The following is a 143,458-nucleotide window of genomic DNA, read 5'->3' as shown; positions in this document are numbered from 1 at the left end:
AGCAGCGCTATTCAACCTTTTGAAGCTTGTGATTGGCTGAACCGGAGGTAGGAAGCGCTCCATTGTAGTCACTTGGACCGCGCGAGGTGCACCAAAACCTATCCTTAACCCTAACCCCAACTCTAACTCTAACCCTAACCTTAACCCTAACCCCAACTCTAACCCTAACCCTAACCCTAACCCTAACCCTAACCCTAACCTGCCGACACTGAGTAGCTAACCTGCCGACGCTGTTGAAAACGAGCGCTCCTTCCCTTAGCAAGCGTAGAGTTTCTAAACTCGCGTCCCTTCCCTTAGCAAGCGTAGAGTTTCGATCGCGGCGCTCCTTCCCTTAGCAAGCGTAGAGTTTCTAAACTCGCGTCCCTTCCCTTAGCAAGCGTAGAGTTTCGATCGCGGACTTCCCAGGTCGCTGAATTACGACCGAGATCGCGCAAAACCTCCAGAACCGGGACCTACGACCTCCAAGTCGTGGCCTAAGTCGCGACCAGGCCGTAGGTCGTTTGTATCAGCGGCTCTTGCTGCCTGGAAGTGTTGGAGGGCTTTCTTTGCAAGATAGACAGTCAGTTCATCTTTGGTGTGGATACCTGACAAGAACTGTTTTTCGGACACTTTCCCTATCGGTGTGTTTGTTGTCTTCCACATGATAAGTAGTAGATGGCTTGCCACCCTGGCGTCGCTTACGTGTGGCCTCCTTCAGTGAAGATGTCATAGCGGTCCAATACTACATGGGTCTCACTATGTTCTTTGGTCTTCCTGTCCAGTGTGGCTATGAAGTGGTCAGCCTTCTGGGAACATGTCTTGATCCACAATGGCTTTCCCATTTGCATTTGCTACTCTAGGTACTACAAAAAATCTCAGTTCTGACGCAGAAAACAAGATTGAAGCATTTGTTTGCCAGTGTACAAGCCCGGTACAAATCTTGCGGATGTTGGTGAGCTCAGGGGGAGGTTATTCACAAAGAAACAATTAGAAGCCGAGAAGCTGCCACCTACACAAGGAGCATTACATCAAGCCATTGCCCATGCCCATTACTAGGCAATGGTATGAAGAGTCAGGACCACGTAAATAACCCACAGATGCCACCACCAACTGAATATGGATGGGAGGCTGAGGGAGATCAACTGGTGCCAACCATTCACAACACAGGATCCCCACCTCCAGCCACCATTACCCAACTGATCAAATGTGGCTGCAAGAAATCCCAGTGCATGTCACATTGTTCTTGTCGATCTCAAAATGTTAACAGCTCTGAAATGTGAGGCAGATAGGTGTTTTGTAATGTAAGCAAGGCACATCTGTTGGGGATTGATAATGACGACGACAAAGATGGAGACCCTTCTATTTAAATGTGTTTACAGAACTTTCTGAGAATAAACAATCTGATAAATATGTGACCATTTCTCATATTGTTCTTATTTTTATATGAGGGACATATATATATAAAGCTAATAAGGAAAGAAAGGTTAGATATCCTAGTTATGAAATGAGAATATTGTCTAGACTTGCAAACAGACTTACACTGTCTGTATGATCATGTTTATGAATTAACTTAAAGCAAACAAATATAGCTATTTCTGGTTTCGGTGTGATTATTACATAAATATTACACATACAAAGGGTTGCATGATTTATTTTTAGGATGATGATAATCAGGCCTGAAATTTTGTCATTTTAGGACTCGAAGGCCATCAAATAAAACAAGATTTTAGTCCATTGAAAGAATTTGTTGAATTTAAGGGTTATGGATGATAACCTAATCTGCAGTGAAATAGATAAATGATGGTCATCTGATCCATGCCCAGCCCTGCACCAATCAAAGATTGATTGATTTCAGAATCTCATCTCATCTCACTACCTTAGTCAGAATGCGTTCCAGACACGCGTGTGTGTGTGTGTGTGTGTGTGTGTGTGTGTGTGTGTGTGTGTGTGTGTGTGTGTGTGTGTGTGTGTGTGTGTGTGTGTGTGTGTGTGTGTGTGTGTGTGTGTGTGTGTGTGTGTGTGTGTGTGTGTGTGTGTGTGTCTGTCTGTCCGTTCGTATTTCTGCTAACTCTGTGTCCAGCAATTGTTCAATTGTCTAAAAAACATACTACAAAAATCAGTAATGCTTTTTGCCTTGCTGAACAAAAACATACTGCAAAAATCAGTACACCTACACTGCACTCCCCTTTTCTGTGGAATACACTGACTCCAAGTTAAATTCATGTTAACTGATTTGCTGATATCTCATGATAAGGGAGCAGATATGTGCACTAAAAATGGGGGCATTTCCTGGTGACTTCACCCAACCAACACTCCCTCTTCTGTGGAATACACTGACTAACCAAATTAAAATGGGCACATTTCCAGATGTCTTCACCCAAGCCACACTCCCCGTTGTTTCTGGCGGGCCAGTTCTGGCCCACGAGCCACCTGTTGCCTACCTACCACTGAACCATATAAACCTGCTGGTGACAAGAGGTAGACTCACTGGGGGACAGCTGTAACGGTGAGTGCACTGCCTGTACAATGTATTCTTAGCTCCAAGGGTTGTGTGTATGAGATAGTGTATAATGATAGTGGAATTCTATGACTCTGTCATTAGAATGGTCTGTGCTTTCTGTGCTAAAGATAGAATTGCTTGCAAGAGCCAAGGAATGTGACTTAAAAGTGTTTGATATTTATGGAAGTCAGAAGTCAATATCCAGTATGATCCAGTATTGTTACATTCCTTATTTATACTGTTAGCTGTGTAACTGACAGAGATAGAAAGAGGATAGAAAGATGACAATGAATTATTGGTTTATGATCAAGTATTATGTTTAATAGGGATGTCCCGATACCACTTTTTTGCTGACCGAGTACAAGTACGAGTACTTCATTTTGAGTACTCGCCGATACCGAGTACCGATACGAGTACCGATACGAGTACAATTAATAATACAAAATGTCTTTAAATTACGTTTTCTTTTTTATTAATTTTTTTATCAGATGTTCCTCACTTTCTGGCTGTATATAACACATTAAATTGCATTGCTTTCCCAGAACATGGCACAACTGCCTCACATTTCACTTTTTTTTCAGGTTTAGCCCATCGAAATTCCTGCACTGTGCATGATCTTCTAGATCTGCTATGCTCAAACATTTTGTATTTTTACTTTTGATACTTTAAGAGAGAGAGAGAAAGGCGAAGTGGCGGAACACACAGGGTACTCGGGCGCTTTGTGAGCAGTATCTGGCGAGTACCGATACCGCAAAATAGGCCGGTATCGGGGCGAGTACCGATACCACGAGTACCGATACCGCATCCCTAATGTTTAATATTACATATTTCATATCATTCATAAAAACACATATCTACTGTATGTGATGGCATCATATCATGGCATCCTAGTGGCAAATTCAATATACAGTATTCCCAGCCATGCAGACCACAATGACAGATGGATTTGTATCATTTACCATTTGGCATTATATAAAAACAACCTCCTACCATTGGCTTTCTGGTTAACTTCCTTGATCTATGGCTATGGAAAGAATAATATAATCAAGACTGATTTCCTCACTCTGCCTGTCCCTAGATGAAGCTGTCAGCGTTGGTGTTCTTATCCCTGTTGGGGCTGGCCTCTGCCAGCCTGCAGGACACAGTGAATGGTAGCAGCCTGCACGACATAGTGAATGGTAGCAGCCTGCTACCATTCATGAGGTGGAGCTCACAGCACAGAAGAGGTAAACAACCCTCTTTGGATTACCATGACATTTGGAGAGATTCATTCTGATTTATTTCCATGGTGGTAAATCGAATTTGATTCCAAATAAAACACCCTGACCTTTCTTCTCTGTCTTCGACACAGTGTCCCTGCTGAACCCAGAATTGCAGGACAGGGTTCCCCTTGTGCGCAGTGACATACTGGTTCCAGGCCCCCTGACTCCCGCTGAGTTTGAGGACCAGCAGCATCCAGAGAAGGAGGCCAGGTCCTCCATATTTGGGGACAATGTCAATCTGGAGTGGCTGACTTGGACCGGTTCCCTCCCCAACGGTGCCGTGTCCATCTTCAACGGCTACACTAGCCGCACTGACTACGTATGTAAACACGGGTGTTCGGCTGGTTTCTACAATCCAAGCCTGGGTCCCCACTGCCGCTACCCTTATGGAGAACAAGAGCACTATGCCCCTTATTTCGAGATCCTGGCCAACAAGGACAACTTTGAGTTCCTGGAGTGGAAGGACGGTTCCTACGGTTCGGTGCCTCCACACTCCGTCATGACCTGTGGAGGCACCTATGTGGGGAAAAACGAGTATGGACTTGGTAAGGTGGTACCTCGGTTTGAAGCATTTTTCCTCCCCTGGGAGGGTTGGGAGTACTGGTATAAACATTATCAGGTACTGACCATTAACAGGGATACCTATAGTCAGCATATATCTGATGTCAAGTACCTAATTAATGAGGCAGAGCTCATCCAGCACAAACCAGAGATCATGATCAGTTCTACTGTGGAAAACAATGAGTGCCGGGATGTAGTGAAGACTGTGACTATCTCCAAGACAACTGAGAAGGAAGACACCTGGAACATCGGCCGCTCCACCACGCAGGGTGTCAAAGGTAGCATCACTGCCGGGATCCCCTTCATTGGGGAAGGATCCGTTGAGATCTCAACGGAGCAGACGCTAGAGTTCAACAGTGGGACCACTATAATGGAGTCCCTGAGCCACACTGTGACCGTGGAAGTCACCATCCCACCGAACCACTCCTGTACTGTCCACATGGAGGGCCGTCAGATGGTGGCTGACGTCCCCTACAAGGCCCGCCTCAGTCGGACCTACCGAAATGGGGGGACCCAGTGGACCTCCATTACAGGCACGTACGATGGGGTGCAGATCGGAGACGTTCGGACAGTGATCAACCGCTGTGAGCCTATGGCCAACGCCAAGCCTTGCCATGAAGACGCTGATATTAATTAAACCTAATATACCTTTCTGTCCCTGTCTCTCTGTCTCTATGTGTCTTTTAAAAGCGTACCCTAACCCTACCCCTAACCCTAACCTCGGCTACATTGAAAATGAGGGCTTGCCCTCAACTGTACTTCGAGTATAAATAAAGGTGATGATGAAAAGACTGCTGAGTAAAATACAGTGTTTGAGTGAGTTGCAAAGAATTATTTTGCTTGCCATTGTGAAAATGCTGTAAGAACACTCAATATATTTCAATAAATGTATCTGTATAGTTGAAACAACAATAACTGTGTTCACTAATGCTTAGTAATTTATGAATAATGCTTTACTAATGATGCGAGTTCATGATGAATTAAGTATTTACTAATACTTAACTAATGCTTTATAGTGTATAGTTATTATAAAGTGCTACTGATCAAACACCAAAAAGAACCCAGGATTGTGTTTCTTGTCTCCCAAACAAAATTAAAGGGTGCGTTCGGAAATGTGCACTCAACGCACTGGTGTGCCATGTTGTCGTTCGTTTATTCGGTGCACTTTGTGCGTTGTCGTTCGGAAATCCAGTGCGCGGCGCATTGGTGTGTTGAGTGCACGCACTCACCAACCCTACTCAGAAGATGGGGTTTGGCGGTGTGGTGGTGTGTGGTGCGGTGTTCTGATTGGTTGGTTTTCATGGCCGTGTCTCGAATGCTTCTCAGCTGTGAACAATAGAGGAAATAACCGCAAAATACAGCACTTGCAGCTTAATTGGTCATTTGGGCTTGATAGTTTCACACACATCAACAACATGTAAATTAACAGTAGGTATGCCAATGTTGTGAATTAGACCTGCAACGTTACGTTAGCATACTCAGCAACTGCTGCTTTTCAGAAAGTTTACCTTCAGAGTACAGAGTGAAAAAGCACACAGCTGCCTGTTAAAACTGGTCGTTCGTAAATAAGCCACACTGAACGCACTCTCCAACGCCCTGCCCACTGCACTCACTACACCGAGCACACACTCGGTGCAGGTTTCCAAACGCACCCAAAATAAGATGTGTTTGTCTCAGGGGTGAAATGTCCCTTTAAGAGATCAGGTGTTTTTAGGGAAATGTGTGTCGGTTGCATTGCATCCTTCTCCCCAGTTTAAATAATGTATTCGTTCTTGCTGATAAGTGTGCTTTGAACCAGAAACAAGAAAACTGCCACACTCCACTGAAAAGTACAAAAGCTCCTAAACTAACAAATCAAGTTGTCAGCAGAACTAAATAGACACATTCATTAGGGTGTGAAGTGTGGTTTATAATACACACCATCATTTAAGTCACACTTCAAAGTGTGAACAGGTTCTGCTGACAGGCCTTTTACCGGCTAGCCTCATCTATTAATTATTAATCATTATATTACTAATTATGTTACCTGACTTTCGCCAGATGGTGGCAGCATTGCGTATATAACGCTCTGCTTTACCATCTGGGCTTGCTCGGCCAGAGTTGATAACACTCGTAAAGTCCCGGGCCGGACCAATCAGCGGCAGCTATGGGCGGGCTCTGAGCGGCTCTGAGCCAATAGAGTCTGATTGCAGACCACGTGGAAACCCAGGAGGCGGATTCTGGGTGCAACGTCATGCAGACAGGCCAATATGAGTGGTTGGAGTTGGCACTCCCAGACTGTGATAGAAACGGCCACATCCAATCACCTGCTACAGAAATTCAAAAAATGGCCCGCCCCTTACATCGAGTCTGGCCGAGAGAGCCCAGATGTAAGGCAGAGCGTTACGCACTGCTGCAACTATCTGGCGAAAGTCAGGTTACTAATTATGTACACTTTTTCTAAATATTGATTAAATATTCTGTTTTGTAAATTTGCTTTGCAAATAATATGTTTAATTCATTATTATCCATATTGTCTGACAACAAATATATATATTATCAAAGAATAATTTGGTGGCCCCCTGCAGTTACTCAGAGGACCCACTAGGGGTCACGGACCGCTTGTTGAAAACCCATGACTTACAGTAAATGACACCTCACAGGGTACTGTAGGGCAGTGGGTTCTCAAAGTGTGGCCTGGGGACCCCCAGGAGTCCTTTAGGGGTCGCTTGCTAAATTAGTTTAGTAGCCTACAGCAGGGGTCTTCAACGTTTTCGAGCCAAGGACCCCTTATCTGAGAGGGAAATAAAGCAGGGACCCCCTCTACATATTGTATAAAATTGTGATTTTCTTCGACTTGTTTGACAGCACTGTCATCAGATCAGTCTATGTTGGATTCATGTTAATGTGTTTTTTCAGACCACTTAAATCGTCGATACTTAGTAAATTTGACCTTTCACTACTGTATGTACGTACTTGGTCTGATTTGTTTTACCTCTACACCAAACCAGTTTGACAAAAATAGCCGATCTACTTGTAGATCGGCTATTTTTGGCTAAAGTTCTCCTCAGAATAGGGATGTGAGGGTTCGAGTTGTTCATTTGGATTTATCCTATCACACAAAGATTTGGTGGTCCCCCTGTAGTAACTCTGAGGACCCCCTAGGGGTCCCGGACCCCCTGTTGAAGACCCCTGGCCTACAGCATCACTCACCGCAGATGTATATATTGTCATGAAATGTTAAAAACAGCCTTATAAACTAATTTAAACTGTTCAATGATTCTGAAATGGGTATAATGACTTCCAGGTTGCGGGAGTGCTCCGTTTGGAACAAAATGCCTCGAATCATGAACACGGCGTGCGATTTCCATGACATTTTAGACACACATTCCCACTAGGCCAAGGAAGAAATGCCACTTGAACATTTTCAAGAGGACAAGAGGGCAAGGAAAAACGTCTGGCTTGCATTTTTCTAATGTGCCTTTTATAGCGCCACCAGGAGGTCGACTCAGATTTTATCTAAATATCACACATCTGACTCAATATTTAATCCACAGCAGTTCTACCGTACATACTGTTGATAGCACTTAAATCACTAAACACTAAAAACACTTAAATCACCAAAATTACCATCTCCCAACAGATCATCTGACAGCCAGCCCAGGACTCATAAAACATTAGTTATGAAATCTAGTTCCAGCCAGGTACAGATAATCGATTCCACATAACTGCTGCAGAAAAAACAAGAGTGAATCTGGATGCAGGGCCGGTTCCTGGCATAAGCAATATAAGCGGTCGCTTAGGGCCACAACGAATACGGGGGCCACATCACAGGAAGACATATTTCTTTTTTTTTTTTGCTTTTACATATTGTTACATAATGTCATGTATCCCCTATGCAAAAACTAGCGTTATTATTCTAATATGCCCTCCCCCTACCTCCTTCCCCATAATCCCCAACTTCACTCTAAGCCTGGCTGCCGCTTGATTCATGAGCAAGTCAATATGCCTCCAAAAAGAAAATTCTGTTGCTGCAGATTATTTTAGGTGGCCCACTGACGGCGCATCCGTCATTGGGGGGCCAGCTAAAATAATCTTACATAGGGCCACCTGAGTCCTAGAACCGCCACTGTCTGGATGGAACAAAGTAACAATTACAATTTAGAATTTAGGCATTTAGTGTAGCACACACCTTTATATAGAGAGACTTACAATAAACAAGGTAAATAATCACACAAAAAGAATGCAGAGAGAATGTAGGGAACAATAAAATGGATACCAGGTATCCCCTATATACTGCACATAATGAACCTAGCATCTGTCTTGCTATCTAACTAACACTGTGCATTGAAACGATACGATCCCAGGTAAGCAATGAATCTAACATCTGTCTAAACAACATGTTATAAAATAACATAATGTACAATGAAACTATGCAATCTGGGAGAACAAACTGTATCAAAGATACAAAGATACTCTTGTAAATCTGTGCATTGCAGTATTGATGATACCTTTAACATATTATCATTCTTCCATCACCTGTGAAGTGGTTGAAGTCTGTGAAACTCCCTAACAGGGACATATCACACTTCCTTCCTTGAGAGAAGCACTCGGCAAGCCTTAGCTTTGGCTCAAATGTTGTCATCGCTTTTTATATTCAAGATATGGTCAAGGTATTCAGATGCAACTCTTAATACATCATCTGTAACTTTTAAGTTCAACCGAACAGCTTTGTTGCAAAGCATTAAATGGTGTGATTATGTAGAAGACATAAATCAAATCCACCAACAGAAAAAAATACTCCCACATGGTGGATCCGGTGCATGAATGAATCCAGGTTTTCTATCAGAGCTCCCGGATCCCCATCCTGTTCTCTTTGATACAGTTTGTTCTCCCAGAGTAAACACAGAGCAGATCATGATATTTCATCTGTCTTGGTCAAACGTCTGTATGAGGGAGCAGCTAACTGCCAAAAGACATGCTCACCACAGACCTATCGGGCGCTGGGTGCCCATCAAAAACAATAACAGTATATAAGAATACAAAAATCTACACACCAGCATTGCTGCTCCAAAATGCAAGTCTTGTAATGTCTGTATGCCATTTTTATCAACAATCTCTTTTCCTGGCAAAGAAGGGATATTCGCTTCCAGAGACGTGAGATTGTGAGAGACGCAAAAATACTTATTTGGGTAGTGTGGTGAATGCAATGTATTCCTGTTGGAACGGAAAGCTGTCCTCACCAGAGGAGATGTCTGAGGAGGCCAAATCACTCAATGCATGGAGCAGATGCCACTGCAAGCCTCAAAATCAACCAGCCAACGTACCCGACTACCCGGTGACTCAGCTAGAGTGCACAGACCAGTGGTTTTCAACCCTTTTCATGTCAAGGTCCATTATTTAATAGACATTTGAGCCACGGACCACTATTTGATGAGATTTAGCCTCTCAGACCCAAAACCTAGAACATTTTGTTGTTGTTGGATAAGATTTTGTCCACAATTCCATGCTGTATTGACACCAGGAGAGATAACAGGCAAACGTTCATCAAAATAACAATTCTTCTACATTCTCTGATTATGTAGAATTATTGTAAATTAAGTGATGCAGATGTTAAACAATAATTTAACTCTTGAGAGAGTAAAATGAAACCAAATCTCTGAGGGTCCATTTGGTTACCAACTCTCCATCATTTAGCTGGGGACCACGTGAAACCCCCTCAAGGACCACTGGTTGAAAACAACTGACACAGACAGAGCATATTATGCTGCTTGTGAGTGCAAGCAACCAAGTTTGAATCCGATTTCAACCAAGTTTGAATCCGATTTCTGTCTTGTCTTGCATGTGTCTCCTCTCTCCGTCCATGGTTTCCTGCAGGTCTTTCAACTCTCCTACCTGAAATAAAGTATAAATTGCCCAAAATATCATCTCTCAAGACAAACTACCCAGCGGAATTAACTGAGCCAGCTTCATCACCCCGGATAATGAGGTTACACCTCGATCCATTAATCATGTAAATGAATCAACACCGTTAACGAGGGCTGATTAAAAAGACATATTCAAATTCAAGTGATGTCAAGTGATGTCTGACATTTCCTCTGTCATAGCACTTCTGTAAATGATAGAGCCGCGATAGAATCTGGTCAATGTGCATGAAGGCTTTATCTATGAGGTGAAGTATAAAGCACTACTTTCTGGTGTCTGACTTTAATTGGGGTTATTGGCCCTTAAAACTTTCCCTTTAAAGAAGAAGGTGAACTAATAAACTGCCTTGTTTATTAGTGTTGCTTGATTGATTGATTGATTGTTCTTGATTGATTGAAGTTTTGCTTGATGAGTAAAGCTATAGTAGGAACGAGGTTAGGTTGTAATAGTTAACTGTTACCTGTATTGTCTAACCCCAGTCTTGTGACTTGATACGGTGTCTGTGTGTGTGTGTGTATTGGGGGAAATTGCTGCGCGACCTGACGGTCGCTTCTCGGCCATAAAAAAGCCCTGTATATTCAATAAAAAGCTGACTGATACATTACTTTATATGAATTCTTAGTCAGACCACCCACTGGCTGTAATATCCAGCTTCTTGTCATCACCTCACACCACAGGAGAGCAGTAATGCTATTAACTGCATTTCTAACCGTAAATCCAAGTTGAATGTGTTTGCAATATGCAGCTTTCATACCTTTTTCATACCAATTGTTCCTTTTAAACAATTTTGTTTTGCCAATTGCATTTTAGCATAATAAAAACGTCACTTTTAAACGTATGGCTTATTCTCAGGGTATCAAGAAGAGAGAACAAGCTAAATTCCAGACAGCATATGAGGGAAACCCCCAGTGGATTAACTCCTCTCACAGAAGCTGGGCTGGAGATGTGCATGAGTGAGCTTTATGGCTTTGCACATTCACTCACTTAATCACAAGTTAGAGCAAAACAAGAGTAATGCTGCACATGGGATATTAAGAAACCTACTGTAAACAAGTTCAGGCCCAGGTTTAATATAAATATTTTAAGCCCTGCTAGCAACAGGGCTAGCAAACCATGACTTAATTGGCGGAGATTTGGACTCCGATGCAGTGCACTTTTCCAGATAATATTTGTGTGGGGGAGTTCAAACAACTTTAAGCAAGAGCTGGCAGGGCTCAGCACCTTATGTGGGGTGGACTACAATGCGGTCGACACTTGCTGACAATTAGCACCAGTGGTGTAAAGTAACTAAGTACATTTACTCAAATACTGTACTTAAGTACAATTTTGAGGTATTTGTACTTTACTTGAGTACGTCCAAAACCTTTACTTTTACCGCATCTCTGATCCAAATATTGTGCTTTTACTCCACTAGCCTACATGTATTTGAACACTTTAGTTACTAATTACTTTGTAGATTTGGATTATTATTACAAAACATGCATTAACCACTAAAATGCAAAATAGATGATCTACAAGCTCGCGATGCATTGTCTTTCTGCATTGCAGTATTGATACTTTCACCTAAGTAAAACATATGAGTACTTTTTCCACCAGTCCTTAGTACCTTAACCAAAGTGCTCTTCTTGCAGGATTTCCTCTGTAGGCCAGGAATACAAATGAACATTAGACTCTGGGGTCTCAAACTAGCGGCCCGGGGGCCATTTGCGGCCTGCGAGACGATATTTTGTGGCCCCCACCTTAATATGAAAGTTTAATATTAGTGCGGCCCACACATTTTATATGAACCTCAAAACAGTTAATAATACAATACAGTTAACAGTACAGTTTTTTCTTTGATGGGGAGATACAGTAGTTGTTAGACTGGTATGAAACTACAGTATAATAATAAAACAAATTTGTGCACATGCACTAATTTGTTTTATTAGTGCACATGCACGCACACATGCACGTGCTGCGCACGCGTGCATGTGTGCTGAGGCTGCGGCCCAGCCTCAGCCAGACTCTCCCTCCAGCAGCCCCAAGGTAAATTGAGTTTGAGACCCATGCATTAGAGTCTTTAGTCCTAAATTCCTAACACATAGTCTAATTTATCCTGGAGGCCTGACAGGCTGCACACCATTCAAATAGTGAATAGCCGCAAACCCATTTCTCCCTCTTGGCGATTTATTCCACAGACATTTTGGCACTTTTAGCGGATTACAGACCCCAATACATAATGCAAAGTGTAGGTTAAAGGGCTGGTTGCTATACAAGGGACTGGAACAACAGTTTCTCTCATGAATACAACGAGAGAGAGCTCCTGAAACAAAATGTGACAGCTACTGTAGAAATTCATTTAATTATTTATTGGCTATTGGGTTGCTCTATTGTACCTAATCACTTCTTTATCTTTATGAGAGTCCTGAAGGTCGAAACAGAAATATACAGTATTGTCTTGTGGAAACAAAGAATATAATTTCCTCTCTTCAGGTTCAATGCATCGCTGACTAACTTCCACTGCAGTTGGATAAAGGGGAAACGTTTGTATAGTCTGTTAAATGAATATCGAATATCTAAATACGGAATCAAGCAACTTAACAACACTGTCTATGGTGCTCAAAAAAGCCAAAGCAGACTTTAAAATTACACCTAACATGTTTGAAAGTGAACCTTTAAAATCAATATGATTTACGATACGTTGCTCTTTAAAATACACATAAGCTTGGAGACCACTAAGGTAATAGATGTGCATAGTAAAATGCTCAAGAGGAGGGGGAGAATCAGATGTTCACTCCTGTTTTGGTGTGATGTTTGATTCATTTATGACAGAGGCTAGAGCCAAGTAGTGTGCATCAAATTGGGGTCCAAATGGCTGCCGACCAAAACCAGAAATGTTTAAACGTAAGTTAAACATTCAAGTGTTTTATGGATATTGACGGAATATATCATACAAAATAATGACCATCAAACAGATTAATGTAATCCCACTGAAGTGGTCTGGTTAGTATCGTTTTCACGATAAAGAGCATAACACTAGCCAATCTTTCAGAATCTAAATACCCATGCTGAGCCATGTATTCACAGATGTACTGTTAAACGTGCCAATGCATTTCAAAAGATATTTGCACATGTGATATAGGAACAAAGAAGGTAGCTTGCACTCACATGTGATATACTGTAGTGTAGATCATATGGGAGGAAGTGACAGATAATAATATGCACCTGAACCGCCTCCTTTATTCTACACTGATAGGGATGCACCATCGGTTCGGCCAGATATCGGTATTGGACGATATTTGCAGTTTTTGGTCAATATCGGTATCGGCAAATAATGTCAGTAACCGATATTTATCTGTTGTTGATAAGCATAAACTTAATTTGCGCTGGCTATGTTGGTGTATTTGTTATCTGCAGCTTACCAAGCTGTAGATTCTGAACAGTTATTATTTATAATGAAGATTTCAATATCATCAGTATCGGCTAAATTGTTATTTTAAATATCGGTATTGGCCAAGAATTTCCATATTGTAACGTGCATCCCTAACACTAAACACTCCATTCAAAGCTTTTTAAACATTATCTTACACAGTACACCCCCCCCCCCCCCCCCCCCCCCCACACACACACACACACACACAAATTACACACATACACAATACACACAGTGACATTTTATTCTAATCACACAGGGATAGAACCCGTGAATGTACTACATTAAGCCAACTCTAATTTGCATGCTATAATTTATTTACAGAACAATGGTTCAAGTTGAATGGTTATTAAAGCATACACTGACTTTAATGCAGTGATTATGAGCCAATGTGGCACTCCTGGAGCAAATGGTGCTAATCCTGCGGTACAACCTGCTCTATCTTTACATTTTTAATTATGCATAATCGCTACCTGTTGCTTTATTCCATAATGAACGCTATTAAGCAGCGAATCCCAAATGAATTACTTTCCTGTTGATTGGTTGGCTAAGCATCCCGACCCTTCCACTAATGGCCATAATTATTGTTAATGCTCTGTATTTAGAAATCCATAATTTATCACTTATTTGTAGAATTTCCTTCTATCACTTCTTGTTGACAATTTTGATAGATGCTATTATGTGTATGTATACTGGTTACTGTTTACATAATATGCTATGTATTGAGACATTTGCTGTCCAAATGCTATGTCTATAGACACACTGTTTGCTTGTCCACAAATGTTAACTTTGTTATTTAGACCAGTGATTGACAACATGTGGGTTGTCAATCACAGGGGGGGGGGGGTCCCCAGATGACAGGGGGGGGGGTCCCCAGATGACAGTGAGTGAAGTGACAATTTAAGGATCAAAGGTAATAAACAAACTGCTATAAAAACTGATCAAACATCGGCCAAATTGTCCAATAATATAAGGTGAGGCTAAATTTGGCCATTGGCTTCTATTTGTGCAATATTTATCTGTAGAACTGAGTAAAACAAAATTGAATGCCCCAAATCCTACTGCACACTCCAAGTGCTTATCACTTAATAATTATGCAAGCTACCTACCTACCTGTATTCTTATAAAGTTCCTCATTTGAGATTTTATTCAGCCAAAAGATGTTGCAGATTTTGCGTAAGCAGCCTTTCTCCAGACTTATGCTAGGTTTGATGTTTACCTGATATCCTAGTTACCTTGTAGCACAACATTGTTGCGACCGTCAGGTCGCAAGTTACTATGAAAAGCTCCACCGGCTGTGTGTCTGTCCGTCCGTCCGTCTGTCTGTCCATCACATCACGTCACGTCACACTTTTGCCCCTACTCTTAGTTATCTCTGCCATCGTTGGCCCTCTCAATGCCAAACTTTGCACACACGCTCCTTGGATGGCAAATCACAACCTCCGCCCCTGATTTCTCACATGCCCCTCTTCTAGCGCCACCATCAGGCCGATTGTTGCAAAACACATTTTTGGACACTGCTCCTACAGATTTTGGCCTAAAATCCCACAAAGCGGTACACAGTATCTCTAAAGTCATGTCATCAACATGGATCTGTCCCATTTTCCATATTCCCTCCTGATTGGCTACGACTGCCTTCTAAAGTTTGTGTATGCAACGTGACGGTCGCTTATCTCCCGATTAGGGAGTCTTACGGGTTTTACACTCTAGTTACTTTACCATTCCCCCCGCTTTGTGTGATGACTAAGATTAAAACCACTTAAAGGGATATTACACTTTCAAACAAACTTTTAGGTCTAATCAGGCTTGTATGAACACCCTGAACAGTTTTTAATTTGCTTCATTCAGTATTTAGATATTTGATGTAAATGTTACCAGCTCCAACACGCCCAGGCCCTCTCCACATACACACCCATTGTAACTTCAAACTCCATTTTAACCATGATAGATTCATTAAAAACACACATTATTTTTTCTGGTGACTCATAATACCCTCCTAATACGTGAGCAGACCGTGTTTTTTCAATAACTTTTTTCATTTATTTTTAATAATTCTTTGGGAAAATGGAAAACATTAAATACAATAATATTTTATTGAAAATAAATGAAAAAAGTTATTGAAAAAACACGATCTGCTCACGTATTAGGAAGGTAAAATGAGTCACCAGAAAAAATAATGTGTGTTTTTAATGAATCTATCAGGGTTAAAATGGAGTTTGAAGTTACAATGGGTGTGTATGTGGAGAGGGCCTGGGCGTGTTGGAGCTGGTAACGTTTACATCAAATATCTAAATACTGAATGAAGCAAATTAAAAACTGTTCAGGGTGTTCATACAAGCCTGATTAGACCTAAAAGTTTGTTTGAAAGTGTAATATCCCTTTAATTACTCTGATCTTGAACTTTGTGAGTCACTACATGTTATATTTTAGATGGCTGATTTCCAGCCCACATTTCCATGCACTTAGTGTCCCCGTAGCAACAAAGTGTTATTTGTTCACTGCTATTTCTCATTGAATATGAGCAAGGCACAGCAAGGCATGCACCCTGATCAGTATGCATATACAGCCTCATTAGTCCAACAATAAGTCCAACATGAATTGCAGCCACATGTAAGTGTGCTATAAAGTCTCATGGCTTGCAGAGGCAGATCTGTGTGCTATCTCATGCATATATACGGTAAGCAGTGGTGTAAAAGTACACTGTTTTTTTTACCTAAGTAAAAGAATCAATACTGCAATATATACAAGTGAAAGTCTGGTAACAAAAAATTACTTGAGTAAAAGTACAAAATATCATTAAAGTACCAAAGGTAAAAGTATCCATTATGTAGAGTGTTGAAAATAGCCTTGGTTTAAATAGGGCTGAAGTCGTAAATGTATGTTTTGTAATAATAATTAAAATGCACAATGTAAATAATAACTTAAGTTTTCATATAATTGTAGTGGAGTAAATATTATTTGCCTCTGATATGTAGTGGAGTGGTAAAAGTAATGTATAGACAATGTAAAATATTCCAGTAAAGTAAAAACACATCAAAATGTTACTTGAGTACATCGTCGTGAAAACCTCGTATGTCCAAATACCGTTCGTTTTGTATTTACCATTTTGAAAATGATTTAGACTAGTGAAAACAGCCGATCTACAAGCACACAACGCCTCGCACCGCGAGGCGTTGTGTGCTTGTAGATCTGCTGTTTTCACTACTTTTGTGCGACGGCCTTGTATGATGACGCAGGGCTTTACTTTGGGAAAGAACGTACACATTTTAAACTTGGAGATACAAGGTTTCTGCCCGACAGTGAGTACATGTTACATTAGTTTCCACCACTGGTTCCGTCTGCTATATCTCATACACCTATGGGGTAATTAAAACCCTCACTTTAAATAACTGTGAGGGCCCGAGGTTCAATGAATCCACACGACTTCTCTGGCTGCAAGGTCTATGTATATTAGTATAATCTGATTTTCAGTAGGAATTGAAGTTAAAAAAATCAAATGAATATACCCAGACCCTGCAAGTTAGGGTAATGAGAAGATCTGTGCTTCAGGCACGTGCACACATAGACGTCAAAGGGGGCTCGAGCTCCTGCCCTTTTATCCATCTGTAAAAAGTGCCCTCTCCAGACCATGAATGCCGTTTTTACTATGGTGAAAGAAATGCAAACTTTCAGCCGCTGCCTCTCTAACATTCTCTGCACGTCCCTGCTGTGCTTTATGATGTAGATAGAAGGTTAAATGTTAATGAAAGCCTGAGAACTGAGGGGCTGTGGCTGTGCAAGAGTGTGGCTGTGGGACTCACATTTATTAAAGAGCAAATATAATATTCTATAACGTATGCAACCCTTTCTCTCTCTCTCTCTCTCTCTCTCTCTCTCTCTCTCTCTCTCTCTCTCTCTCTCTGTCTTCTTTAATTACTTTTTGTCCTTCCTTTTACCCATCTATCTTCACTGAATGCTCTCTCTCTTTGTTTAATAATGTTCTTCCATCTTCTGTCTGAGACAGCAGGCCTTTGTGATTGATTATGCTTTCAGACGGATATCTGCTTTAAAAATAAAAATGTTTCAGTCCTGTTTCTAATACCGGTTCACTCTCTCTCTCTCAACCATTATGACGACGCAAATAGGGTTCTGCTATGGAAGATTTAATCTCCAGCAGTCATTACATCGAAAAAAGGAAAAGGGCTGAAAAACAACAACAAGCACTGCAATAATAATGTGTACTGTAGGCTACAAAATATGTACATGACCATATGAGGAAGCATAGTAAGAACGCTTGTTCAAACCAACCAAGGTCATAGTCCTTATTGTAACAATTAGAACAGCATTAGCTGTCATTGAACCTTTGAATGGTGATTGTTTCCATTCACTGTTATTTTCACTGTCAATAGGTAAAATAGAGTACACGGCTTCAAGCTATAGGAGGGGATTGAAAATGTATCCATATATGTACAGTATGAGACAATCTAACATTTGAGGAAATGTGCCCTCTTAAAAATATAAGGATACCATAAGAGGAAATGTATTTATCATTAGAAAATAAAGAAAGAATCCATGCTAATTTGCCTCCAGTTAACAGAACTTTATTTTTGACCATTAAAGCAGCATTAACTGAACCATCGAAACGTGACCGACGTTTCCACTCATTGTTTTTAATTTGATATTACTGCGTTGAATTAGAAAAAGTAATAGAGGAAATTACATCTTCTAGTTTGGCTTACACACACGCTCTGCTTCTTACGCTCTGTGCATAATGTTGTTGTTTATAGCCTTCTCAGTCATCTCTAATGTGCAGTTGAATTTTTAAACCCACCATAGTTTCATATATACGTTTTTGTTTTTAATCACAATGTGTTTGTGCGCGCGCGTGCGTGCGTGCGTGCGTGCGTGCGTGTGTTGTGAGAGAGCGTGTTCGTGCAAAGGGGACATTTTATATTGAATTCAAGGGGATTAAACTGATTAATAAACGTCTCTCATAGAATTATAAATACAGACATAATAAGTGAGAGGACCCCAGCTAGAGTGAAGGTTTGAAGTGATGTTTTCACTTTTACCAGAACAGCAGCGCTACTTATAGAAGATCTACAAGCTCACAACGCGTCGCTTCGCCACACTTTGTGAGCTTGTAGATCTGCTATTTTCAGCGCGTGACACAATGCAAGTAAAATCCTGGCGTAACGCATAAATTTGATTCCAGAAGCCAGACCAGCCCACTGTCTAAAAGTAAAATCCTCAGAATGAATTTATACATTTGTAACTCGGAGATGGGCCCTAACAGTTCTTTAGGGATGTCTGTCTTGGCCAGGCCCTCACCATCCACGTGGAGCCTCTTCGCCAGATGTGGCACTTAGGTTGAGATCTCCTTGAGTAGCTGACAGTACACAGATGGGTGATCTGTTTGGTGTAAGTGCCAGCAGAGCAGCAGTATAACTTCTCCGTTGAATGATTGAACACGGACACAGTACTACTGGTACACACACTGTCAGTGCCACCCTTCTGTCACAGTTTAGTGTAAGCTTGAGCCTGGAGAACAAGAACACCTCAAGGCAGTGTCACTCGACCTTTTATACTAGGCAAATTTATTTCACAATTCAGCAACAAGGCAATTCAATGTGAACACAGAACAGCAAGCAAGGGAAACACAATTATACAATGACATAAAGATGCATAAAACAAAAGAAGTACAAGATTATAGATGTACACTTATGGCCATATATGGCCTACTTGTGTGCCAGCAGAGCGCGCAAGTACTGTGATCGTGATGAGTGCTGTCTGTATGTATGTGGGTGGGCAAGTTGGCACTCTGTCGAGGTGCTGTGGCGGTGACGTCACAGAGAACGCTGCTCCCTCATTGGCTAAAGGCCCTGCCTTTGTACAGATGGCCCGAAACAGACGGCACAGAACGCAGTACTTGCGCACTCTGCTGGTGCAAGAAATAAGAGCAGGGAGTTTGTTCCAGATATGTGGTGCATCAAAACTAAATGCTGCTTCCTCATGTTTATCTTTGGTAACAGGGACAGAAAGCAGGCTTTTCCCACATGACCTGAGAGGTCTGGATGGTTCACGATATCATACAAGATCAGCAATGTTTTAGTTTATTAAACACATACCTTTGCAGCCATATTAGTGACCACGAGGTAACCGATAAGTATTGTAGGCTAGATATAAAACATGATATTCTGGCAAGCAGATGACAGTTGTACATCAACAGTGACATCTTGTATACTTGGGGGCCTAGTATCTTGATAATGGAGAGCACATGGCTTCAGAAACGTATAGGCTATTACAAAGGTTAAGAGCTATTAAGTGTAGTTAATGTTACATAGATACTGGAATGTGTGACAAGCCTTGTGCATATAATATTACAGCACCCATTCCACCCATAAGTTGTTTTTGTTTGCATGGTTTTCCTCACAGTGGTGACGTACAGAAGCTCATGGATTCTCAGTATTTTCTCTCGCAATTGGCTATTTTACATTTGTGAGGAAGAACTTCTTATCAGACTTTTGAGATAACATCACACTTTGAGAAAGAAAACTCAGAGTTTAGAGATATTATACATAGTAAGGAAAGTTAGCCGAGTGTTAGACCAATCTGGGAACTAAATCTAAATCAATAGCTTTCTTCACAGATGTGTTCATAAAGGTGTCTACTATCACCTCTGAACTTTTTCAATCACAACTCCCTTTGGAAACTTCATGGTAGCCAATCAAAGTTGGGGGTATCCCGAGGGATAAAAAAAGAAAAAAAGAAAAGGCCAATATGAGTGTATGAGGTGTGTAATTAGGGTATTTTGGGGCTGCTGAATCCATTCCAACCATTAGTTATCAGCAAAAATGACTCCTTTGCCATAAAATAGGCCACACCTACTTTTGTGTGTCCACGAGACATATAATATTGGCAAAAAAAATGGTTGGAGTAGGGTTTGAATTCATGAAAACTATTCAAGATCAGGCGGGTAAGCGCACATCATGACACATAGGATAACATGATACAATCTGACAAGGAACACAAAAGGGTTTAAAACATAGGGACTAACAGCACACAGGTGAACCTGAATGACATGATTGGCTAAGCCTTAGCCAATTAGGCCTATTTTATGGCCAAGGAGTCATTTTAACTGAAAACTAATGGTTGGAATGGATTCAGCAGCCCAAAAATACCCTATTTACACACCCCATATGCTCATATTGTCTATTTCTTTATTTTCTCCCCTTTAATCCCAGGCCCAGGTATCCCGATACCCCCAACTTTGATTGGCTCCCACAAAGTTTCCGAAGGGAGTTGTGATTGAAAAGGTTCAGAGGTGATAGTAGACACATTTATGAACACATCTGTGAAGAAAGCTATTGATTTAGATTTAGTTCCCAGATTGCTCTAACACTCGGCTAACTTTCCCTTTCTAACAGGAGTAGTAAGAATTGCAAGGGGGGACAACAACGCAATTCAGGTCTTTGGAAATGTATTCAGTGTTGGAATTGAGGTTCCATAACATTGGTAGAAACAACAATCTATGCCGTGTCAGGAGATCTTAGTATAATTTGATTTTCAATTGGAATTGACTTTAAATCAAATCAGCCTGGAAGGGAGAGTTTTAGGATGGTGTTACTGAGTTCATTTGCAATCACTGCCGCTAGCTCACCTGAAAAAGAGAGAAGTCAAGTAAACAATCAAAAGTCGTGCTGTGTTTCACTTCACCTTATATTGATGTTTGTAGACGTAATCTCTTTTATTTAGTTTTGGATGAGATGCCGTGGGACAGAGGTGGTCTGCTCCACCCTCTCTCAGCCTTCTGCTCCAGCAGCCACAGTCTGACCCAGGGGTGTCGCATCAAATTCTGGGCCCAGGGTACAAGGATTCACTCACATTTTGTGCTTTAACTAATCTACAAGCTCACAGCGCGGCACCGAGTGCTGCGCTGCGAGCTTGTAGTCGTAGATCTGCTATTTTTGAAAAATCTTGAAAAAGTCTTTGAATATTTCAAATCCTTCCAAATCCTGTTTCTATGTCAGTGGTGCTCAAACTTTTTCATGTGAAGGACCCCCAAAATGATATGTATTTGGCTACGGACCTCCATCTCAAAATATTTAGTTCCAGGGAACATGCTTTGTTTCTTACAGAGACACAAAGATTCTACTCAACTTTGCGACAAAAACAAAACAAAAAAAACAATCTTTTTGGGGTTTAACTATCCCGTTAAGCCTGATTTACTATAAGCTTACGGCACGTCGCATCTGAATTTTTGGCACAGAACAACACCATTGAATGACTGAGCATAAATTGGACTTTGGGTAAATGGTGCATTTATATAGTGCCTTTATCCAAGGCGCTTTACAGAGATTGTGCATTACATTCACCCTTTCACAGTCACATTCATACCGATGGCGGAGGAAACCATGCAAGGCACCAACCTGCGCACCTGTAAGTAAGTAAGTAAGTAAATTTTATTTGTATAGCACTTTTCACAGAGATAGCTCACAAAGTGCTTGACATACATCAGAGAAAAATAATAATAATAATAATAATAATAAAAACAGGCAGAAAATAAGAAACAGAACAAAAACACAGAAATGTACAGTGCATGTTTGAAACAAAACAAAACAGGAGATACATTTCACACCCTGGAGGAAAAGCTCACTGACTTTCCCCAAAAGCATGCTGAAACAGTAGTGTTTTTAGCTGGTTCTTAAAAATGTCCACAGACTCTGCGGCTCTCAGGCCACGCGGAAGGGCATTCCAGAGTCTGGGCGCTACAGACTGAAAAGCTCTATCACCTTTGGTGATTAGCCTGGTTCGAGGAATGACCAGTAGACCCTGGTCAGCAGACCTTAGGGTCCTGCTGGGCACATATGGTTCTAGCAGGTCTGTCAGATATTCAGGTGCTTGGCCATGCAGGGCTCTAAAAGTGAGCACCAGGACCTTGAACTGAACTCTAAAGTTTACCGGAAGCCAGTGCAAGGAGGCCAGAATTGGTGTAATGTGACACCTTCTGCTGGACCTAGTTAACAGCCTTGCTGCAGTATTTTGTATGAACTGAAGGCGGTCTAAGGAAGTTTTATTGAGGCAGGTGAGAACTGAGTTGCAATAATCAAGGCGAGATGAAACAAAGGCATGGATAATCTTTTCTAGGTCGGAATGTGAAACAATTGATCTAAGTTTTGCAATATTCCTAAGGTGGAAAAAACAGGTACTTGTCACCGACTTTATATGAGAGTCGAGGTTCATGGCCTGATCGAACTTGACCCCAAGGTTCCTGATGTTGGAGCTTACATTTTTTGTGAGGGACCCCATAGAGCCAGCCACCCTTGCTGCAATGTCATCTGAAGCTACAATAAGTATCTCAGTTTTAGCCTCATTCAATTGGAGATAATTACTTGATAACCAGGCCTTAATAGCAGACAGACACAAATCATCAGGGCAGTCAGGGTTAAAAGACCAATACAGCTGAATATCATCCGCGTAAAAGTGGTAAGAGATGCCTTTAAAATAATTTATAATAAGTCCTAATGGGAGTAAATAAAGTGCAAATAAAATCGGACCAAGTACCGAGCCCTGGGGGACACCACATGTAAGGGGGACTGACTTAGAAACATGAGGGCCTAATGCTACTGAAAAACATCTGCCTGTAAGATAGGACTTGAACCAGTCAAGGGCACTTCCTGTAATACCCACACATTCCCTTAACCGGTTTGTCATGACATTGTAATCCACGGTGTCGAACGCAACACTAAGATCCAGTAACACAAGTATAGAGCATTTACCAGAATCAGCAGACATCAGTAAATCATTTGAAACTTTTAAAAGAGCAGTCTCCGTGGAATGTTTTTTGTGGAAACCAGACCAAATTTGTCATAAATATGGTGTTCAGTTAAAACAGATATAAGCTGGTTGGCTACTACTTTTTCTAAAATCTTTGACACAAAAGATAGCTTGGAGATAGGCCGATAGCTACTTGGTAATAAAACATCCAAGCTTGGCTTTTTTAAAAGTGGCTGAACTATTGCCTGTTTAAAGTAGGCAGGGACTTGGCCAGAAACGAATGATAAATTTATAATAGAGAGCAGGCAGGGACCAATAGTGCTAAAAACGTCCTTTAAAAGTGAGGTTGGGATGATATCTAAGGGACTAGAGGAGGTTTTTGTATTGCTCACTAGCTTTTCTAGGTCGTGGAGGGCAATAGGTGTAAAAGAATTTAAAATAGACTGGTGGTTTACAGATATGACTGGGATGGAGGAGGAGGGTACAATACCTGCCCTGACACTTTCAACCTTATTAACAAAAAATAGGAGGAATTCATGACAATCCTCAGCAGAGAAAATGGGGGCGACAGGAGTTTGCGGACTGACAATGGTGTTGATGGTGTCAAATAGAACTTTGGGGTTTTGTTTGCTAGAGGAAATTAGATTTGTGAAATAGGTAGCTCTCGCCTCTTTTGTCACACTGTTTAAATCAATTAGAAGTTGCTTTAGATGAAGTCGGTGTGCGTCCCGCTTTGTGGTCTTCCATTTGCGCTCAGCACACCGACAAGTTCGTCTCAAACGACGGATATCCTCATTTATCCAGGGAGAGGAGTTTAAAGTGCGAACAGTGCGGGATTTAAAAGGAGCAACAGAATCTAAAATGTTAGAACAGTGCAGGTTAAAATCATGAACTAAAATCTCAATGTCGCCATTTTCAGTCACTGATGGCACCACACTGCTACCAAAGGCAGCGGAAAATGTTTCTGCTGAGCGCTCATTAAGCATGCGCAACCTCTTTACTTGCTTAATGACCATAGTGTCAGTCTTAAAAACAATGTTAAAACATATGCATTTGTGATCAGTAAAAGTCTTGTCCTCATACACAATGTTATCAATATCTAGGCCAAGAGTAAAAACAAGGTCAAGTGTATTTCCCTTTTCGTGCGTATAGGGCCTGACACATGTTGGACTAAATTAAAAGATTCTGTGATACTGATAAAATTGGTAGCAAAATTGTCATGACAGTTATTTATGTGTAAATTAAAATCTCCCAATAAAACTACACCTGGAGCAACTAGGGGCTCAGAGTCTTGCTCAAGGACTCTTCGACACTAACTCTGGGGGAGCCCGGGATCGAACTGGGAACCCTTCGGGAACCCTCCATGTTCTAAGACGGCAACTCTATACCCTGAGCCACTGCCGCCCTGGGAAGGAGTATTGCTTGAATATTACCATTATGAGTACATTTAGGGTATAAAAGGGTGCCTGTCATGGACTGGTCCTTCCAGCATGCAGGAAGAACCTGTAGCCTATGCTGGTCCTTCCTTCCCCACATACACACCAACCATCCTCCAGTATCACAGAGTCATTAAGTGAAGCTTTTCCTCCAGGGGCTAACTGGGTCATTCCCCTTCTTCCAGAGTGTAGACACTGTGTGGTAACCTTTCTCTGAAAACCATGTACTGATTGGACAGACGGTTTGCACCTTCCTTCACACTGTTAGGGAGAGGGGAAAAAAACCTTTCTATTCCAATTATCAAACATCTGAACTATATCTCTCTACTGCCGCCTGTGGCCCAACACAGTTAAGAGACAAATCAGAATGTATGTCCATGTCCATCTCTCTCTCTGCCCTCTGTCTCTGCAACCCTGTCTATGTTGTGGTCCCTTCCTGTCAATCATTTCAACTCACAAGTGGTTTATTGGCATTGGTTGTCAAAATGAAACCACATTTCACAATAGCCATCACAGAAATGCTGTATTTAACTTAACAATGACATCAAATTCAATACAGATAACTTACCTAATCAAAACTGTGTATACATTATTGTCCATCTGTATGAAATAAGGTTTAGTTCAAAGTTGACTCAAATCTCTGTGTGTGTGTGTGTGTGTGTGTGTGTGTGTGTGTGTGTGTGTGTGTGTGTGTGTGTGTGTGTGTGTGTGTGTGTGTGTGTGTGTGTGTGTGTGTGTGTGTGTGTGTGTGTGTGTGTGTGTGTGTGTGTGTGTGTGTGTGTGTGTGTGTGTGTGTGTGTGTGCGTGCGTGCGTGCGTGCGTGCGTGTCTCCCCTCTACCCCCTCCATACCTTTTACACGTGACCCAGTAAGTGTCATTGTTTTCACACGGGAACAGAACATTGGGTTCCACTTATCTACGTAGAGGGCCAATCCAATTAACCAACCTGTAAAATAATCAATACCAATAATCTCTGACAGACACTCACAGAAGGACCTTTCACACTGAGAAACAGCGTTTCCCCCACTTCCAATTGTTCTATAATGAACAATATATACTGTGTGATTCAGTTCACACTCAGTGCAGGCTTTTATATTCCACTGTGTGCACTGAACACAAATGTGATACAGTGTCTAATAATTGTAAATGCATAAAACATGTGACACACACGTCGCATGCGATATAGCTTCAAAAATCTAGACCCATGCAAAACACATCCATGCCATCTAAGAAGAAAAAGCAGCATATGGATGACATTCGCTCTTAGACAGTCGATAGTGTTTTGTTGAAAAGAAGCATAGATTAGATGCTATCAACGGCAGGGACGTGCAGAGAATGTTAGAGAGGCAGGGGCTGAAATTTCTAAAGACCCTTTGGTGGAAATATCGAAAATAGCAGACCTCCAAGCTCACAACGTAGAGGTCGGCTATTTTCAGTGCTTGATACCACACTGAACTAAGCATATAATCAAGTGAATACTGGAGATGATATGTACAGCATGGATTTTCTACGCAGAGAGGGGCAATTATTTTAACATAAGATGCTGCATTCAAGTTCAGGAGAGTTTGGACAAGGCAATTCTATTGAATGCTGCCTTCAGGTATGGCATGGAAAGGGAGCATTTGCATTTCTTTCACCATAGTACTAAAAACTGCATTCATGGTCTGGAGAGGGCACTTTTTACAGACTGATAAAAGAGTGACGGGCTGAGTGTCAATGACATATGTATATCGCTGCAGCCCGCAGGCAATGGTGTAAAGTAACTAAGTACATTTACTCAAGCACTGTACTTCAGTACAATTTTGAGGTACTTTAACGTGGGCGAGCGTGTTTTGTGGCGAGTGTTCAGGTTACCCTCCATCATCCATCACATATTTAATTTGCTGTCCTGTTTACAGTCCTCCTCAAATACATCACTGTCAATGTGCAGAGCAGAGGACATATGAATGCACCCAGTAGTTGTACAACTTTCACTTCCATCTGTAGGCCTTCTAGTTAGTGTCTACATGCAGAATGGGAACTTTGCCATGTTGATGCAGAGCTAGCTGTCACTTTATCCTGCTATGAAACGCATTGTACTTTTTCAAAAGGCTGGTCCATCGTCCATGTCCGTGTGCACAGTTGTGGATCCCTGGGGAGAATCCACTGACAATGAGTAATACCAAGATGCCCTTACACTGTAATGTTATTCTTTCTGGTGCACGTCCCACACAGCTCATATTAGAGCAGACATATTTATTCCTCAGCATAATTTGCTGAGGTGTGAAACAAGGACAGAATCTAATAATGAAAGCAACAACTGGTGGTCTCCTGTCAATGTTTTTAACAAGTCACTAGATGTGTAGTTCATGCACGAAGCTGCCGAACACAATGCAATGTTCAGTAGCCGAACAAAGATTTGATGTTTGACTCCAAATCTGGGCAAGGTCTGATGATCCGGATCAGAGCAGATGTGTTTTTGAAATATTTAAAGTTTGATATTTCAAACACACACACACACACACACACACACACACACACACACACACACACACACACACACACACACACACACACACACACACACACACACACACACACACACACACACACACACACACAAAGGGTCAGCTATCATCAACATACGGTATTTCTTTGAAGGAGCCTCATGCATCATACGTAGATATGCCTCCCATGCGATGCAAATCTGTGCAAGTGCAACTAATGTTTGTTATCGTAAGTTGACCTTATATACCTAACCTGGGCTGACCCTGAGCAACTCTCAGATGTCCTGTATGGGATTGGGGACTAAGTAACAAAACAAATGTGTGCCCTTTTTTGTTTAATTACAATACTGAATGAATGATTTCCTAAATGTGACTGTGAGTAAACATGGAGACGAACTGCATGCACACATAGCACTTTGAAGCCTCCTGTCATAAGACTGATATAACATCATAAACATGTCACAAGACTTTGTGACAAATAGCAAATTTACAAATAACAAATATCATGTGCCTTCAGATGCTAGAGTTAGTTAATGAAGGACCTGGCAATTATTACACGGACCTGTAGGCCAACTACTAATGGTAATAAGTCAATAAAAAAACAAAGTGTCTGCACACGTGTATAGCCAAAGTGCTAATATTTATTCAGCAACAACTTCCAGCCACTCATTTACCTGTCCGTTTGGGGAAACTGCCCTTCCTCCCCGAGAGCTGTGTCAAAAGGTGCTCTTTGTGTACCAAAAAGGAGGAGAATAACACCCTGTCTTCCATTATAGCACCGTCTGCATAAAGTCATAAAGGTTTAAATATCATATGTAGGCCATACACATGCTGCACAACAAGGATACAAATGCATGGTTCACAGATCTTTTGTATTTTATTAAATTTTTTACACTTTAGTAAACAAATACAAATTTGGACATATCTTTTTTTAATGATGAGGTTGAGAGAACAAAAGCTTTGCTTTTGTCTATGATCCATTTTAGAACATTTTTAGCCTACATGATTGAGACACACAAGCCTATATAAAAGTAGCCTATATTTCTTTCAATTAAATAATGATTTCATTCATCCACTGAAATGGCCATTGCATTGATCCTTTAAATTGATTCTGCAATCCCTTGCTGGCAACATCCCTCCAGCCACCACTGGATCTGAATTAGGAAGTACTAGGCTGCCATCATGTGTACAATATGAGTACAACATGAAGGAAAGGAAAGACTAAACAACAGTAGCAAAACCTTCCAATGTTACATCCAGTCCTGGGAAGTAACTAAGTACATTTACTCTACTTTACTGGGGTATTTCGAAATTTTCAATACTTTTACTACTCCTTTAAGTATATTTTGATGCTGATACATTTGTACTTTTACTCAAGTACATTTTGAATACCAGACTTTCACTTACAATGAGTATTTAACTTAAATAAAAAATGTATACGTTTTCTTCCACCACAGGCTACATCACTTAACAACTTAAACCTTATACTTTGTTGACCGGGCTCCTTAAAGGTCTATACTTGGCCCCTCTGTTTTACCCCTACAACAAACTCTTCAACGAAAATAGCCAAGCTTGTAGATCTGCAATTTTCCACAATTTTCTGTAAATGCCTAAGTTTAAGTAAGGGGTTACAACAAGCAATTATCCACTACCTTTTTGGAATTCATTTGATTGTGCTTACCTTTCCTGATAAAGTGAATATGATTGCTGTCCGGGTAATGTGAGGCCAATGGTGTAATAGTATTGTACTGTACCTACAATTCTTCATTCAATTTGTACAAGGTGACATGCTTTTTTAAAGACTGCAGCATTGAGTTGACAGTTTCTAAAGATTTTTTGGGCTTTCCCTTTTTCTGCCTTTATTGATAGGTGTACAGTAGGCTGACAGGAAACGGGGAGAGAGATGGGGGGGTGACACGCAGCAAAGGTCGTCGGCATCGGGACTTGAACCTGCGACGCTGCAAGGGCTGGATTACCAGCCTAGATGCCTGGACCACTACCCTGTGGCCCAGGCCTTGACTTGACAGTTTATCAAAACATGACGCCAGTCATCCTCTCATCTATGCAACTTTGTGACAAACACATTCTCTGGGAGGATTTTGAGTGGATACGTGCTTTGCGTATAGAAATAGGGAAGCAATGTCTCCGTGAATTTGTGTGTAAACGAATAAAGGAGCGTATCATCAGCAGAGTCAAAGAAAGACACCGTGCCCTTGTCATAATCCAGCTTCACCTTGACTTGGCAGGGTTTCCTGGTCACCGCCAGGGGCGTCGGCGGGGAGGTCATGGCTCTGAGCTCTCCGTCTCGTAAACACAGGGTCCAGAAGCCGTTCTCGGGTCGGGCAGAGACCTCCACGTCCCTCGGGGCGGACGCAGAGGCCACGCCCAGGAGCCAATCGTGGTTGTTTCCCGTTTCCACAATCCAGCGGTGATGACTTCCTGAGCGCAGGGCGGTCGTGCCCACCACCTCGGCGCTGACATGGAAGCGCTCTGGATTGTTGGGGAAGCAGAGGGGCTGGCCGCCGGAGTAGTGCAGGGACGTGAGATCATCGGACAGGATGAGGCATGGGTGTGCTGTATTTGGGTCCAATGTCAAGGGGGCTAGGAGGGGAGGGAGGGAGACGGTCAGTGATGGAACAAGCACTCACATTTTTCACTTATAAGCAGGGACGGCCTTAACAATCTGGAGGCGGAAACTTACCAAAGGCCGCCACTGCTTATAAGTGAAAGTATAAATACCCTGTTGTAGAAATAGTCTGTTACAGGTGTGGTATTCAAGAATTTGTAAAAAACGTATTGGCATCAAAGTGTACTTTAAAGTAAAACTACTCGTTATGCAGAAGGTCCTTTGAAAATAGCGGATCTACAAGCTTGTAGCTTGTAGATTGGCAATTTTCAAATTGCCAAAGTATTTAGGTCTGAAGTGGTTTTGTAATAAAAATCTAAACCTACAAAGTAACTGGTAACTAAAGTTTTCAAATAATTGTAGTGGATTAAGGTACAATATTTGCCTTTGAGATGTAGTGGAGTAGAAGTAAAATGAATGAAAATTGTACTTAAGGACAGTACTTTGCACATATATTCTGAAGGGTTTGCCTTATATCATCTTACTATTTTAACCAATGCAATTTACTTGAATACATTACTATCAGTATCACCTCCACCAAATTGTATTTTTAGGCTATACGTGTACCTTATTTTCCGGACTATAAGGCGCACTTAAAAGCCTTTAATTTTCTCAAAAAACTACAGTGCGCCTTATAGCCCAGTGCGCCTTATATATGGATCATTCATTGACATTGACATTCCCTTTAGCACAGCTCCATCTGTTGGATGCATAACGCAACAGTAGCGTCTATTATGTGCGCCTTATAGTCCGGTGCGCCTTATATATGAAAACAGTTCGAAAATAGACCATTCATTGACAGTGCGCCTTATAGTCCGGTGCGCCTTATAGTCCGGTGCGCCTTATAGTCCGGAAAATACTGTACTCACTGTATTGAATATGGTCGTGCATTTTCTCCCAGATTCTGTACTTGAGGTTGCACAGATGCTTCGACACGTCAATCAGTGAGCCGGGCATATTCTCTGAGCCGTGTTTCATGCTGTTGCCTCTGTAATGACAATTCATCCTGCATTGAAATGTTTTTCTCAATGACATAGCATATCAGATTTTAAGAAGATTCATGAAAAACTACATACCTCTTAAGTGTGGCTTTGAAGTTCTGCAAAAAGCAAAGATACTGTCAAGTTGGGAAGATTGTTTGAAAAGTAATTGTGAAGTTTGTGTACAGGGGCGTCACAAGGGGGGGGTGGGGGTTGGGACTGAGTTATTAGGGCCCAAGGGGCCTTAATTATTTTATATACTTTAGCTATTGAAAAATAGCAGATATGCAAGCTCACAGCGCAGCACCGAGTGCCGCGCTGCGAGCTTGTAGATCTGCTATTTTTGAAAAGTTGTGAAAATGTGTGCAAATCTTTGAATGTATGTATTTTTTAAGCGAACATTTGTAACTAAAACTTTGCTTCTGGGGGGTCCCTGGAACTAAATATTTTGAGATGGCGTGGCACTCGGTGCCGCACTGTGAGCTTGTATATCTGCTATTTTTCAATAGTTAAAGCACAAACTAGTGTAATAATACGTTCCCAGTCTAAATGGGTGAAGAACATTCATGGGGGGCCCGCAGTGAATCCTTGTACCCAGGGCCCGGAATTTGGTGCGACACCCCTGTTTGTGTAAATATCCTGCGGTGCTAACCTGCATATAGATCATGTCATCGGCTCTCAGCTTCTCCTCCAGGGTTTGGATGGTTTCAGTGAGAGACAGTATCTCTGCCGCAGTCTCTGACATCTTGTCCTTCGTTGCTGTGATCTTCTCCTCTGCTTCCATTTTCAGGGCGGCCAATTTGACCGACTCTTCTTCATAGAGAGCTTGGTGGAGTTGCTCAAATTGGTTCTTGATTAATCTCTGTGTTTCCAGTGCCTGGTTCTAAGGGAGTGAAAAGTTAAATGTGACTGAGATAAAAATTTGCAATTATTTTTGCACTGAATGTAAGACATATAAAAAAAAGATACCTTTATGTGACTGAGAATGGCCCCAGAGTTCCTTTGAATTCTACTGAGGTTTTTAAGTTGATCTTGCAGGTTCTCCAAGGTTGTGGTGACTTCATCCTGAAAATAAATTAATGAGATTAACCACATGAATCCTGATAGGTGAAGAAACAACACAGATTGCAGATCTACAATCTCACGCATTATGTCACGACACGCTGTGAGCTTGCACATCTGCAATTATCAGCAAAGAGATTTGGGTGGAGATGGAAAAAAGGAGGGGGCCCAGTACAGAGTAGATCCCCGCGGGACCCCTGTCAATAGATCATTCATGGGTATAGTATAGCCAATAAGCCTCCTCATCATAAGTATATAATTATAATCAGATCAGCACCAATTTTCTCAAAGGTACATACAGTACAGTACACATACTGTACTTATACCGGACAAACTGCATTCCAGCCTTCAGGGCCTACGCCAGGGTTCCCCAATAGGCGGCCCGCGGGCCAATTGCGGACCACGGGGGGCACACAACGCCTCGCGGTGCGAGGCGTTGTGTGCTTGTAGATCGGCTGTTTTCACTAGTTTATCATTTTTAAAATGATAAATGCAAAACGAACGGTTTTGGACATACAAGATTTTCACCCGACAACGACGATATCTGAACTGAGTAGCGGGAACGCCACCGTCGCCCCCTGCAATGTTGTGGCCCTCAGCTTGGTATCCTAGACATAATTTGGCCCTTGGGGAAAACTAATTGGGGAACCCTGGCCTACACCTTACGTTAGTTAGTCTGCGTTCATATTAGCAACAACACAATGTCACAGTGAGCTTCCTTACTTTACAATCCAGCGTTGTCTCCTCTATAGGAGCACAGTCGTGGTTCTTGTGCAGCTTGGAGGACTGGCACACCACACAGATGGGCTGTCTGTCCACCAGACAGAAGAGCTTGAGCTGCTCCCCGTGGAGGTCACAGACAGTGACCTCCTTTCCCGAGCTGTGCCTCCTATTCTTCACGTGGGCCTCGCAGAGGTTCTTCAGAGCCAGGTTGGACGGTGGACTGGACCGCGAGGCTTTCTTCCTGCATACCGGGCACTCACGCAGGCTTGAGGTCTCCCAACAGCGTTTCACGCAGCCCCTGCAGAAGCTGTGGCTGCATGACAGCAGAACAGGGTCTGTGAAGATGTCGTAGCATATGGGACATGAAAGATCCTCTTCTGGTAGAGACATGATCACCAACAGAGCCACTCCAGAGATTAAAGTCCTCAGGCTTTTTAACCTTGTTACATTCCTTTGTGAAAGATGTGAGAGTGATTCGGCACTCTCAGTAAAGCACTCTATTTTTTCTCTCCGTCTCAAACTAGGTTAATAGGAAAGCACCGGCCGGCTTTCCATTGTTCTTGACGTGAGTCAGTCAATAGTGCTTTTTAGTTTTCCTGTGTCTGCCTTCTGTGGGAATATGTCCCAACTAAAGAGCTGTGTGTGTGTGAGGCAGCATTGCATGCCCCTGGGAAACAGGAAGTAAAGCCCTATTGGTCGATGGCTGAATAACTTGTTAGAAACCTGTTGCATGTTTGGCATATATTCACACAGGATATATATAGGCCCTACATGTCAGTGTGTTTTGGTGTCTGTAGCATACTCACACGCTGCAATAGCACTGTTGAACACACACACACACACACACACACACACACACACACACACACACACACACACACACACACACACACACACACACACACACACACACACACACAGCATTTTTCATATGATGCGTGCTTACATTCTGTGTAATATACACTGCATCATGTACATTATACATGTCATACACAAACTACAGTCTCACAAACACTTCATTCCATACATTGCATATATTGCATATTGGTTGTCATTTACACAATTCACATCTTTCAGGTTTTTAAGGATGTTCTTCTTCCCCATTAAGGTAAGCTTTTGCATTGCTACATGTGTCATTTCTACATCTATATAACTGACATTGATGCAACAAAAAAACAAACATATAACTTGTTTTACTTTCACATCATCCCTGCTGGGCATGTCACACTATTCCTGCCTTTTCTGTTACCCCCTTTCTGCAGCTGCCATCACAATCTCTGCAACCTGGCTGGTGCAACTTCCTTTCATGGACAACTGCTTCTTCCCCATTGAGGTAAAGCTGTTGCATTGTAACATCTCATTTCTGATTAAGCTACATAACTCATCATCACAAACATCATTCTTACCACTTCACACCAATAACACTGTTGAATTAACTGGGAGTCTGAACCAGCTGTCATTTCTAAATTCCCTCCCCCATCAACTCATTGGCTCTGTTCCAATCAGATCTCTCGAACTCATGACATTTCTTTTAAAATTATGCCTCCACCTTCCTTGTGCCTCCACCTGTGCTATCTGTTCAGGTCCCCGACACCGCCTAGCAGCAGGCACCAACCAGGACAGGCCCTATCTACAGGGGACAGGCACCGAAGCCCTCTGCCTTCCATCAGACAGGGTCTGATCCAAGGCTTCTGATCCAATCCTCCAATGAGCCCCACACCAAATATTCTATTCACTCGTACAGTTTTGCAATAAATATAATTGCCTTCATTTTCTGTGGTGAAGTCTCTTTTAACTTTGAATATTAATGAAAGAAAACCATTGTTTTGACAAATCTGTGCTACCTGCCAGCGTTGGAACTTTATAGAGAAGTGTTTCTTCCTTATTGACCTAATACTGTTGCATTGTCACATCTGTCATTTCTCAATACTCTTAGATGATGCTTTACAAATACACTCTTACCTTTTCACATAACTACATGGTAACTTCAGCGTAACTTTGTCTATTTTTACACAATTATTGTACTCTTATTTCATGTTATCCACTGCTATTACAGTACATCTCTAAACCTGCCTACAGCAAAATATGCTGTGTATTCTATACAGACATCTATTGATCTCCATATTCAAATGTTCAATACGTTTACTTCTACTCCACTACATACCAGAGGCAAATATTGTACTTTTTACTCCACTACAATTATTTGAGAACTTTAGTTACTAGTTACTTTGTAGATTTAGATTATTATTACAAAACATACCACAAAACATAGCACTTCAGCCCTATATACGGCAGTATATATCAGGGGTAGAGTTGCCGTCTTAGAACACGGAGGGTTCCCGAAGGGTTCCCAGTTCGATCCCGGGCTCCCCCAGAATTAGTGTCGAAGAGTCCTTGAGCAAGACTCTGAACCCCTAGTTGTTCCCGATGAGCAGGTTGGAGCCTTGCATGGCTTCCTCCAACATCAGTGTAAATGTGTGTGTGTGTGTGTGTGTGTGTGTGTGTGTGTGTGTGTGTGTGTGTGTGTGTGTGTGTGTGTGCGTGTGTGTGTGAATGTAATACACAATCTCTGTAAAGCGCCTTGGATAAAGGCGCTATATAAATGCACCATTTATATACACATCTACAAGCTCACAATGCGTCGTGATCTGACACATTGTGAGCTTGTAGATCTGTTATTTTTTTATACATTTGAAAACTTGTGAAAAGAGACATTCTGTGTAAGGCGTACTTTCTACTTTTGATACTTTAAGTACATTTTGATGCCAATACTTTGGTACTTTTACTTGTAATGGAGTATTTCTACATTGCAGTATTGATACTTTTACTTAGGTAAAAGATTTGAGTACTTTTTCCACCACTGTTGGTGTGGATAAACAGCTCAAGGCTACATTGACATTCTAGTCTAGCCTAAATTAGAGCAATTTAGGGAGAGTTTCTATTACTCAGGCTAGCCTGTCAGTCCCAATATTTACATTACTTTTTCTCTTTCGGGGGAGTCATTCTGTAAAAGTTACTTTGGATAAGAGCGTCTTATGCCTATTGTAAACTGTATCCAAGGCCTAAATTTGAGAATACTTGCAAAAGAGCTGAAATAGCAATTGCGCATTACTATAATAGCTAATATAATCTATCTATAAATGCGAGAAGTCTCTGCGTGTCTGTCTGTCTGTGTGTCTGTAATCCGCGTATCTCGAGAACCGTTCGTCCCACCGGCTTCAGACTCGGCACGCGCGTTCCCCGCCGCGGCACGGAGTGCAGTGCCGGGTCTCGACCCGACCCGACGCACGGTTTTCCCGAACCGGCGCGAAACGTTCGGAATCTCCTTATGCGGGGTTGATTGTTGACATCAGGCTGTTCCGGAGGAAATCGGCGAAAGCTCTGACTCATTGTGACATCACTTCATAAAAGGCTCTGACATCACGTACGCCACATGAGTCAACAAAAAATCTCTGTGAGTGTGTATGTATGTATGTAATCCGCGTATCTCGAGAACCGTTCGTCCCACGGGCACGCGCGTTCTCCATATATGGGCATAAAATGAATGCCCCCATATATGGGCATAAAATGGATTGCAGACAGACAGATACAGATATATCCATATATGGACATAAATGGACAGAGGCAAACAGATGGTCAAAGATCTCCATATATGGGCATAAAATGGACACAGACAGACAGATACAGATATCTCCATATATGGGCATAAATGTACACAGGCAAACAGATGTTCAAAACGGGTCCTATGGGTATAATGAGGTTTGCATTAAAGGGGGAACCGGCACTGTGTCTGCAACACAGTTGGCACAGACAGATACTCCATATATGGGCATAAAATGGACGCAGATAGACAGATATCTTCATATATGGGCATAAAATGGACCCAGAACTATAACTGCAGTGATCTCCATATATGGACATAAAATGGACGCCGACAGACAGACAGACAGATACAGATATCTCCATATATGGGCATAAATGGACACAGGCAGACAGATGGTCAAAACGGGTCCTATGAAAACAGGTATAATGGGGTTTGCATTAAAGGGCGGGGCATTCATTCCCTATTTACATTGTTCCGAGTTGGCCAGGTCGCCGACTAGACGCTGGGCCGCCCCTTCTAGTAATATATAATTCTCCTAAATATATGATGACTGCTGTGCTAATGTGTCAGCCACAAGATCTCTGGATCTTTGTTTTAGTACCCATCCTTAAATGAATGAACTGATGATCCAATGCTAAGAATCTGTGGACTTTCTTTTTCCACATAATATTATAATGTTCTTATTTTGATCATAAGAACCGATAAATGAATGTCAGTCTCCAGGTTTTCCTCAAAATATGTATGACACTGATTTACTATGACACTATGGAACATTAGGAGGCTACCAGTACAGTGAGTGGATATAGGTGCGGCATCCTTTCTATCCTCCATCTCCACGGGCTGTGGTTCCTCCCTTCTCTCCTCCAGTCTTTGGTTACCATGGGGATGATGAATGACGTCAAGTTGCACTACCAACTCTTAGAGGCGGTGGACAGTGTTGCCATGTCTGCTTATTATAAGCGACTTTGGTCTTGTTTTTTTTTGGCTAAAGTTGCTTGTAAATATTTGTATAAATGTGTTTGTTTTTTTCCGCTTGTTTCTATAGTAGTTGCTTATTTGGGCTTGTTTTTAAAGTGTAGTTATTTGGGCTTGCTTCCATTTTTTTATTAAAACCAGAATAAACATTTGCATATCAAGGATTCCCAGATTAATGTAGGCCTATTTCTCAGCAGAGTCGCAGAACCACCTTCAGATTTATTTATTTCATTTTTGCGTGAGGAGGCTGTGTTTTTTTTACTTTAACTTTTTCATTTACTTTAGTCTCTTCTTTTCATTTTTATAAAAATAAATAAATGATAAATTGCTAATTGGAAGAAAGGAAATATGACATAAACGTACTCATGTCATGTGGCCACCTCTGTGAAGTTGGCATCCCATATGATGAAAACAAAACATATATACAAATGGTGTCATTCTTTATTGCTGGATTTGTGCTGAATTGTGCCGTAAATTTTATATTTATATTTTGTTCTGATATCATTTTTTAGATATCCTACACACCACCACTGTTCTGCTGCTATGTTCTACATAAGTACTGCTGCTCTATACCGCCCTCTATTGGGCTCTGAACTGTACTGCTGCTAAATTCTGCTAATTCATAACCATAACAATATTTTTATATATAAATATATATCAAAACACAATTGATGATTTCAACGGCACAAATTAGAGTACATCCAGCACTAAAGAATTTTTGGCGGGATTTCGAACCAAATAAAATATCAAAAAAATGATACCAGCACAAATTATAAAATACAGCACTAAAAGAATGACAAAATTTGTATACCGGTATGTTTTTTCATCATATGGGATCCCAACTTCGCGGAGGTCATGTGATGTCGCTTCATTTGGTCTTGTTTTCATATAGCTAGGTTGCTTATATCTCTCACAAAATCTGGCAACAGAGGCGGTGCATGTTGTACACCCAGGCAAGCAGTCGGTCTGCAGACTCTCCCTCTCAGCCTGCGCTGATCAATCCGGTCTCTGATTATCCCATCATCACATATCCACTTTCCAGTTAATATCCAAAATGCGCGAAATTTTGCATTTGCAAGCTGGCCAGTGCGGAAACCAGATCGGAGCCAAGGTAGGAGGCAATCACAGTTATTCTATATAGGTTTGGAATCAATGAATAATACTGCCTACTAGGCCTACTAGCCTATTTATGATTCAATGCAGGAGCCCTGGCTTCACGGTGAAAGCAGTCATTCATCCTGAATTACGGTATTTAGATCTAGAAACCTATAGAATGTCGACCCTTCTTCAAGCAGTCGTGCAAACATGTTGAAATATTATAATTAAGGAGCCAATTGCATGCTCTAGTTTTTCTGCTGCCCGAATGGGTGTTCTTATAAAATCACATGCAACGACAATTTTGCACGGATTACGCAACGACTAGCCTAGCCCTATCTATAGAATGGCTGATATTGCATGAAATGTGTAGGCTATTGCATATATCAGCATCAGCCATTTAAGGCTAGGACTATACTATGATATGTCCATTCATTCAACTGTGAACATTATATCAATAGCAAACAGACTGCTGCATGTCAAATACATTATATAAAAAAATCTACTTTTGCAGACATTTTATGTGCAATTAGCTACCCATTGTGAAGATGTCATATAAGTGTAGCATAGCTTGTGACCTATTTAACCCTGAGATGTAGAATACTATCTTTAGTTCTGATAGTGGCCAAGTGACCTATATTCCAAGTTGGTAGAAAAGGCCTGTTTTTTTCTAATCCAGGGGTCTTCAACTTCAATGGTCTGCAGCCCAAAGACCCCATAGCTGCCTGAGAGAGAGAGAGATGAAGCAGGGACCACTTAATTGTATTGCAGATTATACTTTTCCATTGATTTCATAGATTGTTGTTGTTTAATGTGTATTTTCAGATCGTTAACTTTTTAAACCCTCAATTTAGTCAACTTGATCATTGGCTCTGTACTTTGTTCTGCTCTTTTCCCCTCTACAACGCCCTGAAAATAGCCATAGCTTGTAGATCGGCTTTTTTTCCGACTAATGTTCTCCATCAAAACAAATATTTGGCAGACCCCGTTGTAATAACTCTGAGGACCTCCTAGGGGTCCCGGTCCCTCTGTTGAAGACCCCTGTGTAATATATTTCCACAGTGCAGCTACATTACCTCAGGAGGGTGACTCATCCGATTTTCATTGATTTGCACGTGCATTAGCCTTCTCCTTCTGCTGGTAAACCTTGCTTAAAACAAATTAATACATCTTTGTGTTTCTCCATCTCTCAGTTCTGGGAGGTGATCAGTGATGAGCATGGCATTGATCCCACTGGTTCCTACCATGGAGACAGCGATCTGCAGCTAGACAGGATCAGCGTCTACTACAACGAGGCCTCAGGTACTTTTATGAAAGGCTAAGCTATAGGGAGTATGCTGTGCAGGGACGTGCTGGCCATTGGGAAAAGCGGGACAATTCCCGAACGGCCGGTTCATTCCCGGTCCAGGCCGGCCATTAGAAAAATATGTCGGCCTTCGTTCCATTTTGGGGGCTGGGCGGCCAACAAAGTAAAGCGTCACTGTCGGGCAGAAACCTTGTCTCTCCAAGTTTCAAATGTATACATTTTTTCGCAAAGCAAAGCCCTGCTTCATCATACAAGGCCGTTGCACAAAAGTAGTGAAAACAGCAGATCTACAAGCACACCGCGAGGCGTTGTGTGCTTGCCTTGTAGATCGGCTGTTTTCACTAGTTTAAATCATTTTTAAAATGATAAATACAAAACAAACGTTTTGGACATACAAGGTTTCCACCTGACAACGACGAAATATAACTCATGTAATTGGCCCACTGGCTTGTCACTTGTCATGATCTGAAATGGCAAATCTTTGAGTAGCTGCAGCGCTATAGAGAGAGATCTCTCTATAGCGCGCAATGAGGGCCTCTCCAACTCTTTTTCCCGGGCTGAATCAGGGGCCCAGCACGTCCCTGATGCTGTGTGTGGGTGTGTGTGCGTGCGACGTGCGTACGCGTGTACACACCTGTATAGAATCTTAGACCTTTATTAGCCATGTCTCCATACACCTACCGGTATATCTAGCTACATCCTCAGTTATACTTAGTTCAACACTGGTGTTGCCTGTGGTAAATAGCAGATATACAAGCTCACAACGCATCACGGATGTGACGCGTTGTGAGCTTTTAGATCTGCTATTTACTGAGGACGACACCGGCATGCAATTATTATATGCAAGTATTTTAATGATGCTTACAGTGTATTATTTTTTAGTCTTACAAGGAATACAAAGCAAATGATTGGCGACTTTCATAGATTTGATATAAATACACCACTGATGATCAATTTCTCATCCACTTCAGGTGGAAAGTATGTGCCTCGTGCTGTCCTTGTGGATCTGGAGCCCGGCACAATGGACTCGGTCAGGTCCGGCCCCTTTGGCCAGATCTTCAGGCCTGACAACTTTGTCTTTGGTAAGTGTGGGGAATTCAGCATGACAGGAGCTGTCGACTGAAACTTGTCTCAGAACTGAACACACATGAGACCCTGTGTATGATCATGTACTTACTGTTAGGTACACTGTCTCGTGGAGCCAGACAACTATTCCACAATCTCCAAATGCTATATGCTAGCAGCAAGCTATATATGCTTAGATATTTTTATTTACAGTATATTCATTATTCAGATACATTTTTGTGACTGTTGAGACGAAATGTGGGGAGGAGGCCACATCCGCTATCGCTTGATCATTTTAAAGCTTCCGTGCTCCAGACTGCATGACGGAAGCATTCGAAAATTGTGGGAGACAACAGTCTACCTCTGTGAACTTGGCCCCCCATGAAAAAAAAGGTCAAATCATGAATACAAATTGTGTCATTTTTTAGTGCTCGATTTGTGCTGAATTGTGCCGTAAATGTCATAATTTGTGCTGGTATCATTTTTGAGATTATTTAAGTAATAGGTTTGCTGAGCCCACTAATCGGTCCCTAAATCGGTCTCATTCTTTAGTGCTGGATGTGCTCTAATTAATAATAATAATATCTATATATATTTGTTTTGATATGGTTATGAATTAGCAGAATTTAGCAGCAGTACGGTGGGCCCTACAGAGGGCGTGTAGAGGAGCAGTACTAGGTTTGCTGAGCCTTCCACCCCCCGTTTCTTTTGTGTAAAATATCTCACAAATGCTACCAGCATAAATTATGAAATTTACGGCACAATTCAGCACAAAAAATCATGGGGTGCCAAGTTCACAGAGGTCAACAGTCTGGCTCGCGAGACTAGGTACACCGTAAAATCCTGTGTGTTCATTTAACTCTTGAGATATGATGACCGGTCAGCTCATTGAGTTCTGGATCTCTTCTCTATGTAATAGGCCAGAGCGGTGCTGGCAACAACTGGGCCAAGGGTCACTACACAGAGGGCGCTGAGCTGGTGGACTCTGTCCTGGACGTGGTGAGGAAAGAGGCTGAGAGCTGCGAGTGCCTCCAGGGCTTCCAGCTGACACACTCCCTGGGCGGAGGCACCGGCTCGGGCATGGGCACCCTGCTCATCAGCAAGATCCGCGAGGAGTACCCCGACCGCATCATGAACACCTTCAGCGTGGTGCCCTCGCCCAAGGTGTCCGACACCGTGGTGGAGCCCTACAACGCCACGCTCTCCGTCCACCAGCTGGTCGAGAACACAGACGAGACCTTCTGCATAGACAACGAGGCCCTCTACGACATCTGCTTCCGCACGCTCAAGCTCACCACGCCCACGTACGGCGACCTCAACCACCTGGTGTCCGCCACCATGAGCGGCGTGACCACCTGCCTGCGCTTCCCCGGACAGCTCAACGCCGACCTCCGAAAGCTGGCCGTCAACATGGTTCCCTTCCCCCGCCTGCACTTCTTCATGCCGGGCTTTGCCCCGCTCACCAGCAGGGGGAGCCAGCAGTACCGCGCCCTGTCGGTGCCCGAGCTCACCCAGCAGATGTTCGACGCCAAGAACATGATGGCCGCCTGCGACCCGCGCCACGGCCGCTACCTGACCGTGGCGGCGGTGTTCCGCGGGCGCATGTCCATGAAGGAGGTGGACGAGCAGATGCTCAACGTGCAGAACAAGAACAGCAGCTACTTCGTGGAGTGGATCCCCAACAACGTGAAGACGGCGGTCTGCGACATCCCGCCGCGCGGCCTCAAGATGGCCGCCACCTTCATCGGCAACAGCACGGCCATCCAGGAGCTGTTCAAGCGCATCTCGGAGCAGTTCACCGCCATGTTCCGCCGCAAGGCCTTCCTCCACTGGTACACCGGCGAGGGCATGGATGAGATGGAGTTCACAGAGGCGGAGAGCAACATGAACGACCTGGTGTCGGAGTACCAGCAGTACCAGGACGCCACCGCCGAGGAGGGCGAGTTCGAGGAGGAGGGAGAGGAGGAGGTCGCCTGAAAACCCAGGTCTCTGGACCACTCCTTTATAACCAGTATCCCAACTCTGATGTCTTCATCTTTGAATTGAAGGGCGTAACCCTCGCTCACTATAACGCTAGTGATAACGAGTGAAGGTTTTTCATTTGAAATAATTGGCTCTTGTTCTTCTGTTGTGAATGCACTGAATTATGTCCTTTCCTCTATATTCAAAAGCAAGCTAATTTAAATGCGAAGCCTTGAAATTAGAGAAGGATTAAAAATGATGTTTCTCATTAATTGCCATTTCTGCCTCTATGTTTTTATTCATTCATGGGCCATTGACATGTTGCAGCGTTCCTTTTGGGTGTCGTTCCTTTGATGCTTACTAGGGGGCAGCGATAAGCAGTTCCTTGGTTTTAAAACGCCTAAATACAGTACTAAGTAGTAAGTATGTAAGCAATGTTTACAGAGAGTAAGTGACATACATACTGTATACAGTACATAAAATGAAAAGGCAGTAATATTAACTGATGCAATATGAGGCATCTAAAAGCAAGTTTGTAACCTTGTTGACCTTCAAAAATAAATCTCAGTCACCTGAGTTAGTGGTATATTTACTAGCTCTGTGAGTGCCTATGAGTTTGTAGTAGAAGTCAATAACTGGTCTAACTATTAAAATGTTTGGGATTCAGGTGCCCGCTGGCCTACTGGTCCAGGCGCATACCACTTAGCCATTGCCACATAGGCATGAATGCCAGGCGGTGTCGCCGGTCCGATTCCCAATCCAGACGAACTTTGCCGCATGTCGCTCCCCATCTCTCCCCCCATATCCTGTCAGTCTACTGTCCTATCCAGTAAAGGCATAAAAGCCCAAAAAACGAATCTTTAAAATGTTGGAGATTCATTCATTATGTAGTAATTTGTATCCAAAAACATGATTTTAAAAGCAAGCTTCATATACAGCTATTGTGTGGAAATAATCTTGTTCAGTGGAACTACAGGGTGTAGTGAGATATCTGCGCTGCAAACCTACAAATACTTCTTGGTCATCTTGCGCAGGTGAAGAAATGTGATCATTGATGAATTCAAATTGCTTTCTTTCACGTGGATTTTTTGGTTGGTGTTCAATCAGCTAATGAGTCAGTTCAGAAGAATTATTAAGATATGTGACCTGCTATGTAAGATAAGATATATTATGTTCCTCCGCCAGGCACCTTTTATTCTATTACAGTGGTGGGAAAAGAACCTGAAAGCCACACTTGAGTGAAGGCAGAGATAGCAATCTCATTCAAAATGACTGGTAAAGCTGAAACTGAAAATTAATACCACGATTAAAAGTCTGCAAGAAAATGAAGTATCAAAATAATGATAGGCAAAGACAGACAAGGGGTCGCACATGATCAAAGTTTCTTTACTTTTATACAATGCCTTGGTTAAAACAAACGTTTCGGCTCTCCAGCCTTTGTCAGTGTGGGACACGTGGATCAACAAAGATGCTTTTTTTCAATGACGATTTGCCTCACATTTTAGAATTTTGAGGTCTTTCATCCCCTCATGGCAGCCAAAGACAACATGTCAGCCCATAAGTATTAGTCACTTCCATGAATTTGAAGATAATGGTACCGTATCTCTTAGATAATGGCCATGCGTGATGATTGCTGCATTTGCTGCTGCCATCTTCCCTGACCAGGCTGAACATGCAGACACCATTATACCATTAGCTTGCTCTATTTTCTTTTCCAATGGATTTTTGCATTGGCTCAGAATGCCAATGTAACAAGTACTTTGAGGGTCATGGAGAAAATGTATTAGAGTGGAGTAAAAAGGTAAGTAGGAAAACATGCACAAGTCAAGTAGGCCTACATATCCTCAGAAAAAGTACCTAAGTAAAGGAGTGCAGTAGTTTTACATACCTCCTCTGCCTCATAATGCAAATGTTTCAAGACCACAGAATTTACTTAGTAAGTCATGAACTCTCAGTCACCTTTCCCATTTCTTCAGAATGTTTGTAAAGTAAATCAATGTGACTTCACAGGTTGTGGTATGGTCTCCTTATCAGCAGAACAATAATTGAATTCAGTCATTCCCATCTTTTATATGATATTATGTTGAGATAATATTTAATGAAAAAAAAAAGTGTGATGATTTTTGATTGGCCAATGTCATATTTTGGGAGTCTTGTGAATGGTGGAGATACTACGAAACTATGACTTGACAGTTTGAACATTCAGTGGCATTTACAAAAAAAAAGACAAAGAAAATGCTGTGCCTTGTAAAATAACGCATAACAGCGCAATGCACTGGTATATCTGACGTGAAAATAGAAAAGATGTGACTTTAAATTATTACAATTATAATTAATTTAAATATATGCATATGTAATATATGTAAACAATCATTCAAACTTGCTTGAAATAATTTGTTAAATATACAGCAGATGTGTCTAAAATCAAGCTATCAAAAAGAGTTGCATTTGACCTCTACGGCGAGATGTTATTTAATCACATTTAAAAGCACCATCTGTCCAAGTTTAATAACAAAATGGACTCATCGTGGACTATATTAGTTTGAGGTCAAAAGATAAGGGTACAGATACGTACTACGTAGTAAGTTTTGCCGTGAAATGATTGACGATCAATAATGTTTTTCTTGTAAACAAAGCTTGCATGAAGACCAGAATCATAAACACATGCACTATATCTTATGGTAGTATGTGCTTATTATGCTTGTATCATTTAAAGTGTATTTAGCTACCACACATAACAGAAGCTTGATTAAGATTAGACAATGTTATTAAGGCATAATGTTTTACGATTTATTTGATTTGAGCATTAACATAAATATGTAATGAAATGTTAAAAGATGATCATCTGTGGTGATGAAATACTGCAGCTCTTACTTTTTTCTTTTCTTTTTTACATTTAGTGCAGAAGAATTGTCCAGAACCTCCTTGAAATGTAGTCATTTTGATATTTTACATGTGACACTTTAAGGTATTCCAGTGCTTTCATCGTGGTGCTTTCATCGTGGAAACAGGGATGCAGTCGAAGTTGAAATAAAGTTTCCCTTATCCCTCTGAGATATTCCATCTGATATTCCAACTGAGTTATTCAGTTCAAGGTAAGGAACTTGTTCCCACGGGATGTAAGCTTAGCCTGTTCAGCCCAGGGCCTGATCAAATATGATTTAGATATTCGATAGAATCCAATGGCACAACGACTCAAATAAGTCTTTCCTCCTTGGGCAGTTTGAGTGCATCGGGTGCTTCCACACCCCGTGTTCCGGACTGTTCCTCGGCACTGGGCCTGTACGTCCCCTCGGTCTGCCGTTTCTTCTTCACCACGCAGAAGAGCCAGGCGAGGACAGCCGAGACGATGGCCAGCACGCCCAGTGTCACTGTAGGGGCCACGATAGCCGCTATGTTGGGTCCCTGGAAGAAAGAAATAAACAAGACAAATTATATATAACCACATGTAAAGAATTATAATAATATTGTGTGATCTTATTAACTTGTTGACAGCATATTGGAATGTAATCTTTCACTCACGGTGGTGGTGTTATTAGCAGCTCCACCATTTAGAGTAGTGGTACTGTTTCCTGTGAAGAGTAAAAACAGATCAGCACTAAGTACTTTTTTCCAGGACATTTACACTGGGATATGTCAACATCTGCATCTGCAACAGTCAGAGAAAGACTTATCCAATGCACTTATGACAAAACCGGTGTAGTGTAGGATACATAATATATATTCTTATTAGGGATCGCCAACAGTTAACCGTTACCATTTAACCGTTAGGAATTTGATTACCGGTAAGCACGAACGGTTAATGGTGACGATACAAAAAAAAAGTCAAACTGCGTCGCGCAAACTGGTGTATTTTCCTTTTTTTAAATGGGTAAAAATAGAACATTTTTTAACACATTTCCTTAACGGTTACTTAACCGATAAGGCTCAACGGTTACCGCTTAAGAAAATCTCTCCATTTGGCGATCCCTAATTCTTATATATCAATGATATATATTCTAATATATCATTCTTCTAACGGTAAATCCAGGGGCAAAGATATATATGAAAATAAAAGACATAACCACTTATATACTTGGCAGACCAGGGCCTCTATGCTACAGTAGGTCCTCTACTTTTCTCTACACATAAAGTCTCTTCACCTAAACTAACCCTCACCTAACCCTTGCTCATTATGCTAGGGTGGGATGGCTCAGGAGAACAGAGTAAAGCAGGGGTTTTCAACGTTTTCAGGCCAAGGACCCCTTAGTTGAGAGAGATGAAGCAGGGACCCCCACAACTTTTTCATAGATTCCATATAGTTTCATTGTTTGACAGCACAATCATCATTAACTATCTTTACTTAATAAAGTTGACCTTTCACTATGTACTTAGTCTGCTCTTTTTCCCCTCTACAAACCTCTTTACCAAAAATAGCAGATCTACAAGCTCACAACGCCTCGCGCTGCAAGGTGTTATGAGCTTGTAGATCTGCTATTTTTGGTAAAGGTTCTCAGAATAAGGACACTAAAGTTCTAGTGGTTCATATAAAAAATGAGCAAAAAAGATGCTATGATTTGGAGGACCCCCTATAGTAACTCTGAAGACCCCCTAGGGGTCCCGGACCTCCTGTTGAAGACCCTTGGAGTAAAGTAACCTGGACCTGGTCTTCAAGATACTTAAGAGAGCAGGGATACTAAGGATACTACCCATGTCAGACTACTTAAGCACAACACCAGAGGGAGCTCCACTGATCTCACTCAACCCAGATTCGGCACAAACATGGGGACAAAAGTCGTTCTACTGCTATGCCACCAACATTTGGAATGCCCTACCAACAAACTTCAAAATGTGTGTGACTCCTTTCCCTACTTCAAAACCAAAACCGCCTAAGAGGGATAAAAGAGCACCTGTCTGCAGTTTGTAACTGGTCCTAGAAAGGTCATCTAAGCTTACCACCAGAAACGCCCCGCAAACTGTTTACTGTATACATGTTTATTGTTACTAGTGTTGATGATGTCTTGTTTATTATTGTTTATCACTGTCTTGAATTGTATTGATGAATTGAATACACAGGACCACAGTGGAAACAAGCCCCGGGCCCTAGGGCTATTTTTAATCCTTTTAGCAATCATTGTAATATCATACCACTGTACTATTTGCAACTGTTTAGTATTCAATCAATCAATCAAAAATTCACCAAAAATAGACGATCTACAAGTCCCATAATAGGGAGGGACACTCAGGTTCATGTGGCTAAACTATTGATCAAATGCTTATTTGAGAAACGAATTAAACAAATATAATAAATCAACCGTAGATATACATATTGTCGTTGTCAGGTGGAAACCTTGTATGTCCAAGACCGTTAGTTTTGTATTTATCATTTTTAAAATGATTTAAAGTAGTGAAAACAGCCCATCTACAAGATCAACTGTTTTCACTACTTTTGTGCGACGGCCTTGTATGATGAAGCAGGGCTTTGTTTGCAAAAAAAAATAATTACAAATTTGAAACTTGGAGATACAAGGTTTCTGACAGAGAGTGACGATATGTACATGTGCAGTACTGCTACGTAGCAAGTTAGGTCCGGCCAGAGCAGTTCTTTTGCCAGCCACATTCTCCATGACCACCCATGTGATCACTCAGTGACATCACGTAACTACACAGTAACTACTTGGAGAATGGAGGGGGAGAGAAGGCCACTAGTCAGGGAGCACAGCCTGTGCTTGCCACTAGTCAAGCACAGCCTGTACTTGACTAGTGTCAACAATCAGAAAAGAGAACTCCAACCCAAAATATGCTATACCGTACAACACAGCATTACTCCGAGTCAAAGCTCTGTGGAAAAAAGTTTTTCTTTTTTAAAGCCCGCTGAGGATCTTCTAACCCAGTCAATCATTCACTAGGCAAATTGTAAACAGTTCTCAAGGACAAAAGTACATCTTGATAACAAAAAGCATGGCTTGAGGGAGGGGGTAGACTAGTTTCTACTCAGAATCCTGTGGTGATTATGTCTATAACAGGCTAATATGTCCTGCTAAGCTAATACCACCATTTGTATGATAAGAATAAAAAAATAAATACAAAAGAAATAAACATGCAGTGTTTAAAAGTAAAAACATTCTATTTCACATCTGAAAAATAATTGTGGCATTCATTCTGAGTCATTTCACAAGCCCTGCATGGGTGTGTAGAATTGTAAAATGAAACATAGTGTCAAGAGATATGCCAGGATTCAGAAAAAGACACATTCCTTTGTTCCAAATCTTCAGTAGTGCGTTTGCAAGCATCTGCATGTTTCAGATTATCTCTGCAATGCCTGTTATATTTTTATCAGGATAAAAACAGCAGCTGTGGTACGTGGTACGTGTGTGCGTGTGTGTATGTGTGCTGCGTGAGCGTGTGTGTGTGTGTGTGTGTGTGTGTGTGTGTGTGTGTGTGTGTGTGTGTGTGTGTGTGTGTGTACAGAATGTCTGGTGGTCATAAGGTTTTGTGTGGGAGTGTGAGAATGAAGGGTGGTAGCTGACTCACCCCAGACGGGATTACTACCCAGAACCAGCAGTAAGATGCCACCGACCACAAGATCTGGCCTCATCATCATTATATCTGGAAGTGTTGCCATCTCTACCCTTAACTAGGTGCGTCCAGTATGGGTAGACTGGCACGTAGGGCCTCTTGAGCATCAACCTGGACCCATTGTGTCGGGATCAGCATTTGCTAAAGGTTCTGTTGAAGGGGAAAAGGAACATAATTATCAGAGCACAATCATTTAATTGAATGAACCTCAGTACAAGTAGTCTAATGCACATGATATACTTTATACTGTCATGGGTTCCTCTCTAATCTGAGACTTAAGCATTATCAACAATGAACAGAACATAACAATATGAGTAATATGATGCAGTCATGTAGCCTGATGTTGAATCATAACTTCCTTCTAGTTCAGTGGCAGACAGTGTAATAGCTATCAATAGACCATTCATTCAAACAAACATCGTTCAAGTGAATATTAAACTAGATTACTTCAATCCACAGCTCGTTCACTTCAGCAGAAGCATAATAACATACATATACGTTTCGTTATAGTATAAAGTAACAGTTAATATAGCCTTAGTAGCCAACACATTAACATCCATTCCAGTTACATACCTCACGTTGTTTTCAGGTAGGTGATCGAGGCGGTTATAGAGGGAACGGACCAGTTAATTCCTCACGAATGAACCATGATAGTCGCTTCCGCCTCACCTTGTCAGGATGAAACTGTCCAGGTCATAAAGAAAGGTATTCGTAAAACCCTATGCCAGCAGATCAGAACAGTCTAGAAACAATCACTGATTAAAACCACCTCTAAATTGTAATCGCATAATAGGCTAAACTGGCTCCAGTGCTGCTGGTCTGCATCGGAGATAGACTCTCTCTCTCGACTACCTGTTGGTTGGTTTCTATCTATGTAAAACAGTTTTTTTCCTCTACTCTTCAAATCGTCGCTGATGATCACGTGACTCAGTTTCATGTTACAGTACCTGAGCACAGTATCAACCTGTTGCGGCTTTAAAACACAGACGCTCCTTTGTCTGCGCGCCTATGCGCATCAAAGGATTTTCTTTTCCCCCCCCCCCTGTGCGGGATGTATTCTCCCCCACACATCCACATCTCCCCTCTCTCTCTCTACAAAAAGTGCTCAATTACTGCCTGAATACTACGAGACGAGTCCACCTCCATGACAGGCTGACAGTTAAAAAAAGAAAAATAGAAAAAAACCTGGGGGGTCTGCTTAAGTTAAAGTGATATAGACTATTTACACATTGAGTTTAGATTAAATACAACATACGCGAGGCCTATATTATATATCCCTGTACGTTTTCACTCACCTGTTCGTTCACCGGACAAGTGGAGCAACCTGCAGACCATTTCAAAGTTTTACTAGAAGGCTGGACAGGCTGGATATCTGGATATCTGGATGCTGTGAAACAGCGCCCCCGTCAGGCGTTACATTTTCCAATTTGAAAACGCCAGCATTCCTGAAATAGTTCAAGGATGAATGCAGCGGGTAACCGGTCCAATGGTCCCTAATCCGCATCTAATCTCAGTTTTACAGGCACAAAGTGGCAAAGAAAGGGTGACCTGTAATAATCTATTATGACGATGGTCAAAAAAGTCTATGGAAAATTACGTGTTTTTGAGAAGAAAGGATACAGAACAGGCATGTGGGCCGTGACTAAAAGGGAACAGGTTACAATCAAAGGATTAAAGTGTTTCTATTTTAAAGATATGTCCCAATATGCATATTGCATGGAGGCAGGAGCCTCAACTAGGCTACAATGGATGGTTGAGCAACTTGACCAAAAGCTGATGTCTACTAGTCTGGGGTCATCATGCATTGCTGGCATGGGGTGGACATTTTTAATACTAATATTATAATTAAATACAAGAAACACATAAAGAGATAGACCTAAATGACCAGTACAGGTCTGTAACTCTGAGTTTGTACAAATGGAACAAAATGGGCACAAGGCAGTCCAAGAACTTGAGTAGGCCTATATGAGCAGAACTGTCCTTCTAATCAATATCTTTAGTTCTAGCCTATACAGTTTTCAGACTAGCTCCTGTACAGTCAAAGGTCAAGAGTAGGCCTAAACATACTAAATGTTATATCACCCAAGCAGAAGGTCATTTATATTCCATGTTTGTACGTCAGACAGTGTTTCGTCAGACAGTGATTCTGAACCTTTTCCGGCTGTGACCCCCCAAAATAATCATTTGGAATGTATGAGTTGAGACATCCATCCATCCATCCATCTTCAATCGCTTATCCGGAATCGGGTCGCGGGGGTAACAGTTCCAACTGAAACCTCCAGATTTCCTTATCCTGAGCAACTTCCTCCACTCCCTCAGGGAGTATACCGAGGCGTTCCCAAGCCAGTTTGGAGATATAATCCCTCCATCTGGTCTTTGGTCTGCCACGGGGTCTCCTCCCAGTGGGACACGCATCGAGGACCTTATAGGAAGGCGCTCGGGGGGCATCCGTACTAGATGCTCGAACCACCTAAGCTGACTCCTTTCCAAGTGTAGGAGCAGTGGTTCTACTCTCTCGGGTGACTGAACTTCTCACCCTATCTCTAAGGGAGATACCAGCCACCTGTCTGAGGAAACCCATTTTGTCCGCTTGCACCTGCGACCTTATACTTTCGGTCTTGACCCACACTTCATGACCATACGTGAGAGTAGGAACGAAGATTGCTCGGTAGACAGAGAGCTTTGCCTTTTTGCGGATGACGTGGTCCTGATGGCACCATCGGTCCGAGACCTTCAGCTCTCACTGGACCGGTTCGCAGCCGAGTGTACAGCGGCCGGAATGAGGATCAGCATCTCTAAATCTGAGGCCATGGTTCTCAGCAGGAAACCAATGGATTGTGCAGTCCAAGTAGGGAATGAGGCTTTACTCCAGGTGAAGGAGTTTAAGTAGCCTATCTCGGGGAGTTAGCCTACATTTTGATAAATATTGTGAAAATAGCAGATCTACAAGCTCACAACACCTTGCATTGCGATTTGTGAGGCATTGTAAGTTTGGAGAGCGGCTATTTTCTTTCTTATATTATTTGACAATTTGGCAAATGTTTGACCAGTTTTTGTAGTAAAGTTTACTTTTTTTGTTTTGTTTGTTGATTACTTTCAATGTAGTAATACTCTGTTTTCTTTTCTTTTCGTTCTTTCTTTTTTTTAAGGTATTAAAAAGGTCTTAAGCAAAGGTCCTTGAATTGTAATTGCACTGTCACTTTGGGGGTCCAGACCCTCAGGTTGAGAACACCGAGGTTTAATACACCCATGTTACCACCAGGGGGCGATAATGCAATTGCCTGTTGTTGTCTGTTTTACTTGGCAGCTGAGCTCCGCCTCCGCGCAGTCCGCGGTGGTTCTGTCAAACCTGGCGGGAGAGTAGTAGTATTTTCTGTGTTAGCGGCATAAACAAGATAAAATAATCACCGTTTACTTATTTTTATTAACTAGTCGGTGTATCAGGGCATTTACCAGGCATTCGCATTTTGTAGTTGATAGCACCAGTGTTATTTCTTCGCTCGCGCTGCCTTAGCTTTGTGGAACAAAGCGGGTTTCCCGGGAGATTTTGTTTTGAACAATCCTGGTCATTTCTTTTAGCGCGTCTGAAACAATGGCGAAGGTACAAGTGTTGAATGTCGCTGTGTTGGATAATCCCAGTCGCTTCAGGAACCCGTTTCAATTTGAAATCACGTTCGAGTGCATGGAAGACCTTCCCGAAGGTAAATATCAACACAAAGTCGCTGTCAATTCGTTTCCGAGTCAAAAACATTGCGTTGTTGGCTCAGTCTAGTTGCTGGACACAGCTAGCCGCTACGTTAGCAACCCTAGCTAATGTAATGGACCAGTTGAAAGTGTACCGTTTAACTTCAACCTATATAACATCTGTGATCACCCAATGTCACATGTGTATCAATGCGAAGATCCGTTCCTGTTTTCTTCTCCAGAATGCCCCCCATTACTACTTTAAATGTCACTGCAATACAGACATATTGTTTGCTATTATTTGATATATTGCAAGTGCGCCATCTTGAGGATACACCGGGCAAGTGGGCATCTTGTTAATCAGCCTTACTGGGTGGTCAATCTTAAGCCAATTAGGAGAAAACGTGTACCAATTTTATAGATTTACAATTCCATTTGTCTGCTCATTTTCTTCGTGTCATCACTTCCAAACCCACTTGTTTATCCTCTGTCCTGTATGAGCTCTCTCTCCTGATTGGATAAAATTGGGTATCCTGATTCCTGACCTGAAAAGGCATTTCTGTTTAAAGCAAAGCAATTAATATCACTTACCCTACATTAAGTGTGTGTGTGTGTGTGTGTGTGTGTGTGTGTGTGTGTGTGTGTGTGTGTGTGTGTGTGTGTGTGTGTGTTCTCTATGTATGTACACTACGTACGTACCGGTATACACCCACACAGAGGTGAGACAGGAAAAGCTTGTCGGGCTCGAACCCACAACTCGCTGTATTAGAAGAACCCAAATGTGGTATGCGCCTCAACCGCTAGGCCATTGGACGGAATGGACGCCCCATATAAATATATTTCTTCTTTCTTTTTCAGACCTAGAGTGGAAGATCATCTATGTGGGCTCTGCAGAAAGTGAAGAGTACGACCAGACCCTGGACTCGGTCCTGGTCGGACCAGTACCAGCTGGAAGGCACATGTTTGTGTTCCAGGTGTGAACTGAAACACTGTTGCTTCATGCAGGACTACTTTTAAACCGCTGCCTTCAATGTTATACTTAGGATTGGAATAATTTAGGATTAGAACGATCCTTAGTCTTTCCCTCTCGGTCCTTTAACCATTCCTATAGGGCAGTGGTTCTTAAAGTGGATTCCAGGGACTCTGTGGGTTCCTTTATGGGGGTCTAAATTGACCCATACAAGTCTGTAACTCTGACAGAAAATTAAATCTGGAACCGGGCTGATGGGAGGGTTCAAATGACGTAGCTAATAACTGATTGGTTAAATAACACGGAAACGTGTTGTTTATGCATGCTGGATGGCATGAAACCTATGCATGGAGGGAGGGAGACAGCTGCATTTTTGGGCAGTGGTGGAAAAAGTACTCAGATTTTTTACTCAAGTAAAAGTATCAATACTGAATTATAGAAATACTCTATTACAAGTAAAAATGTACTTGAGTTGTAGTGGAGTAGAAGTAAACTATTGGAAATTAGAAATACTCAAGTAAAGTACAAATACCTCAAAATTGTACTTGAGTACAGCACTTAAGTAAATGTACTTAGTTACTTTACACCACTGGTGTAGAGCAAAATACAGGAGTAGGCCCTGGATGCAGACCCATGCAGCTCATGGATGTCCATGGTAGACAGGATGTCCACGAGTGCCAGGAAGTGACCTCACACATCCACAAGACGTCTCGTCGAGACATCACGTGACCGATTGGCTAGTCTCGCGTGATTTAGCTAGTCTCGCGTGATCAGACTTTGCCTCTGTGGAATAGTTAACATGTTGTATATGCATGGGTCTTCAACAGGGGGTCCTCAAAGTTACTACAGGGGGTCCTCCAAATCTTTGAGTGATAGAAACTTTTTTCTCCTTTTTTTATATTAACCACTTGAACCCTAGTGTACATATTCAGAGAACTTTAGCCAAAGTTCATATTGTGAGCTTGTAGATCAGCTATTTTTGGCAAATAAGTTTGGTGTATTGGGGAGAAAAGAGCATACTAAGTACAGAGTGAAAGGTCAAGTTTAATAAGTATTGATGGTTCAAGTGGTTAAATATCTGAAAACACAAATTTACATGAATCCAAAATACACTGATGATTGTGTTGTCAAACAATGAAACTATATGGAATCTATGAACAGGTTGTGGGGGTCCCTGCTGCATCTCCCTCAATTAAGGGGTCCTTTGGCCTGAAAACGTTGAAGACCCCTGGTATACCATTGTGTTTCATGTGTATAAACATATTGTGCATTCAATAATATGCTATTAAAATAATAGATTCATATAATCATGCTTTTATTTTAAACATGCATGTTATAAACATACCTTATTAACTGACAACAACCAATGTCAATACTATAAATCTAGCACAAACAATCTGCCAATTACACAATAATCATGTATACAAGCTATTCAAAAGAGCAGATATTTTATATTTAAAGACAAAATATTATTTTTTCTTTTTAAAAATACGATACGATCTTATATAATTCTTATGATTATTGTTCAACAATTTCGGGGACCCCAGTATCCCCGTGGACCCCCTAGGAGTCGCAGACCCCCTGGTGTAAAGCCTTTTATATCCATGTGTTACTTCGAAACATGGACGAACGACGCTGCAGGTTAGCAGCTCTGGACTGGTCCAGGGTCTCCCTCACGCTCTGCAAGGAAGCAGCCTCTAACACAGGACCAAGAATTCAACTGCCCTACTAGCGCTACACTCTAGTCAAAATAAACTAAACTACTTCGCTACTCACAAAAACAAAGGTTGTTTTGTGTTGTTGAAAGTGTATTCTCGAGAGTGGGAAACCTCTCAGCACCCCATCCACGCTGTAAAATACACTTTTTGAGCAGAAAATAAAAGAAAAGTGGATGTGTGAGGTCACTTCCTGCCACTCGTGGACTTCCTGTCTACCAAGGACATCCATGAGCTGCAGGGGTCTGCAGCTGCGTTCCCTTGAAATACAGAGCAAACTCGAGTCGGTACAATTTTAGTCTAGATCAGTGATCCTCAAAGTGGATTCCAGGGACTCTGTAGGTTCCTTTTTGGGGGTCTAAATTGACCCATACAAGTCTGTAACTCTGACAGTGTACAAAAAAAATAACAAACAAAAAGACTATGAACTCTATAGTGTAACGTGCCTCTGTTGTAGACTGTCACACACGATTGGGCCGACACAATGGCATATATGCATGTCGTCTGACATCATGGTAGTTTTTCCAATACTCAGTCATTGATGGAAACGCACGATCAGCGCAACATGGCGCGGTCCGGATCGGTGCAGCACGGCACGTTCTGTAGGTGGATAAGTGCCTCAAATGTGATGGAACCGATTCCAGTTCCTCAATGTTGGATCCGGTTCCTACGGTTCCGGATCCCAACCCTTCTAGTTCTGAATGGGTTAATTAATTCCGATTGCTCAACCAGGTGGTTAAGAGTCGGTACTGACTGTATTGTTTTAATCTCCACAGGCTGACGCTCCAAACACAGGTCTAATACCAGAAAGCGATGCTGTAGGCGTTACTGTGGTGCTAATTACCTGCACGTACCGTGGCCAGGAATTCATTCGCATTGGCTACTATGTCAACAATGAGTACACAGACCCTGAACTGCGTGAAAACCCACCCATCAAACCTGACTACACACAGGTCAGAACCGTGTGTGTGTGTGTGTGTGTGTGTGTGTGTGTGTGTGTGTGTGTGTGTGTGTGTGTGTGTGTGTGTGTGTGTGTGTGTGTGTGTGTGTGTGTGTGTGTGTGTGTGTGTGTGTGTGTGTGTGCGATATGAGATATTAACTTTTGAATGTGAAGATTTGTTGGCATACATTTTACTATAAACATATTACTTTGTACTGTTTTTAATATTTTCCCCTGACATATTTTTCACCTTTCAGCTCCAGAGAAATATTTTGGCATCAAACCCACGTGTGACAAGGTTTCATATAAACTGGGACGGCTGTGCGGAACGAATGGAGGACTCTGAAAACGTGGACCCTGCCCCAAACTCCATGCTTCCTCCTTCCTGCCTCCCAGGCAAGGCCCCACCCCTGGGGCTAATGCCAGACAACTCCATGGACTGCTTATAGAGACTCCTCCACTCCCTGTCTCTGAAGGATAAGCTTTTCACAGCACTAACATACGCCTTTCTTTATTTTTAAAGAATGCCCATGGACATTCTAGTGCGGATGTACAGACAACTTTGCCTCACAGGTGCCCTTATTTCCCTGAAATATGTTGTCAACAGTTCGGTTTGACTTCAGGGAACTGCTCCTTTGGGAAGAAGATGAACACTGTTACTGGTACAGTCATCAGTATGCATAGAGAGTTGCATTTTACTTGACTTATTGAACACTATTGATACAATGGGTTAACTTTCAATTAAATGTCATGGAATGGGAGACACTGACTGAAATTCACCTGAAAAAAATCAGAAAGCTGATTCAGCTTGCTTCATCTTTTTGCGCTGTGGTATTAATTCAAGTCATTTAAGAGGATTTGGGCGTAATGTACATGTAAATATAAAAAGAAAAAAACTTGCTGTCCAAGAATTTGATAATCACCCACTGTATTCAGGTTCCTTTTTGCACTTAACATCATACTTTTTCCTTATTCGTTATTGCTGGGACTTGGATGTGGTACTGTATATCGCTGTCTTCAATTGTTTTTGGTTTTTGTCTGCCCTTTTGTTTTCAAAATAAAGAAATATATTGTGTATGTGTGATGGCATATGCATATGACCTTGTGACATGGAGAACGATAATGGCATTCCATAACAGAAACGTACGTTTGGGAGTCCCTGGTGGTTCAGCCACTTAAGTGCACAGACTTGAGAGGGCGAGGAGCTGGATTACAGCTGAATACAATGACCTATCCTGAAATAATGCATTAACAAAATGCCAACAAATACAATACTAAATATTTAAAATATGTTTGCATAGCATATGCAGAATAGGAAAGTATAATTTGAGAAAGGGACTATCACGAGTGTATGTCTGATCGAAAAAGAACTTGTATGTGCATGTCCTTTTACAATTTAGGCAGACAGTCTTAATCCAGAGTGATTTACAGTAAACATGAAAAACGTGGGTAGGATGTCTACCACAGTAACACACATGCACTTGCATTTGTTTTTATTAAGATAAATTATAGGGGTTCCGGGTGGCCAGAGTTTGGTCAAATGACTTTGAAACGTCTGTTGAAACCATCACAATAATACAATTACTCAATACAAACATGGCATTTTATTTAAATGATTTATAATCCCTAGGATTATTAATTCAACAAATCAAGTCTGATTACTTTGGAATCCTTAAACGCTACCCTGAACTCTACATGTCAGACCATAGATCTTCAGCAACAAGCCCACTTTGAGGACCCCAGATCTTGCTTCCATAAATGGAAATGGTTCTATATAGACAATCCAATATTTTGAAACCGAATTGAATTGTGATGGCCAATGTTCCCTTTGAATTTTATTTTTATGTAAAACCACTATTTACCCCGGGGAACACATTTGAGACCACAGTCCTCACACCTTAAGGTCAGGTAAAATTCCTTCTATCCTGAGTGAGACTAATTAGAATATCTGAGAATTAGTGTCACAATATACAGTGGAGTGAGAGTTCTTATGTGTATCCCTTTAGATCTAGCCTCCTGAAGGACCTTTTTTGTCTAACAATGTGAAAGGTAAGTAGATTGTCTTTTGTGTGCTATTATAAACACCCTAATATTAAAATATGTAGGCTGAGATATCTTCATTGTGTGGCTGTCATATTAGCCATTAAAGGACAACTTAGATTTTTAACAACAAGGGTTCATATTTTAGATTGTAATTAGAGAAAAGAAAAAGTGAGTGTTAAAATGTTTTAATTTGCTTCGTTCTATTGTTTTATCGCGTTTAACATGCTAAAATGTGGGGCATGCGTACAAGTGGCTAAATATGTCTTTTTAGACACAATAAGCCAGCAGTTTCTTTATTGCTATTTACAGTAATACTTTTAGCCCCCATAAATCACATCCAACCATGAGGTTGCGTTGTATCTTGGGAATGGGTTTATTCTGTGTAAAATGACATATTTAGCCACTTGTACCCATGCCCCCAACCACTGAAATAAGAATCTCTATTAACAGAAGTAAATGAAATCAATTTAACACTCATCTTTTATATTCTTTAATTACAATCTAAAATATGAACCCTTGTAAAAAACTAAAGTTGTCCAATTGTAATGTTACCAAGCTTCCTTGACAAATGTAACTGTAATCTGTGTTTTAAATGTAATTTGATTGCATAATCCAGATTACATGTAGGCTAACAGTGTCTGTTTTAGACTCATCAACCTTGCTGATACCTCATTCACATGTTTTAATTCACAGACCAGACCACGCTCAAGGCCAACGAGGGCCACAACCGGACAACCGTCTCTGACTGCCCTTGGTTTCCTGACTTGCTCTATCACAGAGACAGGGAAACAGAAATATTAAAATGCCAGCCAGCCACACCATAACGTGTGCCAAAATTGGAAAACGTTTTTTTATCCCCGGCAAAACTGTGCGTGTGGCCCTTTAAATTTGGGCATTTCTTACTAAAAATAGCCCATTTTAACGTCACATACAATCACAGATCAGTCGAGTGGGAGGGGTGGCAAGGTTCGAGCTTTGGCATTGAACACTACCCGCTCCCCAAATACTACCAGTGTGGCTCGAGATCATATTTTATGCAATAAATAAGGTGTTGTGTTGCACTTGCAAGTCAGCTAATCTGCGCCAGAAGGCTAGATGAACTAGGGGAAAAGAAACACAAGCATAGACGTATTGTTATCTGCCATTGTAAGAGGCGGGACAAATACCTTTTGACGGACAAATCACATCACCGCGATGATTGGATAGCGAGAAGGAGTTCTCCTTTACGCTATGTCACCGACGAGCCCTTGCCGCCCGCAATAAAGGCTGCGCAGTAGGCACCCTCTCGTCTGTTGTAAAAATACAAAATACAGTTTCGCTACTCGCCAAAACACGCGGCTTTAGGGAGTTGAAAGCCTACTTTCCTTAGTGGGAACATTCTGAGCCCCCTACCTCACGTCCAAAATACAATTTTTATACATAAAATATATTTCTTTCACCGGAAGGCAAAATCTGGTCAATGGAAATTTTCTATTGACAAGACCTGTAGAGGGCGGTGTGGAGTAGCTAAAACCTCCGGTGAAATATTTCTTTTTCTGGACAAAAAGTGTATTTTAGACGTGAGGCAAGGGGCTCCGGGTGTTTCCACTACGGAAAGTAGGCTTTCACCATCTCAGAACAGTCTTTGTTTTGGTGAGAAGCGAAAGTGTATTTTTTAATTTTTACTACAGACGAGAGGTCTGAGCCGCGGCTGTGAGAGCAAAGGCTCATCGGTGACATAGCGTTGAGGAGAACGCTATGGACCAGGGCTAGTGTAGCCGTACAGCCAGTCAACGGTCGCCTTCCTATGATCGACAAACACGCGTTGACCAACGAGTGAGGTTGCGGGGCGGGACGATTGTGTGTCTAGATGGCTGGAGTTAGGAGCTGGTTGCTTGCTGTGGTTCTACGGATTAATGGAGGAGGGGGGACAGTTGATTTTAGACATTGAATACTAGCTGTTCGCTCCCAACTAAACATCTGGAAGTGACGCCTTGGCTGACAGATGAAGGGATTTGTCTATTTCGTGTGAAATAACGTCTTCAGCGCCACCGGGATCAGTAATCAAGAGAGCTAGATTTGTGGTGATCCGATAGGGTCTGAATTCATTGCAAAAAAAGGCCTGGCTGCATAGCACCTGGCTAACTTAGCCAAGTTGTGGACAGACAGGCCAGGAGAACTGACTGCTAGCTAACAGACGCCAGGCTGCGGGCGTACAAGAACCGGGGGGTTCGACCCACGTCGCAGATGGTGATCTGAACGGAACCCGGGGAAAAAGTGGAGCCAGCAGACACTCAGAGGGAACATCGATCGGAGTCTCGGCTGGTTGTTGGGGATCTGCGAGGCTAGCTATCTATAGCTAACTGAACTCCAGTCTCTGGGATTGCTGCTACGCCGTTAGCTTCGCTAGCCCGATCCTAAAACGGATACACACATAAATACATACGCCCACTTTGGCCCGGAGTTTTTTTTACCCAAACGGAGCCGAGGAAACTCATATAGACTATATTTCTATACATTTACACCTGTGTGAGTCAATAATGATAGCCGTTAGCTAGTAGCTTGCTACGGCGATAGCGTTAGCAGTTAGCAACCACAAAGGTTCGTAAAGTTAAAAGTCAAGTCCCGAGAACCCGGAGAGAGACTCCCCCATCAGCCTGCAATCATGGGCAACACGCCCACCGCCAAGAAGGGCAACGAGATGGAGAGTGGTGAGTGAAGTTACTACTCTGTCTGGTCCACTGGCTCTCAAACTTTTTCATGTCAAGGACCCCACAGTTGACACTATATATCCCAGGGACCCCCATATGGAGGAGATCTTTACGGCTCAAGCAGTGATTATCAACCATTCTAATTTCAATGACCCCCAGTTTGACAGATTCATTAGGCTACGGACCCCAATTTATATTGTGAAATCAATGTTATGTAGTTACCGACCCATAAGGGTCCATTTGGTTCCTATCTATGATTGGGGACCACCTGGAACTCCCTATAGAATCCCCGGGGGTCCCCTGGCCTGGACCCCACTTTGAGAACCACTGGTCTTGTCGTTACCTTTAACACCTCGCCTGTATGAAGCTTTAAGTGCAGCTCAAATCACCTCATGTAGAAAACATAAGCACTGAATAATGTCCTGTTGCTGTTGCCTAGCTGGCACATAAGGGCAAGATTGACACCTTGTCGTGGTCAGGGGGCTTGCAACGCATGCCTCAGGTTCCCCTAGAGAACCTTTCCAATGTCAACAACCCCCATAACTCTGAGAGTGTATGGGTCCTTTGGTTAATGGTTCCATTTAGGGCATTTGGAACCCCTTTAAGGAACTCTTTGTGAGTCCCTGGACCCCACTTTTGAGAAGCAATGCCAGTGGGGGCACACATCTCCTGGTAGGGTCACCAAACAGAGGGGTTCGAAGAGTAGAGGCATTTTGCCTGACCAAGAGCAATGCCCTGGTCCTCTGGGTTGTTGTGTACAGGGCTAACAAACCCAGTACTGTAAAAACAAAACAACAGCCTACATAGATGGAACACCTCGGCCCAGATACTTACTCCACATTGACTGTATACACTGTAAAACCCTGAGTGGCACAGGAGTAATTTAACTCTGAGCGTGTACACAGTGTAACCAAATTAGTCAATTTACAAGGTTAACAAGGGGGTTATAGCCTCTATTAGTCCGATCGAGTTACAGTAATACAAACACTGAGTATTCTTTACTGTGTATGCTACACTTGGAGTCGGTGCATTTTAGTGAGTCCATAATGTGTGTCCTGAGTCCTGACGGACAGAGCTAGAGAATTCTCAAAGCCAAGCACCCTCATGTCATTCAGCCTCACACTCAAGTGCAATGTTAACAACTTATCTAGCTTCCCTCAAGTTTGCGTGCCGTCACATTCCTAGAACCGTGTTCGGTTCTTAACTGATTCTGTCCAGTAGCTCTCGATGAAACGTCTCTGTTGTTTTCCAAGAGATGCAGGTGATGGCGCGATGTCATTTCATATCACAGGACATCTTTCTGAATCCGGTGTTGTATCTTTTTTATCCCCCAAGCAAGCATATTTTTAAGTAATTGCCTTTGTTTACATTGGAATACTAAATAAGTATGATATACAAAATTATGCCTTATTAGGCTTTTATTAAGGATTCAAGAAGTACCGAATTAAGTTAATACTTTCTTTTTTCTTTTCCTATTTTAAATAAAAGCACACTGAGACTTAAAGTCACTGTGTCCCACTCTGCTATCCTTAACCAAAGAGGAGAGCTCAACATTTTCTTAGCAGGAAGTTTATATAAATGACTCGATACTCATGAGAACCTTAATGTAATGTGGTCATGAGTCCTGAGTCCCACACACACTGTGTTTGACAGTAATTGAAGAGAGAGAAGGGGGGGGGGGGGGAGTTGGTTGTTATCCAGGGTAGGAAAAAGCCACTAGGGCGGGGTCATATGATGCAGGCAGTGTGATCCTCTTCAGGCAGAACCTTGAAGTCAAGGAGTCTCTTGAACATCATGTGATGAGCAGCATTTAGAACGTGTGTGTGTGTGTGTGTGTGTGTGTGTGTGTGTGTGTGTGTGTGTGTGTGTGTGTGTGTGTGTGTGTGTGTGTGTGCGTGTGCGCTTGTCTGATTCCCAGACCATCCTTGCTCTGGGCCACTGCTGCCCCCCATAACTTAGTTTTTATTATTGTCATTATTATTATTATTACAGTTCCGTCCTCTTTCTGCTGCTCTCTCCAGGTTTCCATTATTCTCGCATAAGAGCTGTCAGTTGCCATAAGTTTTCCCTGTCATGATTACGTTTAGACATCTGCAAATATTAAGCAAATATTACAATAGTAATGTAATCTGTGCATTTCAAGGGAATTATTTATATTTCCTATGGTCAGGGGGCACTATCCAGTCACCCTCTGGTGCCGGCCCCTGGAGCAGGTTTGGTAGGACACTGTTATGTTCTGTGTTGAGTACAGTAACATGTCATTGGGATTACATAATCAGATGGCTTAAAATAAGTAACTTTAGTATAATCAGCCCAGATAACATTTGGAAAAAGGTGTAATTCGATTATAGTTGGTTAACATTGTCAAGGAAGCTTAATAAATTATTTTGATTACATCTATGGTAATTTCCAACTCCCGCCCCCGAGAGCTCAGCAGGACAGTCTGTCCCCCTTTACCTCGATAAAGATCCCCACCGTCCATCTGAGCTGCTGTCCACCCGCCGCTGCCCATGCCTCCCTCTGCTAGAGACAGATAAATATTACATAGCCTCTCTCCAGCCCTTCACATGGACCGAGGTGAAAGACACTACCTACAGGATCACTGGGGGGGATTGTTGTTGGTGATTATGGGGCAAACAATGCTGCACTCATTAAAAGTGCTTCTTCCCTGTAAGGCCAACAATTGCAAAGTAGACCACTGTGGGTCCTGTTGTGTATCCTCACAAAGTAATGTTGGATAAAGATGTTTTATTTGCACTGGACCTTTTTTTTTTTTTTTTTTTTTTGACTGGCCTTTTTTTTTATAAGGTGCAATTTTGTAATGTTTGTAACGTATTCCAAGAGATTACATTAGATTAGGTTAAAATGAGGTTGTAATCCAAGGGATTACTTCAGGAATGACCAAAAATGCCATGTAATTTGTATTCAAAGTAATCTGATCACTGCTGGTTATGTTTTATCCATAACACTCTGAAACGCTCACGTGTGTTAGATCTGAACAGGTATCTGTGAAATGAGCCTCGTCGCCTTGTTGCTGGTGGAGTGTGGGTGTGAAGAGTGGCCTTCAGTCTTGACTGTAATGTTAACCCCTGGCTGGGTAACAAGGCCAGACGAGCTCTCAGTTACTTGTCAGTGTCCAGAGCTTAGTTTTTTTTTAATCGCCCTGGCATTAATGGGTGAAAAGGGACGATTAGCAGGCTATAAGCGGGCATAGAGGAGGTCCCTGCGGCTGGAGGTTTGTTCACATGCCACACACTCCACATCCTTATCAGCTTGATCACAGTGGGCCCGCCCTGATCCCCAGAGACAGGTGCAGAGCAGGGGTTCGGAGGGCCCACAGCCGCGAGCACCGTTTTCTGCACAGCAAGCCAGAGAGAGCAATATGGCAGGCAGGCAGCTCTAGAGAGATGGCAGATAGTTAAGTCTTCGGCAGGTGCACGGGGACAGTCGCTCCTGTACTTCTGTCCAGAGCGGAGAAATGGAGGGCTGGTGCAGTGGTGCGGAGAACTGCGATCAGGCCCACAGGAAGGAGCAGGGCGGACAGACGGCGTGAGCTGCAGCAGGAAGTGGAGGAGCAGGGAAGGTCCAGCCCTGTCCCGGTTTTGCACAGAGTCGGGGCTTCGTCTCCCCCCTCCTCCTGCACAATAAGCTCGGCCCAGCCAATCCAGGAGAATCTCAAACGCCTTCTTTCTTTGGTGCTCACAACAGAAGACTCAATTAGTATTCTGGATTTCCTAGTAGTGGCCAGAGCTTCCATCGACGTCCCGCAGCGCTGGGACAACGCCACGTGTGTGTGTGTGTGTGTCTGCTGCCTACCTCCAGCCCTGCCTGCATGATGTCTGTTCTGAGCAGGCTGGCAGAGAGGCTGTTTCAGCGAGCAGGGCCCTGTCTGGGGGACACGGGCACTGGAGATGGGAGGCACTGCCAGCTACAGGAGGAGCTAGAGGCCTGCTGCTGTGAGTGAGTTTTCAGCCTGGAACTGGACAAGAGCAAGGGGGTGGAGCCATGGCCTGGCCCACGCTGAGACCCAATGCTTTTAGCCGGTGTGTGAGCATGAACTCAGGTCGTTTGTCGGGTAGGCAGAGCAGACAATGCAACATTTTATTTCTATTCTAGCTGGTGCAATTCACTAGGTTTAATCTCGTGACTTGGGCCGGTGAGTGAATGTGTAGCTGTTGTGTCTGTGCAACTGTGAAAAGTTTGCACATTTGATAAAAGAGAAGGTTACTTTTGATGCACAGTTTGTTCATATTCAAAACTTTTTGTTGGAATGGTGTTTGTCCAGCAGAACTTTTATATTCCTCACATGTACGTGCGCACGCACGCACGCACGCATGGGCGCACGCGCGCGCACGCACGCGCGTACACACACACACACACAACATCCTATTAGCCTCTAGCCTGTTCTCTTGCCTGTTGTCTAGTTACAACAAATTTCCAAGGAAGCCATTTATTATTTGCTGTGGAAGTGTGTGTCAGGACAGAGTCCATTGCATGACCATATCAGCATTTACAGTAGAGCGTACATCTGTATAATAATAAATGTTCCTCCTGAAACACATTGTTGATCATTGTTTGGTTGACAGTCATTTTCAACTTCCAATGTAGCTCACTAGTCACAAAAAATGCTTTCCCGTGTCTTTACACATGGCTGCCTAATAACTTTGAAATCCTTATCCAAATGCAGTCAGTTCCCATCAGATCTAAGCAAGGAGGTCTGCCAGAGGGGCCTATTGGAAAGGAGAGGGGGGAAGAGTTTTAATTATTTCAATTCATAACATTGTATAAACCACACTTGTCAACCTGGTGTTTTTAAAGGACAACTTTGTTTTGTTACAACAAGGGTTCATATTTTAGATAGTCAATAGAGAAAACAAAAGATGAGTGTTAAAATGTTTTCATTTACTTCTTTCTATAGTTTTTGTGATTTTAACAGTTTTGATTTGCAATTGCTAAATATGTATTATTACACACAATAAGCCCATTCCCAAGATGCATCACAATCTTTCATGGGCAGATGTGACTTATGGGGGCTGGTGGAAATAGTAACAAAGAAATTACCGGCTTATTGTGTCTAAAAATACATATTATCCACTTGTACGCATGCCCCCACCCACTGAAATGAAAATACTAAAATCGCTAACACAATACAATAGAAAGCAGTAAATGAAAACATTTTAACACTCATCTTTTCATATCTCTAATTACAATCTAAAATATGAACCCTTGTAAACAAACAAAGTTGTTCTTTAAGAATAGCAAATAGCAGATCTACAGTACAGACTCATGTGTTGGGCTTGTAGATTGGATATTTTCTCAATTTTGTTTTGATTTCTTTAAGCCATTTTACAATAATGCTGCTGCAGCCAGAGGCTGTGGTTATTTGGGAACCCCTGGATTTGCCTCCACCAGTTCCTATGTTATCCTGGTCACATAATGAAGTGGCATGCAGTCAAAGAGCAACTTTGCTCTTTGTTGCGCGTAGCCAGCTGATCATAGATCCCTGCGATACGCCTGGGGTCTAAAGTCAATGAATGGGCTAAAATGGGAAATTTAAATGTGTAGTAAACCTCTAATTGATTAAAGAAAAGGGATTTATTTTGTCACACATCCAATATGATTAATTGAAGTAAATTGGTGGCCAATAACAAGAGCAAAACTATGGTATATTATTTAAAACATTTGCTTATAACCTTGCTTATAAGTTGTTTTGGAGTTTATAAATATTTTTTGATAGAGTTTTGCCATGGCCTCCTCATTACTTCAATTAATGAAACTAGAAGCTCGGCCGCCCGAGCAGTAGGCGTACATTGCTCTGGTTTTCTCTGCTGTCCTTCTGGCCCATATAGTGCATTTTATTGAATATACCCAGACACATCGGTATGGTGGAGATCTCTGATCTACACGAGACTACCCCGTACCCCGCCTCCCATCGATAAATAAGAGAGGGATTCATGTCCTGGACACAGCCTGGCTTATGTAATAAGAGCTGGTTTGTATTTGTGTCGTCTGGCTCTTCCTGACTCCACTGAAAAGTCATATTATGTTATAATATGCTGATCACAGCTCAATGTTGTTGGAATACAGTCGACTCCAATAATGTACTCTTACAAGGTGAGATGATACTGACGGTTGCCTGACTGCCCATGGCAATAAAACGTGAAAGTGTGTTTGGGTGGGGTAAGCAACTGTCTTTAGTTGGCTTAGTCTGTTGTATTTAAAAGAAGTCATAGTATAGCTATTGAGATATTTGGCGTGAATATTGAGTTATGTCCATATCGCACAGCCCCAGAGTGTTACAATTAACGATATTTCAAATTTGACCTATTGCAATTTACTTTTTTTGGGCAAGTAGAACATGACCTGTACTTGCCCTTACTTGCCTGACGGGCAAGTGCCTCTGAGACCTTAGTGTCATCCCCTGGGTATGGTCCACTCCCAAATATGCTGTAAACATTGATTTCCTTTGGACTCTCACATCAACTGGCATGTTTAGGAATAGAGTAGAACCACCTTAATTAACTGTTGCTTAAAGTGTTAGTTCACCTATTTTTGACATAAAGCTGTGTGAAATACTTGCCATTAAAACAGTGGTTAAAAATAGGGCTGTCACAATTATTACATAATCGTCTAATCGTGATTATTTGACATTATCGCAATTATTTTGTCATAATCGTGAATGTTGAAAAATGTCAGAAATAGTGGAAATAGCCGGTCTACAAGCTCACAACGCGTCGCATCCCTTGTAGATCGGCTATTTCCACTATCAATGTTATTTTTTAAGCAGTAAGTTGTCAAATATGTCAGTAATGTATTTGTATATTTAGGTTGTGTGTCATATCTACCATATGCAACTTCAAAGCCTAAAAGCCAAACAGAAATGGAATTATCAACGACAAATGCACAATTAAATCGTTAATCGCCAATTATTTGAGTGACAATTAATCGTCATGTAAAACAGCCCTAGTTAAAAATGTATTAATTGATTACCAGAGTCCCGTGGTCAGAGTTCTGGTCAGTTTTAGATGAATATTAAGTAGTTCAATGGGGTGGGGGCCATTTGGCGTGGCCCAATCATTGAAAATAGATTAATCCACAAAACTAGTGTCATTTGTATTGTTGGCCTATTTCTACCATATAGAGCGAGGTTTCGTTCTGATCAGTTGACTGCAAAGCACCTTGTTTTTGGGAAATACGTTGCAGCAGAATAGTGATACTGGACACAAAAAATAGTACCATGTGACAGAGGGGTCAAAGTTGAACGAAAGTTGGTCTATTTGGTAGAAATAGGTCAACAATACAAATGACGCTAGTTTTGTGGATTCATCTATTTTTAATGATTGGGCCATGAGCCCCTGCCAAATCACCGGAACTACTTTATATTCATCTAAAACTGACCAGAACTCTGACCACGGGACTCTGGTAATGAATTAATACATTTGTAACCACTATTTTAATGGCAAGTATTTCACACAGCTTTATGTCATAAATAGTTGAACTAACACTTTAATGAGCCTCGGTAACACTGTACCAAATTTGGTCAATCTTCCAAACCTTAGTTTATACACGCACGCATGCACGCACGCACGCACGCACGCACGCACGCACGCACACACGCACACACACACAAACCTCTGAATCAGATCTTATGTGCAATCTGTCTAGGGATGCACTGGTTCTCTGGTTAATATTGAACCATACGCTTCACCTTCCATGATTCAATATGACTTGTCAATTGCAGATTGCGCTTTTACGATTTTGCACACGTTTGTTCTGCCGAAATGGCTCAGTCACTGGAGAAAACCCCTCGCTGCAAGTGATTCCAACACAGATTAATACATTAACAAATTATTTATTACCTCTCTTTGACATAAACGTCATCTTGACTCGCTTGTAGCTCTAGTTATTTCCAACATGGGAAATAATGATGTATTCTTGTGACAAGAGATTTAAAACAACCAAACTAGTTTTATTGTCGAAAAGTGAAGATTGTCTTTGTGACAGTCCCTTCACTCGGTGACGTCGGTGACACACACATACACAGCATGGTATCTGACTCTGGTCCTAGTGTGTGGCAGAGAAGATATCTAAACAAGGCACTTTTTTAGCCAACATTCTGATTGGATGGTAATACTAATGAGAGCATGTTTTGGTAGCATTTAGAGTCTCCGAGTTGATCTCTAGACTAGAGTGTAGTTGAGTTGACTTAGACCTAGTTTTCCACAGGACTCCCTCTCTGGGTTGGATAAATATAACATGTAGTGTTTTGGTGACACTCCCCCCTGGTGATGGTACCCCTGTTTAGATCAATATATAGCCTGTGTGTGTGTACTATATACTGTATGTGTGTTGACAGGAGAGAGAACAGCAGAGAGTACTCTGTGTGCAGAATAAATATTGATACAAACCTAGCGAGGGGTCCGATTGATCTGTGTGAGTGTAAGGGGAGCAGTGCTGCTGTGGGAGCTATGTTTGACCACACAACGGCAGTGGTTGGATGCTGCCTTCTGAGCTCTGGCACAGCAAGCGATAGTCACAGGACGGGAGTAAAAACTGCCTCGCCGCCGGTGAAGTAGGGACCGTTTTCTTTTGCGGATGAAAAGAGCGGCCGGCCTAACAGGGTTGCGCTCTGCAGAGTTGGGGGGGATGGGGGGTTGGTAGGTCATAAGTCAGTCGCTGTGACCGAGAGGCTGAAGAAGAGGAAGAAGACAGTGAACGGGGGGAGTCTTAGCCGGGCTCATGTGTGACAGAAGGAGCTCCAGGAGGCATGCGGGGAAGAGGGAGTCATCCTCGCGGTCCAGCGAACCAGGATCGCGTTTGGCAGAGGAGGCTGCAGCACCAGAGGTGCCCGTAGTCCTTCCAGATGGTAGGTGGGAGAGTAGTGGAGACTGGAGACATGGAGGCTTCAAGGCCTCACTCTCAGTTGTGAGTTGTCACGGAAGCAAAGCCTCCTAAATCTACCAAAGGGATACTGCTCTTTATCTGGAGAATTTCTCTAAGCCAGCTGTCGATACAACGGTCAAGACCCAAGCTAGGTTTGTCCTAGTCACCTTTTTCTGACTGGCTGTAGTTATGTGAACAATGCATACGCTGCACCGGCTATCCTTGATTCCCTAGTGGAAGTGGAAGTTCCTGGGAAATGTTTTTTTTTCTCCACCATTGGCCTGTCTGCTCTCACTATGGGAGCAACGTGGCTGTAGACATGTTTATGCGAACTTTGGTCTTTGCCGCTATGGCACGCCTTCTCCCATCCTTTTGTCGGAGCTGCTGGTCTCTGGAGCATTGGCAGGAAATCGCATTAGCTAGATTCTGTATTAAGCTTTTGTTGAGTTGTATTCTTGTGTCTGTGATTCCTATAAATTATTTTAGAGACATGCTAGCATAAGCTTGCATTAAAAAACAGAATATAAAAGCCATGTATTCTTTGCGTCCCACTTACAGTTTAATGTGATATACTAATATTCTGAAACTGTCTTCAAAGGCAATTTGTCTTTTGACAGTTGGCTGCTGTAGGGCAGGCTATTGTTGTGTATCTATGGCCCATTTGGAAACACATTACACATACTAGAGTAGTAGAGTAACATTACACCATGACACATATTAGTCGGCATCCCCTCCTATATTTTTGAATAAAAAATATTTCAAACTTGAGGACACATTTCCTTAAGTTAGAGCATTTATCACTCTGTCTGTTGACTGGCCAATAATGATTCTTGCTTTTATCTTGGTCTGACATGAATGAAACATTTTCCAGAATGGGGTGCATTGACTGCATAGCGCAGCTGAGACCTGTGTGCTCCTGATACAGAAAGCTCGGGGATTGTGATGACCTTGCTTGGCGTTCACCGAAAGAGTATTTTTGGCACCACAATAAGCTGATAGTGGGTCAGTGAAGTTGGGTCTTATGCCGGTGTGTGCTTGTCCAGTAGTTTCCACCACTGCACCCTCCTCCCACCATTTTAAGTGGTGGAAATAGCAGCCGCTAGCTGGTGTCAACTGGCATCCATAGCAGCAGTAACACACACACAGCAGAGCAGGAATGAGGAAGGTGTGATTATCTACATGTTCCCACAGACCGTGATTAGCCTCATAAAGATAAGAGCGAGTGAGAAAAGTGAACTTGTGCATGTGATGCCACATGTGCGTATTAGAGCGTGACCTCTGCAAGATTCGAGTTCGATTTGGTTGAGATGTAGCCCACCAATTACCCATGTTTTGACAGATCTTTCATTAAAAAGAGGCAAAATCAATTATGACCTATTTGAACAAGAGGCAGTTTAAATTAAATGGGAATGTTAAAAATAGCAAATATACATACAAGCTCCTGACACATTGTGAGCTTGTAGATCTGCAATCTTTAAAATCTTTTGAAAATATTTTAAATGATTTAACAAAATCTAAATGCCACCTATAATGAAATAGTAAAATAATAGCTGATACTCTATATCGGTCAGTCGGCTCTAGTGCGTATGCACAACACATGATGTGTTGTAAGCTTGTAGATCTGCTATTTTTGGAATATGTTTGAAAATGTATGAACATTTTTCAACATGGAAACAAATTTGACCATTGCGATTACGGCATCTAAAATAATTGTGATTATGTAATAATTTTGACAGGCGTATTACACCAGTTCTAATAACTGGCTATGTTTGCTTTACGCTTTTTTTTTTTTTTGCCTGTGCAGACAACATTATAGAATTTCACATTTTGAAGGCACGCTTGTCCTGAATTAAGCTGTTCACTGCAGGCTACTCTGTCTAGCCTAGTCTTAAAACTGAGTGGTATTAGAATTTTTACAGCTTGTTTCCTATTCTTAGGTTTGTCCCGCCCCAGACTAAGAATGTACTCTGTGTGAAAAAGCCCGGCAGTGCTCTTCACTGCACTTACTTTCATCCATTCACACATTTAGCCCTATGTTATTGATTATCTATCGCTTGCACTGTCAATGGCAGCAGTTGATCTGGCTCTTAACAGCAGTGAAAATTGGACCAGACCCAGTTAAGGAGTGTCTGCCGGGGAAAGCAGGTTGTCATAGGGGCGCACACGCACGCGCACGCACGCACGCACGCACGCACGCACGCACGCACGCACACACACACACACACACACACACACACACACACACACACACACACACACACACACACACACACACACACACACACACACACACACACACAGAAGAATAAGCTAATTATCGTTCTCACATAATGTTGAATATTTGTTGTGGTATTTTATGGGCATTGATTGATTGAATACTTTATTAGACAGAAATGAAAAACATTCAGTCAGACAATTATCTAAAAGGATAATACAAAAAGTCCTGTGGACTTGTTTCCATTGTTGTTCTATGTATTCATTTCATCAACATGGCATAAAAATAACAATATCGTCAACAAATATACAACACTATACGGTATGTACAAAGTAGAAAAATGGTAAAAAAGAGAGTATTTACCCAGATCGTTGTTGTCGCTCTCTCTAGTATTGTGGCTGTGGGTGTCACTCACTTTGGTGAGGTAGTTAGTCCGGTATGTGGGTATTGAGGGCATTGAGGGCAGATCCCATTTCACTATCTTGAAAACCAATCCCATGTTTAATTGCTTAACACTTGTCTTCCACCCTGAGCCATCACAGACTAGTACAATGTGTTGGCATTAGACGTTGGATCATGGGCTCCAGGTTGAGAAGTACTATTCGAATCAGTTTGTTTTGGGAGGTCTGAAGCTTAGTTTTTAGTGACGTTGGGAACCAAGAAGTATACACATAAAAATGTCAAAATGGCATCGATGGAGGGCTCCGGCAAGTATAGGAGGAAGGATATGTAGCCTTTATATGTCTGTACAACCTATGTCTGGTGCCAGCCTGCCAGGTGCTAGTAGTAATGCACTGTAATTCATTCGATTTTTTGTTATTTTACAGTGAAGGAGTTTCTTGCCAAAGCCAAAGAGGATTTCCTCAAGAAATGGGAGAATCCAGCACAGGTAAGTGAAAGATATTGATTATAGGCCACAAGTGCTGCTGTGTACGTTATTGAGATATGTGGGTTGCTTGTCCACAGATAGCCGTAAGTGTTATTTAGATTTTATTTAGAAAAATGTTTTGATGCCCACCTGTTACTGGCTAGAGTTCATGCCAATTAATCTGATCTAGCTCTTTGTCTTGGTAAGATCTTCTTCTGTTTTGTTTGTTTTGTTTGTTCAAATTCACAAATAATCTTAAGAAAGTCCTAACCATGTACTAATTCAATTTCATTTGAGAGAGCACATGCCCCCTCTGCTGGACATGATGTGGAATAGTATTTATGTTGGGACATCTGGAAACAAATGCAGTCTAATCCACAATAAATTCAGGGATTGACACTAAGGCTTGCCCACCTGCCCCCGGCAGGTAAATAAAACCTTCGGGCAGGTGGAGTTTGCTTTCAGGTTGCCCGACCAGGCAAGTGCTTATTTGAGAAGGGACTGTCTCTAAACTGTCTAAAAACACAAAACAAGATTTCTGTCTAAGCACCTGAACGTAGCCAGAGCGCTCTGTCTTCTTGTCTGCGGAATAGTTTTCCTATAATGTGCTGTTTTCACTGTTGCTACACTTAAAAATATTAAATAGGTGTGAACCCGTAGTCATATTCAATCATAGCTATGTAGGTATTTGGATACATTTTATTTATAGGTATGACAATTTTTATCGCACAGCCCCTGAAAGTAAAAGAAAATAAATGTTGAATTGAACTGTAATTCAAATTTTATCTATCATTTTATAATGGACGATTTACTTTTCGCCGGGCAAGTGGGCATGACCTTTGGGCAAGTAGAACATGACCTGTATTTGCCCGAATGGCAAGTGCCTCTGAGACCTTAGTGTCAACCCTTGAAAATGTTGGATACCTGTCAGCAATCTCAATGCCTTTATTGACATGGTACATCTCTATTGGAGAAAGTGTTGTGTAAGGAAGGCACATTGTAAAGCATGCAGGAATACTTATGTTTATTATTTATCTTGGGTTTCTGGCAGAGTTTGTTTCTTACCATATACTTATATGCTCTTCTGCCCTCCAGCAAACAGCGGCATTGGACCACTTTGAGCGCCTCAAGACCCTAGGCACTGGTTCATTTGGTCGAGTCATGTTGGTCAAGCACAAAGAATCGGGCCAACATTTTGCCATGAAAATACTCGACAAACAGAAGGTAACGGCCATGAGGAGTGGGCTACATAATGTCATGATCACCAGAATTCCATTTTTATTGTTTTGCTGAGATAGTCTTGCAGAGAAGCCTGAGATAGTCCAATAGTATCTCAGACATGAATAACGGTTAAAAGGCCTGAATTGTAACTCCCACCGTCATTTTTTGTACTACAATAACATTATTATCAACACCAGATAAGACCATTTTTACATCTCTTCACTGGCACTCGATAATCTCCACTGATCACGGCTCACTCCACAGAGACGCACAGCTCCATGACATCACTCCCGAGCAGTTTTCCATTTCAAATAAACATGCAACAAAGGGGTCGATGTAAGAACAAGTAGACAAGGCGATAGCTTTTCCTCCTTATTTTCCATTGTCTAGCAGTTTTAATTAATTTTGACAGCAGTTTTTTATTTAGTTTAGTCATGGTCTTTGGAATACATTTTCATTTAGTTTAAATATAAGATTTTAGTCTTTTAGGCTCATTTTACACTTGGTAGCATCGTGCAAATAACCGATCTACAAGCTCACAACGCGTTGCAGCACGATGTGTTGTGAGCTTGTAGATGTGAATAGCTTAGTATTAATAATGGAATTTTAATCACAATAACATTTTAATGGTAATGTTCACACAAACTTGGCCTCTTAAAGGCTAAATTGGGGAGCAAAAATAAAAATATACAAAATATATTATAAAAAAAACTAAAAATTCGAACTCCTGTAGCGTAATCAGGCGAAGCCAATTTGTCACCTCTGTTGCGTCTGTCTTGATTCCCCCTAGGTGGTGAAGCTGAAGCAAATAGAACACACTCTGAATGAGAAACGCATCCTGCAAGCTGTCAGCTTTCCCTTCCTGGTGCGCTTGGAGCACTCTTTCAAGGTACGAATCAAGCATGGAGCAATGCTCACCATTATACACATTAAAATCTCTATTTTTTTTTTCAACCTGTTTGAATAATGCCCAATTTATGCTACGTCTGCAATCTGTGTCTGTGTTATTTGCGATGTGCGACACCATTGTGCGACGAAGTATGCTTCTGAAGCCTGTTGAAATGTTTTCCATCTCTCCTTTCCTTTTGTTGTCTCCAGGACAACACTAATCTCTACATGATAATGGAGTATGTACCTGGTGGAGAGATGTTTTCACACCTAAGGAGAATCGGCAGATTCAGGTGCGTAAGAGCATGTTGGTATTCTCTGTGCACAGCTCTGTGTTTCAACCGTGGCTGGCAGTAAATGTTGTGAGCCATCCGGTCCCCGTGGGTTAAAGTTCTCAGTCGCCACAACTGATTCCATAGAAGTCGGCATGTCTTCTATGGAAGCATATTGTGCCGCAAAAGTAGCATATCTACAAGCTCTGTGTGTCTGCGAAACTACCAAATTATGCTCAGACGGATCTTCCATAAAACCCTAATGGTTTCGGATATTTCATAAAAGCAAAGGTTAATGCCTAAATCTTAATTCTTCACCTGGCTGGAATTGTGTAGAACAGCAAGGGACAATATAACTAAAACATAATCATTTTATATGTTATTCTGTCCATTGTTAACTCATTGAGTGCCACCCTAGTCACCACTAGAGGGCGCCCAGTGGCCATAGAAAATCCCATAGAGATATGCTGGTATATGCAGAAGCCCTGCAGCCATGACTTGCCTGAACACTTTCCTTTGTGCATGTACAGGAAGAGGATGAAGTTAGCTTGAAGTTAGCTATTGGCTACCAAGCATTTTAGAAGCCTTATTTTCGTCAACTTAGCCATGATTAAACCTTGCACACCTCATGCATGGGAAAAAAACAGAAGAATGAGCTCTAAAAAATCCAATGCAATCCTGGATTGCATTGGAGTGGATTTGTGCAGTTTGTTCACAGCTTTCAAACAAAAAAATCCGATTGGAAATCCGTTCAGGCATTCTTGAGATAATCGCCATTATGTTTTACATGTTATGTAAACAAACATGGCTGCCCTGTATGTTAGATGGGGTTGTATGGGGGTGGAACATGCAAAATCGCGATTGAAATCATGTTCACTAGATTTGATGGGGTCCCAAAAAAAAAAAAAAAAATCAAAAAAAAAAAATTCAATTTTTTTTTTTTTTTTTTTTAAAGCCGAACTAGTTCGGGATCGGCACTCTGCGATACGCTAATAAAGCCGAACTAGTTCGGGATTGGCACTCAATGAGTTAAGAAACAGCGCTAAAGTGGGGGCCTCCTGTCACAAATCGCATATTATGCATATTATATTATTTTCAGTCAAGAGATTTTATTTTGCTTTAACTCTCAAATACCTGGAACGTGCCCGAGTCGCACCGAGTGCCCGAGTCGCACCGAGTGCCGCGCTGCGAGCTTGAAGATCTGCTATTTTTGAAAAATCGTGAAAATGAGTGCAAGTCTTTGAATATCTTTGACCCGACTTCTAAATCCTTCCCCTAAATCATGTTGTTCTCAAACTTTTTCATGTCAAGGACCCTCAAAATTACAGGTATTCGGCCACGGACCACCCATCTCAAAATATGTTGTTCCAGGGACCCCCCAGAAGCAAATATTTGATTTACAAATGTTCGCTTTTAAATATATATATTCAAAGACTTGCAAAGAAAAATCATGATTTTTCAAAAATAGCAGATCTACAAGCTCGCAGCGCGGCACCGAGTGAGCTTGTATATCTTGCTATTTTTTAGTAGTTAACACTTATGTTGCTATGATTTCTTCTCTTCAATGTCCCACGTTGCCATGGTTACCATAGACTTCCATGTAATTGCGCAATTGTGTAAAAAGTGCACGCCCATGCCTAGATGATGCACCACGTGTGTGCACACTGTTCACAGCTTTCAAACAAAAAAATCCGCTTGGAAATCCGTTCAGGCATTCATGATTTATCAGCCATTATGTTTTCTTCAGATGTAAACAAACATGGCTGCCATGTTTGAAAGAATGGGTTGGTATGGGGGTTAAACATGCAATTTCGCGATCGCGATCATGCCTAATACATTTCTGGAGGTCCAAAAAAAAAATTTGGAAAAAAAAATGTTTTTTTTTTTTGTTTTTTTCAAAAACGGCCCAAACTCGGGAAACTCAGGGTTGGCACAGCGGTAGTACCTTTTCAAACTCGGGAAACTCGGGGTTGGCACCAGATGTGTTAAAGCAGTCAATAATCCTAGGCCTAAATGGGTTAATCCATGTGTCGTCCCTGTGTCTCTGCAGTGAACCCCACGCTCGTTTCTACGCAGCCCAGATCGTGCTGACCTTTGAATACCTTCACTCGCTGGATCTCATCTACAGAGACCTTAAACCAGAGAATCTGCTCATTGACCAGCAGGGCTACATCCAGGTATGGTATTTTTGCATTTAGGGTTTTCAGTCAGTCTGCTTTTTCAAAATGTTCTCGGAACACATTTTAATGTACTTATTTTGCGATGTTTCTTTTTGCTCTCCACAAATGTGTTGTTTCTTTGATACACCCTGTCGGACTAAATGTTCTTAGTTACCAGTCTGAATCAGAATGACGTCAAGATGTAAAGCAGGTGTGCTTCCTCTGATTGCCTACTTGGCTGTGGGTGCTCAGCTACAGTCAATACTTAGAAGAAAAGAACACCAGATGAATATGCTGCTGCAGCAGCCTGAAGTAGCGACAACATAATGCAAAATGTGAACCTGAGCTAAAAGTATTGCATTTTTATTTTGGAGTGCTGCTATTTCCAGTAGAAAACGATAAAGCACACTCTGTCTGTACATGATGCAGTTTTTTGCCGGGTGCACGGCTCACAAAGATTCAGAGTAAGAAAGTAATGGCCAGCTCTCGAGTCGGAAGTCTGTGATACACACTGAGGAAGGCTTGATGCCGAAAAGCGTCCATGTATGCTGTCCATGCATCCTTGAATTAAAAGTATCCGATGGACTTCGGAGTGCTGGCTATTACATTCTTAACTGCTATTTACACGCATCTGTTTTTGTTTGGGCTTTTCTACCCAAGTCAGAATTATGTTTTATTGCCATGTGTGTATATTTGCAAGTACAAGTAATTTGGTTTGGTTTGTTACAGGTAACAGACTTTGGATTTGCGAAAAGAGTGAAGGGCCGGACCTGGACGCTGTGTGGCACTCCAGAATACCTGGCTCCAGAAATCATCCTTAGCAAAGTAAGCACTCAACCTCATGTCATAGTCAGTCCCCACAAGAGCACCAGGTCTTTGTTTGTCGAAACGAGAACAGATGAGTTCTCATGAGATTAACACCAACAGCACCAGGGGTGCACCAGCTGGGTGTAAAGACAAGGCTAAGACTGTGACCAGGGTTGAGATCCGGAACCGGATCCATCACATTTGGAACCGTTAATCACACTGTCAGAGCTGGTGCGTGGACTACTTGTCTCAGAACCACTGGTATTGTTATTGTGTAGCAAACTGTTTTAATTTAAAGGACCACCATAACTCTTAACAAATGGAACAAGTCCATTTGGTTTCAGAGTTGCAGGCCTCTTAGGGTCCATTTGGAACCCCCAGTGGGAATCGTTAAAGGGAACCGTTAACACATGGGTGACTAACAGGTCATTTTGGCCGATTTTGAGATTGCAAAGTGCAATAACTCTCCCCGTGAAGGTCTCAGAAATTTCCTCTTCCATGACTTTTCCTAAATACTCAAGATATATGTTCTCATTTTTTTTCCTCTTCTGAAACATTTCCTAAGTATGAAATAATATACATTTATACCACTCTGACTGCATTTATAGGTCAAATTGACAGGTACATTATTTAAATGTTTTGCCCAGGAGAGCAACACCTCCTCCCCCTGCTGCAAGCGGGGGTTCTATTGTCAATAGAACAACAGACAATAGAACCCCCGCTGGCAGCAGGGGAGGAGGGTGTTGCTCTCCTGGGCAAAAAGGGAGAGAATTTACCTGTCAATTTGACCTATAAATGCAGTCAGAGTGGTAGTTTTTTGTTTTCAGTCACCCGAGTGTTAAGGAATTGGGCCGTTAAGAAGAATCGTTAAAATCCTAAAGGATCCCAACCCCATATAAGAGACCGTATATCATACCAATGGCTTCGCTACGTTATGAAATAGTTTTTGAAAGTGCTCGAATCGCAAGCAACAAGTCGCAAATGGATGGTCACACATATATAATATACAGTACAGGCCTATGTATATATATATATTATAATGCATATCGTTTAATCGGTTAACGTGTTGTGCAAACAATAAACTATCTCCACTCTCCACTTGTCACCTTGATGTGGACTGTCCAGGTTTATAATGTTGCAAACCACATTTTTGGTATTCTGTTGCAAGTAGCAACTTGACTCGTCCTGACGAGCAATGGCTTCGTCTTGTCTCGAATGTTTGTTCTACTGAACAACTTTGGGTGAAGTATGCACAGTCAGTTGTAAACACTACATACTTTATACACAGTATATTCAAATGAATAGGTGTGGCTTCCTCTTAATGTTTTATAATGTCTATTCAACCAAAGTAGTACGCACTGACTGTCTTTGTTACACCGCCATGCAGCCTGCGCTTAGTGCATGCATGGACACATCAGCCTCTCGACATAATCAATGAAAAACGGTAACATGTTCCCCACGATTCAATCGATGTGATGATTCTTCTTGGTGTTCGGATGTGAATGAACATTGCAGAATACTCGGAGCTGTTGAATTATTTGCTCATTTCAGCTTGACCTGGCTACATTTAAAATTTAACAATGAAATCGACGTCGTTTGACTGCTGTCTTTGCATTCTGTGTAGCAGCCCAGGTCCACGCGAGACTTGTGAGGCAGACAGCCGCAGTAGTGAGATTTTCACAATCGAATGCCAATTTTTGTAATTTAGTAGAATATAGAATTTGGGCATAGTATGAATCTTCAGTCATCCGTGGCGTGTACGCAGTAGGTATGAATTGAGATTTTCTGACTTGTTTCCAAGGTGACAATTTTTTTAATAAAAAACTATCACGACTGCAGTATGGTGCATCTAATTTACCAACTTCATGACCAACAGGCTTTCAGACTTCAGAGATAGAGAGCTCATTATCCCCCCGAAAGGCTTGAACCAAATCGTTGATAATGAACTAGCACTGTTAGTTAAATGTTTAATGCCGGGTAGTCTGCCTGGCCTTCAGCCAAAGAACATACAGAAAAAGAAACCATCTGGTTGAAAGAGAACACAATCTGGACCTTCAAAGTGTGTTGGTAGAGAAAGAAATTCAGAGAGTGGAGATGGAAGTCATGCAGGCCCAGAAGGAGAGGTGTGAATTGGATGAAGAGTAAATATTAACATTAGAAACCTATAATGCAATGCTAGAAATTCATCTATCACTATGCCTGGAATAAAGTACTGCACTTAAAGGAGTAGTTCACCCCCAAAATGACATTTTTTCTATTGATTAGTCACGCCATGGAGTTCAATAATATTTTTTTGTTTTTGTCACATTCCTAAGACAAAAATCTGATTCGAGTAAATTTACCCCCATTGATTCCAGATGGGGACCCGTTTCGAAACGGGTCATTTTGGCCGTTGTCAGGCTGACTTTGTTTACATCCCTCTTCTATTCTTTTATATGGATTCCAAAAGAATAGAAGAGGGATGTAAACAAAGTCAGCCTGACGGCCAAAATGAAAAGGTTGACTATAGCTCCTTTAAGTATACTTTGATGCTAATACTTTCATAATTTTACTCTTTTACTTGTAACAGAGTATTTCTATATTGCAGTATTGATACTTTTACTTAAGTAAAACATTTGAGTGCTTTTTTCCACCTCTGCCGGCATAGAAGATAGATTGTGCAACAGGTGTACATTTTGAATGTAGCCAAGCTTAAGGATATAGGGCTTCATGTCCAGCTGGTGCAGCCGGCCTCAGGACTTTGTGTCTAAAACAATGAACCACAAATCACAGAGGGGATGTTGTGCACATCTTGTACCTGTATTTAGGCCAGGTGCTGGACATCATGGCAAATAAAAAGGTACCATTAAATAAAATACATTTGGGGAGCTTGAAACCATTGTGGGGATGTTTTTACCTTCAACTTGACCACAAAGGAATTATTAGCATTGTTTTTCTACCATGGCGTGACACGAGCTATGTAACTGTGGTCCTGCTGCATTCTAATGTTGATGAGGTACTGGTCGTGTCTCATGTGAGCTCTCTCTCTCTTTCTCCCTCTTTCTCTTTTCCTCTCCGTCTCCCAGGGTTATAATAAGGCAGTGGACTGGTGGGCTCTAGGAGTGTTGATTTATGAAATGGCCGCCGGCTATCCCCCCTTCTTCGCAGACCAGCCTATTCAGATTTACGAGAAGATTGTATCAGGGAAGGTGAGTTTGCCGAGGGGTTTAGGAGAAATATCCCCCTTTTTTTCATATTCAAACGTAATTTTAAGTCCCCCTGCAGAGGTATGATTATTTAAATATTCTGGTCCCCTTCATGGAAATAGCGCCTCTCACACCTAACTTAAATGATCAGATTCCCCACGTTCCTTTTTAAGCACTTAAAATTTAAAATGTAAACTTTGTTAACCGGATTCCCGTGGGTTCTTTTCTAGGCAAGGCCCCTTCCTGTTTTTGCTCTTATTACACAAAAATATTTTCTCCGAAAATAGCCAATCTACAAGCTCACACCTTATCGTGAAGCTTGTAGATCTGATCATTTTGTTAAACGTTCCCCCTAAAATTGGGATGCTGGGGTTCATGTTCTCTGTGCATAAAACCGGGAAAGCACCTGTCATTTTAGATCGGAGTGATTAAAAAAAATCACACCCAGTGTGAAGTGAGAGGCGCTTTCCATTCATTTCATTAAGCGTCCCATGAAGCTTGGCCAATGAGCCAAGTGTGGGACATGCGTACGTACGGACATACATACAAACTGACAGCCAGATGTAGGATCTACAAGCATTAGCGTCGCAGCATGCAGTGAATGAATGGGCTAAAACTCCGGAAGCAATTGAGAAATGTACAAGAATTGCACCGCAGAGCCAATGCAAAAATCTTAGGTGGGGCGGTATCAGGATTGGTTTTCAAAGAGGTGGGCATAGGTTTGTAGGTGCCGCTTTTCTCCACTGTTCTAGTCTGTGTATATTGAACTTATATTTCCCCTGACATGAGTAAAGTGGAGGTCTCTGATTGCTTGGCTACACAAGTCTTACCTACCTATCTTGGTTTGCTGACAGCATTTGATTTAACCCATTTAGACCTGAGGATGATCCTAAAAACACCTTCTAAATCCTAAAGCCTCGTTTATACTTCACCGTGCGACACACAGGTATTGAGGTATGACATTTTCTAATCGCACAGCCCCAGAAAGTAAAGAAAGAGGTGTTAAATTGGGCGGTGTTAAATTGGGCGGTAATTAAAATCGTACCTATAATGGACGATTTACTTTTCGGGCAAGCGCCATGACCTTTGGGCAACTAGAACATGACCTGTACTTGCCCGCCAGGCAAGTGCCTCTGAAACCTTAGTGTCAACCCCAAGATGGGGCTTAAGAGTTAAAGAAATCAATGACATAGACACTTTGCTAGATTGAAAAGTATAAAAACATATTACGTTATCCAAGTCTGAATTAATTAATGTGTCCGTCTTATTATCACCGAGTCAAATCAGATACATTGGAGTTGATACGTTTTAGTACTGCATGCAGTACAAACGGCCCAGTCTCACTAATCCCTTTCTGTAGGTTCGCTTCCCCTCGCACTTCAGCTCAGACCTGAAAGACCTGCTGAGAAATCTGCTGCAGGTGGACCTGACGAAGCGCTTCGGCAACCTCAGGAACGGAGTCAACGATATCAAGGGCCACAAGTGGTTTGCTACCACTGATTGGATTGCCATCTACCAGAGAAAGGTACTGGTTTTGCATCACTTGAGTGATGCAGAGGGATGCATGGAAAACGGGCAACTACCCCTTTAGATGGAGGGAGATATAGTGTTCTTCCACGTTAGAAATAGGACTACAGGGGCGCACTCGTGATGACTGGATAGCACACTGGTCCGGGTATGACCAGGGGCTCCAAATTACAGGTCTGTAACTATGAGATAAATTAATACTGAATATTTTACAGTGTAGATTATACTCCCAAAGATTGAACATAGTTCCATTTGTACAAGCTCCATAGAGCTCCCTGGTTAGCAAGCGTAGATAAGACGGATACATTGCTCGTCGTCACACATTTGAACTAGATGCCATATTCTCAAATCTCAATTCCTATACCGATCAACTCCAAAGCAAAGCAGTAATACAATCACGACTAGTGCAAAAATGCTCTGTGTTTTTGTTTTGGTCCGAGCTGCCTCAGTTTAGGACTACTGCCACCTCCTGGTATGGAAAGAGATTTAATCTGATTTCCTCTCGACTCATGCGACTCATGCGCACAACTAAGTGCAGTCGGCCAACTGTTTGCAATAGTTTGTGCAGTGTGGCGACCAGAACTTATGGACACCTGAAAATCTGACATCATCAGACGTTGTACCCGACTGCCCTTCTGTACTCTGTACTAGTCTGACTACAAGTAGTCCGTTTGGTAGAGAGCCACCTTAAATGAAAATCAAATCATGTGGATCCAAATCCATATGCTTAATGTGGATCTCGGACATATGAACTAATCAAGGTACTAAGTTGGCATACTGGCAGTGTGCACAAGACATTTCGTGCTGATAAGTCCAACGGTGTGCAAGATTTCCTCCAGAAAAACATGAGTCTCAGGCCTAGTCCACACATATATTGGTATTTTTAAAATCAGGATTTGTCCTCCTCCTGTTTAACCCAGGAGCCTCTGTTCCTCAATATGGTGGAATAGTTATTAGTTACTGTACATGTAAAGTGTTGTTGGCCAGGTTCGAACCAGCACTATTTTGTCTCTTGTAAACAAAGGAGATAACGGTGCACACTCTGACATCACAAAAAACTAAAACCTTGGGGTATACATGACGTGGCAGCCAAAAGCTCTATACCGCAATTCTTTTTTTAATATATAATTATGTCCTGTCACAATATAAACACAAACTCTCTCTCTCCCTCTGTGTGAGAAATTCCTCCAAAAATAAATAGCCCCTCTCTCACACACGCCCACTCACTATCTCTTCTGTTTTGTAATGTTTTTGGATCTCAATGAAATATTGCAGGCTTATACAGGACTAGTTGACGGTAATATCGCGGTATGTATGACTAAATGGCAGTACATTTTTTGATTGTGGGAGGGAGCGCCAGTCAGAAATTGAAATCATTGTGGGCACGGGCGTGCATAGTCAGAAATCAAATGGGAGCGGGCAAGGGCAGGATCAAGTAAACAGTCCCGCGCAGGGCTCTACCTCAGACGCTGGCAAATGCCAGTATCTTCGTTTTTTATCTTGATTATATTTTGTTGGCCACCTGAAGGAATTGTTCTTTTGAAATGCTAAACTACATAGCGTTAATGTCAGATTGTTTAGTTTCATCCTTCATAATGTGGCTGCTATAGCACAGTATAAATCCAAAGTCATCTGGCTTTTAAGCCATTTAGGCCTAGAATTATTGAATGCTTTAGCTATTGAAAAATAGCAGATATACAAGCTCACAGCTAGGGTTGGACACGGTAACCGCCGTACCGCCGTACCGCGGTAAACCGAGGTCTACCGCGGTGTCAGTGTGCTTACCGCGGTAAAAAAAGACAAAAAAAAGTCTATTTTTTATTGGAAAACAAGCGAGTTTTAAAACAGGGGAGAAGCGAGGACCGCATGCGCTCCATGTCGCTCTGCTCTGGGCCGTGTACCACATTTTGGAAGCCACATACGTCACTCTCAGAGACACAGAGTCAGGCCAGGGCACCACAGCAGCCGCGAGAGGAGTACAGAGCAGCGTAAACTTTCTCTGTAATCCACACGACACAAGGATGTTAATACATACCTTGTGTTGTGGCATATCTTTTTTTATTCATACGGATTACTGGCGGAGCGCGGGACGCGTGGACTAAAACCGAAAATGAAACTATTTTACTTTTTCCACCGCGTCGCACGTTTTGCCCCGTCCGGCGGCGCGTCGGCGATTTTATAACCTTTTCTTGTAACTAAAACCTGTATATAGCAGCACTCAATCACTGCGATTTGAGAGTTGAGACGTGACGTGAGTTTACAGAATCACTGTACACACGATCTGACTACCCGTCCTCTTCTGGTTTGTTCACACAGCTGTTTGTGTCTGAAAAGCTAAGTAGCTAGCCTACGTTACTATGGTAACCCGACAGTGCAGATCTAAAAGCTCAGAATGCGTCCCGGATGCGATGTGTTGTGAGCTTGTAGATCTGCTCCTTTCAAAGCCATACCCGCTGTGCTGTACGGAGAAGTATAACTCGGGCAGTCAGGCTGTGAGGCGACTTTAGGGAAGATGATTGCAATATTTTGGCTTATCGCCGAACCTTAATTAATAGATACGGGGGTGCGGTAATTACCGCAGTACCGGCGGTAAATGGGAAGACGGTAATCGCGGTAAGAAAATGTTGATACCGCCCCAGGCCTACTCACAGCGCGGTGCCGCACTGTGAGCTTGTAAATCTGCTATTTTTGAAAAAGTCATGAAAATGTGTGCAAATCTTTGAATATATGTATTTTCAAAGCGAACGTTTGTAACTCAAATTTAGCTTCTGGGTGGTCCCTGGAACTAAATATTTTGAGATGAGGGTCCGTGGCCAAATAAATATCAGTTTGGGGGTCCTTCACATGAAAAGGTTTGAGAACCAATGACACAGTAGTCTCTCAAGAACAGACTAACTGAGCTCCAGTTAAGTGAAAAGGACCTTTTCTTCGACGATGGCTGGCCAGATTGCTGACATAGAAACATAGGTTTTTCAAAAAACCTTAGGATTCAAAAGACAATTATAGAATCGGGTCAAAATTCAAACATTCACGATAAAAACAAAAATAGCAGATCTACAAGCTTGCAGCGCGGCTGTGAGCTTGTATATCTGCTATTTTTTATAGTTAAAGCATAAAATAATAATACACAATAATGTGTACCCGTTCTGATGCACAGTATATCAACCCATATTGCACGATATTGACTGGGACGTTTGGATGATTTCCTGTGTTTCAGGTGGAGGCTCCCTTTATTCCTAAGTGCAAAGGCCCTGGCGACACAAGCAACTTTGACGACTACGAGGAAGAGGAGATCCGAGTCTCCTTCACAGAGAAGTGTGGAAAGGAGTTTGCTGAGTTTTAAGACCCAACCAGGAGTAGTGATCAAGAGACAGGGATTTAAGAAAGGAAAAGGGGGGGGCCTGGGATGAAAGCAAATTGCGGGAGTTGAGGAGGACTGCTTACTTACTTCTTTGTAACGATGACAACAATGTTAACCCCCCCACCCTCACCCCCCTACACCCCCCCACCACCACCCCACCCCCCCAGTGGAGAGATAGGCAAATTGAAAAGAAAGATCCAACAGAACCAGCAGTGTTGCCTTTTTCTGATTGTTTCTCAACTGTTACTATTAGTTTTTCTTTTATCCCTCTTATGTTCGTGGCAGGGCTTCAAGGAGAGATGGAGCGTTAAGGTCTCACTCTTCGCGGTGGGTTTTGCATCTTTCTGAAGGTGTAACGTCAATCCTCTCGGTCTTTGTTTGCAGGTGAAGGCATCGTCGTTTAGGTACTGAATCTGCTATAGGCTGTGTCGGAGTAGGGTCCCTCTTACAAGCCGTTGTCAACAACGTGATTGTTGTATCTTGTTATGCCTGATTTGTACTTAGTTGCTCGCCGGTGTCGTGCACTGAAAATAGCCGGTATACAAGCTCACAAGGCGTTGCGGCGCGATGCGTTGTGTGCTTGTTCCCGCGTGTTAACTATGTACAACTCTGGCTTACTCCTCCTACCCCAACCACACCCCCCCCCACCCCCCTTTCCATTGCTCCATCCTGAATCTGTCCAAGCAATACAAAGTCCAACAGACGTGCCTATCGTAACGCCAACTTGTTGCAAATTGGCGTGTGGAAAGCATTGGCGCAGGGCTTTGGCTATGGTGGCATCAGCCCTAGAGCCCGTTTTTGGTTGAAAGCGTCACCGTCTGCACACCGCCTTTTTTGTCTGGTCGTTGTGGCATGGTTGATTGGGTAGATGAGACATTCACTGCTTGCAGTTAAGGCAGTAGCGACCTCTTTTGATCAGAGTATAAAAAAAATGATTTATCATGTTTAACTTATCTAGGTCTTACTCTTTATTTTTTCGGGACCTTTGAGAAATGGTGGACATGAGCACCGCATTTAAATGGTATTTCCGTCCGTTTTCAACTTGGGCTCCGTTGAACTTGATGCATGACGATTTGTACCGAGTAGAATTTCATCACTTCCTCTGGTGTCAAGTTTCAGTACCACTCAGTATGGTGGCTGCTATATGATGTATTTCTAAGCGATACCAATTGCCACGTTGGACAAAACTAGTTAAATGTAGCCCAAGCTGAAAAATGAAAGGAATTATCCTTTAAGCCTGTCTTTCTCTTAGCTGCATTTATTAACATTTTAAAGCCCTTTGGTGATCATTTTGTCTTTATGTCAATCTCTGTGCTTGTGTGTTATTTAGTGCTCATGGGTGGGTTAAAAAAGCAGTGATTTGGCAGCGACTAACATTGTGGTCACACACTCCTGGCTATTGTTTATTTAATTCATAGTACATTTATATATGTATATTGCTATATATATGATAGAGAACATGAAATATCCTTTTTTTTTTCAACATTGTCTCATAGCTGTGAAATGGAAATTTAAGATTTCATAAATAAACAAGTTTGAATTCTGCCAAATTTGCAACGTGAGGACATTGCAAGTTTTCTGTATGTAACTCTGGTGGTGGTGGATTTTAATACGCAAAAAAAAGTAGCAAAACGTTTCAACAAATTGTGCATGTTATTTTTGTACAATATCACTTTTAAAGAGAGATGAAAGAGCATTAAGCTTTATATGTGTTGAGGTACCAGAGATTGTGGTTAATGTGGTGACTGTTGAAATGGACTCTTGGCGGCCCTGTTTTCAAGGTGGAGCAAACCCCAATTTAATTTGTCAGAAGTCCTGACGCTTGTACGGGCTTTGTTCAGTGTTGAGTTGTAGGGAGACAGTTTGCCGCTAAATGTCAATACACTAGTTCTATTCACCGTGATTATTATTATTTTCTTGTAATATATACCCTTACATGTAACGCCTTCATATAGACATGCAGTCTTAACCAAACGTTTTGGACTGCAGTGTGGAATGTTTTGTTTCTTCTTTTTTTTTTTTCAGCTTTCTATAATTTAATTAAGAGGGGTATCCTTAACCTGTTCCCCTGACTTACCCTTTTGCCAAGTTTATTTTTATTTTATGGATGCAAGACAATCTCAGACCAAATCTAGTGGCTGGTTTGTTGACTGACTGAACCCATTGTCTTGGTTTTAATGAAGGATGTAAGCTTTTACCACCGCCCTACATAAAGCCCTAGGTGCTAGAATTTGTCATCCCACTAAAAAATGCTTTTTCTGTGAGTTGTTTGATGTGCATCAATCTATTTGTCATAAGGTCTCGTAACATGGCTTATTTTTTAGAATGTTTTTCCAGTCTAAAACAATTTAAATAGGCCTACGTAATTATTTTGGCAGTCCATTGATGTAATTAAGATAAAAATGCAAGATGCCTTTGAATGTCTTGAGTTGTCTGATGGAGATGTCCAAGAAGAAAGAAAAAAAATGCTGTTTTGAAACAAACGTGTATTTTTTAGAATTCATGTTTCTTCTGGGAGCTTCATTTTTTTTCCTTGCATGTAGTAAAACAACTTTGACTGCAAGAAGAGACCTCCCTGACCCTGGATAATGTTGAGACTCCTGGAATTGGAACTGTTCTCTTTCTACGGCACATTTATTTAGTGTCATTGCTGTTCATCCCTTTGGTAATGCTTGCATTATTTGCATTATTTCAGAGTTTAAAACCATGATGTAATGTTTTCTGAAAAGAACAACATGTAATACCCCTTTTGTCTTTGACTAATGTTCTGACAAAAGGGCCAAATCTGTTAATGGATAAAAGGCGACCCCTTGATCCACTTAAGAGACTGAGGTGTTTTTTTGTTTTTCTTTTTTCTTTTGCTTGTTTTCTTCTTTATTTTTCTCTCATTTATTTGCCTTCTGATTGCATCCGGTTAACATACGCTCTTCATTCAAACACATCACTTGTTACATCCAGGGCGTTATTTTGCATTCATATTTTCTAATTGTATTTTCAAAACACAAAAGCTATTTTCCTCCTGATCTGGGTACAGTGATTGTGTAGTCTATTGTACCTTTTGGGAAACAATACTGTATATCTGCCTTTGACAGTCTTAACTATCTTACCCTTCTGGAGAACTTGACAGAAAAACCCTTAGGACACAATGAATATTATGTTAAAAAAAAGTAATATTTTGCAAAATGTATCATTCCAATAAAGTTTTACTTGTTAAGACTAATATCTCTGGGTCATTTGTAAGCCCTCGCCTCACACAGCAGTTCACTTGTGAAAATCAAGCCAAAGTTACATTTTGCTCCAATTTCATGGAACAATCGACTACAACTCCAGCTAAAAATGAATGCCCCAATATCCTATGGACAATTTAATAACCTGCTTAAATCTCCCTATCCTCACTAGATAACTGTTTTTAGTACTAGTTTTCTGGTCTTTGTGTTTTATATCTGGACGTCTTAATTGTTGATTTGTGTGTGTGTGTGTGTGTGTGTGTGTTTGTGTGTGTGTGTGTGTGTGTGTGTGTGATCTCGACAGCATTGCAAATGAGCCGAGGTAAATCTAAATTATTATTTTAAGAATAAATAATGGCTTAAATCAATATTTTAGAATTAGTTATATTTTGGAATGATTTTATTTTAAAATATAAGTTCTACAATCGACATAATATACAACAATTAGTTACTCTGGCTCTGACAGGCTTCACAGTAGGCTATTTTGTATTTATTTTATTTAGCATATCCCAGCATAAATTGAGCGCATTTGTGCTTTGGTCTGTAATACGGTCCTTTGTCTTAGCGCCGGCCATCTACAGTCTACACACAGTCTGCAGACACTTTGGATCATATAAGCAGAGGCCTTTCTGATAGTCTCCACCTGTGCGTCTCTCCCTCTCTCTCTACCTCCATCATTCGCGTCACACACACCATCTTGCGTGTCAGTACTTGACGCTGCGCGCGCCTCGCACCACGAGTGAAAATTCCACCTTAAATGAAGGAGGAGGAAAAAAAATCCCTCTCGTGGCGAAACTTTTATGCAGCCGCATCTGAAGCGGTCCACCTTAAGCGCACACGCAACGCAGGCATACAGCGAGGTTTCCGCTTCTCCGCCGCCGCCGGGGCTCGGACCGACGGTTTCTCTGGAGGAGAAGAAGAAGAAAAACACCGTCTGGAACAAGAGCATTGACGCACCAAGGCAAGAACAACGCAACAGCGAAACCAACCCACACCGAGGCACAAAAAAAAAAAAAAAATGTCCGAATCAAAGTACAGAGAGTGGATCCTGGACACGATCGACTCGCTGCGCTCCAGAAAAGCCCGACCGGACCTGGAGAGGATCTGCCGAATGGTCCGGCGGCGACACGGGTCCGAGCCGGACCGAACCTGCGCGGAGCTCGAGAAGCTGATCCAGGAGCAAACTGTGCTCAAAGTTAATTACAAGGGCTCCGTGTCGTACCGCAACGCCGCCAAGGTCCAGCGCAGGAGCAGGAAAAACAGAGATGACAATAACGCGACGGCGAGACGGAGCAGCAGCGTGCTGCTGGAAGAAGCCCACAGCCACTCGGATCTGAGCAACGGGGACAGCGCGCTGGGTCCCGCGGACCAGGATGAGGACCTGGAGGTAAACCCGTATACGACGCGACCTCGCATGATCGCACGTCTCATTTATTAGTGATGGTGGTGAATTTATTGTAACACATGAACAAGTGAACAGAGGTGCGAAGCATAAAAACGGTTTTTTTTCTCCCCCCGATCTCCTCCAACAACACGGGGAGTGGTGACGTGAGAGAACGCAAGTGCACCCAAAACTGCCGCAGACGGGGAGCGGCTGTACCTCGGCTCGCACGAACAGCGAGAGAGAGAAAAAAATCACCAACAATGAAAGCTGTGCGCGTACTGTTATAGACTATTACATTACGGCGCACACGCAATATAGGGAGAGAGGGAGGGCACTTTTTTATATGACGTTGCCGTTAAGTCCGTCAAAATAAAACAATGCATTGGGAAAACTTGCACTTTGCGGTCCCATCTGCAACAGCCAGCCAGCCAGCCACGGCCAGCCCTCCTCCTCTCCTCTCCTCCCCCAGACAGAAACCACCATTATCACATTGAGCAGCCCAGCCTGGGAGCCGAGAGCGCTTTTTCAAGCCCCAAAACTCAGCGGTGCGGGGCGGTGTGGTGGTGGTGGTGGTGTGGTGCGGGGGGAGGGGAGGGGGATTCAGAGAAAAGTCTTCACAAACACCGCGGAACGTCCGAGGCTGATAGGAGAGGAGAGGGGAGGGAGGGGGGCAGCGGCGTCAGTTCAGAAAAAGCTAAGGTATGGCAACATGACTGGTGTCTTGCACGTGCGCCCTCGCGCGCGTGCAAGACACCAGTCAAGTTGCCATACCTTAGCAACAGGCACGAGGAAAAGTACATTTTATTATTTCCCCCTGTAGCCAAGGTATGGCAGCTGCCATACCTTTGCCATACCCAATTGACGCCTCTGGAGGGGGGGCTATACAGTTTTTTTTTTGAGGGGGGGTGGAGGGGGCATTTCTTTAAATAATGAGAAGATGATGTCGCACTCAAAAGCAGACGAGAGACTCAGCATATTAACCCCGTAGCTTTTGTGTTGTTCCGTCGCATTATAGAGAAAAGAACATTGACCCGGTGCAAAGTCAAAGTAGGTTGGCTCTTATATGGAGGAGGCTGTGTTCCTACTGGCTGGGGCTGCCGCTGGGAATGTACTGTAGCAGCGCTACATCGCTCCTCTTGTTCGGCCAAAATGGCTCGATGCGATCCCGGGGAGCGCTCATAACATAACACAAGCTTCGTTTCTTTCTTTTGGCGCTGGGAGCTTTATTAAACAGGGCTGCTCTAGCTTGTTCTGCACGACGACGGGCGCCGCTCGCCGAAAAAGAACTGATCCTCAAAAAGCTAAAATAACGACGCGGCAGGGCAGGCGCGTCGTCGTTTGTTAGCTCGAGGATCTGTTCTGTTCTTTTCGGCGAGCGACACCGCCCTGCGACGAAGTACAATTGGGCTTTTTTAGAAGCGGAAAAACGAGATGTCTTTTTTGTGCGACTTTTACAGACGCTTCTGTATTGATGAACAAACAAGAGGAGGCCTACTAGATAGACGGGACGGGAATGCACCGAGTAGCACAGCCACAGTTTATAATAGTAATCTCTATTCTCTACATTCAACCGGCATATTGGGCTGTGCAGAACTCACGGGGCGTGAATAACGTGCGTTGTTGTTGAACTACAACGCAATGAAAGTTGTTGTAATATAGTATAAGCGCCCCGAATGGCTGAACGCCATAAAAGCGTCTCTTTCTCAAGAAGAGGTGCGGGGCGGGCTTTAGTTGCGCGCTCCGCTCGCACTCGGCCGTGTGTCTTTGGACACGCAGTCGCACTCTGTCACAGTCACACACACACACACACACACACACACACACACACACACACACACACACACACACACACACACACACACACACACACACACACACACACACACACACAAGCTCACACACTGTAAGCTCTTTTAGCCCTCACACTGATAGATAGGGAACTGACGTGTTGACAAAGCCTACTACGGCGAATGGAAAAAAAAGCGTCCGGCTCAAAACTACTTGTATGCATCCGATCCGACGGCATCCTATTTAGTATTTTCAACCCAACCGAATGTGGTCGAAAGGGTGCAGGGTTGTGTGTGGAGTGAACATCCTGCGTGCACCGCGGGGAGGGACGAGGCTTTTCAAAGGCAATTATTTACCACAGCGGTCAAATTGCGACATCTGTATGAGTGTTCTTCATGTGACACAGCCTTGGAGCAGGCAGGCAGCGCACTGACATGAAAACACTGACTCTGCCATAACAACATGACTGTCCGTGCATAGGGTGTACACTAAAACATAAAACATATTTTTTAATTTTGCTGCTAGGGTTAATGGGAAAATTGATGAAACCTGTGTCTGTAATCTAGGCTATCCAACAAAGGCAAGGGGATTGATCATGAGTTATATGGAAATGATAGCCTACTAAGGAAGCCATAGTGCCTAGTTGCTTACTTTAATGTTCAGTAGGATTTGTATTTCTCCCAAATATTGAAATACAGTTCATAATCCCCTCCCCCCTCAGGCTTGCTATGGTCCATGTGTTGTTCCAAACATGGCTAAAGGCAGATTGCACTGCATTCAGTGATGCTCAACCTTTTTAATTTCAAGGTCCCCCAATTTGATATGCATGATTAGTGAGACAGATCCCCATTTGATAAGATATTTTGAATTATTTAATGTTTCCCCCCCAATCTAACACTTTTGTTGTTAGACATGATTTGGTCCGATATGGTCTGTCATTTGGTTCATAATTGTTATTTAGGCCTACTGAACGATTTCTCAACGCAGCAACCATGTGTGTGTGCGGCTGTGAGCCGACAACGCAGCTACACGGCAGTGCTCTGGAGAAATGTCTATAGAGATAACAGTGAAACTACTTAAAATAACCATTCTTGTATGCACTCTTGTTGTATTTAGTGGTACATGTAATAAGTCACTTACACACACAATTCAATTCAAAGGGCTTTTTTGGCATGAGAAAACATACATTTACGTTGCCAAAGCAGAATTGTACACAAACACACACACAGACACAAGGGTCCCGGGACACCACTTTGAGAACCACTCGTTTAATCTACACCCCCTTCATCATAGTTCAATGATCTGGTTTTGTTTGTATGGTGAATACATTCCATGGCATGTACAACTTTGCCCTGAAATGTCATGTTGCTTCTATATGCTCTTGCATCCTGCAGGCTGATGGCTCGATGGCTATGGACACAGACAGCAACCCGGAGGAGGAGGGGGCTGACGAAAGGAGCCAGGAGGGGCCAGGCGGCGGTCGGCCTCCGGGCCACGACACGCATGAAAACACTGCCGTTAAGTGTGCTGCTGTCCATGCCTTCTCTGCACCCTGCTCTCCCTCTGGTTCACGGCCTGGCCCCAGCTCTTGCTCCAGCCCCAGCCCCGGCCCTGGCACAGGCCTGGACTGTGTGTCAAACCTGTCCGCCTGGAAGGCTATCGGGAGGCCCAGCTCCTTGCCCCCCTCCAGCCCCAGGGCTCTCCTACACAATGACTGGGCTTATGACTCTGCCTTCTGCCCAGCAGAGCGCCAGCACCCAGGAATGCACAAAGACAAAGGTAGGTATCTGCACTGACTAGACACTGGCTATTATGCAACGTGGTTAATATAAGACGGGTATATTATTGTTATATAATATAAGATGGAAGTTGTATAGGAGTCGTCAGCCAACTAGTTAATTGCTGGTTGAGTACTTGTTGCTATCCCCTGTGTATGCTTATAGTGTACTCAGGCCAAAGCAAAGCATTAGGACGGCCTCACACGCGCGCCAGCGGCACGACCTTCCTATCCACTTTTCATTATGTGGGAAAAACGGGCCAGAGCGGTGTAGGCGCTGCAGTGCATGAAGTCTGTGTGTGCGAAGCGTCGGTTCTTTGGCAGCCATTTTGTTTTGTAGTCTTCTTTCAGTGAGCCAATGCAAGTCAAACGAACTACACACTCGGCCGAAACCAGCCCTCCGCAAGGTAACCTGGAAAACCTTCCTGCTTGCGTTTCAAATCTTCACCGAAAATACCGATAGCTGATCCACAAGCTAATATAATAAAATTGCCAAAACTAGCCAATCTACAAGCTCACAATGCTTCGAAAACGCAATATGTTGTGAGCTTGTACATTGTCTATTTTCGCCAAATGTTTGTCCCAGAAGAGGGATGCTAGGGTTATGTGGCTAAACCACAGCACCAAAAAAGAATAGACCACCCAATACACATAAACCATTCTGATTGGACAAATCATGTGATATGGAGGCATCGTATCTAGTATCCAATCGGGTGCACCGTCTGCTTCAAATAACTATTGACATTGTCAACCAGTCAGTGTCCTTCCTGATCTACATTTCTCAAAGAGTAGGGAGACCACCCCCAACCACTGCAGATGCTCTACTGCATTTATATTGTATTAACATACCCTACCATATTACTTATTGCTACAAATGTTTTTATTTTTATAAAAAAATGAAGGCCAGAATTGTAGCTAAACATGTTTATTGTCAAACTTATAGGCCATTGGCTTGTTTGTATGGGAACGTAACAGAACAGATTTATCAGTTACATTTTTTTTAGACATATTTTGAATTTTAAACTTGTTTGATAACTTTAGTCGGTTGGCGGTAAGAAAAAGTACCTTTAGAGCTGGATCCAGCACCTTTTTAAGGATTTGGATGTGTGTTCTTTATTCAGTGTTTCATATATTGCATTTAAACATCGACAATGGTGTTATTACTTGCGCCAGTACTTCTTTCAGCTGCGTATGTAGGTACAGTAGGTACCGTGTGTGTTTAACCCCGTAGCCCAATCAGGGATCGGCATTTCTGTCAACGTCATCATTAACAGCCAATGAGGGACCAGCATTCCTTGTGATGCCAGTAGTGATGTCAATGACATCGCCAGTGGCAATGAGCCCACCTCATGGTGCGCTCTGCTGGCGCTCAAGAGCACAATCAAGTTGGCACCTTTACAGAGTGCAGTTCTAGTTACTTGCGCATGCAAAGCGTGCAAGTACTGCGATCGGCTGGGTATGTATGTATGTCTGTGTACCCCCTTGTTGAAGACCGTAGCCCAATCAGGGACCAGCATCTCTGGCAACGTCATCATTAACAGCCAATGAGGGACCAGCATTCCTGGTGATGCCAGCAGAGCTTGGTATATAAGAGCATTCCTGGTAATGTCATCATTAACGGCCAATGAGGCCAGCAGAGTGCACATCATGGCGCGCTCTATGGCCTACTTGTGCACAAGGAGAAAGTTGGCACCTCGACAGGGTGCTGTTCTAGTTGCCAGACCCATGAAATGGGTAGGCCTACATAAGCAAATGTCGGTCTGTCCGGGTTTTCTATATAAAGGGTATATATGATGATGACATGATGATGACATGCCTACAAAAGGCATGATGTCATAAATGATGATGACAGACAGGGGGTCTGGCACAACCAGGTTGACCTGGTCTAGTTTTAAAATGTATCCGCTGTTCAGACCGGCTTTCCACTCTGCGCATCTCGCCCTCAGGGCCTCTGTGATACGCACGTCAGTACTATGACGTCACCTCACTATTGATGACATCAGGATCTCCATATTTGGGTTAGGGCTAGACAGACACAAAGATAGAGATTCTATGCCCATATATGGGCCTGAAAGGGACACAGACGGACAGATATGGAGATAGTATTCCGGTCAACCCCCGATCTGACCTACTGCCCACTCAGCACATCACTCTCTCACTTCCACACTTTGGGGATTGCATTTCATGCAAGAGTGAAATCATCCACTGCACACATGATTAACCTGGTTTTACCAGAGCCCTGTTAGTCAGCAGTACCTGCTTCCACCTCTCACGACGAGGACGTAGGGTTGGATTCTGAGAGGCTATTTTTTTGTATTTTATTATTATTATTGGGCACCAGACCCTTTTTATTTGCTTCTTTTTATATATATTTTTGCCAGACCCATGAAATGGGTAGGCCTACATAAGCAAATGTCGGTCTGTCTGTCTGTCCTGGTTTTCTATATAAAGGGTATATATGATGATGACATGATGATGACATGCCTACAAAAGGCATGATGTCATAAATGATGATGACAGACAGGGGGTCTGGCACAACCAGGTTGACCTGGTCTAGTTTTTATAACAACAATGTATGCATCCTCTGATTCACATGGATTTAAAATCTCCTGACCAGATGGCCATCTGTTTTATTTTTATAATTAATTATTTTGGTCAATATATTATTGGCAATTTATTTAAGATTATGGAATAATTTACTGCCCTCCCCTCAGACGCAGCACAAGGTGGAGGGTTGATTCTTTCTGGATATTGTAGTCAGAAAGGGTGCGCCCGTCTTCGAGTTGCTTGCCAGCAAAGATCAGCCTTTGCTGGTCAGGGGGAATTCCTTCTTTATCTTGTATCTTCGCCTTGACATTCTCAATGTTATCACTTGGTTCAACCTCCAAGGTAATGGTCTTGCCGGTGAGGGTCTTTCTTGACGAAGATCTGCATTCCTCCTCTCAGACGCAGCACGAGATGGAGGGTAGATTCTTTCTGGATGTTGTAGTCAGAAAGGGTACGACCATCTTCGAGTTGCTTGTCAGCGAAGATCAGCCTTTGCTGGTCAGGGGAATTCCTTTCCTTCTTTATCTTGTATCTTCGCCTTGACGTTTTCAATGTTATCACTTGGTTCAACCTCCAGGGTGATGGTCTCGCCGGTGAGGGTCTTCACAAAGATCTGCATGTCTGCGGAATTTGAGTCCTTACTCCTTAGTAAATCTATAATATCTGTCTCAAAGTGATTATCAGATCTTGTTACCAACACTTAACTCGCACAAATTGCAATTCTTGAACTATGTGTCTCCTTTTTATATAGGTGGTAATGTCACAGTGATGTCACAGTTCTTTTTGTGGTTATTGGCTGAGAGGCATTGTCAATGTCTCCAAAATTAGAACTACTACACTGGTGCACCCACCTGCTTGGGAACGATGCAAGTCTGGAACAATTCAAATTAGAAAGCATGTCCCACTCGGTTATGCAAACCCGTTGTTGGAGCACCCGTTGTCTGTGTCCCAGGGCAGGAATTTCAGGAGGCCATGAAGTCCATGGCCGTCGTTGCCCCTCAGTTTGGCCTTGTGCCCCTCCAGAAAATGGCATGCCCTGAGGCCACAGTGGCCTTCATGCCCCAGTCCAGCTGACTGTACTACTTTCTCCTCTGTCTCTGTCTTGTCAATATGAAGACATCAGCGTCTTTCTTGTCATGTAGACACCAGTGTCTTGTTGAGTCCCCATTTTTAAACCAATCCAGTATCTTTGATTTGTGTAGGGCTGAGCATCAGATTGTATATACCCATTTTATTTACTTAATAGTGCACCTCATACTGGGCCACATGTAGGCCATGTATGGCCTACTTGTGCAGGCGCAAGTTAGCACCTCGACAGAGTGCAGTTCTAGTTGTGAGCTGTGATCATGCAGTTTAGTATCCACATCTTTCCAACATTCCATCGTGGATTGCGCAGAATGTGCAGGCGACGTGAACTAGTATGTCTGCTGTTAACTGGAAGTGTCCCGCAAATAATGCTACTGTAAATTCTCGCGGAAACAGGTGGATAAGCCACTCTGCTCTGCTGGCTGATTGGTCCACTGGTCCAACACTTATTGGATCAGCGTATCACATATTACATGCATATATTTACATATTTTATATAAATTCATTAAAATGATAGAAAGCTTACCTGAATAATTGTGTACATGTTGGCTAAACATCATTCCTCTGTTAATAAGTCATGGATGTTTGAATTTGGTTCATAAAGCAATCATTCTTCCAGGGACTAATTCCAGCTAGACGATACACAGACAGTGATGCTCACTTTGGCTGCTGCAAAAGGCACACCGGCTGCCATGATCAACATCGGGTAGAAATGGATGCATCCTCTTGATGTATTGGAACATTTGGTCCATTTGGTCCTTAAAAACGCATAGTAAAAAAAAAAGTAGTGAAAACAGCTGCACAACCACACAACGCCTCGCGGTGCGAGGCGTTGTGTGCTTGCAGATCGACTGTTTTCACAAGTTTAAATCATTTTCAAAATGATGAATGCAAAACGAACGGTTTTGGACATACAAGGTTTTCACCCGACAACGACGATATTTTAAGACTTGAACAATATGAACTGTATCCATTCAAACCAAACATTACCAACATAATTGTATCCATTATAATGACATAACATGTCATTCAGACCATGGCCTCATCAAAGTAAGTCATGTGAAATGTAATAAATATGAGTATAGGCTACCATACAAGACCAAAATATAATTCTAGAGATTTGTTGACTGTGTTGTGTTGTGTGGTTAACTTCATTTAATGTTTAGCAAACACTAAAAGCGTAATAAATTAAAAGGAATAATAACTCAAGGCTAGAAGCGGTGGCATTCCACATAACTTACTTTGACGGCTGCATTTGAATGAATGCCGTTTGGAGAATTCAGGACATAAAATATCCATAAAACATGGTTTGGGGAATATGGAACCTCGTGGTAAAAGGAGACGGACTACCCTGTCAATGTTTTTGAATACATTAGGTGAGTGTAGCTGTCTGTTTTTGCTTGTCTCCCGTTTGGAGACGAGTCAATAGGGTTCCGTATAACCTCACGTCACCAGGCTTTCCACCGTGGAGGCCATGTTATCCGGTTTAGATTTATTTTTAAATAAAAACACGTGTTCCGGTTGGCATCGTATTGTTTTTGTTTCCCACATAATGCGAATCATAGTTTAGTTTCGCTAGTCGTGCTACGAGTCAGAATGAAAGATGGACATAGCAATCGATTATTATACCAAACGTAATGATTATACCAAACTAGACGGTAAAATCTCGATATTTCTACATCCCATTAGTTCGACTAAAGGTTAGGTTTTACGGTTAGGTTTAGGCATAGTTTTACTGAGGTTAGGGTTAGGTTTAGGCATAGTAGCATTCACCAGGTTAGCCTTCACCAGCGTCGGCAGGTTAGCATTTCACCAGCGTCGGCAGGTTAGCATTTAACCAGGTTAGCATTCACCAGCGTCGAACTAGGGGAATCATTTTGGAGGTGCACGGCACCGGAGGTTCCGGACACCTGATGATGTAAAGTTATTTCCGCTGGGGTCCGCTCAATATCCCGACGGGCCACTGTTCCGACTAGCTAGCGTCGGCAGGTTAGTTACTCGTCATGGTTACTGAGGTTAATTTTAGGGTTAGAGTTAGGGTTAGTTTTAGTGTCGGAATACCGGCCCGTCGGCACACTGATGCGGACCCATTTCCGCTCCGGTCCAGAATGGATCGGCAACCCGAAAATGGCATTGATCCCAGGCTAGGCTCCGTACAGGCTCTGGTATGCAGTGCAACCCAATGAGCATACAGAGACACTACGGGCTCATTTCCAGCTAGACCTTTGAAATCAATCCGTGCTTTAAAATGCATTAAAACGTAACAAACGAAACCAAAAAAATATTTAATGTGTTTGATTACCTTTCTCAAGCAAGTTTCAAGTCTCTGCAAGTTGAATCTCATACCATACTGATTTACTGAAATGAATGGAATCTAGTGGCTTCCTTGCAAATCAAACAAACCAGGGTATGCTTTGGGAAAATGTTCGTCAGTAATGTCAAGTGTACCGTGAGTCCACTCGTAGTCAGTGTTCTCTAGACATGCCAGACCACCGGTCTGGTCCTTTTAACTGCACTAACAGTGACTAACCTGAACCAGCTGCAAGCTAACCATGTGATTGCCCCCGACCAATCAAATGGCATAGATTCTCTTAGGGTCCGATGGTTGAATATCCACTAGGGTAGATTCACATTTGAGGTTGTTGCATGAATTACAGCTGTTTCACTTTGAATTATGTCGACAATAATAATAAATAATGTGTCCCTCTGCATTTACCCATCCCCATTCCCCATCCCAACTATTAGGAGCAGAATTAGCCGGGCCGCTGAAATCTGCAGGACAGCCTGTGGCCACGAGTCTGTGTATCCCGAAGAATGCAAGTCCATGTACCCCGAGGAATACAAGTCCATCTACCCCGAAGAATATAAGCCCAATAACCCCAAAGAATACAAGTCCATGCACCCCAAAAGATAGAAGTCCATGCAACCCGAAGGACAGAAGTCCATGCACCCAGAAGGACAAAAGTCCATGCACCCCAAAGGACACTTTAAAGAAAGAAGAGGGGTGGAGGACAGCCGATAGAGGACCATCCTGTGACCAGATGGTCCCTGACAATGGAACCAAACTGGTAATTGGCCTATATTTCTCTGTGATAGACAGCACTGCATTTCTGCCTGCGCTGAGGCTTCTTCGCAGAGAGGACCACAATGGAAATGAGACATTGTTATGTGTTGACTTTTAATCAACAAATACTTTGATTCATTCAGTGTGCTACTTGCTTGACATTTTCACGCATATTTTCCATTCCCCCCCCCTTTGGCCAACAGGACGAGACCAAGAACGTTTGTGATGGAAGCCCACAGACACTGCCTCTGAGCTCTGTGGACAACTGTGAGTTATTTGTATTTATTTGTTTTTAAGGCCTACCCTATATTATCCTGAGAACTCTGAGATAACATATAAAGGAGCCTGATGATAACATGCTCCTCTTCTCCTTTTGGGGAATGATTTACAGTGACGCAGCAGAATGTTAATGGGATTAATTAGATAGAAGTACTACCCTGATGTTTGGAAGGACGTGCTTGATGAGTGAATGTTGCTCGCTGCCTCGCAGGTGTTACTCATTCTAATGATAGCCCTGCATGAGAGCTGTACCTTCTGTTCAGTCCTTGTACAGCACAAGTGTCCTTTAACTTCCCTTTCAGTTCGCTGAGTTACGCACAATATGAATGAAGCCATTGAGACGCGAGGCCGGTTCTAAAAGTGCCTTCTAAATCAGTAGTTCTCAAACCGTTTCGTGGTTCAAAAGTCATTCAAGGTTTTTCAAAAGATTTTCAAAAATAGAAGATGTAGAAGCTTGTGCCGCGCTGTTAGCTTGTACATCTATTTTTGTTAGAATAGCCAACACTAAAATCTACTACTGCAGGGTCATATCTAGGTGGAAGCAAAAAAATGTACTTTGCAGAAACAAGCGGATCGAAGGCAGCTGCCATCCAATTTAAATTGAAGACTGAGCCATGTACATTTTTATGCAGGTAACATTCATTTGAACTTTCAGTTAACTTTGTGCTAACAGATATGCTGGCAACCCAGTGTTCATCCAAGCATATAATTTAGTGTTAGCATGCAGTATGCCTTTTGGTTCAGCTGTATGCTAATAACAACATTACTGATCTCATAACCATCAAAGACATTTAATACACTGCAGCAGCGGATACGTGAGAATATGAATTCTGCTCCAGTAAAACAGTACAAACACTACCAACAGCTTGGCAGTGGGGAGACATCCAACAGCAATGAATTAACATCTGATAGTATCTTCACGTCATAAATAATGCCAAGCAGCAGCCAACAATTTTTAGAGTCCCCAAAACGATGTCATTGGATTACATCCAATATCTTCTGTCTGGCAGAGACATAAGTAACATGATTGTGTGTTTGGTAATGAAAAGCATGCAAGCAACTAGCTGTATTGTTGCACTGTAGGCTGCCGTGTACTGCACTGCCACCTTGTGGAGATGTGAAGATGAGGGAGGCAAGGATGACATTAGACCAAACTATGAAACTGCATTACATTAGAACTGGGTGATGAAATAGTTAAGATGTGTTTTAGTTTTAATGCATGATTTCAGAGTCGGGCCTCCCAGACCTCTGCATTATGCCCTTTAAAGGAGTGTGGATCATGGTGTGGATCACTAGCATCCTTTAAAATCGCCCTGAAAAACCACTTACAGGCAGCAGCCTTTCGCAACTGGTAAAAACAAACATAGCCCAGCCCTACCCTCCCCTGACCCCTCTTTGTATTTACCTACTGTATGTTTTTATTTTTTTATTTATTTTTATTTGTTATCCCCTTTTTTCCTGACTATCTATTGCATAGTACTGTGTTCTATCCGTCTGTCATTCAATGTTATATGAGATACTTCAGTGGTTTCCTATGGAAATAAGCTTAGTCTTTTCTAGGATCTCCTTTTAGTAGACCTTGTACCAGTGAACTGTACCGTCATGAAACTGTACTTTTTCCTATGCAAACTTCTAATAAAGTCTTCAATCAATCAATCAATCAATCAATCAAAACCCATTTACACCTGAGTACCCGATTCTACAAATGTCAAACTAAAAAAGAGATTTCTGAAAGACTTAACAGTATGTTTCTATATCAGTGATGCTCAAACCTTTTGAGGACCCCTAGAATGATGTGTTTGACCTTGGACTCAATTGAGTCTCCTACTGACCGATGACCCTTTCATTGAAGTAAATATCGTCACTGTCGGGAAGAAACCTCGTATCTCCAAGTTTCAAATGTGTACGTTTCTTCGCAAAGTAAAACCCTGCTTCATCACACAAGGCTGTCGCACAACAGCGGTGCGAGGCGTTGTGTGCTTGTAGATCGGCTGTTTTCACTAGTTTAAATCATTTTTAAAATGATAAATACGATACTGGCTTTCAAGCAGTTTCAAGGGGCACACTTGACCCTTCTCAGGGGCACACCAAAGGTCCCCCGGCACAGTGGTTGAGAAACACTGGGCTAAGGAATGCGACATAAACAAAACTTTGTGGGATGTGTAATTGATTGAAAATAATAATTGCTTTGGGTGAACTACTCCTTTAAATCAATACTGTCCTTTTAATATGCGGTATTTAACCAATATTCAGTATAGCTAATGATGTTTTTTCTGCTTTTAGGTGCTAAATCAAAAAAGAAGCTAGATTTGGACTCACTCATCCCAGCTGAGGACATTTTCCTGAATGGTGGCAAGAATGGCGACGTGTGAGTGTTCTGTAGTTACAGCCTAGACTCTAGTCTAGTGCAGTTTATTATTTTGGGGGGTCCCCAGATGATTAACTTAATGTGCAACATTTCTTTCTCAGATTCTCACTCAACAGTAAACAAACCAACATACAGTGTGTGTGTAGCCTATAGAGAGTATCTGCACATTTCTAAAGAGTCAATTTAATGACATTTTAATACCTCTAAATTGACAAACAAATTAAACACTGGCCAAATTGTCAAATATTAGAGGCAGAAATTGTGAAAATAGCCGATTATTTAGTCTGACTCGGTTCCACAGAAAAATATTGTGAAAATAGCCAAACTATAACGTGTCCTTACTTAAGAAATGTGGAGATTGATACCCTGTATACACTCATGCGGTTATGTTATGTTTATTTATTCCCAGTTGGCGAATCACTGGCATATTTGATACTTCTTTTGTATAATCTCATATTACAGGAGAACTAATTTGCCTGTAAGAGGATGACAAGGCAACGGGAGACTTTATTTGGTGAGAAAACTCTTTGGTCACGTTCTGATTCCTTTTTCTTCTACCCCCAGCTCTGTGAAGAAAGAGAACATGAGCCAGAACTTATTGCAGTGGAGTGTGGCAGACGTGGCCAGTTATTTCTCTGCTGCAGGCTTTCCAGAGCAGGCTGTGGCATTTCGAACACAGGTCAGTGCACTAACCGCAAGCCGCCACAAGGTGGAGCCCCCACCCCATTACACTGGAGATGTGTCACCAAAGTGCTGATCTGCCAGTTCTGGTACTTGTTGCATAATAATGTGATCTCCTGACCTACATTTAGTTGTGTACTGTTGTCAGTGGTGTTAAGTAACTAAGTACATTTACATTTACTCAAGTTTGAGTTTAGTTTTTAGTTTTCTTTTTTCTTTTTTACTTTACTGGAGTATTTCCAGTTTTCATTACTTTCATTAAAACATAAGTTACTGGTTACTTTGTAGATTTTGATTATTATTGCAAAACATACATTAACCACTTCAACCCTATATGCATTTTGGCCCTTTGAAAATAGCTGATCTACAAGCGGTGCACTGTGAGCTTGTAGATCTTGCTGTTTTCAAAATAGTTTTATACATTGTATACATTTGAAAACTTGTGAAAGGGACATTCTGCATAATGAGTACATTCTACTCTTGCTACTTTAAGAACATAATACTTTTGTATTTTTACTCAAGTACATTATGAATTCCAGACTTTTACGTGAGTACTTCTACATTGCAGTATTGATGCTTTTACTCAATTTAGAATACCTTTTCCACCACTGACTGTTGTTAAATGTGTGCGCTAGTTAAACACGGACATTAGCTAAACTCGGACAGTAGTTAAACACGGACAGTAGTTAAACGTGGACAGTAGTTAAAAACGTGGACAGTCTCCTTTACACATATCAGTCTATTTATATCCCCTCTCTCTCTCTCTCTCTCTCTCTCTCTCTCTCTCTCTCTCTCTCTCTCTCTCTCTCTCCCTCCCTCTCTCTGGGCCCAACAGGAAATAGATGGGAAGTCCCTTCTCCTAATGCAACGCAGCGACGTGTTGACGGGCATGTCCATCCGCCTGGGCCCCGCGCTCAAGATCTACGAGCGCCACGTGAAGGTACTGCAGAGGAACCACTTCCTGGAGGACGAGGACCTCTGAGGCCGTCAAACCCTTAAGCATTCACCTGAACATTCAGACGCGGCTGCGTTGACACAATGTGTACATGCAGTCATGGCCACCTTCCTTCTGGGGATATACTGTAGTCCCCATCCCACCACCACTCATCTCGGTGTCAAGTATGGACATGGGAGTGGGCATTCTCTTTGGCTGTGAAAATGACAATTGATAGAAAGGTTGTCCTACCGCTCTCTCGTTGTGGTCTTTGAAGAAGAAGGGTGTTAATTTCATGTATTTCTTTGCCATGCCACGATTGAACTGACGGATGGTCTTCGATGCCCCGGGGTTCTTTTTCCACATAATATCCACGAGACAGATTCTGCTAGTAACAGCTGAATCTGTCAGCACCACTACTGCCCTGTAAACATGTAGTGTTCTTGAGAACAGGAGAAGGGGACTAAGAAAGGAGAGGAGGCCCAACCCAGTTCCTCTACACAAAAAAAGGAGACAGTGCCCGCAGAGGCACATTTTTGTGCTTTTACTGAATGCGTTCCCCGATTGGTTTTTACGTGAACCTTTCTGCGAGAGGAACAGGAGGCCTCGGTGCGACCTCTGGAAGGGACTAACCTTGCACCGACTGGACCACTTGCGGACAAATGGACCCACTGAGACGTATGACCACATACTGCAGACAGTGAGTGATGTCACACAGCAGTAGACCAATCAGAAGTGGGCTCTGGTGTTGTTGCGATTGAGTCTCGACATTTTACTGTTGCTCTTTACCCCTAAACTGGTTCTGTGGCCTCACCCTCTGCTTTTTATTCAGGTTTAAAAAGTTAAGGTAAAAAATAAAACTAAAAAAATCCTTTCATAAAGAGACTTTAGATACTATGTTTATTAAAGGAGTAGTTCACCCCCTTAGGAATGCGACAAATACAAAGAAAATATTATTGAACTCAAGTCTTCTTGGTGTGAGTAATCAATAGGGGGAAAAAAAGTAATTTTGGGGATGAACTACTCCTTTAAAGCAGTGGTTTCCAACCTGTAGGTCAGGACCCCCAGGTGGGTCCTCACATGATTTGGGGGGTGTCCCCAGAAGACAGTGACGTGACAATTTAAGACGTTTAAAAAGAAGAAAAAGACTATCAAAAGTATTCAACAAACTACACTATAGAAACTGGTCGAACATTGGCCAAATTGTCAAATATGACCTAAGAAAGAGGCAAAGATTTTGAAAATATTCGATGTGAGCTTGTAAATCTGCTATTTTAACAACATTTATCTGTGGAACGAGGCAAACTAAATAATGTAATGCTTCAAATTCCTACAATTTCAAGTGCAATCAGAGTGGGGTTCCCCAGTTCAAATATGATTCTTTTGGGGGGGGGGTCACGGCCTGAAAAGGTTGAGAACCATTGGATTAAAGCATGATTTATACTGTTGTATGACAGTGATGCTCACTGAAAATCTGATTTTGAGCTAAAAACGCATGCGGCGAGCAACATTGGTATACAGTTATGTCTAAATTACCGTAGATCTTATGTTGGGCTGCGTGTCATTCATCAGAAGTCACAATAGAACCATGTGACTTCATTCTCATCGCTCCACTAAGTAGCTACCAGTGTCGAATTGTACTATCGATATCTGGCTGATGTTGACACATAACCCATTTGATATACTACTACCTACTGACGGCAGCAATATGTTATTTGTCGTTTGTTTTCTTATTTTCTAATTGTGTCCCAACTTGATATGGTTTTGGCACTAGTTCAGACCAGTAAATATGCAGGTCCATGGAATCATGTAGTTATGGAAAACAAATAACCTTGAGAGATATTGTTATACTGAATTATATTGTTCTCAGACTCAATATAGCAACATAAAGTCGTTGTCGGGTGGAAACCTTGTATGTCCGAAACCGTTTGATTTGTATTTATCATTTTTAAAATGATTTAAACTAGTGAAAACTGCCATCTACAAGCACACAACGCCTCTCACTGCGAGGCGTTGTGTGCTTGTAAATCATCTGTTTTGTTTTCACTACTTAGTGCGATGGCATTGTATGATGAAGCAGTGCTTTACTTTGCGGGGAAAAAAAAGAAACTTGGAGATACAAGGTTTCTGCCCGACAGTGACGATAATGTCTTTCCTTTTTCTTTTTTTTTACAGATTGGACATTGTTGATCAAATGCAATATTCCGTGTTGTTGTGTGATCATCTCTTGATTTGTCTGGTGTCTTTTTGCATTTGTGTTGTGATCTAAGCCAGCCATGATTTTGAAACGTAACATTCCATTATACAGTACTGACTATATCTGTAATGTTTGTATTTATGTTAATGTTACTTCCAGGGTCACCAATAAAAGCACTTGTCTCTTTTCACTCACGTGTGTGGTATTTATTGCAGGCTACTGTAGCACACACTTGAGGTTGTGACAATTGGTGACAGTTTGCTTCAGTGCTAATCAGTCAACAATCTTAAGATACATGTATGTGTACTTATGGTTTCCAACACCAACATAACCACTTAAGTCCCTACATACATTTTTGTATGACATAGTGAAAATAGACGATCCGCAGGCTCACAACGTGTCGCGTAGCAGATCGGATTTTCACTATTTTAGATTTTTTACCAAAAATACTGTACATCAGGGGTCTTCAACAGGGGGTCCGGGACCCCTCGGGAGTCCTCAGAGTTACTACAGGGGGGCTGCCAAATCTTTGTGTGATATGATCATGTTTTCTTTTTTTTACATTAACCATTTGAACCCTAGCATCTCTATGTGGAACATTAGCCAAAAATAGCAGATCTACAAGCTTACAACCCCTCGCGCTTTGAGGCGTTGTAAGCTTGTAGATCGTCTATTTTTAGCAAAGAGGTTTGTAGAGGGAGATGAAGAGCAGTCTAAGTATTTGACATTCAAGTGGTTAAATGTCTGAAAATACACATTACTCCAACATGATGACAGTGCTGTCAAACAAGTCTAAGCTGTCTAAGAAATCTATGAACATTTTTATTCTGCAACACAGTTCTACAATATGTAGTGGGGGTCCATGCTTCATCTCTCAACTAAGGTGTCTCTGGCCTGAAAACGTTGAAGACCCCTGCTGTACATTCAACATAACAATGTGACACAGTGAACAATGACATTTTTACCAGAACAAAGAGAAAACACATCCTATGCTGTATGTACAATGTAAAGAGACTGCACTGGTATTAAATGGAGGAGATGGTGACTGTGAGTTGTTGGCTGTTGGCTTGGTGAGAAGATTTCATGTTTAATAATATCATTGCCATAAGCCAGTGGTAATCAAACGTGTACATTTCAAGGACCCCTCTTAACTCAGACAGTATGCAAATGCAACCAAATGGACCCATAATGTTCCATTTGGTTCCATGTGTATACTGTCAGTTACAGACTTGTAAGGGTCAATTTAGAACCCCCTCATCATGGAACCATGTGAGTCCCTGGACCGCACTTTGAGAACCACTGCCCTAAACTAAAATCAAAATGTTATTACTGAAACAAGAGTCAAAATAATCTGTAATCCCTTTGACCTTGGAATCCCTATGTTTTTCATCAACATTTTTCAAAAATGTTGACAAGATTCGTTAAGAATGTTCACAGTTGTTTGAAAATAGCAGATCTACGAGCTCACAACGCATCCACGGTGGTCCTGTGTGAGCTTATAGAGATCAGCTATTTTCAAAGGGTCAAAGTATAAAATAGGGTTTAAGTGGCTAAACATTTGATAAAGTATAGCAGAGTTAAAACAAAAAAATTAAAAAAGCTCTTCGACGCCACATCCACCTCCAGTAGATTTCATTACATTAAGACTGTACTGCGTTTTAATTAAAGTCTATAAGGTTCCATCAGCTTCCTCAGTGCCGCGACCGCCCCCAGTCCAACCATCTGAGGCCCTGTAATGGAGACGTTCCAGCAGCTCCTTCATAATGGAGTGGCAAGCAAGTAAATGGCATGCAGCCTCCTCATGGTTCCCATCTGTCTGTAACTCCAGGACGCACATTCCGAATTCCAAAGCAGAATAGGAGGATCCCTTGCTGAGCAGGCTGTAATGGACTTGACCCCCTTGAGGGGCCATACGGGTGTGTGGGTGGGCTGGTCTGGGTGCTCTCTGCGCGGCTCTACAAGACAAAGGGGAGTATGGAGGCGCGCAGGGTGGGGTAGTCGCGGAACTCCTTTACGTAGCCACGGTGTTTGCCTCTGGCCCATATGGTCATCTGGACGAAGGCCACGATGGTGAAGAACGCCACAGGAACACACTGGGTCATCACCGTGAAGCTTATCCATGTGCCCAGCTGTGAGCGAGAAAGTTTCACACTTATAGACATGTGTATGTTGCAAGCAAAGCGCACACAATCGCTTTGAGACTTGGAAAAATGTTAATGGACCCCGAATAGTGGCGTGGCTAAAGCAGATGTCCTCATCTATGTCCATGGAAAAGTTAACTTACATTGTTCGGGAAAAAAGCAAATGTGTTTGAGAACATTTGGAGTCCTTTAATTTATTTCTTGCAAAATGACACAAATGTTGGTAATCTATTGCAACAGGAGCAGGGCTGTATTAACCATTGGGCCAGTGGGGCCGTTGCCAGGGGCCCTTGGCTCTTAGGGGCCCTTGGGGGAACTGGGCCATGTGGTCATTAACAATTTACTAAAGTTAAATGTATAGGTTAATTAAAAATCAAATGTGTGGGGCCCTCCTCTGTTGTCTACAGGTGCTTTCTTTGCCCACAGATGAGCTGGGTAGTGCGAGTCGGGAGGGAGGGGGGGTTATAGTGGAGGGTCGGGGGGGCCCTAAAAAATTATAGGCCAGGGGCCCTCACTGTGGTTAATCCGTCCCTGAACAGGAGGGGGGAGTAGAGTCGCGGTTAGTGACTCATTGTCACAAGTGATGATCGATTATACACACCAGTGTCCTGTTTCGTCTGTTTTTGTTTTGTTCTGTTTCTTAGTTTTCTTCATAATGTTGGCTGTATTGTAATTATGTGGCTGGGGGGTGGAGGTAGGGGAGGTATGTCCAGGGGAGGCCTTAGCTATGTTTCACTATAACACTTTTTAATAATCATATAACCTTAATTTATAATAAGTTAATATAACGCCATTTAGGTCAAAGCTATAACATTATGTATAGTCTAGTAATTCTAGGAACAAAATCCACTCAGGTTGGAAAAAATTGTGTTATTTAGTTTCTCAACTGATTCTGACAGGAAATTAGGTCTACTAGCCAGGATAAAAAATCTACCATAATCTGCTCACTGCAAATACCCACAGTGGCCAAATCAAGTTGGGCTCCCATCGACTTTCTATACAGGAGGAAAATACCCAGAAAGAAAATCTGCTTTAAGTAGGATGTGAGGGGTCTAACTAGGGGTTTGTCATGATGCTGAATCCATTGCAAGCATATGTTTTGCACAAAAAAACATTCCTTGGGCTAAAAATGGCCCCAGAAAATGATGGTTTAGTGATGAAAAGTGATGAGTCATCACTTTTCATCAGTTTTGTGGGCGTTCTCTGGGGCCAATGAATGTTTTTTGTGCAAAACAAATGCTTGCAATGGATTCAGCATACTGTGGGTATTTGCAGTGAGCAGATTGTGGTAGATTTTTTATCCTGGCTAGTAGACCTAATTTCCTGTCAGAATCAGTTGAAAAACTAAATAACACATTTTTTTCCAACCTCAGCTTTATTTTTACTGGACTAGTAGTGATATAATAATAATATATAAATAGCAGGCAGTCATGACTATAAGTCAACTTCTGTGTGCGATGTTGTGTGGCTACTGTGGCCTGGGTGCGCTGGCGGTGGCGTGGGGGGGCCTCATCAATAGCTAACAACACAACACAACACACACACACACACACACAAACAAACACAGAACACAGAACACATGCACATAGTACAGTAGAAGCCAACATAAGGTAATATGCTAGCACAGCAACCAGCAGATGGTGTTAACATTGCATTGGAAATTCGAGCGATAAAATGCAGGCCATTGGATAGCAGCAGGATATGTTGGACATTCCACTTCACATGAATGAAGTCCACTGCAGTGGAAACTAGAAGCAGTGCTCTTCCGAGCACAGGTCTCCACCAGGCTGTGTGTCCCGGTGGTGCTACTGTATAATAGGCCAATGTAAAAAGGGTGGCATGTGTTCTTCACCATAGATCTTTCATGGAAATCGGACGCTGCATGCATGATTTGAAGCATTGTGTTCCAAAAATGTGTTTTGCTAAACTCTACCTGCTGGTGGCGCTATAACAGGCCAATGTGAAAAAAGGTTCCTTGACGTAGTGGGAATATGTGTGGCAAATTTCACGGTAATCACAAGCTGCGTTGATGATTTGAAGCATTTTGTTCAAAAACGGAGCAATCCTATAGCAGCAGGATATGTTGGACATTCCACTTCACATGAATGAAGTCCACTGCAGTGGAAACTAGAAGCAGTGCTCTTCCGAGCACAGGTCTCCACCAGGCCGTGTGTCCCAGTGGTGCTACTGTATAATAGGCCAATGTAAAAAGGGTGGCATGTGTTCTTCACCATAGATCTTTCATGGAAATCTGACGCTGCATGCATGATTTGAAGCATTGTGTTCCAAAAATGTGTTTTGCTAAACTCTACCTGCTGGTGGCGCTATAACAGGCCAATGTGAAAAAAGGTAGCATTTGTTCCTTGACGTAGTGGGAATATGTGTGGCAAATTTCACGGTAATCGCAAGCTGCGTTGATGATTTGAAGCATTTTGTTCAAAAACGGAGCAATCCTGCAAACTTTGGAAGCTAATATTAGCCAATCAGGATGGAATATGAAATATCAGACGGATCGGACTTGATCACATGACTATAGAGATACTGTGTACCGATTTGCGTGATTTTTGGATAAAATCTCAAGGAGTAATATCCAAAAATGTGTTTTACATAAGTCTGCCCAAAGGTGGCGCTATAAAAGGCTGATGTGAAAAATGCAGGGCAAAGGTTTATCCTTAGCCTCTAGGGAGTGCGCTTACAAAGTTTGAAACTGATCGATGGAGTTATAGGTAAAACCACAAATCGGCCTGTTATAGCGCCACCATGAGGCTGATTTAAAAAAAATTAAGTGGCATTTCTTCCTCGGCCTAGTGGGAACGTGTGTGCGCGATTTCATGCTAATTGCACTTTGCGTTTGGGATTTGAGGCATTTTGTTCAAAACGGCTCAATCCTACAAACTTTGGAAGCCAATTTTAGCCAATCAGGAAGGAATATGCAAAATCGGACAGATCTGTGTCGATCACATGACTGTCGAGATACTGCCTACCGATTTGTAGGATTTTTGGACAAAATCTGTAAGAGTAGTGCACAGAAATGTGTTTTGCGAACATCGGCCACTAGGTGGCGCTAGAAAAGGCCCATTTGAAAAATTTAGGGCAGAGATTCTAGATTGGCATCCAGGGAATGTGTGTGCTCACTTTGGCAGCGACCGTGCCAACGGCGACTGAGATTAGCTGCACACAAACTGCGAGGACACACGGACGGACGCACGGACGCACGGACGCACGCACGCACACACGGACGGACGAAGGGGAAAACATACTCTCCCCCAAGCCTTCGGCTGGTGGAGACAATTATGGCTTTTTAATGAATGGCACGAGATGCAGGAATGGTTTCTCACCTCGTATGTGTAGTTTGGACAAGACACCAAGAAGAAAATCCACGTGAATGGATTTTTAGTTGGGTATGGAATCTTCTTGGCTTTTGAACCTGCCAAGATAGTTAAGCAGAAATGATGGCTGAGTGTTTCCTTGAATTAGTGCATTGTTTTTATTCATCGGAGACAGGGACGTGCTGGGCCCCTGATTCAGCCCGGGAAAAAGAGTTGGAGAGGCCCTCATTTTTTTTTTAGTTATATTTCGTCGTTGTCGGGTGGAAACCTTATATGTCCAAAACCGTTTGTTTTGTATTTATCATTTTAAAAATGATTTAAACTAGTGAAAACAGCCGATCTACAAGCACACAGCGCCTCGCACCGCGAGGCATTGTGTGCTTGTAGATCTGCTGTTTTCACTACTTTTGTGCAACAGCCTTGTATGATGAAGCAGGGCTTTGCTTTGCGAAAAAATGTATACATTTGAAACTTGGAGATACAAGGTTTCTGCCCGACAGTGACGATTTACTTTGTTGGCCGCCCAGCCCCCAAAATGGAACGAAGGCCGACATTTTTTTTTCTTCCTAATGGCCGGCCTGGACCCGCCGGGAATGAACCGGACGTTCGGGAGTTGTCCCGCTTTTTCCAATGGCCAGCACGTCCCTGATCAGAGATGATGAACGAACGTCCAACGACAGTGAACTGTTATTACAAGTGCAGGGGCAGGGGTCTCACCTGCTTGTTTGAGATTACGAATGGCAACATTTATGGAGAAATTCCCCAGCTGGCAGAACTGTGCAGACAGAGACATAAAAAAAGATGGTCCTGTTACAGAATGTTCACATTAAAATGATCCCGTAAGTGTCCAGGTGTTGGTTACATTTATACATTCTCAGATTAATAAATGGACAAATTGACACTGAGGATTTGACTGTATATAAAGGCATATATTACTGTCAGACTTACCAGGAAAACATAAAGCGACGTTTTCACTTGTTGTTGCCCATAAACTGTGAATATAGTAGAGTACGTCATAAAAGGTTTACGAGGACATCAACATTCAACATAAGAACAATCTTTCACTTACAGCATACATGGGCAACTGGCGGGCCAGGGGCCACATGCACTTTCAAATAGCAAAAATAGCAGATCTACAAGCTCAAAACAAGTCTCACTGCAACGCGTTGTGAACTTGTAGATCGGCTATTTTTGCTATTTTTGACTTTATATGCATTGTGGCCCTCTGGATTGAGTGCGAAAATAAAGTGGCCCTCTCCATCATCAAAGCTGCCTACTTACAGGGTGTGGTGTAGAGAGGGTGGTTGATGTAGTACGCCATCCAAGCTGCAAAGCACCAGTAAAAGCCACAGTTCTGCAACACAGGAAGGCACTATGAAAAAAAGACCTGAGGCTGATTCTACGAATGCCTCCTGCATCAGTAGTTCTCACACTTTTTTCAAACTCAGACTTTTCATAAAATATGTTAAAAAACAGCAGATGGACTATAAAAGCTCGCAGACGCAGAGCGACACGAAGCGACACGCTGTGAGCTTGTAAGATCTGCTATTTTTTAATAGACAACACAAAAATCTAAAATTCTGTGGGTTTAAAATGTAATGGGTTTAAAGTCAAAATTCCCCATATTCATATACCCCGGTACATAGAACATATTCAAGATTGAAAGTGTTTATACGAGTACACAAAAATAAACGTCTTTGGTCTTGGTTCCTCAACAGTGTAGCAGCAATAATATCAGAATAACAACAATGGAAAGTAGAAGGTAATATAATAGAAAAGTATTTACGTTAGTCAATTTGAGACTATTGAAGCTGCTGTGTGCATGATTGATGGGCCCTACTTATCCATGTCTATGTGCTCACTGTACGTATCTATTTACAGGAATAAGTAAATATAGTAGTATATTTACAAGTAGTATAAGTATATATATAGAATTCAACATTTGAGTGTTCGGCGAATTGTGACGCGGTGTTGCGTTACGACGGGCAGTAAATAACCACAGTGGTCACGGTTTCAAAGGTCACTCAGCGCACAAGTCAGACTTTCTGTTTTTACCTTGAAAATATTCCGGAGCGGCATGGAGCCGTGGGAGATGCGGTGGATGAACATGGTCTCCAGGATCCTCTTGATGTAGTGGAGGGAGTGACAGATGCAGGCCAGGCTGCAGCAGAGATGGGGGGTTAACAGGGGCGTCACAAGGGGGGGGGGGGGGGGGGGGGGAGTGGGACTGAGTTACTAGGGCGGAGGGTGGAGGGGACCAGCTGGAATTATTTTATACTTTAGCTATTGAAAAATAGCAGATATACATATACTTTTTAGAAAAGTCGTGAAAATGTGTGCAAATCTTTGAAAATATGTATTTTTTAAAGCGAACATTTGTAACTCAAATTTTGCTTCTGGGGGGTCCCTGGAACTAAATATTTTGAGATGGGGTCCGTGGCCAAATACATATAATTTTGGGGGTCCTTAACATATAAAAATATGAGCACTACTGACATAGGTTTTTAAAAAAAACCTTCGATTTTCCCGATTTTTCAAAAATAGCAGATCTACGAGCTCGCAGCGCGGCACTCGGTGCCGCGCTGTGAGCTTGTATATCTGCTATTTTTCAATAGTCAAAGTACCCAGGGCCCAGAATTTGGTGCGACACCCCTGCAGGCTGCAGCAGAGATGGGGGGGGGGGGAAACGTGACACCACACAGTACAGAACCATCAGCGTTACATGTTTGAGCTTTTGATTAATACATTGGCAGTCCCATTACGCTTGGCCCCGAGTCAACAGTATGGGGCCGATGTGCTTCACTACCGTCGCCCGTTTCAAGGGGACATATTATGTGCAAAGGCAGGGGTCAGGGTGGTGATACGCAGCGACAAAATTACACAGCATCCTTGGAGTAATGCAGGCCGACTGTCGACACTTACTGTACGACCCAGTGCTTGCTGCTGGTGAAGTCATACTTGGGGGGGTAGATGAACGGCATGCGGAGGTAGAACATCAGATAGAGGATCAGCGGCCCGGTACATTCCGTGAAGAATACCTGCACATGTACAAAAGGAAAGGAAAGCCAAATTGTTGCGACAGTAGGTCGCAGTTTAGTTGCGACCATAGGTCGCAACTCGCAAGTTTAGTATGAGAACGGTCACAGCTTGTCCGTACAGTATGTATGTACCGTAATTGCTGGACTTCCTTCCTGCTTCTCGCTAGAGTGCCCCTGGTGGCCGTTAGCAGTAAAAGTCTATATCCTTGTTAAAGACCATTGTAAAACTAACTAACTGGCTGTTAGCTGTAAAAATCTCTATATTAGCCGCACCTTTGTATAAGCCGCAGGGTTCAAAACATGGGAAAAAGCTGCGGCTTATAGTCCGGCAATTACGGTATGTATCTCTGTATATAACGCCTGACACTGGTTCTATGGGTTTGTCGCTCTGACATCATGCTCTGATGTCACTGTGATGTCAGGGGAACCACTCTTAACAGAATGGGTTTGTCGTTCTGACATCACGCTCTGGCTTCACTGTGATGTCACACTAACAGAATCCCTTTTATGCCCATATATGGAGTTCCCTGATGTCATCAATATTAAGACCATATCTAACAGGACTTCATAAGGGGATGCCCATATATGGACGCCACATCGGCCACATATACTGTATATAGACATCATAGGACTTTCACATAGCGAATACCTGAGTAAGCATGTTTGGGCTCTCACAGCATATCTCCATATATGGGTACCAGGGGTCTCCATTTATGGGTAACTGGTCCGATATACATCACTGGCAGATGGCCAAGAATTAGACATCTGGCCTAAAGGGCGAGGTCGCATGTCGCCCTGAGGTGTCTTACTAGTAATATATATTATTAGGCTATTATATAATCTTATTATTGCGCAGAAACGTGTAATAACCTAATTGCCTAAAGTAAAGTTTCTGTTTATTAAAGAACTGGAGAGACTGGGAGACAAACAAATAATATAGAGCTATTTTTAAAGGGGACATCCAGACCAAAACATAAACAACAGTGTAAGTGTTGGAGGATGCCTTTTTCATAAATGCTAGTTACGCAGCTACGTAACTAAGGCTATTCTAGAAGCTTACTACAGTAGAAGTGTACGTTATCTTCTCATTCATACTACTAGATTCTAGCGATCAACAGACTAACTAGATTATATTCTTTTGCAGCTATTTTTAATTGTATTTATACCACGATGCCTTGTTGTGTATATACTGGCTGTAATGACTCTAGGGGAAAGCCTTCTTTGCGCTAAAGAACTAAAAGAAGTTAAGCTAAAAGCGTAGTAACCGGGAATCTCGCGACATGCTCGAGATCACCCTTGAGCTCTCTGGAAAGTAAACACAGCCCGGGTCTCATCCGGGTCAATATGCGGTGGACTAAAAACACTTCGGGTGGTCTCAGGGAACTATAAATAGACGATTCATGAAGAAAAAAGTAACTTAGGAACGGCCAAAATAAGCTCTTTTGGATGAGTCCCATCACCAGCCGTGAGGAGGTGGTCGTCAAAACTCGGATGAGGAGCAACAGAAATCCACCAAACTAGGTAGGAACATTTATGAAAAAAGGCAAATTAAGCGGGGGTTATGTTTGTCTCTGGATGTCCCCTTTAACACTCAAACAAAACACAACAAGGTTTTGCTGCAGAAAACTCTTGTGTAATAATAACATGCAAAGGCTGCCAGAGAGAGGCTGCCAGTGACAGAGGGCCTGACATTCCTGCATGCCACCAGTGATATGATCAAGCAAGGCTGCGCTGCAGCTGACGGTGGAATAGATCTCTGAATCAGCACCTCTGCCCGAGGCCTGGCTCAGCACAGCTGACCAGGGGCGTCACAAGGGGGGGTAGTGGGACTGAGTTACTGGGGCCCAAGCTGGAGGGGCCTGGAATTATTTTATACTTTGGCTATTGAAAAATAGCAGATATACAAGCTCAGTGCCGCGCTGCAAGCTTGTAGATCTGCTATTTTTGAAAAGTTGTGAAAAAGTGTGCAAATCTTTGAAAATGTATTTTTTAAGCGAACATTTGTAACTCAAATGTTGCTTCTGGAGGGGTCCATGGAACTAAATATTTTGAGATGGGGGTCTGTGGCCAAATACATATCATTTTGGGGGTCCTTCACATGTGTCACCACTGACATAGAAATATTTAGAAGACACTTATAGAATCGGGTCAAAAATATTCAAAGACAATGACACATTTTCACAATTTTTCAAAAATAGCAGATCTACAAGCTCGCAGCGCGGCACTGTGCTGTGAGCTTGTATATCTGCTATTTTTCAATAGTTAAAGCACAAAATAATGCGTTCCCAGTCTAAATGGGTTAAACCCCCTCCCCCTATGAAGAACATTCATGGGGGGCCCGCTGTGAATCCTTGTACCCAGGGCACAGAATTTGGTGCGACACCCCTTGCAGCTGACTGACTGATGACTACCGCTCAGGGGTGGAAAAAGAAGCCTATTCATTTTTGTTTTACCTAAGTAAAAGTACTCAGCAGAATTGCCTATTTCACAAGTTTTTAAATGTAGGTATAAGAATGTTGTGAAAATAGAAGATCTGCAAGCTCACAACGTGTCGCGTTGTGAGCTCGTAGATCGGCTTTCTTAGAATGGCCGAAATGTATATAGGGCTGAAGTAAGTGGGTAATGTATGTTTTGTAATAATAATAATCCAAAAGTAACTAGTAACTGAAAGTAAAATATTTGCCTCTGAGATGTAATGGTGTAGAAGTAAAAGTATTGAAAATAGGAAATATTCCAGTAAAGTAAAAAAATGCCTCAAAGTAGAGTACTTGAGTACGTATACTTAGTTACTTTAAAGATATATATTTTGGGGGCTTTTTACCTCAGTAGACTGACAGGAAATGGGGGAGAGAGAGAGAGAAGGGGAGTGACACACAGCAAAGGTCATCGGGATCGGGAGTCAAACCCGCGACACGCTGTCAGGTGCCGCTACCCTAGCCGCCCAGGCCTACTTAGTTACCTTACACCGCTGGTGCCTAGCAATGACATCATCAGGGACGGCCAACGCTGAGTGGTTAGAGAGGCCACCTGTGAAACAAAAGGCCCTGGGTTGGCGCGCCAGCCCCAGTCTATGTGTCAAAGTGTCCCTGCGCAAGACACTTAACCCCAAACTATTCCCCCCAGCACTGTATTAATAGCACCCACTGCTCCTAATAGTTAAGGATGGATAGAGGTAGAGGACAAATTTCCTGTATGGGAGCAAATTATTATAATTATTATCAGGGGTTGACACAAATGGTTGTCCGACTGCCCGCGGCAAGCAAATAAAACATTCGGGCAAGTGGAGTTTGCTTTCAGGCTGCCCGATGGGCAAGTGCGTTCCGTCTTCATTCAATATTATAGTCTGTTCATGGAGAACAATGCTTCTACAACTGGCAGTTTACTCTGTTTATCAAAGTGACTCTGTAATTATCGATTGGATTTAACATGAATTTTTTCTACAAGCATACATTTTACCTGTAATTTTATAATGTAGGATTTATTTTTGGGCAAGTGGACATGACCTTTGGGCAAGTAGAACATGACCTGCAACGAGCCTCTGAGACCTGTTTCTATCAATGGTCATTTATTGATGAAGAGCAATGGGTTCTATTTCAGCATGCACGGATGATGTAATTGGTAGGCCGGTTTCTGATGATGTCATCGGTAGGCCAGTTTCTGATGATGTCATCGGTAGGTCGGTTTCTGGACTGTCTACAGCCCGTGATCCCTGAGACAACGTGCAAGCTAGCCTATTAGAACAGAACTGTAGCCGTCTCATAATCAGCGCGGACCAATGTATATGAAGATAAGGTTGAAAATGGGTGACGTGTTGGTGACACATCAGCGCCGGTTGGACGTTGATTGAGTGGTCAGAGGGATAGACACCTGTGAGAGCAATGGGGGCACGAGATTATGTGTCCTTGAATAGAGCACATATCTGTCACCCCGAGTGGATATTTATATGCAAGACTGAGGCTGATTGAGTGAGTGCGAGCAAGTCTGTTCACGTTCAAGAAGTACGATTCTCAATACTAGAGAAACTACTGTGTACACAGCAGTGGATCCCATCCCCAACCTTTAAACTCGAGACCCAAAGAAGGAATGTGAGGTCTCCCCGGGACCCAAACTAGTGAAAATAAACGATCTACAAGCTCAAACTATAAAACAGAATGTAGGGGATATTTACTCGCGACCCATAAACATTGGTCCGTGACCCACACATGGGTCCTGTGTGTGTGTGTGTGTGTGTGTGTGTGTGTGCGCGCGCGCGCGCGTGTGCGTATGGGTCATCAATATGACAAATGTGTCCGGGGCAAGACATGTCCTTACACACCATTATAATGTTCTTATTATATTATTCAGTCCCAATTACTGAATGTCAGTCTCCAGGTTTCCTTCACAATATGTATGACACATTAGGAGTAGAGTTCTCAATGGGCCTGAAAATTAAGGCCCGGCCCTAACTGGGCCCTAACTGGGCACTTGGGCAGGCCCGAGGCCCTACCCGGCCCTACTAGTTAGCATACATTTTAGGCCCTACCCGGCCCGAAAACGTCGGGTCGGGTCGGGTATGGTTGGGTCTATCACAGAGTAATAGTAATAAAATAATAAAAATATATATTTTCTTTTTTCAATGAGCCCGAGGCCCTACCCGGCCCTACAAATTAGCATACATTTTAGGCCCTACCCTACCCTAAATGTCGGTCGGGTTCGGGTATGGTCGGGTTCGGGCAGAATTTGAGAACTCTAATTAGGAGTCCACTAGGGCAGCAGCTCTTCTTTTACATTTTATTTTCAAGGATAACTCTGTCCATTTGGTTCCAGAGTTACAGGCCTGTGCTCATTTAGGGCTACCTCTTTATGTTTGTCTACTCGTTTTGTATGTCCGTGGCAAAAATGTCCACCGCAAGCCAGCATGGCATTGGCGATGACCCTTGTATGTGACTGACCATACATGCATTATGTCCAGGTGTGCTTACAGTTGTATAGGAGACTTGGGGCCCCAGGTCACAGAAGTAAAAGCTGGTTGTGGTTCCGACAGGGAGTTCCCCGAGAATTTCCTCATCTCTCAGACATTTGGTCTCTAGGGAAATTAGAGAATTCAAAAACCATGCAGTTAAGATAACTCTGTTCACTTCCTGACTTGCGATTCCAACAGAATCTGTGGCATTGAGCTGAATTCTGCAAATGCAAATACATTATGGAGATATTAGAGACTTACTGGGATCCAGACGCAGAGACTGTCTAGCTGTATACCACTTTGGATCTAAAAACAAAACAAAACAAAGGGGGGCAGGAGGCTTTACTTTTGATGAACGGTTCAATTTTGTTTTGTTACAAAGACAAGGAAAGACTATAGAACTGTCTAAGATACATTGCACGCTGTTATCTTGAGAACATACTCACATGACTTATGGAACATTGCCTTGATATCTAGAATAGTAGCTGTTGGCTCCACCTGTACACAAAGAGGTTCAATGTTCATCCACAGGCCAAGCTATCCAATATGTTTGTGCAATCATCACTAATATCTAATAACTTTCAACCTTGTGTCCCTATTTTGGCCATGTCATTATAGGCGAACAATTTATTCATTATTATATTATATTTTCCCAAATATTGTGAAAATAGCAAATCTGTAAGCTCACAAGCTGTGAGCTTATAGTTGTAGCTTGTAGGTCGTCTACTTTTGCTATTGGTCGTACAACAAAGTATATATGGCATAGGTGGTAATAGGTTGAGTAGAGAGAAGAACACAAGAACACTCGCCCTAAAACACGCTCGGAACGGTCGCCACCAGGTATTCCTAACATAACCTTATTCCTAAACGTAACCTCAGTGAAGCTATGTCTAAAACGAACCTTATTCCTAAACGTAACGGAATAGTACATTTTAGATTAGATTTCACCATAGCGAATGTGGGAATATATATATATATATATATATATATATATATATATATATATATATATATATTCCACACTGACTATCTGGTTCAAAGCAAACATGTGTCCCTCTGGCTGCCTATTGGCCAGTGGACCAGACCCATACTGTAGTGTACTGTAACTGGAGAGAAAGAAACAATCTCTGTCCAGTGAGAGGGGATCTTCACCTCATAGCTGAAATACTACCTCATACCTCAACAGAAACCAAGCTGTTAATGGTCACACTTGGCAAAGCCGTCTGTGAAGGAGATGATTAGCTGTAAAATTACCCCTCCTCCCTCAAAGTGATGACTCACTAGTACTTGAGAGTACAAACATGTTGTCCTCTCTCTCTCTCTCTCTCTCTCTCTCTCCCTCTCTCTCTCTCTCTCTCTCTCTCTCTCTCTCTTCCCTCTCTCTTTCTCTCTCTCTCAATTCATCACAAACTAAACACTGACTTTGCCTGAGCTAATTCGAAGAATTTTCCAAGAAAAGACACGGTGAGAGGCGATAAACTACAATAAAATATGAGCCTCCCAGAAGTTCCTTCCAACTGCATGCCATTGTGTACACCGACTGTACCCTATCAGTTACTATGGACGTGACCCAAGTGTCAAGTGAATAGCTCGTAAATGTGTCAGTTACGTGAACATTATCTGTCAAAAAATCATTAGGCTATGCAGGATATGGCCGGGTCCAATTTGAAACCCACTTTCACACCAACACTCACTTTGTCAAACAAGACAAGCTTCTCTTTTGTCTTGGCGTCCAAGATCTCCACCTCAAAGTATACTATCCTTTTGGCCTTTTTGGGGGGTTTTGGCCTGGCCCTTGGTGCAGCCTTCTTCTCATTGTCACCAGTACCTTGGTTCTTCGCATCTAATGCAAGTATATCCATGACTCCAGCGGGTGAATTATGCTCTCACGCACCCAGTGGCAAAAATCTCTGCTGTATCTCTGGTCCTCTGTTGTTGTGGGTATAGACGCTCCCAACTCACCCTCGACACAGCCCTGGCCAGACAGCCCAAATGCTACTGTACGTCCTCCTCGAAGTCTTGTCCACAGTCTGGACTCTCCAGATATCTGAGCCCTTTACAGAAGCAGAACGGTAAATGTCCGTGAGACCATGAACACCTTCTCCAATGCCAGTATATAATGTGACAGGCAGAGACCTTGTCTTCAGGGGTCGTCCGAGAAATGTGTTCAACCTGCCTCTCACCTGAAAGGCAGCGTCCCAATGTCCGGGAGCTCTGCTCCCAACACCCCAAATCCACTGAAGACGAAACCCGAGAGGCCCCAAGACATAATCCATAGCGCGCCATTCACAAGGCTAAATATAAATTGCCTGATTTGCACTGCACTGCGCAAGCTTGGTAACCTTGGTAAGCTACGCACATGCAGCCTTACCCAGTGACAGACCCCAGTGTGTTCTCATAAGACCCAAGACACATCCCCTGACCTGGGCTCCTCTACTCTGTCACACACAGCAGCGCGGTGGGCCCCCTCTAAAAGCCTTGATCCACTGGATGAAAGACGGCCAAACCTTCACATACCAGCACATTCCCCCCTCCCCCCAGCCACCTGTGTCCTGTTGGCCCCAGAACAATATTCCCTCCTCTCCCTGACCTCCACAGCAAAGACAAACATATTCGTTTCAATGCAAGTTGGTTTTAAGCCTTTGTATTATGTAGTCAAATGTGTTTATCCATAATACTGCATGTGATGCTGATAGTTAGGCCTTTTACTACAATGGGGGTATAGGATGGAAAGGGTATAAGCATGAGAAGTTCGGAGGTGTCTTTTTTCTTTCTCCACACAAATACACAGACCTCAGATAGACTGTGTGTTTTGTTCGTTTTGATTTTTCTGGCTATACGAAGTGGGAACAATCCAAGCCAGCAGCAGGTAAAAGAAGACGTGAAAATGAAAAAAATAACAGACCATTTCAGAGTCTTGGATGAGCTAAAACATACAATATTGCTGATTATTTATACACAAGCTTACATTTTTGACAAAAGAGATTTCAGCCTAGAGGATCAATCCCTCTCATCAGTTCAAAAGTGATATAGCCGTCTGAATTTCCATTGAAGGAAAGATGAACCTGGACTTGAAGTTGCACTTGAACTCCAAAGATCTCTCAAGTGGTTGTAGAGAAGAGATGTCGCCCTCTGGTGGATATAATTGTCTTTAACATAGCTCAGTGAGGAAAGGTCAGCCAAGAAGACCAGGTCGTTTGTGCTCATGCAGGATCTGTGATTGGCAAACATGCAACAGTTTTGAAGTGATTATTATCAATATGAGTTTATGCAAACTAGTTCCGGATCTAAACTAGCAAAATGAGCAGGGTTTAAACACGTTCTTCTAGTTGAAAGGCCATAAGCAAGCAGTAGCCTGATCAGTTTGTTTTGGCCTTTGAGGTGCTATGGTACCATGAGGTGCATGTGCAGTTGTCATAGTAACATTGGATGAGTTCTCCAAACAGCCCAAAATTAGGGTCCTGCTTGGCCTTCCTTCTCGGGCCCACCTCACCGCTTATCACTGTAGGCCTATAAGCGTGGGTGGCTCACAGTAGCTGACAGAGTACAGCATCTTGCAATGGGCCTGTGTACAAGATACACTAGTAACACTACACCACCACCAAGATACCCATGTACCTGTCAAAATACTTCCTAAACGTCAGGTATGTCCACAATTACAACACCAGAGGTACAGTAGCTCCACAAATCATGTTCAACCCAGATTTGACACATTCGTTCTCCTGCTATAGGCCTACCACTAACATGTGGAACGCCCTACCGCAAGCCCTAAAGGAGTGTAAATCCCTAAACTCCTTCAAAATCGGTCTGAAAAGTCACCTAGCCTACAGATGGCTGCTACTCGAAACTTGAAATAGAGCCTACGTATCTACTTACCTCCCCTTTTCCACTGTAAATATCTTCCTTTTCTTTTTCTTTTAATTATAATTTCATTGTATAGTTATATACATATTGTTTGTATATGTAATATTTATTCTTCAATCAAACAATCAAAACTCCTGCTAGAGTTCTCAAAGTATTCTTACTGACCACTGTGACCAGTGAGGAGATCCTCCAGGAGTTTACTTTTAGTTGACATTTTTTCACTGGAAATATTAGCCTCTAAAATACAACCCAGGTAGGTCAGATCGGGAGGCTCTCTCCATTCCGACATGTCGCCACTCCGAAATTGACTTCTTATTGTCGGAGTGGCGACACTCCCATGGGGGTTCGGTTTAGGGTTAGGGTTTATGATTGTCACCCACTTTTACTGTGAAGCCATCTGCCTTGTTGAGGTTAATTTTGGAAGAGAAAAGAGAATGGATTCAGTTTTAGATTATTTTAAGATAACGTTTGATGCAGTAGTCAAAGGTAATATGCTGTTAAAAAATGTATTTTTGTATGTAGGCCTATAGAGCATCGCAGCGGAAGTTGATTCCTGGTGTCACTACGTCATTCCCCATTCATTTTCGCCATAGACTTTTACAAAAATATTTATAACAATTATGTTAAGCCTCGAACCAAGCCATCCAGGATGGAGGTGAATCATGACCATATAACCTTTTTTTCTATGAAAAGAACATTTTGAAAATCGCTAAACAAAGGGTAGTTATTAAATGTAGTATATCAAATAATGTAATATTAAAATATGTTTTCACATAGGATCAAAGGTTATATGGTCATGATTCACCTCCATCCTGGATGGCTTGGTTCGAGGCTTAACATAATTGTTATAAATATTTTTGTAAAAGTCTATGGCGAAAATGAATGGGGAATGACGTAGTGACACCAGGAATCAACTTCCGCTGCGATGCTCTATTAAAACTTTACCCATAGGGACACCCCCAAAATCATGTGGGCGTCCCTTTAAATATTACCTCTTCGGGCTTTGGGATCGTCCCTTCGGGCTATGGGACCTAGACTCTGACAGCAACGGGGAGGTTTCAACATCATGATGACTCACATCAGCCGAGCCCCTTCCAGAAGTTTCCCTGCATATGGTTGGCCACTGGGTCTACCTAGTAGCATCTGTCCTAAACAGATACACGATAGAATAACAACAACATTTTTTTAACGCGAAATATTGTCGCTTCGTCGCATTTTATCATAGCATAAACCAGTAAATTCTCCCTGGATTGGACGTTAACAGCTTTATAGCGTATAAGTGCCAGTGGTAACCTCTGCTGTGCTGTAGCTTTATAGCATGCTAGTCAGCTAACTTCAGCTGTACTGACTGACTGACAGCTGCATTTAACATCGCACACGGGACGTGCTTTTGGTTTTTATATTAAAGCAACCGGAGTTGCGATCGACACGAACTATAACAATGATCTTATGAAAACGATCGAGAACTTTTTGTTGTTGTAATAATGGGTAAAGATTATTACAAAGTGCTGGGGATAGCCAAAGCCGCGACTGAAGATGAGATAAAGAAGGCGTATCGAAAGCAGGCCCTCCGTTATCATCCCGACAAGAACAAGTCTCCCGGAGCAGAGGATAAATTCAAAGAGATCGCCGAGGCCTACGATGTGCTCAGCGACGCCAAGAAGAAGGAGGTCTATGATCGACACGGAGAAGAAGGTAATCATTTACGTTCCTTAAGCCACGAGCGTTGTTGTGGTTATGTGTACTAGACAGTAGTGTCAGTGCAGTGGTTCTCAGACCTTTAAATTTAAAGGTCTTAACACTGACAGTAGGCCTATGAGTATATGGTCCCGTTTTGGTTCATTTTGTATACTAGTGTCAGAGTTACAGACTTGTAAAGGTCAATTAGAGAGTCCCTTGAATCCGTGATATTATATGAGATACTTAAATGGTTTCCTGTGGAAATAAGCTTAGTCTTTTCTAGGATCTCCTTTTAGTAGACCTTGTACCAGTGAACTGTACCGTCATGAAACTGTACCTTTTCCTATGCAAACTTCTAATAAAGTCTTCAATCAAAAAATCAAACCACTTTAAGAACCACTGGCACTGGCATTAACCTTCGCCAGATACCACATATCTTCTAAATCAGTAGTTCTCACACATTCAAGATCTTTCAAAATAGCTGATGTACAAGCTCACTAGCGCGGCACGAAGTGAGCTCGTAGATGTGCTATTTTTTAATGGCAACTCACAAATCTTAAAATGACACACAGATGCTTTCCCAGGTTTAAAGGGCCAATAAAGCCATTTACGGCGGTCTTTATCAGTTCATTCGTGCTTCAACAATCAAAACTGCAGGTCGTCGTGTCACAATGGCTTCAGGTCGTGTGTCACAATAGCTTCAGCAAGAGAATCTACTAGAAGCATCATGGCTCTGCCTGCTGTGTTCAATCAAACCCCTGTTGTACTCTGGTTGGGCCTTGGATCAAGAAGACTATCATAGATTATTAGATTATTATTATATTTTATATCAAGCCATATTTATCAGCACATCACCTGTCAAATGTCTTGTAATTTAATGGTACCATTTTGTGCTTATGTTATGTCCCAAAAACCTCTGACTCTGGCTTTCTGTACTCTCTCCCAATAGGACTGAAGGGTCCTACAGGTGGCACTGAAGGTCACAATGGTCAAAGCTACAACTACACCTTCCACGGAGACCCGCACGCCATGTTCGCCGAGTTCTTCGGCGGCCGCAGCCCGTTTGACCAATTCTTCGCGCGAAACGGGGACCACAACATGGACATCGACGACCCCTTCGCGGCATTCGCCATGCCGGGGGGCATGGGAGGCATGGGAGGTATGGGGGGCTTCCAGAGCCAGAGGTCTTTCAAGTCCCAGCCCGGAGGCCCCCACAGGGGCCGCGAGAGGAAGAAGGACCCGCCCGTCGTCCACGAGCTGAAGGTGAGTCTGGAGGAGGTCTTCTCCGGCTGCACAAAGAAAATGAAGATTTCACGCAAGCGCCTGAACCCGGACGGCTGCACGGTGCGCAGCGAGGACAAGATCTTGACGGTGGACATCAAGCGCGGCTGGAAGGAGGGCACTAAGATCACCTTCCCCAGGGAGGGCGACGAGACGGCCACCAACATACCTGCAGACGTGGTGTTTGTGGTCAAAGACAAGCCTCATCCGGTGTTCCGGCGAGAGGGCTCAGATATCATTTACCCTGCAAAGATATCTCTCAGAGATGTAAGTGAACTGATATGGCCCCGATTTCCGATCATAGCATTCTGTTCTGTTCAGACTTTAGTATGTTCACAAATGTGTTTCTTTGAAAAATGACCAATAACCACATAAACCAAGGTCTGCGGTTGAATGTAGCTCTGTGAGCTTGTACAGCGTTTGTAAATCTGCTATTTTGTAAGAGATTTGATGTAGACAACAACAAAAAAAGTGCATACTGCATAGTTAGTATAAACCCCTGGTGGAGTCAACAAAATACATAGTGTTTAAGAAGTTAAGTGAAGTCCACATTGCAGCATAATGAATGTCCACATCACCAACTAGCAAAGAAAAAGACAACTGTATGCTTATGATGCATGATAAGATAAGAGTTATCCAAACACTAGTCGGTTCATCATCATCATCATCATCCTAATTGTCTCTGCCTTTGTTGTCTTTTTTCCCCCCATCAGGCATTGTGTGGTTGCACAGTCAGCGCCCCCACATTGGACGGCAGAACGATCACGGTGCCCTCCAGAGACGTGATCAAGCCTGGAATGAAGAAGCGCTTAGTGGGCGAAGGGCTGCCCTTATCCAAGTGTCCCGAGAAGAGGGGCGACATGGTCCTGGACTTTACAGTGAAATTCCCTGACAAGTTGGGCCAAAGCACTCGTGATGCTTTGAGAGATATCCTTCCCCCATGAATTAAGAAAGAAACCACGCTTAGAGAGAGAGAGAGAGAAAATAAAACGAAGTCTAACAACCACAGAGATAGTCAGCCCACATTCCTAATGCCACTCTTGTCTGTCTCGCGTTGACTCGCCCCCCTATGCCGAGACAGACGTCTTCTAGTTGGATTTATATAGCGTTATTTGAAGTACTAAGTGAACATTCTTTACCAAATCTTATCAAGTCACTTTACTACAGTCTCATGAGACTCTGAAACTAGGGAAATGGCAGTGAAGTTGTGCATGTGCATTGAACTTGGGTTCTGTCACAGTAATTACATGTACGTGTCAAGTGCAAGGAGAGCTTATGTACGGAAGCCTCTCGTAACCATTCATGGGCTTTACATGGGAGTCTTTTTCGCTTCAGGAAAGGCTTGTGGTTGTCAAGTTTTAAAGCGAAATCTGCAGAGCTTGAACATTCAATCTATGGCCAGTCCAACCTGGCCCTCACACTGTTTTGAAAGTGCTTCCAATGCAATGGTTGTAGAAACACAACAACCGTTAAACTAAACCTCAGGTGCAGTGACACACGTCTGAATGTAGACGACACACGCATTCAGTATATGTTTTTGGTTACCAGTATTACTATGCAGTGAGAAGTATGTGACTCAAGTACTGGGCAGAAACCTAAGACATAGCGTGCTGAGAATTCAGACACTTGTCTTTCATCTTGAAGGTATAACGAGTACTAGTTTTTGGAAACACAACATTCTAAGTTGGGCCCTGCTCCTGGCTCAATGAAAACAATAGCGCACACCATCTACTGCCCTAAGGCTGATGCACAGAATCGCCCACATTTATTTATTTAATTTTTTAAAGAAAGAAAGGGTACAGCATTTCTGCTGTATTTTGATAGTGAACAGAGAGATAAGAAAAATGGGAGCGAGAGTGCAACATGCAGCAAAGTGCCTCTGGTTGGATTTGAACCTGGGTCAGCTATGACATTGACTTACAGTAGCTTATGGTTTGTGCTCTACCACCAGAGCACACATCTATACATAGTTTTTTCTTATTTTTTTTGGGTGGAAAACGGTACTCATTATACCTCTTAAGTGAGAGGAAGGAATTTTAAACGTGGTACATCTTTCAAAATACGTTAATATTTGTATTATTTCACAACAGCTGGCATGGTCTATCTAGGAATACACGACCTGATTTGCTTATGTCAAATGGTGGGAATAGAATTCTGTGCCAAATAACATTGTCTAATTAATTATAACACAACAAGTGTGTGTGTGTGGGGCTGTGTGCGTGCGTGCATCTAAAAGTATGTATATTAGTGCATGGGTGTTAACCTCTTTTGCAAACTATAAACATATGTTATTAGATTAGGTCATGCTCCTTTACTTGAAGTTGCATAGTTACCATATGTAACTTTTTCATCTAGGACTGAAGAGAGATAGGAAATCTAAGGCACAGAGGGGAACAGATGCAACACATGTCTCAAGCTGGAATCGAACCTGGGACATTAAGATTATTTAGTCTATGCATTAGCATCTGGTTAGCTACTGGCATTCCCCACCTTCTCATTTGCACTTATACAAATCCAGTGCAATTTTTTGATCACACTTTTTTTCCTTTTTTCTATGTTGAGAATCTGGTTGCAAGCAAAGCTTCGACCAGTCATTTTTAAAGCTGTGAAATTAGCTGCTTTCCCATTTGGAGTCTCAAAGTTCTGCAGTTCATTGTTCATTCTTTCACAAACCTTATACCAGGGGTCTTCAACAGGGGGTCCGGGACCCATAGGGGGTCCTCCAAATCTTTGTGTAATAGAAGCTTTTTTTTTCTTCTCTCCTTTAACCACTTGAACCCTAACGTCCATATTCGGAGAACTTGAGTCAAAAATAGCAAGCCTGCCTCACAACGCCTCGTGCTGCGAGGTTTTGTGAGCTTGTAGATCGGCTATTTCGGAAAATAGGTTTGATGTAGAGGGGAAAAGGTACAAGTTCAAGTACAGAGTGAAAGGTCAAGTGTATTTTAAGTATTGATGGTTCAAGTGGTTAAATATCTGAAAATACTAATTGACATGAATCCAAAATACACTGATGATTGTGCGGTCAAACGATGAAGCTATATGGTATCTATGGGTTGTGGGGGGTCCCTTCTTAATCTCTCTTTCGACTAAGGGGTCCTTGGCCTGAAAACGTTGAAGACCCCTGCCTTATACCGTAGCTATTTGGATATGGGTAGAGAGTTTCAGAATTTGAGCCCAAGGTAAACCGCTGTCCTTTGTTAGTCCAATGTTAGATTCTGACTGGCTGTACACCTCTCTGAACAGAACGGTCTCTGCTACCGAGCAGCACCTGGTTGCAGAAACTAGGGTCCTGTTGAGGTCCACGGGAGACAGGAACCTCAACAAGTGGCAGGAAGTGACCTCACAGTGCGCAAGTGACTTCATGCCGCTTGTGGAGGTCACGTGACGTCTCTGCCTTGCAGTCCAAGGCACTACAGTCCCTTTGAGCCGCATTGTCGCTATGTGTACATGTTATCTTTTAGACAACCCAACTCTACCCCTAACCCTAAACTTAACCTCCATGGGGTAGAGCAAGAAAGAGGTGTGAGGTCACTTCCTGCCACTTGTTGAGGTTCCTGTCTCCCGTGGACCTCAACAGGACCCTAGTGGCTGCAGCCAGGTAGTCTTGCAATATCTGGTGTCAACCATTTTTGAAGTAGCCCGGTAAACTATCCCAGTGGACCAAAAGTGTAGAATGAAAACTAAATGTGAATTTTGCTACCGGGATGGTTTACCAGGCTATTTTTGAAGTACTTCAGTATACATGTCTTGTCTTCGTCTGAATGTCGGAGGTGATGTAAAAAAAAGAAGAAAAAATAACCCTGACAGTCACTATTTGTCCTCACTCCTAATGGAGTCTTAGGTTTTATAACTGACCTGAACATGGTTTTACCATGAATGTAGAGATGTGTAATCTCTGATGTTTACCTTTTTGTTTTGAAAAGGATGTTTGCTTTTTCGCTTTTTTTTTTTTTTTTGGCAAACGTTTGCCTTTTTATGTTAAAGTGTAAGCATTATTTTGTTTTATTGTTTGTGTTTTGAAATGTTTTATGTTTAAAAAGGTGGTATATCCAATATATTTTGCTTCAAACCTCATAGCTTGCATTATTCAATTACAGATATTTGAATAAATGTTTCCTAAGTTGTGACAAATAACTCCAAGAATAAAAAAAGACAAGACAAATATGTAATAAACTAAAGAGTTAATAGACACTACCATACTTTTTGACTGTGTGTACCCCCATTATTATTATTATTATTATTTTAACACGTGACACAAAGGAAATCCTTCTAGTAATAACTTGTGTCCTGTGAAGACAACTTTGTCTTACCCTTTTAAAAGAGGCCATACCTCAATTTGGTGTTTTTAGACAAAATAATGTTCACATGCAACAAAGAGATTAATTGAATACTTTAACAGTTTGCACAAAAAAGGTACAGTGGTATAAATATACAAAAGGTGTTAAGATAGGGGCTTTTAAGCCGTGACATCATTTTGTAGGCAGAGGAGAACTCTGCTCCAGAGCATTTTCTGTCCCTCGCTATTTCAACAGATCCGAGACAAAAATATCGACTAAAGTATAATTCTAACATTTTCCTTTCAACAACAAAGAGAAGAAAAATGTAAAAATAGTAAAAATAGTAAAAAGTATCACGGAAACTGGGGGCAGAAATTCTCCTCTGCCTACAAAATGATGTCATACTTAACAGCCCCTAAAAAGCCCTAGGGCCTAAGGGAACGGTCACACACCGAAGTTAATTCTAGGCCTACATATGAGGGTGGCTTTTGTCAATGCTTTTCAATAGGAACAGAGTTTTTTTTATTTTTATTATTATTCTTTTGCAGAATTCCACAAATGGCAACAAACCGCTCCATAGAATTAAACTTCGGTATTGTATTCAATTAATCGAATTGCTAGTGTTGCTTATTGGTGCACATTAGAATCCTTATTCTATTTTTAACTACAGTAGAACTGTTCTATTAGGCTTCTCTGGGCATTACACACTGAGTAACAAAAATAACCAATACTTTTTGACAGAAGGGCCACCCTGTGATGGCCCTTGCCTGCACGCTACGCTAGGTGGCGGTGTTCACCTGTTTAAAGAATAGCATGAAACCAATGGTTGAATCCAAATCCCATATCCCTGAGGGGCGGTCTGAGGAGCACTGTGATTGGCTATAGTTTGGTTGCCCGGCATCAGCTGGCGTTCTGGCTACAGATAACACGTAGATGTAGACGTCACTGGTAGACTGGTTACTAGTAGTTGTAGAAAAAAAAGGATATGCGAATAGAATGTCATTTATTGAAACTAAAAACTAGAGTTGCTTCATGTTTATCTATCTTTGGGTTAGCAAAGACAGTACTCCTCTTATCTTACTCTCTAAACAAACAGGCTACATTTGTCAACGTAGCTTCACAGAAGGGATAGATTATACATGTGTACATGTATAATATGTGTTTTATGTATTCACCAAACGCCAATTACATTATTATTATCTTGCATCAGAACGTTCACTTTATATTGAGCAGCTGGCCTGGCAGCAACTGGCCAATCACAGAGCGACCGTACCCTCGAGCCATGGGATCCAGGATGTGTTCCACCCAGAAAGTGACAGCAGCTGAAGCAGCGAACATACCGATAGATTATTACTACCTCTCCCCTCCTTTTTAACTACTTCTCATAGAAACAACCGGGTGGCTCGTCCTCTTAAAATTGGTATGGCAATATTATAAATGTACCAACAATTAACTGACGTTTCCTCTAAACGCGTTTTATTGGTTTTCTATTCAGAAGTCACGTTTATAGGTCCAACTAGCAGCTAGCTGCTTGGCTAACTCCTGTTCTGGTAAGAATCACTGGCCTCTCCACTTCACAATTAGCTTGCCAATTAGCTTAACTAGTCATAATATGAACTAACATGAGCAACGTGAGCTTTAGCCCACGTTATTTTAGTTATTCTTTCTGAATAGCAAGGTTAATGAAATCAAGTCGGATGGACTGTTAATAATTTGAACTTGAAGCTAACGCCATACCATAGCAACTATAGAATAGATGGCTTGTAATTCAGATTAGTGAGTGAGTAATGTGTGTTGCTAACTTTGAAACATGCTGGTTGTTTGTGAAGAACTAAATGTTGGCACAATATGGCTGATCTGACTAGGTGTTGGTTCACTATGATCAGTAATGTAAACATAGGACGATGACGTTAGCCCACATTTCCTCTGTCTTGATTTAGGCTACAGGGTAGCTTCAAGCCATTATCTTTATGGAAATCATAGCTGTGTGAAAGTAATGACTCTCCAGAAATGACCCCCACCAACCCAACTGTTTACTGTACATATGTTTTATTGCTCTGACGTTTGGGACATATTATTATGTATTTAAATGTCTCTATGAATTGAATACACAGGACCACAATGAAAATAAACCCTCAGGGATTTTTGTGTTATCCTTTTAGTAAAAAGAACCTCTGGGAACTCAGATTGTCCTTTTAGCACCATTGTACAAGCGTACCACTGTACTATTTACAAACTGTTAATAAAGTATTCTATCAATCAATCATTCAATCTTCCTTCTACCTTTCACAGAAGGAGATACCCCTCCCATGCCAGGCTGGAGTGGTCCTCATATCTAGCTATGTAAAGTGTTGCATACACTTTGGATTCAGAATTACCCCAGTCATCAGAACCTTTAATCTGGACCGAAGGACCACGGCATCGTCATACCTGCACACAGCGCCAGATTTGACCGGGGAAGAAGTTAAAACCTCTGGCCCAACGATACCAGTGCACCTCCTCCTCTCCCCTGTCTCTCCCCTGTCCCCCCTGGTCTCTGAAACTGTAGGGTCACGATGCCTCTGGGTCTGGGCAGAAGGAAGAAGGCATCGCCGCTGGTGGAGAATGAGGAGGCGGAGCCCATCCGCGCGGGCCTCAGCGTGGCGGGCGTGGACGGCCTGGACGGGGGCGTGGTGGGTCTGGGAGAGGGCGCCACGCCCGAGGGCCTGCCGCCCCCGCACAGCAGCCTGCGACCCCGCCTCATCTTCCACACCCAGCTGGCCCACGGCAGCCCCACGGGCCGCATCGAGGGCTTCAGCAACGTGCGGGAGCTCTACGCCAAGATCGGGGAGGCCTTCGGGATCCCTCCGTCAGAGGTGAGTGCCGTGGTGGATACTAGGGTGTGGAGTGTGGTTGTATTATATATGGTATTCGCGTTTCATATTGATCTATGTGAATACAAGAACGCTCGCCCCAAAACATTCTCACCCCGTGTCAAATCGGACGAACTCTGAGCGGTCGCCACCAGGTATTCCTAAACGTAAGCTCAGTAAAACTATGCCTAAACCTAACCTTTTTCTTAAAAGTAACCTCAGTAAAACTATGCCAAAACCTAATTTTTTTCTTAAATGTAACCTCAGTAAAACTATGCCAAAACCAAAACCTATTCCTAAACATAACCTCAGTAAAACTTATACAAGACTACAGGACCTGGGGATGAGCGTATCCCTGACACATGGCATGACCCGCCGTCATGACATAACCTTGCTTCTAGCGAGGTAGACAAAGTGCCACGGCAGGCTAAACAAATGTTCAGATTTCAAAAATAAAGTGCTTACCCAAGGCTAATTTGTGCCATAAAATGCTTTTTATTAAACAATACAGGAGCGGCATGTAATTCTGGTTGAACGTCATGTATTCGGACACAAATTAGCCTTGGGTAAGCACTTTATTTTTGAAATCTGAACGTTGGTCATGTCATATGGGCGTCATGTTTCAGGGCTAGGGATGAGCAGTACACGAAAGAAATGGGGGCGAGTGTGTCTAGGGGCAAGCGTTCCGGTTACCATCTATATGTATGTTTGCTTCAGTTGATCTGTTTGGGTTTTTTTTAGGCTCCGAAGTCCGAACAACACTTTGATTTCTTCTGTGCTCTTTCTGTTTTCAAGGTTATGTTCTGCACACTGAACACCCACAAGGTGGACATGGAGAAACTGTTGGGAGGTCAAATCGGGCTGGAGGACTTTATTTTTGCCCACATAAAAGGCCAGAAGAAGGAGATAGAGGTTTTTAAAGGGGAAGACGCTCTAGGGTTGACCATCACTGATAACGGAGCTGGCTATGCGTTCATTAAGGTGAGCATTATTCAGTGGACATTGTTTGTTGCTGGCTCATGTGTCGTGGAAGAAAAGCCGTAACCTGTGGCTGAATAACATAAAGCAACCAGTGACAGTGACACAGAACCTTATAGTCCAGTGGCTTAATGTCATTTCTTTACTGTTACCGTTAGAAAGGTGATAATGGCGCCAAATTTAGCATGAGGCTTCTTTAGGACCTACTGATGAATTTAGCCTAGGAGCAAAAAATAAATAAAAGAAAGAAAGAAAATTGAATAAAACACGATTCACTTTTTGGCCTATAACTTTTTTTACCGTAGGTCATACTATCAAAAATCTCCTTTCCCTGGATTCCTTGGATCATGACGTAATGTCTTCAAAAGAGATATTTTGCTACTACGTAACTCATACGCAGATCGCCGGGGTGGGCGATATGGCGATAATTATCGTCTCGGCGATACAGCTTTGCCACGATAGGCCATTTCAGAATATCGTTTCTCTCGTGATACAAACAGTCATTTAGAAAAGGCTCTGGATATACAGCGAGTGCACGTTCCATGAGTCGCAGCTCTATTGCTTAATTTATACTTCTATAGTACGGTGGTGTAATTCGCCAAAAAGAACAGATCTACAAGCTATAACGTGTCGCGGCTCAACGTGTCATATAGTTTGAGGATCTATCCCCTGCTTTCACGGCCCCTCCCCCGTGCAGCACGCAGACAGGCTACAGAGTGTCTACAGCACTGACTGAGTTGTGATTGTGCAGGAGCACGGCACAGTGGTCCACGATTTAGTTTCACTTTCACGGGACTTAAAGCAGTGATGCAGCTTGGCCTGCATTCTTTGAAGCATATTTTTCATAATGGATGCATTAAACTAACAGGACGCAAACTACTTATCCGTCCTGCTATCGCTATCAGCCATCTCACTGCTTGCAAAGCTGAACTGTGCTGGAGTCTCATCCATAGCTGTGTGTTCTGGCAGTATTGATGAGGTGATTTAGATCACCTTGTAAATCCATGCTTCTGTTTTTATTAACTATAAACAAGTAGCTATTTGCTGCTATTTGTAAAGTGCTTATGTTTTCACCATTGATGCATGCGTGTGTCGTCGCGAATCGCGGTGAAATCGTCGCGTCTATTTTGCGTCTATTACATAATTGGCTTAGTTATAAAAACCATGCCATTATTGTTAGTAGAAAAGCGAAAAGCTAGGATGATAATGAGTGAGTAATTCTCTAAAAATAAAGCTTGTATCATAACAAACCTCCTGACTTTGGTTGGTCATAAGGTAATTTGTTTTCCCTCAAGTTTCAATGGTAAGGCATGGGTTGTTGTCAACCTGTGGGTCGAGACCCCCAGAGAGGTCCCGCCAAATTGTTTTGAATATAGCCGATCTACAAGCTCACAACACTCAAAAAACATTTCAAGGGAACCCATAAAACATTTCTGGGACCCATTTGAATGACCTGAACCATCATCACACCAACTAGTAAATATTTTGAGGTAAAAAATGATAATTGTTTAATCAAAAATCTGAATGTTATCATAAAAAAAAAACATAGATTAGGCTATCTATCTTTCTATCTGCAGCATAAAAATGAATAGATTATAGAATATCTGTGTGGGTCTAATAAACCAACCATAAGGTAATTTGTTTTCCATCAAGTTTCAATGGTAAGGCATGGGTTGTTGTCAACCTGTGGGTCGAGACCCCCAGAGAGGTCCCGCCAAATTGTTTTGAATATAGCCGATCTACAAGCTCACAACACTCAAAAAACATTTCAAGGGAACCCATAAAACATTTCTGGGACCCATTTGAATGACCTGAACCATCATCACACCAACTAGTAAATATTTTGAGGTAAAAAATGATAATTGTTTAATCAAAAATCTGAATGTTATCATTAAAAAAATCATAGATTAGGCTATCTATCTTTCTATCTGCAGCATACAAATGAATAGATTATCTATAGAATATATGTGTGGGTCTAATAATCATAATAAACCTAAAAACTCGCATAAAACAGTATCGTGATAATATCGTGTATCGTGATACTGCATGAAGCATATCGTGATAATGCTTTTATCCAGTATCGCCCACCCCTACGCAGATGTTGGCCCAAACTGACACAAATCGGCACACACTGTTATTGAGCTCATCGGCCATTATCCAGGAATGAAATGCAGCATTCAGTGATTGACCAATCAGAATCAAGCATTCAACCAAGCTGTGTAATAATCAGTAATACATGAATGAGAGGCGGCTGTTTGTATATCCTGATTATATTACGGCTATAAGTGATTTTGACACAAAGTGGGGGGGTGTGTGCACCTGTAGCCATGGTATAATGATATATCATGGCCTTCAATTTATTATAGATTTTTATGCCATTGACGGAGAGATTCACTCAGTTTTTTCACCAAGGAATTGGTTAGCAACATGAATGTTGTCCATCAATGGCCATAATTGAACGTTGCTAACCAAATCCAAATCCTCCCAGGCATAGTGTAGCTGAGTGTGAATGTGATTATACAGCAGAGAACTGTATTCCAGTTCAACTGTAAGTTCACATAATGGAGCTCTCCTGTTTGTAGAGGATCCGAGAGGGCAGCATCATCCACCAGATCCAGGTCATCAATGTGGGCGATATGATCGAGTCCATCAATGGCCATGGCCTGATAGGCTGTCGACACTACGAGGTGGCCAAGATGCTGAAGGAGCTGCCCAAGGGGAAGGACTTTACCATCAAGCTGTTTGAGCCTCTCAAGGCCTTCGGTAAGTGTGGGATGGGACGATATGAAAGTTTCATGTCACGATTATTGTAACCAGACAAATTGCGATTTACGATATTATCGCGATAATGAAAATATCTCCAACATCCATTATTCTGGGGCCAAAAAAAGCCGATCTACAAGCTCACAACGCTTCGCCGTGTTGTGAGCTTGTAGATCTACGGTACAAGCGATCAAGTCTCAACGCATCGCAGATATGCTATTTTCAAAGAATGTTATAAAATAACTGACTGGCATTTGTCAACAAATGTCAACATTAATCAAAATTAAAAAAGGTTATATGAGGCCCTGACCGTGACAGTGCCGTAGTAGGGTCTTCAAAGCTGACCCATCTGTGTTGTCGTGTAGACATGATCGGCCGGAGGTCTGGGGGTTCCAGGGCAGGATCAGGCGTTCAGCTAGGGACAGGCAGGGGAACACTGCGCCTCCGCTCCAAGGGTCCCGCCACTGTGGAGGAGTTGGTGAGTGTGTGCCGTGCCAAGCTTATTATGCTGTTGTGCAGTGGTGGGCCAACATAGGCTATTTTACTTTATGTTATATCTGAGCCTTTTTTTTTCCTTTCCTCCAGCCCTCTGCGTTTGAGGAGAAAGCCATTGAAAAGGTGGACGACCTCCTGGAGAGCTATATGGGCATTAGAGACAGTGAGCTTGGTAAGTCTGTGTGTGAGAGATACTCTAGATGTGGGACCCATTTTGGTGGATCGCAAGTAAATCTTTCCTTTTGCCTGTTTCGTACATTTACCCTTTAAAATAGAAAAATCTAATTTCCACAAATAGTTTTTCTTTGTTTTTTTAAGAAGTAGTGCAAATAGCATATCTGCAAGCTCGCAATGTAGCAAGAATTGACACATTGTGAGCTTGTGGATCTGCTATTTTCACTAGTTTGGGTCCCAGTTAAACATAATTTCTCTTTTGGGTCTTGAGATAAAATGTTTGTGAACCACTGTTCCACCACGTACAAAGAAATGTATTATGACTCTCTTACAAGCACAATTTCATAATGCTTCTGGCTTCACGTTCTTTGGCCTATTTCCCTGTCTGTCTGCTTCTCTGCCAGCGGCCACCATGGTTGAGCTCGGGAAGGACAAAAAGAACCCTGATGAATTCGCGGAGGCTCTCGACGAGACCCTGGGAGACTTTGCCTTCCCGGACGAATTTGTCTTTGACGTGTGGGGTGCCATCGGTGACGCCAAGGTCGGGCGAGTGTAACCAACAGAAACGAGACGAGGGACCCGGAACTCTGTGAGTGTGTGTGCACGCTCGTGTGCGCGACGCTCACAACAAACAGCACTACTACTAAGAATCACTACACTACACTACCGGCCATGAGTTGCTTTTGTCCCTGTGCACTCCTACCATTTTCTTTTTAGAGTAGATCGTACTCTTCTTTGAGACGGGATATAGGCTTTCACGGGAGAAGCTGACAGCCATCACCAGAAAGAACATTCGTCCTGTAAGACAGACTAAGGTATGTCCAGGCATTAAGTGCTATTACATGTCTTCAGGGTTTTTCCAGTAAGTGGGAGCAGCAGGCTGATAGACATTCCTCTTGGCCACGTCACGTGAACCTGCATGTTTTTATGTTCTAGTTGTCCGCGGCAGAACAAATAGAGCACACGTCTCAGATGTGAGTGAACTGAGGAGGGACCATGGCTTACACACAAAGCAAACCTTTGGTATTTAGTATTAGAGGAGAAGAAACTAAAAAGATTTTCCACATTGCACTGTTGCACTGCGCTGTAAAAAGAAACACTGTACTTAACCTAGACAGCAAAGGAAAACAGGATAGGATTAGGGGGCACTAGGGAAATCTGGGCACCTGTGTAAAATTGTCTATTTTGTCCCAAATGTAAAATAATATACAGTATATATATTAAAAAAATGGTCTTAATAGTGATAATGATGTGAACATCATTATCAGACTTAAATTTATCCTTCAGCTGCTTGTTTATTCCCCAAAAATGACTGGATTTATAATTGTAGAAACACTAGACCTTAATTGTCGAATGTTTAAGCCTTTTATAAACATGTATACTAAAACATTTTCTCAATTTTCTTTTTACGTTTTGGCAAAAAAATATCCAATTTAACACCGAGGTGCCCACTCTTCCTTGGTGCCCACCTAGCTAGCCTGTTACCAACATAGACAGCAAAGCACAGCTACTGAACATTACAAGAGGATCGGCATGGACTGCGCTGTGCAGAGGTGTGCATACAGTGTGTCCAATTTCCACAGTTACAGTGTCATTCTGGACCACTCCGTGTTACACTTGGAAGGATCATGTGTCTTTATAAGCATGTGCTATTATTGTTTTTGTCGTCATAATGAGGTCTGTTGGTTTTTACTCTTTAGGTCAGGGTTCCCCAATTAGTTTTCCCCAAGGGCCAAATTATGTTTAGGGTACCACTCCGAGGGCCACAACATTGCAGGGGGCGACGGTGGCGTTCCCGCTACTCCAGTGACAGTTCAGATATCGTCGTTTTCGGGTGAAAATCTTGTATGTCCAAAATCATTCGTCTTGCATTTATCATTTTGAAAATGATTTAAACTAGTGAAAACAGACGATCTACAACACACAACGCCTCGCACCGTGAGGCGTTGTGTGCTTGTAGATCTGCTGTTTTCACTACTTTTGTGCGACTGCCTTGTTTGATGAAGCAGAGGTTTACTTTGCGAAAGAACGTACACATTTGGAGATACAAGGTTTCCACCCGACAACGACGATATACTAGTGTTGCTGCTCTTATACCACCATTATTACTGGGGTTGGACAGTAGCCCCCCGCGGGCCGCAAATGGCCCGCGGGCCGCCTATTGGGGAACCCTGCTTTAGGTCAATGAGCTGTCGTGATGTGAAAGATCATAGTAAGTTGTATAGGTCAGCGTCTGCAAAATCAATGGTGTTTATATTCACTATTAACACTCCATGTGCTGCGATGAAGCTAAATTATAGGTGGCAGCATTATTCAGTCTTTTAGTTTTTACAGAAAGGAAATCAAGTCAGTATTAAGAGAATCAGTGTTATATTTCCTTTTATTGAAAGGGTATCCCATGGTTTTATGTGAACACAATGTTAGAATGATACTTACTGATTGTGGGTTTTGTGCGGAATTGTTTTTAGTGTTTTTGCAATATTTTTTTATATGAAATGATGTAATGTTTAGTTTGTTTTTATAAAACCAGAGGAGGGTTATATAACAGCAGAGAGGAGCATCAAGTGTTTGAATATGTTTTTTGTTTTAAAGCACGGGTCTTCAACGTTTTCAGGCCAAGGACCCCTTAGTTGAGCGAGAGATGAAGCAGGGACCCCCACAACCTTTTCATAGATTCCATATAGTTTCATTGTTTGACAGCACAATCATCAGTGTATTTTGGATTCATGTCAATTTGTGTTTTCAGATATTTAACCACTTGAACCGTCAATAATTAATAAACTTGACCTTTCACTCTGTACTTAGTCTGCTCTTTTCCCCCTCTACACCAAAGCTCTTTGCCAAAATTAGCCGATCTACGAGCTTGTAGATCTGCTATTTTTGGCTAAAGTTCGCAGAATAAGGACACTAGGGTTCAAGTGATTAATATAAAAAAAGCAGAAAAAAAAGTTTCTATCACACAAAGATTTGGAGGACCCCCTGTAGTAGCTCTGAGGACCCCTGTTTTAAAGCTTTGCGAAGAGCAGATCATCATGAGATGGAACCAAGTTATGTTAGATGATAGTGTAAAACAACAATGGATCACTGAAGGAAAAATGTGTCCTTTTACTCTTATGCAAAATATATATTGTACAAACTAAACGGATGTACTGTACAATCTGTGCATGGTGCTGGAGTCATCAACAACACAATTACTGGAGAATGAAAAACCATTTAGATCTTGTGTAAACGTGAATCGTGGTTTTTCACAGGGAGCAAAACACATGCAGTGTTAACTGTATTGTATTTCTAAGGCGGCCACAAAGTATTGTCAAAACAAAATATTTGCATTCCTTTCGTTGGTGTCATCTTTCAATATCCTCAATGTATCCACATGTACATGAAGAAATTATGTGGTTAATGGGATTGTTTTTGTTCTTTAATGCTGAATATGTAGATGGGATATCGATGCTAGAACTCTAATAACACCGAATGAGAAACACATTATTTTGACTGCTTTCTGTTACACTGTCAATATCTGATTATGACAATACTAATGACATTGATCAAGGAATGTCTTGTCTTTTGTTCTTTTGTTACATGGTACATTTTTGTAGTGTGCGACCAGTGAGAGTACATTCTGAAATTTC

At 42.3% G+C, this 143,458-nt stretch overlaps 10 protein-coding genes across 15 annotated transcripts; 7 read left to right on the top strand and 3 right to left on the bottom strand.

The window, feature by feature from the left end:
- Positions 1-3,557: 3,557 nt before the first annotated feature.
- On the top strand, positions 3,558-4,939 carry LOC308282948 (natterin-3-like; the record flags this gene model as incomplete). Its single annotated transcript, XM_080723337.1, has 2 exons — positions 3,558-3,705; positions 3,831-4,939. The coding sequence occupies 2 exons, from the start codon at positions 3,558-3,560 to the stop codon at positions 4,937-4,939; spliced, it is 1,257 nt and encodes a 418-aa protein (XP_080579463.1).
- A 24,413-nt stretch (positions 4,940-29,352) lies between these two features.
- On the bottom strand, positions 29,353-33,077 carry LOC308282947 (zinc-binding protein A33; the record flags this gene model as incomplete). Its single annotated transcript, XM_080723336.1, has 5 exons — positions 29,353-29,897; positions 30,792-30,910; positions 30,999-31,021; positions 31,555-31,785; positions 32,688-33,077. 5 exons carry the CDS (start codon positions 33,075-33,077, stop codon positions 29,353-29,355), a joined length of 1,308 nt encoding a protein of 435 aa, XP_080579462.1.
- Positions 33,078-38,320: 5,243 nt separating this feature from the next.
- tubb4bl (tubulin, beta 4B class IVb-like) lies at positions 38,321-42,709 on the top strand (the record flags this gene model as incomplete). 4 transcript variants are annotated; one of them, XM_080725028.1, is made up of 5 exons in its annotated part: positions 38,321-38,377; positions 39,555-39,663; positions 40,639-40,749; positions 41,652-41,731; positions 42,590-42,709. In XM_080725028.1, the coding sequence occupies 5 exons, from the start codon at positions 38,321-38,323 to the stop codon at positions 42,707-42,709; spliced, it is 477 nt and encodes a 158-aa protein (XP_080581154.1). The 4 variants fall into 4 exon arrangements, with proteins under 4 accessions (XP_080581154.1, XP_080581151.1, XP_080581153.1 ...); XM_080725025.1 differs by having other exon boundaries at positions 41,652-42,709; XM_080725027.1 differs by lacking the exon at positions 39,555-39,663 and having other exon boundaries at positions 40,647-40,749; positions 41,652-42,709.
- Positions 42,710-44,143: 1,434 nt separating this feature from the next.
- On the bottom strand, positions 44,144-50,592 carry crb3a (crumbs homolog 3a). The gene is made up of 5 exons (XM_080724131.1): positions 50,548-50,592; positions 49,826-49,936; positions 49,208-49,402; positions 46,217-46,266; positions 44,144-46,099 (listed from the first exon to the last, which is right to left on the bottom strand). Exons 3-5 carry the CDS (start codon positions 49,296-49,298, stop codon positions 45,890-45,892), a joined length of 351 nt encoding a protein of 116 aa, XP_080580257.1. The 5' UTR covers positions 49,299-49,402; positions 49,826-49,936; positions 50,548-50,592; the 3' UTR covers positions 44,144-45,889.
- Positions 50,593-52,628: 2,036 nt separating this feature from the next.
- Positions 52,629-57,595, top strand: asf1ba (anti-silencing function 1Ba histone chaperone). Its single transcript, XM_080723890.1, has 4 exons — positions 52,629-52,953; positions 53,795-53,910; positions 56,398-56,574; positions 56,819-57,595. Exons 1-4 carry the CDS (start codon positions 52,845-52,847, stop codon positions 57,008-57,010), a joined length of 594 nt encoding a protein of 197 aa, XP_080580016.1. The 5' UTR covers positions 52,629-52,844; the 3' UTR covers positions 57,011-57,595.
- Positions 57,596-60,472: 2,877 nt separating this feature from the next.
- Positions 60,473-89,887, top strand: prkacaa (protein kinase, cAMP-dependent, catalytic, alpha-a). Of its 2 annotated transcripts, none has more exons than XM_080723623.1 (10): positions 60,473-61,294; positions 73,220-73,281; positions 74,356-74,484; positions 75,272-75,370; positions 75,580-75,662; positions 77,692-77,818; positions 78,530-78,625; positions 81,673-81,795; positions 83,153-83,317; positions 86,537-89,887. In XM_080723623.1, the coding sequence occupies exons 1-10, from the start codon at positions 61,249-61,251 to the stop codon at positions 86,660-86,662; spliced, it is 1,056 nt and encodes a 351-aa protein (XP_080579749.1). In that variant the 5' UTR covers positions 60,473-61,248; the 3' UTR covers positions 86,663-89,887. The 2 variants fall into 2 exon arrangements, with proteins under 2 accessions (XP_080579749.1, XP_080579748.1); XM_080723622.1 differs by lacking the exon at positions 60,473-61,294 and adding an exon at positions 69,804-70,160.
- A 1,019-nt stretch (positions 89,888-90,906) lies between these two features.
- On the top strand, positions 90,907-107,787 carry samd1a (sterile alpha motif domain containing 1a). The gene is made up of 7 exons (XM_080723930.1): positions 90,907-91,294; positions 94,474-94,858; positions 101,235-101,557; positions 101,757-101,820; positions 104,116-104,200; positions 104,765-104,879; positions 105,717-107,787. The coding sequence occupies exons 1-7, from the start codon at positions 90,926-90,928 to the stop codon at positions 105,861-105,863; spliced, it is 1,488 nt and encodes a 495-aa protein (XP_080580056.1). The 5' UTR covers positions 90,907-90,925; the 3' UTR covers positions 105,864-107,787.
- A 2,180-nt stretch (positions 107,788-109,967) lies between these two features.
- LOC308283259 (very-long-chain enoyl-CoA reductase-like) lies at positions 109,968-123,324 on the bottom strand (the record flags this gene model as incomplete). Its single annotated transcript, XM_080723649.1, has 11 exons — positions 109,968-110,141; positions 113,492-113,580; positions 114,200-114,257; positions 114,431-114,474; positions 114,764-114,836; positions 115,538-115,643; positions 116,405-116,520; positions 121,482-121,585; positions 121,724-121,768; positions 121,909-121,960; positions 123,157-123,324. 11 exons carry the CDS (start codon positions 123,322-123,324, stop codon positions 109,968-109,970), a joined length of 1,029 nt encoding a protein of 342 aa, XP_080579775.1.
- Positions 123,325-126,497: 3,173 nt separating this feature from the next.
- Positions 126,498-131,548, top strand: dnajb1a (DnaJ heat shock protein family (Hsp40) member B1a). The gene is made up of 3 exons (XM_080724108.1): positions 126,498-127,021; positions 127,956-128,554; positions 129,001-131,548. Exons 1-3 carry the CDS (start codon positions 126,811-126,813, stop codon positions 129,229-129,231), a joined length of 1,041 nt encoding a protein of 346 aa, XP_080580234.1. The 5' UTR covers positions 126,498-126,810; the 3' UTR covers positions 129,232-131,548.
- Positions 131,549-133,888: 2,340 nt separating this feature from the next.
- On the top strand, positions 133,889-143,324 carry gipc1 (GIPC PDZ domain containing family, member 1). 2 transcript variants are annotated; one of them, XM_080724364.1, is made up of 7 exons: positions 133,889-133,987; positions 134,860-135,422; positions 136,215-136,400; positions 138,980-139,160; positions 139,526-139,638; positions 139,746-139,827; positions 140,234-143,324. In XM_080724364.1, exons 2-7 carry the CDS (start codon positions 135,123-135,125, stop codon positions 140,383-140,385), a joined length of 1,014 nt encoding a protein of 337 aa, XP_080580490.1. In that variant the 5' UTR covers positions 133,889-133,987; positions 134,860-135,122; the 3' UTR covers positions 140,386-143,324. The 2 variants fall into 2 exon arrangements, with proteins under 2 accessions (XP_080580490.1, XP_080580489.1); XM_080724363.1 differs by having other exon boundaries at positions 133,895-134,117.
- Positions 143,325-143,458: the final 134 nt, after the last annotated feature.

Source organism: Nannobrachium achirus (genome assembly GCF_963921795.1).
Source record: "Nannobrachium achirus genome assembly, chromosome: 4".
NCBI classification, from domain to species: domain Eukaryota; kingdom Metazoa; phylum Chordata; class Actinopteri; order Myctophiformes; family Myctophidae; genus Nannobrachium; species Nannobrachium achirus.
Note: the sequence above shows the minus strand (reverse complement) of the source record. Positions and strands in the feature narration are given on the sequence as shown.

What these genes read in the sequence shown, in the direction of transcription:
- samd1a (XM_080723930.1), top strand. Translation starts at nt 90,926, where the DNA reads ATGTCCGAATCAAAGTACAGAGAGTGGATCCTGGACACGATCGACTCG. An exon ending in ACCAGGATGAGGACCTGGAG is followed by an intron (nt 91,295 to 94,473) that starts GTAAACCCGTAT and finishes TGCATCCTGCAG; the next exon opens with GCTGATGGCTCGATGGCTAT. An exon ending in CTGTGGCATTTCGAACACAG is followed by an intron (nt 104,880 to 105,716) that starts GTCAGTGCACTA and finishes TGGGCCCAACAG; the next exon opens with GAAATAGATGGGAAGTCCCT.
- prkacaa (XM_080723622.1), top strand. Translation starts at nt 70,034, where the DNA reads ATGTGTGACAGAAGGAGCTCCAGGAGGCATGCGGGGAAGAGGGAGTCA. An exon ending in GCCCGTAGTCCTTCCAGATG is followed by an intron (nt 70,161 to 73,219) that starts GTAGGTGGGAGA and finishes GTTATTTTACAG; the next exon opens with TGAAGGAGTTTCTTGCCAAA. An exon ending in ACCAGCAGGGCTACATCCAG is followed by an intron (nt 77,819 to 78,529) that starts GTATGGTATTTT and finishes GGTTTGTTACAG; the next exon opens with GTAACAGACTTTGGATTTGC.
- gipc1 (XM_080724364.1), top strand. Translation starts at nt 135,123, where the DNA reads ATGCCTCTGGGTCTGGGCAGAAGGAAGAAGGCATCGCCGCTGGTGGAG. An exon ending in TCGGGATCCCTCCGTCAGAG is followed by an intron (nt 135,423 to 136,214) that starts GTGAGTGCCGTG and finishes TCTGTTTTCAAG; the next exon opens with GTTATGTTCTGCACACTGAA. An exon ending in CTGGCTATGCGTTCATTAAG is followed by an intron (nt 136,401 to 138,979) that starts GTGAGCATTATT and finishes TCCTGTTTGTAG; the next exon opens with AGGATCCGAGAGGGCAGCAT.
- asf1ba (XM_080723890.1), top strand. Translation starts at nt 52,845, where the DNA reads ATGGCGAAGGTACAAGTGTTGAATGTCGCTGTGTTGGATAATCCCAGT. An exon ending in GGCACATGTTTGTGTTCCAG is followed by an intron (nt 53,911 to 56,397) that starts GTGTGAACTGAA and finishes TAATCTCCACAG; the next exon opens with GCTGACGCTCCAAACACAGG. An exon ending in TCAAACCTGACTACACACAG is followed by an intron (nt 56,575 to 56,818) that starts GTCAGAACCGTG and finishes TTCACCTTTCAG; the next exon opens with CTCCAGAGAAATATTTTGGC.
- dnajb1a (XM_080724108.1), top strand. Translation starts at nt 126,811, where the DNA reads ATGGGTAAAGATTATTACAAAGTGCTGGGGATAGCCAAAGCCGCGACT. An exon ending in TGATCGACACGGAGAAGAAG is followed by an intron (nt 127,022 to 127,955) that starts GTAATCATTTAC and finishes CTCTCCCAATAG; the next exon opens with GACTGAAGGGTCCTACAGGT. An exon ending in CAAAGATATCTCTCAGAGAT is followed by an intron (nt 128,555 to 129,000) that starts GTAAGTGAACTG and finishes TCCCCCCATCAG; the next exon opens with GCATTGTGTGGTTGCACAGT.
- crb3a (XM_080724131.1), bottom strand. Translation starts at nt 49,298, where the DNA reads ATGGCAACACTTCCAGATATAATGATGATGAGGCCAGATCTTGTGGTC. An exon ending in GGGTAGTAATCCCGTCTGGG is followed by an intron (nt 46,267 to 49,207) that starts GTGAGTCAGCTA and finishes TACTCTTCACAG; the next exon opens with GAAACAGTACCACTACTCTA. An exon ending in CTGCTAATAACACCACCACC is followed by an intron (nt 46,100 to 46,216) that starts GTGAGTGAAAGA and finishes TCTTTCTTCCAG; the next exon opens with GGACCCAACATAGCGGCTAT.